This window comes from Heterodontus francisci, chromosome 4 (assembly GCF_036365525.1).
Source record: "Heterodontus francisci isolate sHetFra1 chromosome 4, sHetFra1.hap1, whole genome shotgun sequence".
NCBI lineage: Eukaryota > Metazoa > Chordata > Chondrichthyes > Heterodontiformes > Heterodontidae > Heterodontus > Heterodontus francisci.
Window position 1 is genome coordinate 139,083,639 of NC_090374.1, and position 144,179 is coordinate 139,227,817.

At 44.4% G+C, this 144,179-nt stretch overlaps 1 protein-coding gene across 1 annotated transcript; it reads left to right on the forward strand.

Moving 5' to 3' along the window:
• Nucleotides 1–32,205: 32,205 nt before the first annotated feature.
• On the forward strand, nt 32,206–116,819 carry slc1a1 (solute carrier family 1 member 1). Its single transcript, XM_068030234.1, has 12 exons — nt 32,206–32,383; nt 80,149–80,289; nt 83,889–83,981; nt 84,392–84,506; nt 89,990–90,032; nt 92,502–92,597; nt 100,213–100,397; nt 101,273–101,380; nt 102,443–102,565; nt 105,085–105,279; nt 109,381–109,515; nt 115,279–116,819. The coding sequence occupies exons 1-12, from the start codon at nt 32,293–32,295 to the stop codon at nt 115,523–115,525; spliced, it is 1,572 nt and encodes a 523-aa protein (XP_067886335.1). The 5' UTR covers nt 32,206–32,292; the 3' UTR covers nt 115,526–116,819.
• The last annotated feature ends 27,360 nt before the right edge of the window (nt 116,820–144,179 follow it).

The following is a 144,179-nucleotide window of genomic DNA, read 5'->3' on the forward strand; positions in this document are numbered from 1 at the left end:
TGAAAATCTGAAATAAGAACAGAAAACGCTGGAAATACTCAACAGGTCAGGCAGCATCTGTGGAGAGAGAAACAGAGTTAATGTTTCAGGTCTGTCACCTTTCATGATGACATTCTGATGAAAGGTCACAGACCTGAAATGTTGGGCTGGATTTTATCTCGATGGTGCAGGTCACAGCGTCATAGAAACATAGAAAATAGGAGCAGGAGTAGGCCATTCGGCCCTTCGAGCTTGCTCCGTCATTATGGTCATGGCTAATCATCCAACTCAGTAACCTGTTCCCGCTTTCGCCCCCTACATTTTGATTCCTTTAGCCCCAAGAGCTATATTTCCTTCTTGAAAACATAAAATGTTTTGGCCTCAACTGCTTTCTGTGGTAGCGAATTCTACAGGGTCACCACACTCTGGGTGAAGAAATTTCTCCTCATCTCAGTCCTGAAAGGTTTACCCCGTATCCTTAGACTATGACGCCTGGTTCTGGACTCCCCCACCATTGAGTCAGTTAGGATTATATCCGCTGGAGTTCAGAAGAGTAAGGGGGGATCTCATAGAAACCTATAAAATTCTAACAGGACTTGACAAGGTAGATGCAGGAAGGATGTTCCCGATGGCGGGCCTCTCTCAGAGCCATTTCCGGACCCCCCGCCACAACCACCAGCATCGGGAGACTGGTAAAATTCAGCCCGGTGAGTCAGCTTTGCTAGAACACAGAAACCAGTTTAAGCTAGCTCCCGAATTAACTAGCTACAGCTACTCTCAGAGAGCTTGTATATCCCTGTTTAAAATTATAAGAAACTTAACTTGCCTCTTAACTTGAACAGTAATTTTAGTTCATTGCTAAATGTAAACAAAAACTAAACTTTGGAGTGATTAATCCTTAAAATCCCATCACTTACCAAATTCCTTCAGACTCTGTGCATTCAAGCAGCACTCGGTGCAGACAAACAGTACTCAGCGACCCCTGAATTTATACTCTCAAACGACCTTCTTCACATACTGTGCACTCAAGCAGCACTCAGTGCAGAATACTTAGTATGAATATACTTATTGAAGTATGTTGTCCTGTTCTATGAGCAGATGTTTTGTGTTATTTTGCAAATTATTTGATATTTAAATAGAGGTTAATGAATGATTATAGTTGGTTTTATCCTGAAAAAGAGAATGGAGGAGTAAATGAAACAAGAGATGAAAAGTGAACATTTTTTATCTTGAGTTACCTATTCCAGCATAGAATTTGCTAGGCCATTCTCTGTAGCTATAAGTGAAAAGTTCAGGTTTCAAAACTTTCATATTAAGCAAATAATTTTGCCCCACTAGTTGTGTGTTGTTAATTAATATTGATTTTGTTGTTTTGCATATTACTTTTCTGTTCTGGTTTTGTTTGTAAATTGAAAAAATAAGATTACTTTTCGCTCCATAAACTTGTGCCAGGAATTAGACAGATTATTACATACAAGGGATCTGATTGACCAAAGGAGTGAGTATCAATGAATGATAAGGCCATGTTCCTGGCAGACCAGAAGCAATGCAATGCAAGTTCTTAGCCAGGCCCCAAGGGTTCTGTTTGCTTTTGTCCTGCCAACTAACAGTTGTAATGCAAACTCCAATGTGTCTGATACTAGACTGGGGGCTTTGAGCTGATTAAAGAACTCGGTCCCCTATTCCAATACACAACATGATGGAATGTCTATTATAACCAAACATGTCAACCTAAATTATGTTTTACTCAGTCAGGCTTTGTTTAGGGTTGTGCATGCATTGTTTTATCAAAAATTAAATCTAGTATTTTATTTCCTAGTCTTTTTTATAGAAAGATGTAATAAACCAGTGGTTGGCTATTCACTGTATATGCAGATTAATTGCCCCCATGTCAATCGCTGAGTCAATAATTTTGTCAAATGTCCATGGTGCAACATGTTGGTGCCTATCCCTGCTACACCCATAGATGTTACATTTTGGTAAGAAAAATAAGGAGGTCACATATTACTTGGAAAATAAGAAGCTAAATGATGTAGTAAGGCAAAGGGATCTGGGAGTACAAATACACGAATCACTTAAAAGTAGTGAAGCAGGTCAATAAGGCCATAAAAAACCAAGAACTCTGATTTATTGCTATAGTAATAGAATTGAAAAATAGAGATGTTATGCTCAACTTGTATTGAACCTTGGTTAGACCACACCTGGAGTACTGTATACAATTCTGGTTTCCATATTATAAAAAAGATACAGAGGTACTGGAGAGGGTGCAAAAAAGATTTACAAGGATGATACTAGAATTGCAAGGTTCTACCTATCAGAGAAGGATGAACAGCGGGGGTCTCTTTTCTCTTGATTAGGATGACCTAATAGATGTCGTTAAAATTATGAAAGGTTTTGATAGGGTAGACAGACAGAGAGACAATTTCCACTTATGGGGTAGGACAAAACCAGAGGCCATCAATATAAGCTAGTTACCAAGAAATCAAAGAGCAGAAGAAACCTCTTTACCCAGAGAATGTTGGGAATGTGGAACTTACCTCCATGGAGAGGAGTTGAGGTGAATAGTATAGATGCATTTAAGAGGAAACTAGATATGGACGTGAGAGAGAAGGGAATAGAGGATTATACTGATAGAGTTAGATGAGGAAGGATTGAAGGAAGCTTGAGTGGAGTATAAAATTGGCATGGATTGCTTGGGCCAAATGTGCTGCTTCTGTCCTGCATATTCTATGTAATTCTATATAATTTATCTATTATATTGCTCCTACAAAATGTTTCCTTAGTTGCTATAGTTTGGTAAGTGGAGGGCTGCTGAACTTCCATTGAGGACATGTCAGGCAGTGGATGACCATGAGCAGCTCTGGCCCTTGAGAGCCTGACTACAATCTGAAGCATCTTGGTGTGAGTTGGGACAGTCTGGCCCAGTTAGCAATGTGGCACTGACAAGGCCATTGGCAGAATGGGTGTGGGGAGTACTCTTGTTGTCTTCCTGAGAGAGGCCAGCAGGTGCCTCTCCATTGGAGCTAAGGTCACTCTCCTGGGACTCCATCTCAGCACAACTACGGCTCTGGATGAGAACAGAGTGCAGCAGTGATGTGACACTCTGAAAGTCCCTGTCAACACTACTAGCTGCCATGGAAGCTGTCAGCAGCAGTTCAATCAAGCTGCGTGCCAGTCTCGTGTGCATGGAGCTGACCACTCAGTGCATATTGGACAATTGGACAGAGCAGACACCTATCATTTTCCTGGTTGTTGCTCATCAGCCTTCTTTGGTAGCCTTGGTCCTCAAAGTGCCTCTGTGGTAGAGTGAGTATACAATTATGCCCTCCATTGGGCTGGCACTTGTGATATCCTATCCTCCAGCCCTAGCTTCTACACACTTGTGGCCGGTAATTCTCCATGTGAAGATCCCTCCTCTGGTCTAGCCTCTAAAGTACCTGTGATACCAATCTCTAAGCTGGTCCTTCTAGGGTCAGATTAAATGAAGGGTGCATCTTCAGGAAGGCTGGCTTCCTCTTCCCGAAGTGGCAGAGGTATCTCCACATTTTCATCACCCGAAATGAAAGAGATGGATAAGGGTTGACTTTTAGTATGAAACACAACATGGGAAGAAGTAGCTGGAGAAAGTTTTTCATGCAAAGCATGTCGGGTGAAATAGAAGTAAGAAGAAAAAAAGATAATAAGATATGAAGCAACCCTGCACAGCTTCTCCTCCAGTGTGCCACTCTCTGCAGCCATGATCGCTCCCTGCCGTGATGACCAGCAATTTTTCATCCAAGGATGAAGATGGGCAGGCTGCCTCAGCTTCCTCTAGCAGAAACCTCCTAGTACATTTTGTGTGTGACTTTCTCCTGTAAGATGGATTGTGTTAGTAACAGTTTTGAGACATGTTCAGAGAATGTACCTGTCATAATCAAGTAGTTAATATACAGTATGTAAGATGTGAGGTGTGGGGAAGTGAGGTTGTAGTAGTTCCTTTAAGATATACAGCTTAAGCTACTCGATGCCTGGTACAACTAGGCAGACCATGCTCATTTAACATTTGGGCCCTACAAACGGTGTACCATTGCGATTTGCAAATTTAAGGAATCCAGCATCTGTTTCAGGCGGACACCCTGCACAACTAAAGTCTGTCGGAGCCAATTTGGTGTCCACTGCAATTCCAGCATAGCTTAGCATAGCATAGTGCACTGACATTTTTGGAGGTCTAACGCTGATTTTATGCTGGAAAAACAGACAGCCATGAGCTGACTTTCTCTGCAAGAGACGTCTTTTCGCCAAATGGTCTTACACCAGCTCTCCATTGTAACTGTGCAATCTAACCTATGATTTGCATAGATTTAGCTTCAACTACAACAATTAGCATTCATGTAGCATCTTTAACTAATAAAAATGTCCCAAGGTTCTTCACAGGTTGTCCTTCTTTGCATTTGTACTGTATGGCCGTAGTTATAAAAATATAATCACATTTTTTTAATGGACTTTTCAATGTGTCCTCCCACTTTTAATAATTTGGGCTAGATTTTACAGCCTCCCCAACAGTGGGGGGTCATGGTAGGGGGGCCGGAAAATGCCTCCGGAAGAGGCCTGCCACAGGCTACGACAATGGGAAGGCCTGGTCCGACATTGCTGGCAGTGGCGAGGCCTCATTGCAGCCCCCCCATCTCCCTGGCCACTCAGTGATGGGAGCCAAATCTAAATGTGTTAATGTATTAAAATAAATGAATGAAGTACTTACCCACTCCCGCCATCCGTTCCGCAGCAATATTGCTGCTGGTGGCCAAAACTCCCACACCTTCGGATACCCCTTTGATGCGGGATACTGGTGGGGAGGGAGGAGCAGGTAAGTATTTCAGTGCAGGCCGGGGGGGGGGTGATGGGTGGGGTGGGTGTGGGGGGGGGTCGGTGGGGGAGCGGGGTCAAACTAATCTGATTGGTGTTGGGGATGGTGAGAAGGGGTGAAGTTAAAGGTTTATGCACTTTGTGGGGGAAGGTCAGATACACAAGGTAAGTATTTTGGGAGGCAGAGGGCAAGGAATGAATTGTATGGTTATTGGGGGGGGGGGTGGGAGAGGGGCTAGAAACATTTATTTAATTTTTGTAAATAAATTTTAATTCAATATCTGTTTAAAAATTTAAATTGTAATGTAGGGCTCGAAGCCCATTAAAAATGCCAGAGATGGACCAGACCGCCCGCCTCCTTCACATCATCAGAGGGGCGGTTCGCCCTGGCCATTTAAATGACCTGCCGCGCTAAATATCACGGCGGCTCCGTGACTTGTGGGCCGTGTGGGTGGACTGCCACTTTTGAAGCTCGTTGCCGAGATCGGTGGTGAGCTTATAAAATCCGGCCCTTTGTGTATCCAATTCCTTAAGTCTCTTATAATAAAAGCAGAAAATGCTGAAAATGCTCAGCAGGTCAGGCAGGATCTGTGGAGAGAGAAACAGAGTTAGCGGCCAGAATTTTTCATTGGGTGGGAGGCCCCGCCCACCGACCGAAAAGTCAGTGGTGAGCCCGCCTCCGCCAGGCCTGGGGAGCCAGACCGGGACTTTTCACTCCCCAGGCCCTTAATTGGACTTAGGAAGGACTTCCACCTCCTTGAGGCAGGAAGTCCCGACTAACGGAGCTGCCGGCCAATCAGCGGGCCGGCAACTGGTAGTCCCAGCAGCACCACTGGGAGTGGTGGCCACTGCTGGGACTACACCTAGCTTCCGGAGGAAGAGCAAGGATGACCTGGGAAAGGAGGTAAGTTTTTGAGGCCTCACCACGGATAATTGGTCAGGCCCCAGCGAGGCAAGTGGGGTCAGTTAGGGGGGTGGGGGGAGTGTTGTGCATTGGGGGCAGTTGGGGCTTTGGATGTAGCCCTCCGTGGGGCACACGATGCCCAATCAGGAGGGCCCTCCACCAGATACAAGAAGGACACCCGGTTTCACAAGGCGGGCTTTTTGAGGCTTCTGCCATCTGGCCGCCCAGGGTAAAATTCCCGTAGTGGCAGACAGAGGCCCTTAAGTGCCAGTTAATTGGCCAATTAAGGGCCTTGATTGGCTTGGGGCCAATTCTTGCCGCCGATGCCCCGAGTTAAATTGCAGCGGGGGTAACAGTGGGTCAGGAACGCCCTCCCCCACCTTCTACTCAATTTTACACGCCCCCCCACCCACCCCCCCGTGCCATCTGCCCAGCCTGCTCATTTGGGGGGTGTAAAATTCCAGCCTATATTTCTGGTCAATGACTTTTCCTCAGAATTGGGAAAAGTTAGAAATATAACAAGTTTAAGCAATTAAAATGGGGAAGAGTGGAAAATAGAACAAAAGGGATGGTCAGTGATGGCGTGGAAGAGGTGAGATTAAATGACAAAAGGGTTGCTGGTGTAAAGCCAAAGGGAGTGGTAATGGGACAAGTAAAGAAACAAAAGATGTGTCGAGAGGAGGTGCAAATGGCAGAATGATGAACAGCTGCCTTCTGAAAACAAAAACAAGAGAAAAACAAGAGTCAAACCAAAACCTGCAAAGAGACAGGAAAAAAATGGGGGCTGATGTTAACTCTATGAAATTGTTGAACTCACTGAGTCAAGAAGGTTGTAAAGTGCCCAGTTGAGAGATGGAGAGCTGCTCCTTGAGCTCATGTTGAGCTTCATTGGTACACTGCAGTAGGCCGAGGACAAAGAGGCCAGCATAAGAGCAAGGTGAAGAAGTAAAATGACAGGTGACTGGAAGCTTGGGTTCATGGTTTCAGACTAAATGGAGGTGCTCTGCAAAGCGGTCACCCAATCTGCAAGTGGCCTCCCCGAAGAACACATTGCACTGTGAGCGGTTAATAACGTCTACTAAATTGAAAAAAGTGCATGTAAATCACTGTTTCATCTGCAAGGAGTGTTTGGGGCCATGGATAATGAGGAGAGAGGAGGTAAAAGGGCAAGTGTTGTATCTCCTGAGTTGCATAGAAAGGTGCTGTGGGAAGGGGAGGGGCTGTTAGGTGTGATTGAGGAGTGGGCCAGGGTGTCATAAAGAGAATGGTCTCTTCAGAATGCAGAATGTGCAGGGGAGGGGAAGATGTATTTGGTGGTGGCATCATGTTGGAGCTGGCAGAAATGGCAGAGAATGATCTGTTGAATGTGAAGGCTGGTGGTGTGGAAGGCGAGGACAAGGGGAACCCTATCATGGTCCTGGGAGAGAGGGCAAGGGGTGATAACAGAAGTGCGGAAAATAGGACGGACGTGGTCAAAGGCCCTGTCAATTACAGTGGGGTTGTGGGGGGGCGGGGAATCGTTGATTGAGGAAAAAGGAAGACATAGCAGCACTGGAAAAAAGTCAGAACAGTTGTTATGGAGATGGAGAAACTGGGAGAATGGAATGGAGTTCTTACAGGAAGCAGGGTGAGAGGAAGTGTCACTGATCTGAAACATTAACTCTGCTTCTCTCTCCACAGATGCTGCCAGCCCTGCTGAGTAGTTCCAGCATTTCTTGTTTTTATTTGAGAGGAAGTGTAGTTGAGGTAGCTGTGGAAGTCAGTGGCCTTATTGCAAATATTTGTCAATAGCCTATCCCCAGGAATGGAGTTAGAGAAGACAAGGAAGAGAAGAGTCAGAGATAGACCAGGTGAAGGTGAGAGAAGGTGAAAATTGGAAGAAAAGTTGATTACATTTTCTAGTTTAGGGCTGGAGCAGGAAACGGCACCAGTCATCAATGTACTGGAAAAAGAGGTGAGGTAAGGGGCCAGGGTAGGCCTGGAGCAAAGATGTTCCACATATCCCATAAAAAGGAAAGCATAGCTAGGACCTATGTAGGTACCCATAGCAACACCTTTTATTTAGAGGAAATGAATGAAGTTAAAGGACTTTGTTCAATGTGAGAACTAAGAGACCTTAAGTCTCTTCCCTACTACTCTTTTTCAGAACTTGCAATTTAATGTATATTTATCCACCCTATTCTTTCCCCCCCCCCCCACCCCCCACCCCCCGCCAAACATTTCTCCACATTTCATTCCATCTGATATCTATCTGCTCCATTTACTAACCTGCCTGTCCTCCTGAATTCACTCACAGTTCTCCCATAAATAGCTATGCTGCTTATTTTGGTGTCACCTGCAAAGTTTGATGGTGTGCCTTATATTTGAGTTCAAATCAAAAGAGAGAAACAGAAGAACAATGGTCCTAACACTGACCCCTGGGAAGGCACCACAGATTACATTGCTAACCAATCATCCATTAGCCACTTTTCCCTGTTTAATGTCCTTTAACCAATTTCCTATTCATGCTGTTCTGTGCCTTTAGTAATGTAATTAACTTTATCAACAATCCAAGTGAGCTCCATCTGTGCTGTATCTATGTTCTATGTTTCTATCAACATGAGACAGTTACTGCAGTTTGGAGTTCCAGCCTCAAAAATCTGTGGCCCATTCTTGGTGTGAGTGTGGTGGAACAGCCATAAATTAGTTCAGAACTTGGACAGACAGGGTCCAAACTTCTGTGTCAATTTTCCACGAGGCCCTGTTTGGGGCAGAACCTCTAACTGGTCCAAACATCAGAGAGGGCATAGCTAACAGGAAGTTGACTCTTGGACTGGGTTTCCTCAGTCTCAACCTGGAAGAAGAATAATGGATGATATGCTGACTTAAAGTGGAACCCAAGTGGGATACAGGCTTGGACTGTGCGCTGGATCGTTGAAGAAAACGTTATCAATTCTTTTAATTTCACATACCCCTTATAAAAGGGTATCAGAGGATACTTTGTTTGGGGGAGAGGGGCAATACCATTCCAGAGAGGCCAGCCGCCACCACATTCTGCAACTGGTGGGTGACAGAGAAGTGCACATAATGCATGGGAACATGTCTTTGCCATTCTAATCTGCAGGTAATTTCAAAATATATATAATTTGTTATTTACAAATTGGGCTGCTAGGAACAGATTTCAGTTTGCTCTCATAGCAGGTCAAGATTCCTATCAGGAATACAAAGTTTGAAAATAACCTTTAAGATCGCTCTTAAATTAAAATACAATTTTATAATGACCAACTGCTGTAGACTGCTGAGGTAGGTAATTTTGAAATACAGTAATGTTAAATACCTACCATGTACCTGAGGTACAACTTACAGTGGAGTTAGCAGTGTTTGTGCAGTATCGACAACTTATTATCTCCAGTTACATTTCAAATAACTGTACCCAATCATACCCCAGATCTTTATTAATCATTGGTTAAGGAATCTTTCTGTATTCCTGTCAATGGACTGTCTTTGTTTCTTACAGTTTAAACTTAGTGAAAGAACTGTATCCTTTTAACCTGGGTTACCATAGCTTTCTGAAAGAAAAAATGCAGGGCAAATTTTAATTTAAGCCGCAGTAATGGCAGCTCTTTGGTAGGTTGATCATCCATCAGTTCCATATTTGCACTTGTAATCCCAACATTTGCCCAGGGTCTGACTGTTTAAAATAATTAAGGCAGGCGCTGAGGCCATTTTGGCATCAATCTGATGCCTGCCTCAGGTTTTGGGGGGCAGTGGGCGGGGGGAGGATGCAGCGGTGGGGCTGGTGGAGGAATTGCTGTGGCACCTTGCAGCATTGTAGTATAGCTGACAGGTTAAGCTGAACACCTACAGTACAAATAGAAGGAAATACATCACATGGTGTTCACTGGTGTGACTGAATGGGAAAATTGAAACTTAAGGGTAGTTTTTGTCTTCACTGCCCAGAACAGTAATCTGGCAGAGTGTATCACACACCCATTGTAGAGCTTGTCTGATTTTCATTCCATTGAAATAAAAGGGATGAGAAAGGTCCGGTTTATGTAGCAGTTGGGTAATCTCTTTAGTTTAATGCCCAGGTGTCATCGGCTAAACTTTACCCCCATGTGTTGAGAATTGAGGCCACAGTGTTATAGCCTTATGCCTGGCAAACAATGTTAGAATTCAATTACCTTCCTTCTCTAATTCACAACAACACTTTGAGTAAGCCTGAGAAACTTGATGGTAGAGTATACAGAACAGACTTTATTGATATACATCACAGTGATCAGCCTAACTGTGTGAGAGCAGCTTTTTGATTTCTGTATCTTTCAAATTCTTTGAAGAACTGTTGAAAACCACGCTCCTTTATACATCATATTTTGCCTACATCAAAGGTATATGTCATAGATAACACCTCATGATGTATCTATTTCCAAATCCTTTTGAAGACAGTTCATGCATGTTATCAGTTGTAATAGTTTACTCCAAATCTACTTGTCTCAAACAAGACTTCCTGACATAACTGTTCTTAACCTCTTTGAAGAACAGGCTTATTAACTGTTATCTTTCTATATTGTTGTTTATTAATAACTGTTATCTTTCTATAGTGTTGTTTTGGACAATCTACAGGAGGCACCTCAAGGCACTGGAGAAATACTACCAATGCTGTCTCCACAAAATGCTTCACATTCATTGGCGGGATAGGCGGTCTAATGTCAGCATCCTCTCCCAAGCCAACATTCCCAGCATCGAGGCGCTAATCACACAAAACCAGGTTCGCTGGTTAGGCCACACCACCCACCTGCCTGACTCCTGGCTCCCGAAGCAACTGCTCTACTCTGAGCTTTATCACAGCAAAAGACTCCCAGGAGGACAAAGGAAACTCTCTAGGGATGTTCTCAAGGCATCCCTGAAGAAACAAACATACCCACTGACTCATGGGATTCTCTGTCCCTCGACCCACTAAAAGTGGAGAAGGTACATAAGGGAAGTTAATGAGCACCTTGTAAGATTTTTACAGGAGCAGCAGAGGCCAAGTCCAGGCAGCGGAAGGAGCACACAAGCACCCTCCCCCCCCACCCCCACCCCCAAGTAACTCGCCTATCCAACTCTTTAAACACCACCTACCCAACATGTGGTGAAGACTGCGGTTCACGCATCGGTCCAGTTAGCCATGTTGGAAAACATTGAACCAGAGTGAAAACAAGTCATCCTTGGACCAGAGGAACTGCCTAAGAAGAAGATGCTATTGTTGTTAATGGATCCCTCTACCAGTGTTTCTTACCCTTGCTGCCAAAGTTATAATTTAATGGCCGAAGGCCAACCTCATTATAGCCACTTATTTCTTTGCACAAATACTATTCGTAGATAGCACTTAGATTCTTGGAAAGTCTGTTCCTCCATGATGCAAAGAAGTTTGATTATCAACCCAGCATACAACTGTCCAAGATGTCCAACAAACAGTTCCTATTGGAATAAATGAATTTACCTGAGTTGTTATTTGAACAATGTGACAAAACTGATTATTTTTTCATTGGGGAAGAGAACATTGAAAAAGAGTCTTATCCAGTTGTGTAAAATGTTAAAAGGTGGAATGGTGTATGGGCTCATCAGTGCACTGTGTTATGAAGTGCTGAGATGACAGTTTATGTGAAGAAGAAATCACCCACTTTATGTTTACAAGCAGGACAGTTGGAATTTGTATCAAAACGTACTTTAACAACTCATTAGGCTGAATTTTACAGACCCCTGATGTCGGGGATCGTGACGGGGGTGGGGGGGGGTGCGGAAAATGCCTCCGGGAGAGGGCCGCCACGCACCCTGACACCGTGAGGCCCCAGCCCGATATTGGCAGCGGCGGCGAGGCCTCGTGGCGGTCCCCCACTGCTCGGCGTTGGGAGCCCTATTTAAATATTTAAATTAATTAAAATGAATTAATTAATTACCATTATGCTCCCACCATCTGTCTCAGTGCAATCTTTGTGCTGCTGTCCGGCACTCCTGCATCTTCAAATCCTCATCTGGGGAACCGAGGTGGAACGCTGGTGGGGAGGGTGGGGGAGGCAAGTTTCTCAGTGCAGCGGTGGGGTGGGGGGGAGCAGGGTGAGAGTAATATCATTGGTATAGGGGATGGTGGGAAATGTTAGAGTTTAAAGTTTATGTACTTTGTGGGGGAAGGAAGGTCAGGCGGACAAGTTAAGTGTTTTGGGGGGAGAGGTCAAGTAATTAATTTAATTGTTATTGCGCGGGGGGTGGGAGAGAGTTGTGGAAGTTCAGTTGTTGAGTATGTTTAAAGCAGGGATTGACAGATTTCTAAATACAAATGACAAAAGGGACGATGAGGATAGTGTGGGATAAAGGCATTGAAGTGGATGAGGATGATCAGCCATGATCGTATTGAATGGTGGAGCAGGCTCGATGGGCTGAATGGCCAACTCCTGCTCCTATGTTCCTATGAGAGGGTCAGAATAAATGTATTTAATGAAAAAAAAAATTCCTTTAAATATTTGAATTGAATGGCAGGGCTTGAAGCCCTTTAACAATGGAGTCAGCGCCTGCGCACAGGCAGCTGACGCCATTGCCACGGAAGGACAGCCTGCCCCCTCCACGTCATTGGGGGGCGGGGGGAGTGCGGTCCACCTCAGCTATTTAGATGAGCCACCGCACTTAATATCATGGCGGCTCTGCAACTGCGGCCCACATGGACAGGCTGCCATAGTTTTCACCCACCACCGTTTTCAGCGGTGGGAGTATAAATTGTTGCCTGTCTGAAGAGAAACCTAATTGCTGTGGACTGGTGAAACTTGGTAGGGGCAATTTTCAATTGTCACCTGCCTGATCCCCACCTAATAAATGGGTATCTAGTAGTCAAAAATCAGGGGACAGGGGTAACTCGACACCCTTGGAGGCCCAAGGGCAATTTGATGAAATTTTCAGATGGGCCTATAAATGAACATACAGCATGCTGGCCTGAGGCAGTTAAGAAGCTACTTACATAGATAACTCAGGATCCAATGCAATTCTTCAGTACAAATAGGTGGAGTGTTTGCTATGCATATTCTGCCAATTTGTATCTGCTGGTGTGGCCGAACCAGCAGACTGCAAAAGAAAAGGCTGAGAAATGTTTCTGATGGGGGGAATTTTTGTGGGCCCAGGAAGACCAGATTTGGCTACATCACATCAGGGCTTGCTCTCCTCTGCCAAAACTGTTCAATGCTCCAAAATCATCCTCAGCAGAATGAGAGATCAAATATATTCTCACTACTCCAACCCAACACACCATTATGCCAATTTGTAACTACATTAAAGTTAGACCAGTTACACCAAGACAAGCACAAACTTAGCACATTTCAAAGACATTGATTTTTATTCCCCCCCAAAGGAGTAGTGCAGCCAAAATCAATGCCTAACAAAATGCACCCTATAATGCTGATTCACGAGCAATGTTTCTGTTGCTCTTCTTACCCTTCTCTTCTTTTCCCTAATTAGACACAAAAATAGGTCAACTTATTCAGTCACAATAAGTATGCCAATTTATAAATTTGTAAATAGTACTTTAAAAAAGAAAAAAAAAACTAATTGTGTCTTTCATCCACAATTTGAATCTGAAAACCATAGTTAGACAGTGTAGTGATGTATTAAAGGGAAAGCTAGATAAGTAAATGAGAGAGAAAGGAGAAGAATACATTGATAAAGTTGGATGAAGAGGGATGGCAGGAGACTTATGTGGAGCATAATCACCAGCATCGACCTGTTGGGCTGAATGCCCTGTTTCTGTGCTGTAGCATTCCATGTAACAATGTGAGCAGTGCTCTGGCATAGTGACAGGGATAAAACCAGCTCAAAGGAAACTAAAAAATAAGGAAGAACAGCAAATGGACCAATAGTACAGCCGAGCCCTACCCTCCATTTGTTCATTAGCAACCTTGCCCTTTGCCCTTGAATCCTGGTTTAAGATTTGTTCGTGCTTTCACCATATAGAATATTGTGTTACTGCCAATAGCATTGCCACTCCTTCCCACTGCTGAATGAATCACAACTCTCTTTGTTTGGTGGAGTGCAACAATATTCATATTGTAACGTGATCTTCACATAACTGTGCATAATCAATGTGCTGGAGCTTGATCATGTCTGTTGACTGAAATGTTAATGATTTCACAGAGAAAAGGGATCTGCTAACAGCTTGACCATATTGAACACCGATGATTTGCAAGTTGAATGATTTCCATTTGTGGACAGTCTTCTCTTGGTTCACTTCACTAATCATCCACATTAAGCAGAATTTTTAAGCTGTTCAGACCGAGATAGTCATTCAACAATGTCCACCAGAAGAGCAGTTTACATTTGCTGCGATTTTGACTAAAAAGCCAATTTTCTCATAAAGTAGGCTTGATAAACAGGTGAGCAACACTAGTAGAAAGTGCAACTGCCCTTTTGCCATTTCTTGTCCTCCAGTGCCTGCATTCTATATCAAGTTAAGTCCCACTCGTCTATCATCCTTCTCTTTACTGTCATCCACTGGTTTCCCATCCCTCAGTGCACTGTCTTCGAAATCTTCATTCCTGTTTATGAATCCTTCATGGTGTCATGCATCTGACCTCTGCAACTCCTCCAGTTCTGCCTTCCAGCTCGCATCCTGCACTCCTGACTGAATCTGGACTACTTTGCATTGCCCCATCCTTTCACCATTATTGGCAGAGATGATCATGACTCTGTTCTATGGAATTCTCTTCTCAAATCCCCTCTATCTTGTCTATTTCTCCCAACCTTTAAAAACCTTCTCAAAACCTACCTCCTCTAATTCTTCTCCTAATTCCTGTTTGGTGTCTGGATCTCTTCCCTTTGCAAAGTGCCTTGGAATGCTTTGCTAAGGTTCTTTAAATGTAAGAAGTTGTTGTTCTATCTTCACTGTAATTTCCGACTAAATTGTGTGAAAGGCAATAACATCAAAATAGCTGTTACAGTCAAGTGAGGAGGGGTCGAGGGGCTTCCCTCTTTTTCCCTCTCCTTGTTTGACCACAACAGGTTTAATTCTGTCTCAAAGTGGATATACTGGCCAATTCAGTAGGTGTTTGATTACTTACTTGCTATGATCATAACAAGAACCAATCGGACAGGTTTTCTTGAGTTTAACAAAGGAAGAGGTTAACTTTATTGTACCTAAACTGAACTGGAACTCACTGCCCTAAAGGGTAGTAGAGGCAGAAACCCTCAACTCATTTAAAAGCTGTCTGGATATGCACCTCAAGTGCTGTAACCTGCAGGGCTACTGGAAAGTGCGATTAGTCATAAAGTCAAAGAGAGATACAGCACTGAAACAGGCCCTTCGGCCCACCGAGTCTGTGCCGGCCATCAACCACCCATTTATACTAATCCTACATTAATCCCATTTCCCTCTCACATCCCCACCTTCCCTCAATTCCCCTACCACCTACCTACACTAGGGGCAATTTACAATAGCCAATTTACCTGTCAACCCACAAGGCTGGGTGGCTCATTTTTCGGCTAGCGCAGACACAATGGGCCAAGTGGTCTCTTTCTGTGCTATAAGCTTGCTATGATCCTATGATTCTAATGAAAATAATAAACTACACGCCAACTTTCACTCACACACACACATTCGAGGTTTACACGCACAAAAATTAGTTACAGAGTGGGGAAAGGTAGATTGGTTGAGTTAGAGTCCATTGAAAAAAGGGGTATACCGTCTGTGGCCTTTGGTTTGGCTGGCTTCTCACTGAATTCAGTGGTCCTGAAGCTTTTCGTTTGAAGAGGTAGATGACTGGTTCAATGAGTCTCTTGGAGACAGCGATGCGGATGATTTCCTGCAACGGGGTTTCTGATTGTAGCTGGAATATGCAAAGGTGGTCAGTCAACAAGCAGGATTTGAAGCTTTCAAGCTGGAATGGAGTGATAGAGGGAGGGTCTCCAACTTGGGTCTACGCGGGCCAGAGTCCAGAAGCTTCTTCTCTGCTGCAGAGAAGCACAAGTTTAAAACCACAGATGGGGGGGGGGGGGGGGGCTTGTCACATGACAGTCCTTCAAGCATAGTAGTTAGCAGCATTTCTTCTTGCTAAAAGAAAAATAACAAACAGTTTCCTTAAACTTCTTGGGTCTTGGTTCTTGCTGGGAAGTGAGCAGACATTTTGTCTCCCTCCTCACCATCCTTTGCAATGTAGGCTACAGTGTTGCAAATCAGATGACCATCCTAAGCTGCCAGCAAAGTCATCCTTTTAGCTGTTCTTTTTTAAAATATCTTTAAAAAATTTATATATTCAGATCTCCAGTCAGTGAATTAAAGAAAATTATCATTCAACAAAGTACATTGGCGTGACATAGATCTCTTTAAGGCTAAGCAAACACAAAAGGGTACATTTTTGTCTTCACTGCATAGGAAGAAATCTGACGGAGTGCATTTTCCAGCTGTTATAGACTCTGACTGATTTTCATTACACTGGTTAGATTTTAATTCCCAGCAGGAGTTGTGCGGGTAGGGGCTAATATAGACCAGAAACCATCTAGCCTTCCACAGTATAAGGCCTGAAATATTTTAATTCCTTGATCTTATCTGCATGGGCCATATTAGTCTCCCACCTGAATCCAAAATGTTAACTGGCAGGCAGGTGGGTCGAGGGTTTTGGGTGGCAAGATGAAACGTCACCAACAGTCAATTAAGTGCTTAGCAGGGAGGGGGGGAGGTCCAAAGTTTCCTTCTGGATGAGCATGAGGGCAAATAGAAGAGAAGCCAGAGAAAGATGTGGGTTTAGGTTAAGGTGGGGATATTGGGGCAGAGATTTGGCTTAAAAGGCAAAAAGAAAGGGAAAAGCAGTAGAAACAACTGACTGATGGTCTCAATGTTTGTAACAAAGAAGTCCATGAGCTGATTGCAATTGTTGCTGAAGGTGATGTTGTAGCTGGCAGAGGAAAGATGTTTCAGAAGATGGTTGGTAGTGGAAAAAAGAAGCTGGGGTAAACTTTGCTGTCCAGTGCGATCAAGGAGTAGCAGATGGTTTTAACTTAATAGAACTTTATATGTTCTACTCAGGTCCAGTAAAAGATGGCTAAACCAGTTGTGCACCAAAGATAGTCAAGGCTGCTCCCTATCGGAGTTGAGCAAGTGAAACTGGAGACAATACTGGGGAAATGACCATGAACCAAAAGCTTGGCAAGAAATTTGTAAGAAACAGCTTTGTCAGTGATCAAAACCAGAAGAATAGAGAAGCCACAGCTGGTACAAAGGCTGAGGGAGCGGCCATGAATATGAGTTAGAAAGGTTTTATGGAGGGAGAGATTTAAGGATGACTGGAGGGCAGTGAATTCAAAGAAAAAATGGCAAAGGGAGTTGAGATGGATAATGAAAGAATTGAGGACGAGGCGTTGTTCAGTGCCAAGGCTGAGGAGGAAAGGAGGGAGGATATCTTGGGGAGGAACTCAAAGTGGGCTTTGGGGTCACTGTAAAAAGGATTTTACAGGAGAGGTGAGAAGGGAGGAACAATGTGATGTGCTCGAAGGAGGAGATGGTGTCAGAGGAGTAGGGGAAAAGACCAAGTTGTGACTTGACGATAAGGCATACCAACAACATGGCAGTGTGGATGGGCCAGGTGACAGAAAGGGAAGGCTTTAATAGAGACAATGGGCTGGATTTTTGAGCCCTCTCCATCACCACGTCAGGAACCGGGGGAGGGGGCGGGAGGGTGCCCGAAAACACAAACGCCAGCCGGCGTGCAAGCTTTGATATGCAGTTTACAGCGCCAGAAATGCTCACTCGGGCGGGGGAGGGTGGGATAGTGATCTGGTCCATCTCCCAATTGAGGCCAATTAAAGTACTTGAGAAGGTCGTTAAAAGCTTGTTAGAAGCGAAGGTTCAAATTTTGAAGGGGGCGCAACGATTTCATGCACTGTCCATTGCTGGCGAACTGAAGGGATGCAGGTACAGATTGGGAACCCAGTCATTTCTGCTCCAGGGAATTACCCTAGCCACATAGGAGGGTCAGCGGGGCAAAGGGGGACTCAGCATTTGGAAAGGAAGTGCACTTGGCGCTGCGTAAGTGGTGGGGAAAGTGGGCTCTCAGCACTCAGGCATTGAACAGGGTCGTCACTCCCCTGGTATCGCAGCAGCAGCAGGATAGCAGGGGACAAGGCTGCCATTCACAATAGGGCAGTCACCTGTCCAAAAGCTGGCAATAGGGGCATGACTGTCAGATTTTGGGCTCAGTGGTGATGAGGGGGCAATATCATCCACAGGTAGGCCATACCGTCACCACAGGATCTACCGCCGAAGACAGAGCTACCTGGAGATGACATCTGCGACTCAGTGCCACAGGAGAGTGCAACTCTCCAGGCAGATGGTCACCGACATCTGTGGACTTTTCGCCGATGTCCTCACACCTTGCAACACTGGTCGCCATGCTCTGCTAGCAGCTGCCAAATTCACTGTGACCTTGAACTTCACTTCTGGCTCCTTCCAAGGTTCAACTGCCAACTGTAGTGGCATCTCGCAAGTGTCTGCACACCACTGCATTTCACAGGGTACTGATATCCTCTTTGCCAGAGCTGGACAGTATATTCATTTCACGGCAGACGCAGCCTCGCAGGGACAGAGGCATTGAGTTTTGCCGCAATCAATGGATTCCCCCAGGTGCAGACTATCATCGATTGCTCCCATGTGGCACCGAGTGACCGGCCAGTGAGATTCGTCAACAGGAACGACTTCCACTCCTTCAACATCCAACTTGTCTGTGACCACAGCAAGAGCTTCCACCATGTGTGCACTGGATTTCCTTTATCCTCCACTAGTCCAGGCTGCCTCAGATCTTCACTCCAACCCCCTAAGTGTGTGGATGGATCCTAGGGGACAAGGGATATTCCTTGAAGAGATGGCTACTCATCTGTCTATGGAAGCTCCAGACAGAGGCACAGAGGCATTACAACCAATGCCACCTGCTCACTAGGACAAGCATTGAGCAGGCCATTGGACTTTCCAAGATGCAATTCCTGTGCCTGGGCTGTTCGAGCGGCACCCTTCTATACCCTGCTGCAGAGGTCTTGGTCGTTGTGGTGGACTGTTGCGTTCTCCATAACATGGCCCTCCAGAAAGGTATGGACCTTGAGGACCCTGAGGTCCTTAAAGAAGACAGTTCATCATAGGAGAAGCAGCAGGTGAGACAGAAGGAGGAAGTGAAGGCAGAGGGAGGTGATGCTGAACAGAGAGGTGCCCGATTGCACAGCAAGGTGACTGGGCATAGCTCAGGGCGTGAAAGTCTCATGAGGATGTCATGAATGTCAGGGATCTCCTGATCTAGGAACGCTTCAGCTGAGCCTCTCTAACCCTGGTTGATGGGCATTGCATGGAAGAGCGTCTGAGATACCTGTGCTCATACATGCATGGAAGACACAACCTGGAACAACAAATCACTTACTGCCATGAAGGAAGCACATCTACCCATAGGCTTTGTCCTCACCTTGGAGGATCCCATTATATCTTTCACCACCTCACAACACTTTTCCTGTCACTACAGCAATAAAAGCAATCCCAGACATCTGGCTTAAAGTGTTGATCATTTGTAATAGAGGAAGCCAGTAGATACAAACAGTAAGAACACTGCCCAGTGACCCACTCAGTGCTCTGCATGATGCACTGGTCTCCTCCTGCCACCGTCTGGGAAGAGGACCTCCCTCCTCTCTTTCACAGCCTCTAATATTAGATCAGGGTTGATATCAATGAACCGGGGGACAGCCTACCCGAGGTGCCAGGCCTCCGGCTCTCCTGACTCTTCTTGCTTTCCACTCGTGCTGTGGAAGGCTTTGGCACAAACTGTAGCTCGCTCCCTCAGGACAATCAGCAGCTTCAGTGGTGGCTGCCGTGGGGAGTCTAAATAAGTCCCCGACTTCATATGATCCACCTCCGTTCCCACCCCACTGGCTCTAAGTGGGCAGAGAACCCGACTTCATATCAATTAAAGGCTTACCCCTGTGAAAATCGTGACTTTAATTAGTTTCCCACTACAGGTGGGCTCCTGACCTGAAAACAATCTCCAATCCTGTTTCCCGACTCTGTGGCGAAAATTCAGCTCAAAGTGTCACCACCCATGGGTCAAATTTTAGTCAAAGCCAAGAAAGTAATACCATCATCCACGATGACGATATTCTGGAAAGAAATGTGGAGAGGGGGATATTTGATCCACTGGCATAGTCCAATGGGGTTGTGGTCAGTGAACTGGGAAGGATGGAAAGGAAGTTGGTGAAGATTAGCACCCAGTGAGTGGGAAGGTCAGTGAGAGAGGAGGATGGGCAGTTGAATTGTTGATTGTATGGAGCTAAGGCTGTGTTGTCTATGGTAGATTTTTTTTATGTCACAGAAGAGAAACCTGTGCTGACATGTGCTCTTATGCTTCATGCAGTAAATGCTGTCTTAGGATCCTTCACTCTGTTGTGTTGCCTGCCCCTGCCACCCCATCTCTCACATCATAGTGCCATATCTACTTCTGAGAATCCCTGACTGTGGAAAAGTGGTCTGAAAATTTACTGGTGGTCTGACCCTGTAAGAAGTATTCAGAAGCAAGTGGACATGACTGTGGGTATAATGGCAAAAAATGAGAAATGACTTAAAAAGAAATTCCCAGCTGCAGAAATCTGTATTCAAAGGTCTCCAGACACTACAGTATCAATAACACTGCTCTTGCTTATATTAGTTGATCCAGGCAGTTCTTGTGAATCATATATCTCAGTCTAATTTACACGATAACAGTGCAAACCCAAAATATCCGGAACATTAACAAACCATGCTCTCACTTTGACACATGCGGGCAGACTGTGAAAAGGCTCAGAAATGTGAGAAAATTCAGGTGAAGTGTTTTAAAGGTGAAAACGGTCGAAATTGGCATCCACTTGAACTTCCTTGCGAAATAAATAAAATTCTTGTACCATGCCTGCATGGTAAGTGTACCAAAAATAGCAAGGAAATTCACCTTTAACTATCGTAATTTGTTATTTGACTGGTCAGCAGGAGTGAGAATACTTGCTACAGTTTATTATCCCATTTATTTCTCAGTGTTCTAATTCAGTTTTTAATTACCTCAAGATCATACTCAAAGGACCAAACACATACCAAAGGAGGAGGAATAAGAATATTTTGAAAATATATGCCCTTTCTCTGATTTCACATTTGTTTTAAGTATGTTAGTCTGAGCAGCCATTTGCAGGCAACTGCTGTTAACCTTTAAATGCCTTTTAAATGGATAGAAGTTAGTTTCAAAGAAGATCTGTGCTACACTAATAATAGTGGAAAGGAGTAAAAGGTAAAGTAAAGCCAGGTTTGAGGATGTTGCTCCTGCAAACACTTATAAATGGGGTTCAATAGTGCAGAGAATGATTTTTGGATCAGAGGGACAACCTAAAAATCTATACTTCATTTGGCAGGATATCTTTGAAGAATGAATGCTGTTTTCAATCTCACTGCACCAGATGTGAAGTAGGGAAGACATATTTTTAGCCTTAAAAAATTACCCAGGTTAAGAACCCATAGCAAGAATGCACACTACAGTACACTTGAGATGGGCATAGGTATGTTGACTTTATCAACCATTTGTTAGTCAGCGTGTAGAACAATAGAGAAAATCATGTCAAAACCTTTCTGTTTGCAGCAATGATTAGTCATAAGTGCAAGGGTAGAAAGATGATGTTCATTAGTACCATCATTCTACACCCACGCAAGTGCAGAGGCACACTCCACAAAGCATTTAGATATTGAGGAACAGAAAGCACCACATGTGACACAACAGGCAAATATTGATGCAGGTCAGTGTCTGGGATGTTCTGCCTGAACATCCAGCAGACGCACGGCTATCAGGAACTTGCTGTGGGGTTTGAAAAATAATTCATGGTTTTTTTGTATCCAAAAGCATTGCATGGAATTAAGAGTTCAGGCAGAATGTGAAACTTAGATCAGAAATTAGGAATGTCTAAGAACTGTGGAAAATACAAGTGTAATGTGGAAGCAGAATAGTATGCCACTATTAATAGCTGATGGGTGTTGTTGCTTCTCAATTATGTTGTACTATACTATGCGATGTCTCAACGCAATCCATCTTCGCTGTCTACGGAGAATCCTTGGCATCAAGTGGCAGGACCGTATCTCCAACACAGAAGTCCTCGAGGCAGCCAACATCCCCAGCATGTATGCCCTACTGAGCCAGCGGCGCTTGAGATGGTTTGGCCATGTGAGCTGCATGGAAGATGGCAGGATCCCCAAGGACCTATTGTACAGTGAGCTTGTCACTGGTATCAGACCCACTGGCCATCCATATCTCCGCTTTAAAGATGTTTGCAAACGCGACATGAAATTGACCACAAGTCATGGGAGCCAGTTGCCAGCGATCGCCAGAGCTGGCGGACAGCCATAAAGACGGGGCTGAAGAGAGGCGAAACAAAGAGACTCAGCAATTGGCAGGAAAAGAGATAGCAGTGTAAGGAGAGAGTCAACTGTGTAACAGCCCCGACAACCAACTTTACCTGCAGCGCCTGTGGAAGAGTCTGTCACTCTAGAATTGGCCTTTATAGCCACTCCAGGCGCTGCTCCACAAACCACTGAGCACCTCTAGGTGCTTACCCATTGTCTCTCGAGACAAAGAGGCCAAAAGGAAGGAAAGGATACAAGGCATATAATTCAATGCATAACAAAATTATTCATCAAGATGTGGCAACTATGTCTTTTCTGTGTCACTTCATTATCTGAAGCTTCAGAATCTTCTTCATATGTGCCCAGCTCCAGCTGTGATGTATCACTAAGGGGAATGCTGCTTTTCTTTGCAATGTTGGTCAACAGGCAACAGACTGCTATAGTTTTTCTGACACGTTCAGGAGCATATTGCAAAGCACTTCCTGACTGGTTGAGGCAGCCTTTGCATTGCTTCAGCTCCTTAATATTCCATCTATCACAGTTTTTGCTCTGATGTGTCCTTCAATTAACTATTCTCCACAGCAAAATAAGAATTTCTCCATGGTGACATGAACTATTTTAACAATTTGTATCTCAAAAACCATCCTTACATGCTGCTATCTGTACTAAAAAATAAGGAACTCTCAATATTGTGACAAAGTAAAGACATCAGGTGAAATGCCAGGAAACTAAGAATTTATGTGCTGGCAGAATTAAACATCTCAAAATTTGTTATGCACATGTTCTACATTTATTAAAATCAACAATTTTTCAAGATAGGATTCAATAATTTGCAGCCACATCAAAGGAAACTTCCATGGCCTCTCAATTGCTGGAATATTTCACAGATTAAACAGTCATTCAGAGCTAAGAGCATAGATCTATATACATTCACTGAGAGGCAGCATCACGGAAGAAAATGGTAGAACCTCATAAAATATAGAGGAGATTTTCCCAGATCTATAGTTAGACAAACTAAATTGCCTGGCACAGCAAATATCAGAAAATCAGGCAGGTAACCTAAGTGCTGAGTCTTGTGGTGGTTATCAAATTATGTTAAAATTAATCCTTGTGGTTTGTTGTGAAGTACCACAAGTTATGAAAAAAGGAGTGCAATTGCCAGATGTTCACACACAAAATTATGCCATTAACCACATCTGCAAGCCCTGACAGATCTACTCAACAGTCACCATGGAAACTGCCTCTGCAGGCTCCAGCTCACCATGTAACCAGTTGCAGATCAATGCCATGTGCTGTAAGGACACATGAAGCCAAGTTGAACCTTTGATGACCTTCCAGTGCTAAGGCCATTAAGGGCTAGAAGTTCACCATAAATTACTCAATTGAGATGACCTGAGAAATCCTGAGAATTCAGCCTGGTAAGAAGTTGATTTGTGTTATATTCACTATGATCCAATCTTGTCACCTTAGCATTGGGACTGAAAAATATATCCTTCAGTATCAGTAAATGATTCAACTATGGAAGACATCATAGCTGTACCTTGCCCTCATCTGCCATCACATCTACATTTTCCAAGAGGGATCACTGACTCAGGAGTGCGATATTGGGCTATTTTACCTTCCCTCAGCTCGCATTCCTCAGACCAATTGCTTATCTCAATTTGCCTTTGTTGATATAAGCAAACTCAACAAAGAACAGGGATTGAAGCTGAAACTTTTCATTTATATCACTTTATGGTACATTTCCTGAATGAAGCATAAATGAAAAGGAAGTGCTAATGTCTGCTGAGCATACTCTCTATATTATAACATAAAACTATAACTATAATCTTAAAACAGCAGAAAGAATGTTCCATGGGAATTGATTTGTGAAAGATAAGTTGGAGAACGACAGTTTTGTTTCCTCTTCCTGACTATAATTGGCTGGATTTTGCTGGAGGGGGCCATCTCATGGCACATGTCATTAAATTTCCTGCAACCTTTAGCTTGAAAACTTTTGTGCTGTAACTTGCTGGAAGTGTGAGCTGTTAATGGCGTGGCAAGAGCACAGAGGCAACTGCAACCTTAATGAACAGCAGGAACAACAGTCTATCTCCTTAACCAATGAGATTTAAGTATTGTAAATTAAACAGAGGAAAAATGGAGAAGGAATGTGAATTACAGTCAAATAAGGCACATAAGAAGAGAATTAAAGCAAGGAAAAGAAAGATTGGATTAAGAGAGAGAAATGAGAAATGAAGGAAAAGTGAGAGGAAAATTAAAAATTTTTGATTTGACAGTTTTAAAATCTCCAAGAACAATCTACTATATGCAGGAATGAGATTGAATAGTTTAAATTACCATATAATTATAGAATGGTTATAGCACAGAAAGAGGCCATTCAGCCCCTCGCACTATGAGTGTATCTATCTCACATGGACTGCAGTGGTTCAAGAAGGCAGGCACCACCACCTTCTCAAGGGCAATTAGGGATGGGCAATAAATGCTGGCCATGCCAATGGCACCCTCATCCCATGAATAAATAAAAACAACTTAGACTTGGGTGTACAGGGCACAATTTCAAAATTTGCAGATGGCACAAAATTTGGAAATATTGTGAACTGTGGAGATGATAGTGATAGACTTTAAGAAGACATAGACATGCTGGTGGAATGGGAGGTCACATGGTGGATGAAATTTAATGCAAATAAGTGTGGTAATTTTTTTGGTTGGAAGAATGAGGAGAGGCAATATAAGTTAAAGATTACAATTCTAAAGAGGGTGCAGGAACAAAGAGAACTGGGGGTATATGTGCACAAATCATTGATGATGGCAGGGCAGGTGGAAAAAGTGTTTTTATTATTCATTTGGGGGATGTGGGCATCCCTGGCTATGCCAGCATTTATTGCCCATCCCTAATTGCCCTTGAGAAAGTGATGGTGAGCTGCCCTTTTGAAGTGCTGCAGTCGTGGGGTGGAGGTACACCAACAGTGCTGTTAGGAAGGGAGTTCCAGGATTTTGACCCAGCGACAGTGAAGGAAGCTCACTGTCCAAGTCAGGAGTTCCAAGTATAGTTCCAAGTCAGGATGGTGTGTAACTTGGAGGGAACTTGCAGGTGGTGGTGTTCCCATGCTGCCCTTATCCTTCTAGTTGGTAGAGGTCGGGGGTTTGGAAGGTGCTGTCTAAGGAGCCTTGGTGCATTGCTGCAGTGCATCTTATAGATAGAACATAGAACATAGAACATAGAAAAATACAGCACAGAACAGGCCCTTCGGCCCACGATGTTGTGCCGATCCTTTGTCCTCTGTCAAGGACAATTTAATCTATACCCCATCATTCTCCTTTATCCATATACCTATCTAAAAGCCGTTTGAAAGTCCCTAAAGTTTCTGACTCAACAACTTCCCCAGGCAAGGCATTCCATGCCCCGACCACTCTCTGGGTAAAGAACCTTCCCCTGACATCCCCCTTATATCTCCCACCCTTCACCTTAAATTTATGACCCCTTGTAACGCTTTGCTCCACCCGGGGAAAAAGTTTCTGACTGTCTACCCTATCTATTCCCCTGATCATCTTATAAACCTCTATCATGTCACCCCTCATCCTTCTCCGTTCTAATGAGAAGAGGCCTAGAATGTTCAGCCTTTCCTCGTAAGACTTATTCTCCATTCCAGGCAACATCCTGGTAAATCTCCTCTGCACCCTCTCCAAGGCTTCCACATCCTTCCTAAAATGAGGCGACCAGAACTGCACACAGTACTCCAAATGAGGCCTTACCAAGGTCCTGTACAGCTGCATCATCACCTCATGGCTCTTAAATTCAATCCCTCTGCTAATGAACGCTAACACCCCATATGCCTTCTTCACAGCCCTATCCACTTGAGTTGCAACTTTCAACGATCTATGCACATAGACCCCAAGGTCTCTCTGCTCCTCCACATGCCCAAGAACCCTACCGTTAACCCAGTATTTTGCATTCGTGTTTGTCCTTCCAAAATGGACGACCTCACACTTTTCAGGGTTAAACTCCATCTGCCACTTTTCAGCCCAGCACTGCAACCTATCCAAGTCCCTTTGCAGACGACAATAGCCCTCCTCGGTATCCACAACTCCACCAACCTTTGTATCATCTGCAAATTTACTGACCCACCCTTCGACTTCCTCATCCAAGTCGTTAATAAAAATCACAAACAGGAGAGGACCCAGAACTGATCCCTGTGGCACGCCACTGGTAACTGGGCTCCAGGCTGAGTATTTACCATCTAAGACCACTCTCTGCCTTCTATCAGTTAGCCAATTCTTAATCCAACTGGCCACATTCCCCACTATCCCATGCCTCCTGACTTTCTCCATAAGTCTACCATGGGGGACCTTATCAAATGCCTTACTAAAATCCATGTACACCACATCCACTGGTTTACCCTCATCCACTTGCTTGGTCACCTGCTCAAAGAATTCAATCAGGCTTGTGAGGCAAGACCTACCCCTCACAAAACCGTGCTGACTGTCCCGAATCAAGCAGTGTCTTTCCAGATGCTCAGAAATCCTATCCCTCAGCACCTTTTCCATCAACTTGCCTACCACCGAAGTAAGACTAACTGGCCTGTAATTCCCAGGGTTGTTCCTATTTCCTTTCTTGAACAGGGGCACAACATTTGCCACCCTCCAATCACCTGGTACCACCCCCGTCAACAGAGAAGATGAAAAGATCATTGCCAGCGGCTCTGCAATTTCATCCCTTGCTTCCCATAACATCCTTGGATATACCCCGTCAGGCCCGGGAGACTTGTCTATCTTCAAGTTATTCAAAAACCCCAACACATCTTCCCTCCTAACGAGCACTTCCTCGAGCTTACCAGTCTGTTTCACACCGTCCTCTTCAGTAATACACCCCTTCTCATTCGTAAATACCGAAGAGAAGTACTCATTCAAAACCTCACTTATCTCTTCCGGCTCAACACACAGTCTCCCGCTATTGTCCTTGACCGGACCTACGGTCCCCCTAGTCATCCTCATATTTCTGACATACGCGTAAAAGGCCTTGGGGTTTTCTTTTATCCTACCCGCCAAGCATTTTTCATGCCCTCTCTTAGCTCTCCTAATCCCTTTCTTCAGATCCTTCCTGGCCATCTTGTATCCCTCCAGAGCTATGCCTGTGCCCTTTTTCCTCAACCTTATATACGCTACACACTGCTGCCATTGTACGTCAGTGGTAGAGGGAATGAATGTTGAATGTGGTGGATGGGGTGCCAATCAAGCGGGCTGCTTTGTCCTGGATGATTTCAAGCTTCTTGAGTGTTGTTGGAGCTGAACCCATCCAGGCAAGTGGAGAGTATTCCATCACACTCCTGACTTATGCCTTGTAGATGGTGGACAGGCTTTGAGGAGTCAGGAGGTGAGTTACTCACCGCAGGATTCCTAGCCTCTGATCCGCTCTTGTAGCCACGGTACTAAGTCATTGATATATGTCAAGAAAAGCAGTAGTCCTAGTGCCGACACCTGGGGAACCTCAACTGCATCTCTCCCCACGGTACAATAAACAACTATTCACCGCTACTCTCTGTTTCCTGTCACTCTGCCAACTTTGTATCCATGTTGCCACTGTCCCTTTTATAACATGGACTTCAACTTTACTGGCAAGCCTAGTATGGGGCACTTTATCAAATGCCTTTTGGAAGTCCACAAAAAAAATTCTTCCCTTTATGGACCAGAGAGGGTGATTGGCATTTCAATAACAATTATCGCATCATTATAAAGGTACTTGTACTGTTAATTGCCAGTGTTTATTTTCTGCGGCAAGCTTAATGGATACTTAGGGTTGGATTTTATGGGCCCTCCTGAGGCGCAGTTGGAGGGGGAGGGCTCACAGAATCGCGAAGGGTGTGGGGGGGCGGGGTGTGGCGTTGGGGGGGGGTTGGTTGCGGGGATGCGGTGGGTGCAGAGGGCCCATCACCTCCCTGTCACCAAGCGATTTTCCTGGGGCTGGGATAGGCTGCCGATGGCCTTCCCGCCCAGAAGCCAAAAGGTCCTTACAGGCCTATTAACAGCCACTTAAGGGCCCCTTCCCCGCCGCCGCTGGGACTTGTAAAACGAGGCAGGCTTGGTGGTGTGGGGGTCCCTCCTCCATGGGTAATCTTTGGCCCATGGAGGGCCCCAGCCAGGAAACAATGCACCTCCCAGGAGCCCCCTCCCCAGACTTTACGACCACCCCCCCAAACTCCACCAGCCAGGGCCTTCCGACCTTGCCCCAGCGGCCCCGCCTCACTTACTGGGGTTCCAGCACAGGGTCTGAGTGGCCACTGCTCCCAGTTACACTGCTGATACTGCTGAGATGCCTGCCCTGTGATTGGCCGGCAGCTCTTGGAGGCAGGATCGCCGCCTTTAAAAGGATGGAGATCCCGGCGCCGGAAACTTTGCCTCTGGAACAACAGAGTATTGCACCGGGAGGCGAGAAAAGGCCGAGGCGGTGTTTCCCCCTCCTTTTTGGCCTGGTGCCAAGAGACCCGCCTCATGCACAAAATCCAGGCTTTAATGTGCAATTCCAGCAAATTCTTATAAATATTGGGAAGGCTAAGGGTAAGATACAATCTGTGTGAAGCAAATGGTGGAGCAACATAAATTGAACAAGTTCTGGAGGTTCATATATCATAGTGTGGGCAGAAGTTTCAAGTGATAGTCCCTGTCAAAATGGCAGGAGCTGTAGCAGGTTGGGAACCTGTTGAGATTTGCAGTGGGCCTTGCTGTGACTCTTTAACTGCTGTGGCTCTTTAATCCCACTTCCAGGATTTCTAACCAATCAGAGAGGTAGGCAGGATGATGTGCCAAATCTGCCAAAGGAAGAATTTGTAATTCAAGGTACACTGGCAGGGGCTCAACTAGACATGAATTCCTAAAGCTGCAACAACCACAGGAATGGAAAGGAGACCTGGGTCTCTCATTCTTACCTGAAGATCCTGATGTGGGATCGGACAGACAAGTCTGGGAGGATGAGGACAGCCTCTCAAACCAAGCAGATGAGAATGGAAGACGCCAAAGAAGTGAGCAGCAGAAGTGTCGTCCCTCCAACCTGGAGGATCAATGATCTCACGAGGGCAGGAAAGGTGAGTGGCCTAACATTTTCGGGTGCCAAGCTCCACGCTCAGCGGGTGGGCAGAATTTTATGTTCTCCCCTGTGACAAGTTTGGAGGTGGGGAGAGCATTTAATCTGGCAGGCTGGTGGTGGGGGGGAACGTGCCACCTTCCCGCCTCCACCCCAATTAGGTCCATGGCAGGAAGGTCAGTGGACGGCCTTCCCGCCCCACCATCAATTGAGGCCCTTAAAGTAGGCAATTAATGCCCAATCAAGGGCCTCATCCCGCCTCCGCTGACATTATCCCAGTGGCGGGCAAGCCAGTTGCCACATGGGGAGCACGCCAAGCAAACACATGCAGTTTGCTTTCCAGCTCCGGGGGGGTGGGTGGGAGGAGGGGTCCCTCATTAAAAGGCACTCAATGTCTAATCGAGCAACCTGGCATCGGGAAGGGGGGACCCACTGCGAGTGTTAAAATGGCATGTGTAGTGACCCCCCCCTACACCTGCTCTCCCCGTGATCCTCACCCCGCGAAACCCTCCTGCCCTTACTGACCTGTGGCCTGGGCTCCTGGCCTCCGGTGTGTCCAGTACTGGCAGCAGCCGCTGCCTCGCACTGGTGCTGCTCAGTAAAAGAGCTGCTGGCCTCTGATTGGCCAGCAGCTCTCAGCAGGCAGGACTTCCATCGTTGGGGTGCTTAATCACAGGAAAAGCCTGCCACTGTCCACTTAAGTGCCTAATTGGCCCCTAATTCAGCAGGCCCTCCCCAGAGGAGACAACGCAGGGCTCCTGCCTGTGTTTCTGCCAGTGGCCGAGACCCCCGTTGTCCACATAAAATCACCCCTCTGACTTTCCCAGCATTCTCCTGCACAACACTCATCAGAACAACACACCTTGCATTCCTCTCTCTGCAGGCACCTCCTCACATCCCTATCTGGGCACACACCACTCGCACTCACCCCCTATCCTATTGCCCTCTTGCACCCACGCCTCACAGTGACCCTCCACAAATGGTCCCCTTCCCTTCTCGGCACACAAGCCATTTTTAACACTCAGTAGAAGACAGCACTTAACTTTGGGAGAGGCAGTAACTTCGGTGTGGTGTGTAGGGGTGTAGTAGCCCTCCAGTTACAGACACATTTTTAGCCACTGGCAATGTGTACCCAACCACCTGCCGTGAAAGCATGAGCTTCTGGAGGCATTCATGTTCACACATGTTGAGAGAGCTAATCTTCTGCCTGTAGACCCTATGTTGGGGGCCTCACCTCCTTGGAGCTGGATCACTGTGTCCATACCCTCTGCCTTGTGAAGTGGCATGTGGCTAAGGAAAAGATAGCTGGTGCTGGTTTTGCTGCTGCTACTCCTGGTGCTGTTGGTGTTGGTGTTGCTGCTCCTCTTGTTCCTCATTAGGGGTCCAAGGTAGAGCTGCATAAGTTGCTTCCATGTCGTGTTGAAGACCGGCCGTAGGGAAGTGCAAATCAAGATGAGTGAAGTGCAAGACCAGTGAACTGACTTCCAAGAAGATGGCAGCTGCCTGTCAAGCACTGAAAGCACACTCTGAAGAGTGCTCTGAGCAGCAGCTTTGATCTCACTTGGCCATGGCTGCAGCTCTTCAGTCTCACTGAGCAAAGCCTTCCCAGCCTGTCAGTTTCACTGAAGAAGCACTGCTCACTGTGCACTCTCCTCAGTGATCTTGATGAGTTGCTGACAGATCAGGAAATCGGTGCACTGGCTGTTAAAGCCAGAACGATTGGTTAAAACAGCAGTTATTGACCTATTTGAATATGTTAATGACTTACCTAGCTGACCGCTCCGGGGGCTGGGATGGGGTTCCCGCTCGCCTGATAACCTGCCCAGGTGAAACCCAGAAGTGGGGGGATGATGTCGAGATCCCAATCTGGCATCACTTTTAGGGGATTTAACTCCCTGCACACACCCACACCTGCCTCACCTGTATCTCTAATCGCCTGAATTTGATGCTTGATTTCCGCCTTAATAATAGTGTGCATCACTGCACACCATTACTTTTCCAGCAAGATTTGGCCTGTAATCTCACCACCCAGACTGAGAACTATTTACAAATGTCCACTTTAAGCAATTAAGTGTAATTGACAGGCAACCTTGTGACTCAAAATTGTTCAGCTTCTTATGAGAAGGCAAGTGCTTAGTCACTGAAGTGTCTGTTTTATTTTTACGACTAGTGTGGCACCTTTCAATATTGGAGCACGTTCTGTTTCTTACAATTGTGAAAGATGGCCAAATCCCTCTGAGTCTAGACACTTTAAAAGTGAAATTGAATATTGTTTTGAAACCTTTAGACATTTAATAGAAAGTAAGATTTTTATAAACAGCAGCTCTGTCTGTTAGTATTGGATGAGTCAATTCTTGATGTATCATATCTCCACACATAAACAGGTTCAGTAATTCAGGACTGATGATTTAATGAGGCTTTTGCCCTGGGTAGGAGGGGAACAGAACAACATAATTTTGAACAAAAGCAGATCCCTGAATTTAAATTAATTTGGAGTGAGATTCACACATTTTGGTTTAAATATGTAACCCACTTCAGTGTACACTGCTGCATGTATTTAAATTGGCTTGAGATCAATTTCACTCTTTCTGATCATAAATATCACGTAAAATTTTCCCAATGTTGACAGTTCTGTAAAAACGTCACCTGGGGTATATAAATTGCCTTTTTTAATAAACATATTATAAGTAAGCAGAGTAAAACATTTTCCTTTTCAAAAGGCCCATTTTATATTCAATTTCACAATTTTGTAATGAAAAAAGATCCTGAGAATTATATGCCAGTGGTTGGTGACTTGATTCTATTAGCTGTTAGTGGAAGGTGCAGAAACCATGGTTAAATGATGGACAGGGTCTTTTTAAAAAGCGTGGTTCTATGTTTGATGGTAGCCATTGTTAGGCTCCTCTCACTGCATTCAGAGGGGGTGGTACTTAGTTGCAACTGAGTGCACAAAGTGGCTGGGTTATGGATTTGTCTGCAGTGACGGAATAGAGTGCAGTGGAGGGAAGGCAGCAGCATTTCACACTGACTTCAGCATTGTGTTTTTAGTGTGTGTGTGTGTGTGTGTGTGTCTGCATGTATTTTTAATCTGTTCCACTGAATTCTAACCACCAACCAAACATGGGGAAGAAATCCAAAAAGGGATGTGATTTTAAAGCTGTTTTGAGGAAGAACTGGTTGCTCGTGAGCACAATTATCGCTGTAGTCTTAGGTAAGCATTTAATCTGTAGATTCCTGAATCCTTTTTGTTTTTGTATGATGGTTATTCCTTTGTAAAGGAACAGATTAGTACTGGTAATTGTTAGTAATATTAGTATGTAGAATTATTTATAAAATGGAGTCATATACTAGATCCTGTCAGTTTTAATATCTCTGTTATATTAATATCCTTCTAGCACATCTGAATTTGATTTGCATGCTTAAATTGCTGGCTTTAACAAATTATGCTGAATCCCATTAACTCAGTTTCTTTTAGACCTGCAAAATAACAAATGCCTGAAAGCAATTTCTTATCGTGGAACGTGTCTCACTGGAATCAAAGTACACCGCACATGCCAGTAGATGTAACAGTCGTTAGACCTAATAAACCTCCTATTAATTGATATTTATCGATTTCATTCTCCCCATTTAATGTAATTTTCCCCACACTGTTGATAGGGTTACCTCAAGTCACTTTCCATTCCCCAAAGTGAGCAAACAACCTTTTCTCAAGGCTGTGCCTTGGCACTCTAGGAGATTTGCAGGAGCAGTATGGATTAAGATGCTGTGTGACTAACACGTGGAATGGATTTCCAGACAAGGTAGTGGAGTTCTTAGCATCATTTAAGAAATACTTGGGATTTGTAGTAGAGAAGTGTAGTTCTGGATAAATGAGTTAAAATGGTCTGCCTTGTCGGCAGCTTTCTTGTGATTTGGCAGAACCTAAACTGTCTGTCTGTTGGGGGAAGAAACTTTACCTTTATTGAGTACTTCCAAAGAGAGAGAGAACAAAAGCCACACGTTACTTAAAGAACTTGCCCCAGGGAGACTAATAAAGGCAGGGAGATAGAATACAGTTAATAACTAAAATATATGTTAGCTGATGGGCCGAAGGGCCTGTTTCTATGCTGTACGACTCTATGACTCTATGATATGGCATACGATTCCCTAATGACATGTCTGGAAAACAACTAATAGAAAACCAAAATACTGCAGATGCTGGAAATCTGAAATAAAAACAGAAAGTGCTGGAAATACTCAGCAGGTCTGGCAGCAGGTCTGGAGCGAGAAACAGAGTTAATGACCTTTCAGCAAATGAAAGGTCATTGACCTGAAAAACAACGGTTGAATTTTCTATTTAACTATGTTATAAGTTACAACTATATCTATAATTAAAGTGAAATTAACTTAAAAAAACTTTATTGCTTTTAAGCATTGCAATTCCTTCTCCAGATTTCCCAAGTAATGTTTGCAAACTGTGTGCATTAGGATTTTTCATACAATATGATTCTGTAAAAATGATTCGGAAAGGTTAATGCATTACATGTATAACCCCTTTTTTTCTATGCCCAATCATCATTCATTATTTACTCCTTAACCGTCCCCTTTCTTCTGACAACAGATCCTCCATACCAAATACATCTGTTGATTATTGTCGTTCTGTAGCCTCTGTCTTCCATGTGTCAGTTATCACCAGTATCTCTGTAACTGGTGGCTACAACCATCCACTGTGTAAGCAACCCAACCAGCCAAGTCTTTTCTCTGAGATGAATGCAAGATTCATTACAGTGCACTGATCCCAGTTCACCTCTACTCTTAGTATCGTTTACATAGAATTAATTTAGTGCCAAAGTTAAGCTTGTATCATTTGAATGTTGATATAGCACCATAGTGAACTGTCCTTTTAAAATCAGCACCCAAAACTATCTCTAATCAGAGCCAGCTTCACATTCTGTTGGCTCAGATGGATGCAGCCCCTGCTTTGTCTCTCAAAATCAAATGCATGTCTAGTATATTTTAGTGTCTGTGCCTGGCTGAAGCAAATGGTACACACTGAACATTCATCATGCGCAGTGATTATCTGCCTTTCGGAGGAAATTGGAGGTACAATCCTGTAGGCATAAGCTGAAAGATATTATGCTGCTGTTCCAAACATAACAGCAGTGTATGTTTTCCTACATATGATATGGTTGCGAAAATGAGATGGAACAATAGAATTGAAGAGTTGTAATGATATGTGCAGATCCCAAAAGTAGAGATAGAAGTCTATCTGTGTGGAAAGTCAAAGCACCAAGTGTTAAATATAAACCGAAAATGCTGCAATCACTCAGCAGGTCAGGCAGCATCTGTGAAGAGAGAAATATAGTCAACACTTCAGATCACTCCATAGATGCCACTTGACCTGCTGAGCATTATGTCATTTTCTCTTTGTATTTCAGATTCCCAGCATCCACAATATTTGATTTTTGCTCCACTGAGAAATGTTGTTACTTTTGCTACAGTTACTATAATTCCTTTTCCAAAGGGACTCAAGAAATGCTTCTCCTGTTTTCCTCTCCTTGACTCAGTGAAAACTTTGAATTCTAGTGTTCTGTCTGCAATCCATATACCCTATCTAATATTACTTTTCTTCCTGACTATTCCCTTGAATGTAAGATATATTCATGGAAAAGGAAGCCTGCAAATCCCTCATGCTGCTCCTATGAAATACATGGGTGGAAAGGTTATGGTCCTGCTCTGATTGTCTTGATGATGTATCGTAGATAGCCAAAGCAAATATAGACTAGTATCATGCATGATTAAGGTTTCGGGCAGTGTTGCCCAACATATTGTCACTAGCCACCTGTGGAGAATTGGGAATCCAAATTTGGCTAATTGCATTCCTGATTAGTAAATCAAAAACGAAAAATAGACACCATCATTGGGCATGTAATCCCAATGTACACCTTAACCTTTTTGTGCATTTGTTGGTACCATGCTAAGACGAAAAAGAGAATGTGTGAGTTTTTTTGATCATTAGGAGTGCTAACTGGTATTGCTGTTGCCACAATTGTGGGTAATCAGCAATTCCTACTGGACAACACTGGCTTAGGTCCTCTTAGTACACATTTCCAGCTTTGCTATCGGAGCTACAAAAATAATTCTGTTGCTCTCTATCAATCAGTACTATCAAGTAATAATGTAAACTACAGTCTAATATCACTATCATCCATGACACTAGAAGATAAAGCAAAAAACAGTAAGCTAAGAAGTTAGATATTATATTACAATAAACATGTATATATTTAAACGCTGAACAAATAACATAGGAAATAAGAGCAGGAGTCGGCCATTCAGCCCCTCGAGCCTGCTCCACTATTTAACAAGAACATGGCTGAACTGATTGGGGCCATAAAACTCCACTTCCCTGCCTGCCCCTCATGACCCTTGACTCCTTTGTAAATCAAAAATCTGTCTAACTCAGCCTTGAATATATTCAATGACACAGCCTCCACTGCTCCCTGAGAAAAAGAATTCCAAAGATTAATGACCCTCTGAGAGAAGAAATTCCTCCCCATCTCTGTCTTAAAAGGGAGACCCCTTATTTTGAAACTGTGTCCCCCAGTTCCCCATGAGGGGAAACATCCTCTCAGCATCTACTTGTCAAACCCCCTCAGAATCTTATATGTTTTAATAAGGCTGCAGAGCTGGGCTGAGAGATGGCAAATGGAGTTTAATGCAGAAAAGTGTGAGGTGATTCACTTTGGAAGGAGTAACAGGAATGCAGAGTACTGGGCTAATGGGAAAATTCTTAGTAGTGTAGATGAACAGAGAGATCTTGGTGTCCAGGTACATAAATCCCTGAAAGTTGCTACCCAGGTTAATAGGGCTGTTAAGAAGGCATATGGTGTGTTAGCTTTTATTAGTAGGGGGATTGAGTTTCGGAGCCACAGGGTCATGCTGCAGCTGTACAAAACTCTGGTGAGACCGCACCTGGAGTATTGCGTGCAGTTCTGGTCACCGCATTATAGGAAGGATGTGGAAGCTTTGGAAAGGGTGCAGAGGAGATTTACTAGGATGTTGCCTGGTCTGGAGGGAAGGTCTTACGAGGAAAGGCTGAGGGACTTGAGGTTGTTTTCGTTGGAGAGAAGGAGGAGGAGAGGTGACTTAATAGAGACATATAAGATAATCAGAGGGTTAGATAGGGTGGATAGTGAGAGTCTTTTTCCTCGGATGGTGATGGCAAACACGAGGGGACATAGCTTTAAGTTGAGGGGTGATAGATATAGGACAGATGTCAGAGGTAGTTTCTTTACTCAGAGTAGTAGGGGCGTGGAACGCCCTGCCTGCAACAGTAGTAGACTCGCCAACTTTAAGGGCATTTAAGTGGTCATTGGATAGACATATGGATGAAAATGGAACAGTTTAGGTCAGATGGTTTCACAGGTTGGTGCAACATCGAGGGCCGAAGGGTCTGTACTGCGCTGTAATGTTCTAATTCTAATTCTAATTCTAAGATCATGTCTCATTCTTCTAAACTCCAATGAGTATAGTCCCAACCTGCTCAACCTTTCCTCATAAGACAACCGCTTCATCCCAGAAAACAGTCTAGTGAACCTTCTCTGAATTGCTTCCAATGCAAATATGTCCCTCCTTAAACTAAGGAGACCAAAACCATACTGTTGCGACCAGGTGAGAAAGGTTCCTAGGGGTCTGTTACTGTCTTCGCCTGGTCTTATTGTAACAGGGTTTGATTTTAAACACACTGTGTTTTGAGCTCTCCTTTTTGTGAATGATTGTTCACAGCTTTCCAATCATAAGACAAAGAAACCAATTCACACAGGTTTTCTGAGGTTTAAAGAAGAAAAATGAAATTTTATTCAAACTTAAACTTAAACTCTAATATGGTTAATGCCTGCGGATTTATGATGTGCCCATGCTGGCATGCACACGTGATATACACATACAAGTATATACGGGCGGCACAGTGGCGCAGTGGTTAGCACTGCAGCCTCACAGCTCCAGGGACCCGGGTTCGATTCTGGTTACTGCCTGTGCGGAGTTTGCAAGTTCTCCCTGTGTCAGCGTGGGTTTCCTCCGGGTGCTCCGGTTTCTTCCAACATGCCAAAGACTTGCAGGTTGATAGGTTAATTGGCCATTATGAATTGCCCCTAGTATAGGTAGGTGGTAGGGAAATATATAGGGACCGGTGGGGATGTTATTGGAATATGGAATTCGTGTAGGATTAGTATAAATGGGTGGTTGATGGTCGGCACAGACTCGGTGGGCCGAAGGGCCTGTTTCAGTGCTGTATCTCTAAACAAAGTAGGGACAGAAAAGAGGAGAGGAAAATATAGTAGAGAGGGGTTTCAGGCAATATCAGAAGAGTTTCTTGTTTACTGTGCTTCGAGCTTACTTGATTGTAGGTAGTCTTGCTGTTCATCGGGGCCCAGTGTTCTTCTTAAACCTTGTTCATGTAGGAGACTTTTCTCTCTTTGAGGTTCATGTGTTTTCATAAGATTCAGTTCTGTGGGAAAGAGATGGAGAAGGCAGAACTGGAGAGGAGATTCTGTTCCAACCGGGAGCACATGGCTTTCTGAGTTCAAATCCTCTGTTGGAAGTTCAAATTCAAAACCTCCAACAGTCAGTCAGTCATGTGACCAAAACTGGTCTGACCACTTCTTTTGTGTATTCGGGAAGCAACGACTGGGTCCCCATTGTTCCAACACTATTGGTTATTATGCAAATGTCTTTCCAGTCAGGGGCATGCAATTTTAAGTTTTCATGTTCTTGTGGCGAAATCATGTGTGCCTCAGTCTTGGCAGGTGGGGGTTTTGCTTGTCAGTATACAGTACTCTAGGTGCTGTCACACCAATGCCTGTACAGCTGTAGCAAGATTTCCCTAATTTTATAGTCCTTTCTCCTTGCAATAAAGGCAAACTTTCCATTTATCTTCCTAATTACTTGCTGTACCTGCATGATAACTTTTTGTGATCATGTACAAGGGCACCCAGATCCTTCTGTACCATAGCATTCTGCAGTCTCTCTCCATGTAAATAATATACCATTTTTTCATTCTCTCTGCAAAAGTAGACATCAGATTTTCCCATATTATACTCCATCTGCTAAATTTTTGCCTACTCACTTGACCTATCTATATCTCTTTGCAGACACATTGCGTCCTCCTCACAAATTGCTTTCCTACCTATCTATATGCAAATTTGACTACAATGCACTCAGTCCCTTTATCCAAGTCTTGAATATAGATCGTAAATAGTTGAGCCTCCGGAACTGATCCCTGTGGCATTCCATTAGTTGCAGTTTGCCAACCTGAAAATGTCCCATTTATCCCGACTCTCTTTCCTGTTAGTTAGCCAATCCTCTATCGATGATAATATATTACTTCCATCACTATGAGCTCCTATTGTGCATAATAACCTTTTATGGGGCACTTATTGAATGTCTTTTGAAATCCAAATCCAAAGAAGTGTGTTTGAAATCTGTAACTCATGAGTTTTTTTTAAATTCATTCATGGGATGTGGGCATCACTGGCTAGCCAACATTTATTGCCCACCCCTAATTGCCCTTGAACTGTATTCCTTGTTAGGCCACTTCAGAGGGCATTTAAGAGTCAACCACGTTGCTGTGGGTCTGGAGTCACATGTAGGCCAGACCAGGTAAGGACAGCAGATTTCCTTCTCCTAAAGGACATTAATGAACCAGATGGGTTTTTACAACAATCAACAATGATTTCATGGTCACCACTAGACTAGCTTTTTAATTCCAGATTTATTAATTGAATTTAAATTTCACCATCTGTTCTGGTGGGATTCAAACCCATGTCCCCAGAGCACTAGCCTGAGCCTCTGTATTGCTAGTCCAGTGACATTACCACTACACCACCACCTCCTTGATATAAGTAAGCCATGACACTCATGATCATTTCAACCACTCAATATGCAAAACAATTTAGACTTTATGATACTTTCATTTGGTGCATTTTAAACCATGTGTAATCCTGAATATGACATTGGTGGAGATTATGTTTTTGGAGATTATGTATTATCTTCTATGCAACTCATGTTTTGGAATTTTTTATGAACTTTTATTCACAAAAAGGATTTGTGATTTTATTATATTTAAAGAGTAGTGTTTTAAAACAGTGAATACACAGTTTTTAAAAAAATGTATAGGCTGTAGACATTGGAGATGCCTACTGAAGCCAGATGAACCAATCTGGGGGAACATTACAACGCATAGTGTATTTCAAACTAAAACAACAAGGACCTATTACTTCATCCCAGGCCTCTTAGCCAGCATGAACAGGGACATTAAGCAATTTATAATTTATTTTTAGGTGACCAAACAATATTCACATCCATTACTGTGAAGTCAATTCTATTCCTAAGGGATATATTCCTGTGAGAGAGGGCAGTCAGTTTGATTAAAAGCCTGCTAGCAAATCCCTGCAAGGGATGGCACGCAAGACACCACCTCTTTGTTTCTCAGGATGAAAGGTAAAGAAGGAAAAATCACAGTTTGTGACGAAGTTCCGTTTTGATTTTCTTCTGAGACAGTGCTGTTAGCAGAGAGCTGGAAGCTAAAAGTGCAGAGGCCAGATCTTGCAATGAGAAATTACCAAAGACTGACAGGAAAGATTGAACAGGCTAGGGCTATTTGCTTTAGAAAAGAGAAAACTGCGAGATGACCTGATAGAGCTATTTAAAATTATGAAGCGGTTCGTCAGAATGATATAGAGTAAATGTTTCCACTTTTGGGGGCTTCCGAAAGTAAGATAGTCACTAATAAATGCAGTAAAGAATTCACAAGAAATTTCTTTCCCCAGGGAGTGGTGAGAATGTGGAACTTGCTACCACATGGGGTGGTTGAGGTAAATAACAGAGATGCATTTAAGGGGAAGTTAGATAAACACATGAAGGAGAAAGAAATAGAAGGATACCTTGATAAGGTGAGATGACATAAGGTAGGAGGAGGCTCATCTGGATCATAAAGCTCAGCATAGTCCAGTTGGGCCAAATAGCTTGTTTCTGTCCTTTACATTCTATGTATTACATTGTTGCTAATCAACCCAAAAAAGGGACAGGGGGCATGTGCCTTATTGATTTTTAACATTTTTTGAGGAAGTTGGCTTGCATTAAGTCAATGGAATTTGTTTCAACTCTTACTCTGTTTGGTCGCTTGCTATCTGTGAAACAAAGCAGCTTAATGATTTATATTTGGCCTGGTTTCTGGAGAAATGCAGCTTCAGCTGGTTGACTGTCCAACAGATAATATCTACCCATTTTCTCTAAGCATGTCAAACTAAAATTTACGAACAGAGGACAAGATAAAAACAAGGGACAATATTCTTCTGAAAAATACAGAGGTAATTTGATAAAATTGCACTCGCAGTGTAGAGCCTCCTCTGCCAGAAGGATGCAAAATCAAAGGCAAGGGACATCAAACTGCTCCAATAAGCAAAATAAAACTAAAACCTATGTATTGTCTGGTATTAAGAAAAACAGGAAACATTTACCCACGAGCTTATACCCACTTGGTACCTTTTTTATTCATTCAAATGTTGTGGGCATTGCTGGAAAAGCCAGCATTTATTGTCCCATCCCTAATTGCCATTGAGAAAGTGGTGGGGAGCTGCCTTCTTGAATCATTGAGGTCCGTGTGGTGTAGGTATACACACAGTGCTATTAGGGAGGGAGTTCCAGGTTTTTGACCCAGTGACAGTGAAGAAACAGCGATATATTTCCAAGTCAGGAAGGTATGTGACTTGGAGGGGAACTAGCAGGTGGTGGTGTTTCTATGTGGTAATGTTGTTGAATGTCAAGTGGAGGTGGTGAAATGCTCTCTTGTTGGAATGGTCATTGTCTGGCACTACTGTGATTAGATTTTTAGATTAGAGATACAGCACTGAAACAGGCCCTTCGGCCCACCGAGTCTGTGCCGAACATCAACCACCCATTTATACTAATACTACACTAATCCCATATTCCTACCAAACATCCCCACCTGTCCCTATATTTCCCTACCACCTACCTATACTAGTGACAATTTATAATGGCCAATTTACCTATCAACCTGCAAGTCTTTTGGCTTGTGGGAGGAAACCGGAGCACCCGGAGAAAACCCACGCAGACACAGGGAGAACTTGCAAACTCCACACAGGCAGTACCCGGAATCGAACCCGGGTCCCTGGAGCTGTGAGGCTGCAGTGCTAACCACTGCGCCACTGTGCCGCCCACTGTGGTGCGAATGTTATTTGCTACTTACCAACCCAGACCTGAATATTGTCCAGGCCTTGCGCAATGCTGGCACAGACTGCTTCATTATCTGAGGAGTTGTGAATGGGACTGAACAATGTGCAATCATCAGCAAACATCCCCACTTCTAAGCTTATGATGGAGTGACCGTCATTGATGAAGCAGCTGAAAATGGTTGGGCCTGAGGAACTCCTGCAGTGATGTCCTGGGACTGAGATAAATGGTCTCCAACAACCACAATCATCTTCCTTTGTGCTAGGTATGACTGCAGCTAGTGAAGAGTATTCACCCTGATTCACATTAACTTCAAATGTCTTAAGGCTCCTTCATGCCACATTCGGTCAAATGCTTCCTTGATGTCAAGGGCAGTCACTCTTACCTCATCTCTGGAATTCAACTCTCTTGTCCATGTTTGTAATGAGGTTTGGAACTGAGTGGTCCTGGTGAAACCCAAACTAAGCATCGGTAAGGAGGTTATTGCTGAGGAAGTCCCACTTGTTAACACTCTCAATGGTACCTTCTATCACTTTGCTGATGATCGAAAGTAGACTGATGGGGTGGTAGTTGGCTGAATTGGATTGGTTCTGTTTGTTGTGAACAGGACATACCTGGGCAAGTTTCCACATTGTCAGGTAGATGCCAGTCCTGTAGCTATACTGTAACAGCTTGACTAAGGGCACAGCTAGTTCTGGAGCATCAGTCTTCTACACGACAGCCGGAATGGTGTCAAGGCCCATTGTCTTTGCTGCATCCAGTGCATTCAGCCATTTCTTGATATCATATGGAGTGAATTGAATTGACTGAAGACTAGCATCTGTAATGCTAAATACCTCAGGAGGGGGCTAAGATGGATCAGACACTCAGCACTTCTGGCTGAAAATGGTTGCAAATGCTTCAACCTTGTCTTTAGCACTCTTGTGCTGAGCTCCACTATCATTCAGGATGGGGATGTTCATGGATCCTACTCCTCCCATGAGTTGTTTAGTTGTTCATCTTCATGCATGACTGTATGTGGCAGGATCTGATATGTTGCTCTGTCTACAGTATGCTGTTTCCAGTGTTTAGCATACATGTAATCCTATGTAACTTCACCAGGTTGGTACCTTATTTTTAGGTATGCCTGGTGCTGCTCCTCCCATACTCCTTATTTAACCTGAGTTGGTCCTCTGGATTGATGCTAATGGTAGAGTAAGGAATACGCTGGGCCATGAGGTCACAGATTGTGGTGGAAGACAATTCTGCTGCTGATGGCCCACAGTACCTCATGGATGTCCAATTTTGAACTGCTAGATCCGTTCTGAATCTATCCCATTTAGCACGGTGGTAGTGCCACACAACACAATAGATGGTGTCCTCAGTGTGAAGACAGGACTTTGTCTCCACAAGGACTGTGCGGTGGTGACTCCTTCCAATACTGTCATAGACAGATGCATTTGCAACAGGTAGATTGGTGAGGACAAGGTCAAGTAGGTTTTTCCATCGTGTTGGTTCTATCACTACCTGCCACAGGCCCAGAATGGCAAATAAGTCCTTCGGGATTTGACCAGCCTGATCAGTAGTGGTACTACTGAGCCACTTTTGGTGATGGACATCGAAGTCCCCAAACCAGAGTGCATTCTCTGCTTTTGCTACCATCAGTGCTTCTTCCAAGAGGAGTACTGATTCATCAGTTGAGGCAGTTGGTAATCAGCAGGAGGTTTCCTTGGCTGCATTTGACCTGATGCCATGAGACTTAAGGGGTCCAGAGTTAATGTTGAGGGCTCCCAGCACCACACCTGACTGTAGACCACTGAGGAACAGAGATGCTGATGGAGGAGTCTGGAACATTGGCTGAAAGGTATGATTCTGTGATTGTGATTTTATGACTAGTCTGTGGGACAGCTCTCCCAACTTTGATACAAGTCCACAGATGTTAGTGAGGAGGACTTTGCAAGGTCGACTGAACTGGGTGTGCCCTTTTCATTTCTAGTGTCTAAGTCGATGCTGGGTTGTCCGTATGGTTTTATTCTTATTTGACTTTTTTGTAATGGTTTGATACAAATGAGTGACTTGCTAGGTTAGCACAAAGGACATTTAAGAGTCTACCATATTGCTGTGGGTAGATAATCACATATAGTACAGACCCTCCCTAAAGGACATTAGGGAACCAGATGCATTTTTGCAAAAATCTGGCAGTTTCATAGTCGGCATTATTGAGACTATCTTTATATTCCAGGTTGATTTAATTAATTGAATTTAAATTCCCCAGCTGCCATGGTGAGATTTGAACTCATATCTTCAGTCCATTTCTCTGGATTACTTATCCAGCAGCATAACCAGTATGCTATCATTCCCATTCTGATCACCACCTGTAACAAAGGGCTGGATTTTGTGCTCCCATCTAAGGCGTGTTCAATGGCATTGGGGGAAGGAAAATTGCTGCGGAGCTGTATGTCCTGAAACCCGATACCATGCCCCAGGGGGCAGATGTTGTCAGAGACGGGGAAGTACCGTGGCGGTATTGATGCCCCGATGTGACAGCAACCTCATTTAAATTGTTAAAATGCTATTTAGCATTAATTTGAATTTAATTATTTGCCATCCTACAAATGGTCCGTAATATTGTGGCTGATGTGCGGCAAGCACATGCCTTCAGATTTGTGACCCTCAAAATGGCTCTGACAATATTCCGGCAATAGTACTGAAGACTTGTGTTCCAGAACTAGCCGTGCCCCTAGCCAAGCTGTTCCACTACAGCAACAACACTGGCATCTACCCGGCAATGTGGAAAATTGCCCAGGTATGTCCTGTACACAAAAAATAGGACAAATCCAACCCAGCCAATTACCACCCTATCAGTCTACTCTCGATCATCAGTAAAGTGATGGAAGGGGTCGTCGACAGTGCTATCAAGCAACACCTGCTCAGCAATAATCTGCTCACTGACACTTAGTTTAGGTTCTGCCAGGGCCACTCAGGTCCTCACCTCATTACAGCCTTGGTCCAAACATGGACAAAAGGGCTTAACTCAACAGGAGAGGTGAGAGAGACTGCCCTTGAAATCAAGACAGCATTTGACCGAGTGTGGCATCAAGAAGCCCTAGCAAAACTGCAGTCAATGGGAATCAGGAGGAAAACTCTCCACTGATTGGAGTAATACCTAGCACAAAGGTTGTGGTTGTTGGAAGTCAATCATCTCAATTCTAGGACATCACTTCCAGAGTCCCTCAGGGTAGTGCCCTTGGCCCAACCATCTTCAGCTGCTTCATCAACTACCATCCCTCCATCATAAGGTCAGAAGTAGGGATGTTTGCTGATGATTGAACAATGTTCAGCACCATTTGTGACTCCTCAGATACTGAAGCAGCCCGTGTCCATATGCGGCAAGACTTGGACAACATCCAGGCTTGGGCTGCTAAGTGGCAAATAACATTTGCACCACACAAGTGCCAGGCAATGACCATTTAAACAAGAGTGAATCTAACCATCTCCCCTTGATGTTTAACGGCATTATCATCACTGAATCCCCATTATCAATCTCCTGTAGGGTCACCATTTACCAGAAACTGAATATAAATGCTGTGGCTACAAGAGCAGGTCAGATGCAGGGAATTCTGTGGTGAGTAACTCATCTCCTGACTTTTCAATGCCGGTCCACCATCTACAAGGCACAAGTCAGGAGTGTGATGGAATAGTCTCCATTTTCCTGGATGGGTGCAGCTCCAACAACACTCAAGAAGCTCGACACCATCCAGGACAAAGCAGCCCACTTGATTGGCACCCCATTCACCACCTTCACCATTCACTCCCTTCACCAGTGATGCACAGTGGCAGCAATGTGTACCATCTACAAGATGCACTGCAGCATCACCAAGACTCCTTTGGCAGACCCTTCCAAACCTGCAACCTCTACCAACTAAAAGGACAAGTGCAGCAGATGCATGGAAACACCACCACCTGCAAGTTCCCCTCCAAGCCACACACCATCCTGACTTGGAACTATATTGATGTTCCTTCATTGTCGCTGTCAAAATCCTGGAACTCCTTTCCTAAAAACACTGTAATGTACCTACACCCCAAGGACAGCAGCGGTTCAAGAAGGCAGCTCACCACCATCTTCTCAAGGGCAATTAGGGATGGGCAATAAATGCTGGCCTAGCCAGCAGCACCCACATCCCAAGAAAGAATTTTTAAAAAGCTGGCAACACTGAGGCGAGAGGCCTCAGTTCCGCGAAAGGGAAGGTAACCTGACCATAGCAGCATAGGGGAAGTGGACGTGGGGTGCGGGTGCAGGTGGGGGATACTGTGGCCATTGCCGCTTTGCTGAGTGTGCAAAGGGGTTCTGTTTATCGGAGTGCTCTGCAAGGGGAATGTGTGTATTGGGGAGCCATTAGAGGGGACCATAAACGGCGTTGTAATGTGTGTGATGTCTCACACAGCTGGAAAAGATGTCAGACCTACGGTAACAGGCAACCAGACGAGCAAAGATTGACAAACATAGTTGCCTAGACAGGCTCATCTCTGCATCTGAAGGGAGCCAAAGGCCCCAGGGAACCTGCTGTGGGTCTCATATGCCCTGTATTTTTGGATCCCCTTGGAATGTTGAGGTGGCTTTGATGGATGCGGCCCAGGAGGCAGCTGTGCCTGATCCTGAAGCGAATAGCAGCAGTCAGCCAGGTCAAGAAGGGCCCAGGTACACCAGAGACTCTAGAGGACTCACATCACCTATCTCCAGATTTCCAAGCGACACCGTCAGCAAAGACTACAGCTCTTTAGGGAGGCCATCACAGACCTATGTGGCCTTCTGCAGGCTAATTTGTGACTAATGGGATTTGGGGGTCACCCTATGTCAGTGGCCCTAAAGATAACCATGGCACACAACTTCTACACACCTGAATCTTTCCAGGGATCCACCAGGAACATGAACGTGTATGCGGTCTCCCAGGCTGCAGCGAACTGCTGCATTAGTAGGTGAGCAATGCCCTGTCTAAGAGGGCTGGTATCTATGTGTGCTACTGGACCAACCCTGACAGTCAGGCTGAGAGGGCCATTGGTTTCGGCGCGATAGCTGGATTTCCCCAGGTGCAAGGTGTAATATGTGGCCATCTAGGCTCCCACAAACCAGCCAGCTGCCTTCATCAACAGGAAGGGCTTCCATTCAATCAACGTTCACCTGGTCTGCGACCACCGAAAGTGTTTCCTGGAGGTGTGTGCTTGCTTCTGGGGAAGCAGCCATGATGCCTGCCTACTTCGACATTCCCAGGTGCCACAGCTTTTCAATCCCTCTGCTCGCCTTCAGGGATGGCTTCCAAGGGACAAGGACTACCCATTGAAGACTTCTGATGCCTGTGAGGAACCCTCTCAATGCAAAAGAGGAAATGGTAGAACGCTTGTCGAATGACCATTGAGCAGGTCATTGGGCTAATGAAGATGAGGCTCTGCTGCCTTGATCGATCTGGTGCAGCCCTGCAGTATGCCCCAATGCGGATTTCACGTATAATGGTGGTCTACTGCGTTCTACAGAATCTAGCACTAGAGAAGGGGGAGGCCTTGCATGAGGAAGGTATGCCTGAACGACAGACATCCTCCAACGAAGAGGACACGGAGTAGAGACAGGGCCAAGCAGTTATGAAAGATTACAATACGGTGATGAAGGCCAGACACGGTGAGTGATGTGCAAAGAGGGAAAGAGACAACTTCATAATGAGCCACTTTCAGTCACCTTGATATCTACTCAATGAGAATGCAATAAAGACTGTCCTTCATGCATGTAGTCTGCCGCCTCCTTCCTTTCTGTGTTACCTGAATGCCAAGCAGTTACATTGTGTGCTAGAGCCCACAGAAGAGCATATGTTGATTAGGTCTTTCGTCACATTGCCATGATATTGAAGCCCATGGTCACACTGCTCGAAGGGGTATGTTGGAATTAAGGCATGGTGGAAGTTGGTATTCACACAATGAAGCTTAATAATTGGCACAAAGAGCATTTAATTACATTGCATGTAACATATTGGCTTCACCCATGAATAACCATGCGTGGCTCGGTGATTTTCATTTATATGCTTTCAGGTGCTCCTATGCAATGTGATCCCTGCACTAGCAGCTCTGCTAAAGGCAGACTGCTGATCAGGCTGCCCCTTGACCTGAGATGACTTTGGTGAGCGTCCTCTGGGTGCCTGAGGTCTGGAAGACCCTGGCTGCCTATACATTTCCTGCATGGGTTCAGGACTCTCCTCAGGTATCACGGTTGCTGGAGGTGGGCTCACTGGCGGAGGGGCTGAGGATCTGGTGCTCTGGGATGAATCCCCAAATGTGGAGTGCAGCCTCTCCTACTCCCTCTCAAGGCTCGAAGGAGGTCCCTGCTCACCAGAGAAGGACTTGGAGTGGGAAAATCTCCATGCTCCTGGTCCTTCTCTCACCTTGCCACTGCTGATCTGAACTTACGGCCAAGGCGAAGGTTTGAAGGTCCTGGCACATCTGTGGACTGTGATTGCCGATGAGGGTCGCCAACCTTTCAATGGAAAAAGCCATGCACTCATATGCCTGGGACATGGTAGCAGTCATGGCCTGGATGGACTCCCCCGTCTTCTGCTCAAGGCTACAAATGGCCACTGGCATCTCTGCCAGATGTTGCCTTACCTCTGTCTGCTACTCCAGCATTCCCCATGCTGTCGACAACAGAGACACACCATCAACTTGGGCTCAGCATGGGCCTGGCCATCCACATTCCTCCGACTGTCAGAGGCCTCGACGGTCTCAGCCTCAGCCAGCTGCTTGGGCGGGTGTCCGATGCTCTCACCAACTTGTGACCTGATTCTAAAACCGAGCAGGTACACATCGAGGCGAAAGTATCTGCACTGGAGGAAGGTGCAGGAGAGTCATGGGATGGTGCATCCTCTGAGTGGTCCTCCTCCTCAGAGGTTGACGAGAGTCCCTATAGGATTGCAGTCACCTGTGAATGTTGACCTGTAAGATACAAGAAAACATGTGTGGGTTAGGCTACACATATCCCATTATGGACAACATGCCAGAGATAAATCTCCATTATTAATTAATTTTTCGTTGATCGGAAATAATCACACTCTTATGCATGGACCCCGATCTCCCCGTCTGGTATAGCGTGTCTACCTTGGCACCCCACTAGTTCTAGGACTTCTTCTTCAGCCTGGCTGAGAGGATGCATGTCTGGCACATTGCGACCAATCCTGGCCACCTCCCTGCTTTAATGGGCCCTCTTGTCCTGCAAAAAGAAGGATGTTACAATTATAAATTGGCATATGTTTCACCAGTTATGACGGGTGACTCCACTGCTGCTGACCTCCTCTGCGATCTCCATCCAGGCTTGCTTGTTCAGGTGACAGGACCTCTTCTCGCTATTGCTGGGAAAGAGAACTTCCCACATTTCCCTTGCAGCCTCGAGGAGAATCAGCAGGGAGGCATCACTGAAGCATGGGGCCACCCTTGCTCTGACCTCTGACATCCTCAACAGTCTTCCCAGGGGTGCTGTTTATTGAAATTGCAAGTGATATTAATTTAGAAACCTTTCTGATGAATGAGCTGCTGTGGAATGCAAGGAAAGAATGAATGCAGGGCGGGCAGACTTCTATAGATGATGTCAGCTGATGTCATGATCGGCATCTTGCTTGCTGCCCTCGCCTTGTGATTGGGGGAGACAGTCGCCTCCATTATGTTGAATGGCTGCCCGCTGCAGCATGCTATATACAGAGCTAAATGACACCACAACCAATAGATCAGGGTAAAGCTGGTGCCATGGACGGAGCAGTCCCTTCAGAATGCTGGAAGGGAAGGAAAGGGAAGATGTGTTTCGTGGTAGTATCAAACCAGACCTTATTACAGCCTTGGTCCAAGCATGGACAAAAAGAGTTGAATTCAGGAGGTGAGGTGAGAGTGACTGCCCTTGATATCAAGGCAACATTTGACCAAGTGTGGCATCAAGGAGCTTTGACTAAATTGAAGTCAATGGGAATCAGGGAGAAAGCTCTCCACTGGTTGGAGTCATACTTAGCACAAAAGAAGATAGTTGTGATTGTTGAAGGACAATTATCTAGAAATAGTGGATGCATTGGTGGTCATCTTCCAAGATTCTATCGACTCTGGAACAGTTCCTACAGATTGGAGGGCAGCTAATATAATCCCACTATTTAAAAAGGGAGGTAGAGAGAAAACAGGGAATTATAGATCAGTCAGCCTGACGTCGGTAGTGGGGAAAATTCTAGAGTCTATTATCAAAGATTTTATAGCAGAGCACTTGGAGAACAGTGGTAGAACTGGACAGAGCCAGCATGGATTTACGAAAGGGAAATCATGCTTGACAAATCTGCTAGAATTCTTTGAGGATGTAACTAGTAGAGTTGATGAGGGGGAGCCAGTGGATGTGGTTTATTTGGACTTTCAGAAGGCTTTCGACAAAGTCCCACATAAGAGATTAGCGTGTAAAATTAAAGCTCATGGGATTGGGGGCTAGTGTATTGCGATGGATAGAAAATTAGTTGGCAGACAGGAAACAAACAGGAGGAACAAACGGGTATTTTTCCGGATGGCAGGCAGTGACTTGTGGAGTACTGCAGGGATCGGTGCTAGGACCCCAGCTATTCACAATATATATTAATGATATAGATGGGGGGACTAAATGTAATATCTCCAAATTTGCAGATGACACAAAACTGGGTGGGAGGGTGAGTTGTGAGGAGGATGCAGAAAGGCTTCAGGGTGATTTGGACAAGTTGAGTGAGTGGGCAAATGCATGGCAGATGCAGTATAATGTGGATAAATGTGAGGTTATCCACTTTGGTAGCAAAAACAGGAAGGCAGATGATTATCTGAACAGCTCTCAACTGAGAGAGGGAAATATGCAACGAGACCTGGGTGTTCTCATACACAAGTTGCTGAAGGTAAGCATGCAGGTGCAACAGGCGGTAAAAAAGGCAAATGGTATGTTGGCCTTCATAGTGAGAGGATTCGAGTACAGGAGCAGGAATGTCTTGCTGTAATTATACAGGGCCTTGGTGAGGCCACACGTGGAATATTGTGTGCAGTTTTGGTCTCCTTATCTGAGGAAGGATGTTCTTGCTATAGAGGGAGTGCAGAGAAGGTTTACCAGACTGATCCCTGGGATAGTGGGTCTGACATATGAGGAGAGATTGAGTCAGTTAGGATTATATTCGCTGGAGTTCAGAAGAGTGAAGGGGGGATCTCATAGAAACCTATAAAATTCTAACAGGACTTGACAGAATAGATGCAGGAAGGATATTCCCGATGGGAGGGGTAGTGGAGTCCAGAACCAGGGGTCATAGTCTAAGGATATGGGGTAAACCTTTCAGGAACAAAGAAGAAAGAAGAAAGAACAAAGAATAGTACAGCACAGGAACAGGCCATTCGGCCCTCCAAACCTGCGCTGATCTTGATGCCTGCCGAAACTAAAACCTTCTGCACTTCTGGGGTCCATATCCCTCTATTCCCATCCAATTCATGTATTTGTCAAGATGCCTCTTAAACGTCTCTATGGTACCTGCTTCCACCACCTCCCCCGGCAACGAGTTCCAGGCACTCACCACCCTCTGTGTAAAGAAATTGCCTCGCACATCCCCTCTAAACTTTGCCCCTCTCACCTGAAACCTATGTCCCCTAGTAACTGACTCTTCCACCCTGGGAAAAAGCTTCTGACTATCCACTCTGTCCATGCCGCTTATAACTTTGTCATGTCGCCCCTCCATCTCCGTCGTTCCAGTGAAAACAATCCGAGTTTATCCAACCTCTCCTCATAGCTAATGCCCTCCAGACCAGGCAACATCCTGGTAAACCTCTTCTGTACCCTCTCCAAAGCCTCCACGTCCTTCTGGTAGTGTGGAGACCAGAATTGCACGCAATATTCTAAGTGTGGCCTAACTAAAGTTCTGTACAGCTAGAGCATGACTTGCCAATTTTTATACTCTATGACCCGACCGATGAAGGCAAGCATGCCGTATGCCTTCTTGACTACCTTATCCACCTGCGTTGCCACTTTCAGTGACCTGTGGACCTGTATGCCCAGATCTCTTTGCCTGTCAATACTCCTAAGGGTTCTGCCATTTACTGTATACTTCCTATAATTTCCTGGATTATCCTTGCTACTCTTCTTAAACAAAGGAACAACATTGGCTATTATCCAGTCCTCTGGGACCTCACCTGTAGCCAATGAGGATGCAAAGATTTCTGTCAAGGCCCCAGCAATTTCTTCCCTTGCCTCCCTCAGTATTCTGGGGTAGATCCCATCAGGCCCTGGGGACTTATCTACCTTAATGCTTTGCAAGACACCCAACACCTCCTCCTTTTTGATAATGAGATGACTGAGACTATCTGCACTCCCTTCCCTAGGCTCATCATCCACCAAGTCCTTCTCCTTGGTGAATACTGATGCAAAGTACTCATTTAGTACCTTGCCCATTTCCCCTAGCACTAAGTGAGTCCCAGTCAATATCGGGGAAGTTAAAATCACCCACCACTACAACCCTGTTACCTTTACATCTTTCCAAAATCTGTCTACATATCTGCTCCTCTACCTCCCGCTGGCTGTTGGGAAGCCTGTAGTAAACCCCCAACATCGTGACTGCACCCTTCCTATTCCTGAGCTCCACCCATATTGCCTCGCTGCATGACCCCTCCGAGGTGTCCTCCCGCAGGACAGCTGTGATATTCTCCTTAACAAGTAATGCAACTCCCCCACCCCTTTTACATCCCCCTCTATCCCGCCTGAAGCTTCTAAATCCTGGAACATTTAGCTGCCAATCCTGTCCTTCCCTCAACCAAGTCTCTGTAATAGCAACAACATCATAGTTCCAAGTACTAATCCAAGCTCTAAGTTCATCTGCCTGACCTGTTATACTTCTCGCATTGAAACAAATGCACTTCAGACCACCAGTCCCGCTGTGCTCAGCAACATCTCCCTGCCTGCTCTTCCTCTTAGTCTTACTGGCCTTATTTACTGGTTCACCCTCATTTATTTCACCTGCTGTCCTCCTGCTCTGGTTCCCACCCCCCTGCCACACTAGTTTAAACCCTCCCAAGTGACGCTAGCAAACCTCGCAGCCAGGATATTTGTGCCCCTCCAGTTTAGATGCAACCCGTCCTTCTTGTACAGGTCCCATCTGTTCCTGAAGAGATCCCAATGGTCCAGATATCTGAAACCCTCCCTTCTACACCAGCTGTTCAGCCACATGTTTAGCTGCACTATCTTCCTATTTCTAGCCTCATTGGCACGTGGCACAGGGAGTAATCCCGAGATTACAACCCTAGAGGTCCTGTTTTTTAACTTTCTACCTAACTTCCTAAACTCCCCCTGCAGGACCTCATCACTCTTCCTGCCTATGTCGTTGGTACCGATGTGTACCACAACCTCTGGCTGTTCACCCTCCCCCTTCAGAATGCCCCCTGTCTGTTCAGAGACATCCTTGACCCTGGCACCAGGGAGGCAACATACCCTCCTGGAGTCTCTTTCACGTCCACAGAAGCGCCTATCTGTGCCCCTGACTACAGAGTCCCCTATAACTATTGCTCTTCTGCGCTTTGTCCCTCCCTGCTGAACAACAGTGCCAGCCGTGGTGCCACTGCTCTGGCTGCTGCTGTTTTCCCCTGATAGGCCATCCCCCCCAACAGCGGGACTGGTGGTATCCAAAACGGTATACTTGTTAGAGAGGGGGATAGCCACAGGGGGTTCCTGCACTGACTGCCTGCCACTTCTAGCGGTCACCCATCTATCTGCCTGCACCTTGGGTGTAACCACTTCTCTAAGACTTCTGTCTATGATGCTTTCTGCCACCTGCATGCTCCTAAGTGCATCCAGTTGTCGCTCCAACCGATCCATGCGGTCTGTGAGGAGCTGCAACTGGGTACACTTCCTGCAGATGTAGTCGTCCGGAAGGCTGGAAGCATCACGGACTTCCCACATCTCACAGGTGAAGCACTTCACCCCTCTAACTGACATTTCTAGCACTAATTAGCTAATTAATATAAAATAAATAAATACTTACTAAATCCTTACTAAATTGTTATAATTAACTATATGGTCCCTAGTGCTAGATTTCTACTGTAAATACTAAATGCTAACTAAATACAGTAATCTCCTCCCTCTGGTTTCGTTACTGTACTTCTTAATTAGTTAATTAGTGTTTTAATCAATTTTTATCAGTTTTATTTTCAAATTCGGTACAGATTCCTTACCAGCCAATCAGGTCACAGCTTTCCTGTGATGTCACTTTTTCAGTTTTTTTTCCCCACCCGAGGTAACTTACCAGTCTGGAACTCCGCCCCCCGAGTGTTCTCCGAGAATATACGCCGCGAATCCCCGAGGTAAGTTTTTTATACTTACCGGTCCGGAACTCCGCCCTCCGAGTCTTCTCCGAGCATGTAGGCCGCAAATCCTTGAGGTAAGTTTTTTATACTGACCGGTCCGGAACTCCGCCCGCCGAGTCTTCTTCGAGAATGTCGGCCGCGAATCTCCGAGGTATGTTTTTTATACTTACCGGTCCAGAGCTCCGCCCTCCGAGTCTTCTCCGAGCATGTAGGCCGCAAATCCCTGAGGTAAGTTTTTTATTCTGACCGGTCCGGAACTCCGCCCGCCGAGTCTTCTTCAAGAATGTCGGCCGCGAATCTCCGAGGTATGTTTTTTATACTTACCGGTCCAGAGCTCCGCCCTCCGAGTCTTCTCCGAGGATATGCGTCTTCTCCGAGGACTGAGATGAGCAGAAATTTCTTCACCCAGAGAATGGTGATCCTGTGGATTTCGCTACCACAGAAAGCACTTGAGGCCAAAACATTGTATGTTTTCAAGAAGGAGTTAGATATAGCTCTTGGGATGAAAGGGATCAAAGGATATGGGAGGAAAGCAGGAACAGGTTACTGAGTTGGATGATCAGCCATGATCATAATGAATGGAGGAGCAGCCTTGAAGGGCCGAATGGCCTACACCTGCTCCTATTTTCTATGTTTCTATGTTTCAACCCCAGAACATTGCTGCAGGAATTCCTCAAAGTCATAGAGTCATAGAGTCGTACAGCAGAGAAACAGGCCCTTAGGCCCACTGCGTCCATGCTGACCATAATGCCTATCTATACTAATCCCACCTGCCTGCATTAATTCCATATCTCTCTCTGCCTTTCTCATTCAAGTACCTGTCCAGATGCCTCTTAAATGTTGCTACTGTTCCTGCCTCCACCACCTCCTCAGGCAGCTCATTCCAGATACCCACTATTCTTTGTGTGAAAAATTTAACCCTTTGATCCCTTTTAAACCTCCTCCCTCTCACCTTAAATCGATGCCCTCCAGAATTAGTCACCCCTAACATGGGAAACAGACTCTGTTTATCTACCCTATCTATGCCTCTCATAATTTTATATACATCTATCATGTCCCCTCTCAGCCTCCTTTGCTCCAGGGAAAACAGACTCAGCCTATCCAATCTCTCTTTATAACTCAAGCCCTCCAAACCAGGCAACGTCCTTGTGAATCTTTTCTGCACCCACTCTAGCTTCATCTTTCCTGTAGTGCGGCGACAAGAACGGCACACAGTACTCCAAGTGCGGCCTAACCAATGTTATGTACAACAGTAACATGATGTCCCAACTCTTGTACTCAATGCCTCAGCCGATGAAAGCAAGCATGCCATATGCCTTCTTCACCACCCTGTCTACCTGTGTTGCCACTTTCAGGGAACTGTGTACTTGCACCCCAGGTCTCTCTGCTCAAGAACACTCCCCAGGGCCCTGCCATTCACTGTATATGTCCTGCCCTGGTTTAACTTCCCAAAATGCAACACTTCGCACTTGTCTGCGTTAAATTCAATTTGCCAATCCCTTGCCCACTTTCCCAGTTTATCTATATCCTGTTGTAACCTTAAACAATCTTCTTCACTGTCCACTATACCACGAATTTTGGTGTCCTCTGCAAACTTACTAATCATGCCCCCTACATCCAAATCATTAATATATATGACAAACAACAGAGAGCCCAGCACCAATCCCTGCGGCACATCACTGGTCACTGGCCTCCAATCTGAAAAGCAACCCTCCACTACCACCCTCTGCCTCCTGTCACCAAGCCAATTTTGTATCCAATTTGCTAGTTCACCCTGGATCACATGTGTTCGAACCTTCTGGACCAGCCTACCATGCGGGACCTTGTCAAAGGCCTTGCTAAACTCCATGTAGACAACGTCCATCACCCTGCCCTCATCAATCCTCTTGGTCACTTCCTCAAAAAACTCAATCAAATTCGTGAGACATGATTTCCCACGCACAAAGCCATGCTGACTATCCCTAATCAGACCTTGCCTTTCCAAATGCATATAAATCCTGTCTCTCAGAATCCCTTCCAATAACTTTCTCAACACTGATGGAAGGCTCACCGGCCTGTAGTTCCCTGGCTTATCCTTGCTGCCATTCTTAAATAATCGCACAACATTAGCTATCCTCCAGTCTTCCAGTACCACACCCATGGCTAACGATGATACAAAAACCTCTGCCAGGGCCCCAGCAATCTCCTCCCTTGCTTCCCATAACATCCTAGGATACACCTGGTCAGGCCCTGGGGATTTATCCACCTTAATGCACTTCAAAACCTCCAATACCTCCTCCTTTGTAATGTTGATATGCTCCAGGATATCGCTGTTCCGTCCCTTGAACTCACTAGCTTCCATGACCTTCTCCACTGTAAATGCAGACGAGAAGTATTCATTTAAGACCTCGCCCATTTCCCGTGGCTCCACACATAGATTGCCACACTGATCCTTAAGGGGACCTACTCTCTCCCTAGCTACCCTTTTACTCTTAATATACGTATAGAATCTTTTAGGATTCTCCTTTATCTTTTCTGCCAGGGAAATCTCATGGCCCCTTTTCGCCCTCCTAACTTCCTTCTTAAGTGTACTCCTACATCCCCTATACTCCGCGAGGGACTCGCTTGATCCCAGTTGCCTATACCTGACATATGCCTCCTTCTTTGTCCTGACTAGACCCTCAATATCCCTCGTCAACCAAGGTTTCCTAAACTTGACAGCCTTGCCCTTCCATCTAACAGGAACATGCCGGCCCTGAACTCTTCCTATCTCACTTTGTAAAGCCTCCCACTTGCCAGACGTCCCTTTACCTGTAAACAGCCTCTCCCATTCAACTTTTGAGAGTTCCTGTCAGATGCCATCGAAATTAGTCTTCCCCCAATTTAGGACTTCAACCTGAGGACCAGTCCTCGCCTTTTCCATAACTATCTTGAAGCTAATAGAGTTATGGTCACTGGTCCCAAAGTGCTCCCCCACTGACACATCAACCACCTGCCCAGCTTCATTTCCTAAGAGGAGGTCGAGTGTAGCCCCTTCTCTAGTAGGGCCATCCACATACTGCTTCAGAAAACTATCCTGGACACACTTAACAAATTCTTCCCCATCTGATCCCTCAGCACTAAGGCAGTCCCAGTAATATCAGGGAAGTTAAAATCACCTACTATTGCAACCCTATAATTCCTACAACTATCTGTGATTTCTCTACATATATGCTCCTCCACTTCCCTCTGACTATTGGGGGGCCTATAGTATAAACCCATCAAAGTGATCACCCCTTTCTTATTTCTAAGTTCTACCCATATGGCTTCGCTGGACGTTCCCCCCGGGATATCCTCTCTAGGTACTGCCGTGATGTCCTCCCTAATCAATAGTGCAACTCCCCCTCCTCTCTTACCTCCACCTCTATCACGCTGGAAACATCGGTACCCTGGAACATTGAGCTGCCAGTCCTGCCCATCCCTTAACCACGTTTCCGTAATAGCTATAATATCACAATCCCATGTACTGATCCATGCTCTGAGTTCATCTGCCTTACCTGTAAGGCTTCTTGCATTAAAGTAAATGCAGTTTAGCCTTCTAGACCTTCCATGCTCCCTGTCCTGCCCCTGCCCAGCCTGCCTACTGGACTTGCTCGCTTTAACCTCTACATTTGCCTCAACTATCTCATCGGAGAGACTACTACTTTGGGTCCCACCCCCCTGCACGACTCGTTTAAACCCTCCCGAGTATTACTAGCAAACCTCCCTGCAAGAATATTGGTCCCCCTCCAGTTTAGATGCAACCCGTCCCTCTTGTACAGGTCACCTCTGCACCAGAAGAGATCCCAATGATCCAAGTAGCTGAAGCCCTCCCGCCTGCACCAGCTCTTCAGCCATGCATTCATTTGTCTTATCCTCCTATTCCTACCCTCAGTAGCACGTGGCACAGGGAGTAATCCTGAGATTACAACCCCAGAGGTCCTGCTTTTTAACCTTCTGCCTAACTCCCTATATACACTTTGCATGACCTCATCTCTCTTCCTGCCTATGTCATTAGTACCAATATGGACCACGACCTCTGGCTGCTCACCCTCTCCTTTCAGAATGTCCTGCAGCCACTCCGAGACATCCTTGACCCTCGCACCAGGGAGGCAACATACCATTCTGGAGTCTCATTTGTGGCCACAGAAATGCCTATCTGCACCCCTTATGATAGAATCCCCTATCACTATAGCTCTTCCACCCCTTTTCCTCCCCTGCTGTGCAGCAGAGCCCTCCGTGGTGCCACGGACCTGGTTTTGCTGCTTTCCCCTGGGAGGTCATCCCCCCCAACAGTATCCAAAGCGGTATATCTGTTTGAGAGGGGGATGGCCACAGGTGAGTCCTGCACTACCTGCCTGCGCCTACTACTCCGTCTGGTGGTCACCCATCCCTTTTCTGCCTGTGCAGCCGTTACCTGCAGTGTGACCACCTCACTAAACTGCTATCCACGACGTCCTCAGCATTGCGGATGCTCCACAGTGAATCCACCTGCAGCTCCTGCTCTGTATTGCCGGTAGGCAGTAGCTGCAGATGGATGCACTTCTTGCACACATGGTCGTCAGGGACACTGGAAGCGTCCCTGATTTCCCACATAGTGCAGGAGGAGCATATCACGGGGCTGAGCTCTCCTGTCATGACCTACACTTAGATTAATCAGTTACTCCCTTAATTAAAAAATACTAATTACACTAGGGGCCTTGTTCTACCCACTCCAATCTAAAGTCCTTAATAAGCTGCACTGAATTTTAAAAAACACTTTAGTAGTACTCACCTTATCACCAGAGGTTTTTTATTCAACAAAAAAAACTTTCCCCTTATTTTTCTTAAGATATTTAAATTCACAAACAGCAGTGACTCACCAACCAATCAGCTTGCAGCTCTCCTCTGATGTCACTGTTGTTTTTTTTTTCAAAACTCCGGTGCACTGGAAGTGCTCCTCTCCCGGAAGGTAAGAGCAGTCTCGCTCCTTCCCGTTGCCGCTGCACTTTTAACGTCTGCCAGTCTCGTTCAGTCTCGCTCCTTCCCGCTGCCGCAGCACTTTTAAAGTCTGCCGGTCTCAATCGGTCTCGCTCCTTCCTGCTACCGCTGCACTTTTAAACTCTGCCGGTCTCGCTCAGTCTGTAGTAGTGTCCTAGGCCCAACCACCTTCAGCTACTTCATCAACGATATTCTGCCCATCATAAGGTCAAAAGTGGAGATGTTTGCTGATGACTGCACAGTGTTCAGTACCATTCGCAACTCCTCAGATACTGCAGCAGTCCATACCTGCATGTAGCTAGACCTGGACATCATTCAGGCTTGGGCAGATAACTGACTAGTAACATTTGCATCACACAAGTGCCAGGCAAAGATCATCTCCAATAAGAGAGAGTTTAACCATCTCCCCTTGACTTTCGACTGCATTATCATCGCTGAAACCCCAACGATCAACATCCTGGGGGTCACCATTGACCAGAAACTTAACTGTACCAGCCATACAAATACTGTGGCGACAAGAGCATGTCAGAAGCTGGAATTCTACAGTGAGTAATTCACTTCCTGATTTGCGTAAGCCTGTCCACCATCTACAAGGCACAAGTCAGGAATGTGACGGAATATTGTCCACTTGCCTGGATGAGCAGCTCCAACAACATTCAAAAAGCTCGACACCATCCGGGACAAAGCAGCCCACTTCATTGGCACCCCATCCACAACCTTAAACATTCACTCCCTCCATCACCGGTGCACAGTGGCAGCGGTGTGATCCATCTACAAGATGCACTGCTGCAACTCACCAAGGCTCCTTCGACACCATCTTCCAAACCCACGACCTCTACCACCTAGATGGACTAGAGCAGCAGGCACATGGGAACACCACCCCCTGCAAGTTTCCCTCCTAGCCAAACACCAACCTGAGTTGGAACTATATCGCTGTTCCTTCACTGTCGCTGGATCAAAAACCTGGAACTCCCTTCCAGACAGCACTGTGGTTGTACCTACACCACATGTACTGCAGCAGTTCAAGAAAGCAGCTCACTACCACCTTCTCAAGGGCAATTAGGAACGGGCAATAAATGCTGGTCTCACCAGTGATGCTCACATCCCATGAAAGAATAAAAACAAGAGGTGGCAGAAATGATAGAGGATGATCCATTGAATGTGGAGGCTGGTGGGTTGGAGGGTTGAAGGGAAACCAATTGTGGTTCTGAGAGTAAGGGGAGGGTTTCACAGCAGAAGCGTGAGAATTAGGATGGATACGGGTGAGGGCCCCATCAACCATGGTGAAGACAATCCTCAGTTGAGGGAAAGGAAAGACATATTGGAAGCATTGGCATGGAATGTGGCATCATCAGAACAGATTCAACGATAGAGAAGCTGGGAGAATGGAATAGACTGCTAACAGGAAGCAGAGTGGGAAGATGTTTAGTCAAGGTATCTGTGGGAGTCACTAGGGTTATACTGGATATTGGTCAATAGCCTATCCCCAGAAATGGAGACAGACAAGTCATGGAAGGGAAGTCAAGAGTTGGAGATGGGCCATGCAAAGGTGAAGGAATGGTCAAAGGTGGAAGCAAAGTTGATGAAATTTTCCAGCTCATCTTGAAAGCAGGAAACGGCACTGATACAATCATCAAAGTACCAGAAAAGGTGGTGAGGGAGGCAGCCTGAGTAGGGCTGCAACAAAGAATGTTCCACTTATCCCACAAAAAGGCAGGCATAGCTAGGATCCATATGGGTTCCCTTAGCAAGACCCTCTATTTGAAGGAAGTGAGTGGAGTTAAAGGAGAAGTTGGTCAATATGATAACAAGTTCAGCCAGATGGAAGAGGGTGGTGGTGAAAGGGAACTGGTTGTGCCTCCATTCAAGGAAGATGCAGAAAGCCCTTAGGCCATCCAGGTTGGGGATGGAAGTGTAGAGGGATTGGACACCCATGATGAAAAGGAAACCGTTATGGCCAGGAAAATAGAAACTGTACAAGTGGTGGAGGGATTCAGAAGAGTCACAGAGTTGAATGAGAAGAGACTGGACAAGGGGAGAAAAAATAGAGTCGATATAGGAAGAAATCAGTTCCACGGGGCAAGAACAGGCTGAAATGGATGTAGCAGAGGGCAGTCCTGTTTTTTTGCTATTGAAAAGGACGTAGAAGTGAGCTGGGGTTGGGATGCTATGAGGTTGGAAGCCATGGAGGGAAGATCTCTGTGGAGATGAGGTCAGTGTCTATTTGGAAAATGTTGGTTTGATGTTCAATAGCGGGGTCTTGGTCCAGTTGAAGGTAAAAGGAAGTGCTAAAGAGTTAGTATGAGCCTCTGCAAGGTAGAGGTCAGTTTGCCAAACAACAATAATGCCACCCACATTAGCAGGTTTAATGACAATGTTAGGAATGGTCCTGAGAGAGTGGAGTGCTGCAAATTTAGAGGGGGTAGGTTAGAGTGAGTGAGTGGAGGGGAAAAATTGTGTGGCTGATGTCACACAAGCAGTTCCAAATGAAAAAATCTAGAGAGGTGAAGAGTCCAGAGGGAATGGTCCTGGTGAAAGGAGAATTCTGAAGAATGGAGAAAGGATAAATTGACTGGACTGTATAGAAGGTAACATTCGCATACACTACTGTATACCTATGGTTTACTTAGTGAAATAATGATTGGAGATTGCCAAGTGCTTGTTTAATGGAATACAAAGACAGAAAATGAAATGCATACTAGAACAGATAGGAATTGCTGTTGTTGAATGGAAGGCTTGAAGTCTGAGAATGTGACTGAACAAATTAGAATGAAACAGAGAACTTAATGCCAAATAGAAGAATGAAAATTTGATAACAATGAGCCTACAAAGGGGGAAATAAAAAAAATACTGAGATTCAAGAAATTGTTTCGAAGAGGATGGTGCAATGGATTGGCACAGTATCATTTTACAGACCCACCAGAGGTGGCAGCACATTGGTATATAGTCAGTGGGGAGTGGCCCTGGGAGTCCTCAACATTGACTCCGGACCCCATGAAATCTCATGGCATCAGGTCAAACATGGACACGGAAACCTCCTGCTGATTACCACCTACCACCCCCTCTCAGCTGATGATTCAATACTCCTCCATGTTGAACACCAATTGGAAGAAGCACTGAGGGTAGCAAGGGCACAGAATGTACTATGGGTGGCATCTTCAATGTCCATCATCAAGAGTGGCTCGGTAGCACCACTACTGACCGAGCTGACGAAGTCCTGAAGAACAAAACTGCCAGTCTGAGCCTGCGGCAGGTAGTGAGGGAACCAACATGATCGACCTGTTGCAGATGCATCTGTTGTGAAGATATTGGTAGGAGTGACCACTGCACAGTCTTTGGGGAGAGGATGACCTGTCATAACACTGAGCACACCCTGAATTGTGTTGAACTGCAACTGTGTTAAATGGGATAGATTCAGAACAAATCCAGCAGCTCAAAACTGGGCATCCATGAGGTGCTGTAGGCCAATAGTAGCAGCAGAATTCTATTCCAACATGATCAGTAACCTTAGGCCTGCATATCCCTCACTCAACCATTACTATTAAGCCAGGGGATCAACTCTGTTTGACTGAGGAATATAGAAAAGCATGTTTAGAGCAGCACAAGATGTTCCTAAAAATAAGATGCCAACCTCGTGAATCTACAACACAGGACTACATGCTGCAACAAGAACAACAACAACTTGCATTTACATAGCACCTTTAACTAATAAAACATCCCAAGGCGCTTCACAGAGGCATTATTAAACAAAATATGACATTGGGCCAGCTAAGGAGATATTAGGGCAGATGACAACAACCTTGATCAAAGAGTTGGTTTTAAGGAGTTTAAAGGAGGAAAGAGAGGTAGAGAAGCAGTGAGGGAGGAAATCCAGAGATTAGGGCCTCGGCAGCTGAAGGTACAGCCATCACGATCAGAGTAATTAAAATCAGGGATGTTCAAGGGGCTGGAATTAGATAAGTGCAGTTATCTTGGAGGCTTGTAGGGCTGGAGGAGATTGCAGAGATAGAGAGGGGCCAGGTCATGAAGGATTGGAACATAAGTTGGAGAGTTTTTAAATCGTGGTGTTGATTAACCGGGAGCCAGTGTAAGTCAACGAGCACAGGGGTGATGGGTAAATGGGATTTGGTGCAACTTTGGAAATGGGCAGCAGAGCTTTGGATGACCTGAAGATTATGAAGGGTAGCATGCGGGAGGCAGCCAGAAATGCATTAGAATAGTGAAGTCTGAAGGTAAAAAATGCATGGATGAAAGTTACAGCAGAGGAAGAGCTGAGATAGCAGAAGAGTTGGGTGATGATACTGTGGTGGAAATAGGATGTCTTAGATATGGTGCAGATATATGGTTGAAAGCTCATCTTGGGGTCAGATATGACACTGAGGTGACGAACAGTCTGATTCTACCTGAGAACGATGGAGTCGGTATTGAGCGAACAGAGTTTGTGGTGGGTACTGAAGACGATGGCTTCAATCTTCCCAATATTTAATTGGAGGAAATTTCTGCTCGTCCAGTACTGGATGTAGGACAAGCAGCCCAACAATTTAGAAACAGTGGAGGAGTCAAAAGAGATGGTGATGAAGTAAAGCTGGGTGTCGTCAGTGTACAAATGGAAACTGAATTTGTGCTTTCGGATGATATTACTGAGGGGGAAGCATGTAGATGAGAAATAGGAGGGGGCCGAGGATAGATCCTTGCAGTTACCTGAGGTTAATGAAACCAGGCAAGTGCAGTCCCATCCAGCTGGACGACAGTAGAGCGGTGTTGGAGAAGGATGGTGTGATCAACTGTGTCAAAGCCTGAAGACACATCAAGAAGGATGAGGAGGGATAGTTTGTCACAGGCACAGTCATTTGTCACTTTGATAAGAGCCATTTCGGTATTATGGCAGCAGCGGAAAACCTGAATGGAGGGATTCACACGTGGACTTCGAGGAAAGACGGGCATGAGTTTTGGGGAGGGGGGTGGTGGAGGGGTGTGTGGTGCAGCAACAACACATTTGGAGAGGAAAGTGGGGGGATATGCATGCTAAACAGTGGAAGCAGCCAAGTGATCCCACAATCACCAGATCAGGTCAAAGCTCTGCAGTCCTGCTATCGGTGCCGTTACCTGCTCCCGCCCCGAACTGGAAAACTTGATCAACTTTGCTTCCAATTTCCACCCTTCTCTCACCTTTACATGATCCATCTCTGATACTTCCCTTCCCTTCCTCGACTTCTCTGTCTCCATCTTTGGGGATAGATTGTCTACGAATATCCATTATAAGCCCACTGACTCCCACAGCTACCTCGACTACATTTCTTCACACCCTGCCTCCTGTAAGGACTCCATTCCATTCTCCCAGTTTCTCTTTCTCCGACGCATCTGCTTTGATGATGCTACCTTCCATGACAGCGCTTCTGATATGTATTCCTTTTTCCTCAACCGAGGATTTCCCCCCACTATTGTTGACAGAGACCTCAACCGAGTCCGGCCCATTTCCCGCACCTCTACCCTCACCCCTTCCCCTCCTTCCCAGAACTGTGACAGGGTTCCCCTTGTCCTCATTTTCCATCCCATCAGCCTCCATATTCAAAGGGTCATCCTCCGTCATTTCCGCCACCTCCAGCATGATGCCACTACCAAACGCATCTTCACCTCCCTTCCCCTGTCAGCATTCCGAAGGTATCATTCCCTCCGTGACACCCTGCTCCACTCCTCCATTACCCCCACCACCTCGTCCCCTTCCCATGGCACCTTCCCCTGCAATCGCAAAAGGTGTAATACCTGCCTTTTTACCTCCTCTCTCCTCATTATCCAAGGCCCCAAACAATCCTTTCAGGTGAAGCAGCCATTTACATGTCCTTCTTTCAATGTAGTATACTGTATTCGCTGCTCACAATGTTGTCTCCTCTACATTGGGGAGACCAAACACAGACTGGGTGATCGCTTTGCGGAACACCTCCGCTCAGTCCGCAGGCAGGAACCTGAGCTTTCGGTTGCTTGCCATTTCAACACTACCCCCTGCTCTCATGCTCACATCTCTGTCCTGGGATTGCTGCAGTGTTCCAGTGAACATCAACGCAAGCTCGAGGAACAGCATCTCATTTACCGATTAGGCACACTACAGCCTGCCGGACTGAACATTGAGTTCAATAATTTCAGAGCATGACGGGCCCCCCATTTTACTTTCATTTTTAGTTATTTTTTCTTTTTTTTTACATTTTTTACATTTTTTTTGTATATTTATTTTATTTCATCTTAGTTTGTTCAGTTTGCTTACCCACTGTTTTTTTCATGTTTGTACTTGCTGCTGTTCAATTTTCAGTCCGTTAACACCCTCTCTGCGCTAATGCTTTGTCTTTCAACACACCATTAACATATTGAGTTCCGAAGAAGGGTCACTGACCCGAAACGTTAACTCTGCTTCTCTTTCCACAGATGCTGCCAGACCTGCTGAGTGAATCCAGCATTTCTTGTTTTTGTTCCATTAACATATTGTTTGCCTTTGCTCCATGACCCTCTGGTCAGCAATTCTGTGGCCTTGTCCAATCTACACCTTCTCCTTTGTTATCTCTTGCCCCACCCCCACTTTACTTGCTTATACCCTTTCACATTTCTAATATTTGCCAGTTCCGAAGAAGGGTCACTGACCCGAAACGTTAACTCTGCTTCTCTCTCTCCACAGATGCTGCCAGACCTGCTGAGTGTTTCCAGCATTTCTTGTTTTTATTATCTGCAGTCCTGCTACTGTGACTCCTGACCCACAACAATGTAGTTGACTCTTATATGCCCTCTGAAATGGCCTAGTAAGCCACTCAGTTGTATCTAACTGCTAAGAAGTCAATAAAAAAGAATGAACCCGGAAAGACCATCCGGCATCGACCTAGGCACCAGAAATGACAACGGCAAACCCAGCCCGTCGACTCTGCAAAGTCCTCCTTACTAACATCTGGGGGCTTGTGCCAAAGTTGGGAGAGCTGTCCCACAGCCTAGTGAAGCAGCAGCCTGACATAGTCATACTCACTGAATCATACCTGACAGACAATATCCCAGACACCACCATCACAATCCCCAGGTGTGTCCTGCCCCACCGGCAGGACAGATCCAGCAGAGGTGACGGCACGGTGGTGTACAGTCGGGAGGGAGTTGCCCTGGGGGTCCTCAACATCGACTCCGGACCCCATGATGTCTCATGGTATCAGGCCAAACATGGGCAAGGAAACCTCCTGCTGATTACCAGCTACCGCCCTCCCTCAGCTGATGAGTCAGTACTCCTCCATGTTGAACACCACTTGGAGGAAGCACTGAGGGTGGGAAGGGCGCAGAATGTACTCTGGGTGGGGGACTTCAATGTCCATCACCAAGAGTGGTTCGGTAGCACCACTACTGACCAAGCAGGCCGAGTCCTAAAAGACATAGCTGCTAGACTGGGTCTGCGGCAGGTGGTAAGGGAACCAACTAGAGGGAAAAACATACTTGACCTTGTCTTTACAAATCTGCCTGCCACAGATGCATCTGTCCATGACAATATTGGTAGGAGCGACCACCGCACAGTACTTGTGGAGATGAAGTCACGCCTTCACATTGTGTTGTGTGGCACTACCACCGTGCTAAATTGAATAGATTTCGAACAGATCTAGCAATGCAAAACTAGGCATCCATGAGGCGCTATGGGCCATCAACAGCAGCAGATTTGTACTCAACCACAATCTGTAACCTCATGACCCAGCATATTCCCAACTCTACCATTACCATCAAGCCAGGAGACCAACCCTGGTTCAATGAAGAGTGCAGGAGGGCATGCAGGAGCAGCACCAGGCAAACCTCAAAATGAGATGTCAACCTGGTGAAGCTACAACCCAGGACTACTTGCGTGACAAACTAAATAAGCAGCATGTGATAGACAGAGCTAAGCGATCCCATAACCACCAGATCAGATCTAAGCTCTGCAGTCCTGCCACATCCAGTCGTCAATGGTGGTAGACAATTAAAAAACCAACTGAGGAGGTGGCTCCACAAATATCCCCATCCTCAATGATGGGGGAGCCCAGCACATCAGTGCAAAAGATAAGGCTGAAGCATTTGCAACAATCTGCAGCCAGAGTTGATGATCCATCTCTGCCTCCTCCTGAAGTCCCCAGCATCACAGATGTCAGACTTCAGCCAATTCGATTCACTCCACGTAATATCAAGGAACAACTGAAGATACTGGATGCTGCAAAAGCTATAGGCCCTGACAACATTCTGGCAATAGTACTGAAGACCTGCGCTCCAGAGCTTGCTGCGCCCCTAGCAAAGCTGTTCCAGTACAGCTACAACACTGGCATCTACCCGGCAATGTGGAAAATTCCCCAGGTATGTCCTGTACAAGAAAAGCAGGACAAGTCCAACCCGGCCAATTACCACACCATCAGTCTACTCTTAATCATCAGTAAAGTGATGGAAGGTGTCAACAGTGCCGTCAAGCGACACTTGCTAAGCAATAACCAGCTCACTGACACTCAGTTTGGGTTCTGCCAGGGCCACTCAGCTCCTGACCTCATTACAACCTTGGTTCAAACATGGGCAGAAGAGCTGAACTCAAGAGGTGAGGTGAGAGTGACTGTCCTTGACATCAAGGCAGCATTTGACCAAGTATGGCATCAAGGAGCCCTAGCAAAACTGAAGTCAATGGGAATCAGGGGGAAAACTCTCCACTGATTGGAGTCATACCTAGCACAAAGGAAGATGGTTGTGGTTGTTGGAGGTCAATCATCTCAGCTCCAGGAGATCACTGCAGGAGCTCCTCAGGGTAGTGTCCTAGGCCCAAAAATCTTCAGCTGCTTCATCAAAGACTTTCCTTCAATCAAAAGGTCAGAAGTAGGGATGTTTGCTGATGATTGCACAATGCTCAGCACCATTCACGACTCCTCAGATACTGAAGCAGTCTGTGTAGAAATGCAGCAAGACCTGGACAATATCCAGGCTTGGCCTGATAAGTGGCAAGTAACATTCACGCTACACAAGTGCCAGGCAATGACCATCTCCAACAAGAGAGAATCTAACCTTCTCCCCTTGACAATCATTGGCATTACCATCGCTGAATCCCCCACTATCAACATCCAAGGGGTTACCATTGAGCAGAAACTGACCTGGAGTAGCCATATAAATACTGTGGCTACAAAAGCAGGTCAGAGGCTTGGAATCGTGCAGCGCGTAACTCACCTCCTGACTCCCCAAAGCTTGTCCATCATCTACAAGGCACAAGTCAGGAGTGTGATGGAATACTCTCCACTTGCTTGGATGGGTGCAGCTCCAACAACACTCAAGAAGCTTGACACCATCCAGGACAAAGCAGCCCGCTTGATTGGCACCCCATCCACATATATTCACTCCCTCCACCACCGACGCACAGTGGCAGCAGTGTGTTATATCTACAAGATGCACTGCAACAATGCACCAAGGCTCCTTAGACAGCACCTTTCAAACCCACAACCTCTACCAACTAGAAGGACAAGGGCAGCAAATGCATGGAAACATCTCCAATCTGAATGAAGACAGATCACAGCATGTAAATGCAAAACACAAGGCTGAATTGTTTACAACCTTCTTGACCCAGGAAGTGCCAAGTGAATGATCCATCTCCACCCCCTTCTGAGGTCTCCAGCGTCACAGATGCCAGTCTTCAGCCAATTTCATTCACTCCACGTGATATTGAGAAATGGTTCAGCACACTGGATAAAGCAAAGGCCTCGACAACATCCCATTGTAGTACTGAAGATATGTGCTCCAGAATCAGTTGCGCCTCTGGCCAAGCGGTTCCAATACAGCTACAACGCTGGCAACTACCTTACAATGTGGATAATAGCCCAGGCATGTCCTATTCACAAAAAGCAGGACAAATCCAATCTGGCCAATTACCACCTCATAATTTTACTCTCAATTTGTTGACAATAGTGCTATCAAGTGGCACTTTCCAACAACCTGCTCATCGATGCTCAGTTTGGGTTACACCATGATGACTTGGCACCAGAACACATTACAGCCTTGGTCCAGACATAGACAAAGGAAATGAGTTCCAAAGGTGAAGTGAGAGTGACTGCCCTTGACATTAGGGCAGCATTTGACAGAATGTGGCATCTAAGAGCCTTAGTAAAATTGAAGTCAATTGGAATCTGAATTCCTCTGGCTGGAATTATACCTAGCACAAAGGAAGATGGTTGTGGTTGTTGGAGGCCAATCATCTCAGCTCAAGGATATCATTGCAGGAGTTCGTCAGGTCAGTGCCCGAGGCCCAAACATCTTCAGCTGCTTGATTAATTTCCCAGATCAGATGATTACACAGTGTTCATTTTCACTCACAACTCTTTAGATAATGAAGCAGTCCTTGCCCACATGCAGCAAGACCGGGACAACATTTAGGCTTGGGCTGCTAAGTGGCAAATAATATTTGCACACAATAAATGGCAGGCAATGGCCATCTCCAACAAGAGTCTAACCACCTCCCCTTGACATTCAATGACACTACCATCGTTGAATTCCCTATCATCAATATCCTGGAACTCCCTGCCTAATAGCATTGTGGGTGTACCGACACTACAAGGACTGCAGCAGTTACAGAATTCAGTTCACCACCGCCTTCTCAAGGGCAATTACGTTGTGCAATAAAAGCTGGCCTAGCCAGCGAAGCCCACATCCCTGAATGCATAATAGAAAAAAAATGATGTGGAACCTGTGCTTGAATCCAAGCTATACTAATTGATGAAAGCATACTGGTTATTGGGGTGCTATATGAAGTGAGGTTATACTGTCTCTTATAAAGTTCCTATAGGGTATAAATCCATATACCAAAACTAACCAATATACATCAAAAAATGGCATTGGTTGAAACTCATTAATTCACAAATCATGTCACAAGGAACAAAGGTGACTGGTGCAGGAAAGAAGTAAATGTGCAGTGAGGATTATCTTTTCAACTTCAAGTTAAGAGAAGATGAATTTACATTTTTTTAGTAGCTATTAATAACGACCGGATTATTTTTGAAGTACAGTCACCATTGTTATGTCGGTAAACCTGACAGCCAATTTGTGCACAACAAGGTCCCACGATCAACAACAAATGAATGACCAAATAATGAAATCTTTATTCCTTTAACGGTGCAAATTGTTGTTATTGATTATAGTTTAAGAACTTTGAGATTGGATTGAAAGTCACTGTCAGAAAGATACTGGATTTGAAGGTTTGCAAGACATTATTTGGACGCAAAACTGCGGTGGATCCCATCAAACATATGTTTTCTGCAGGTCAAGAATATAATTTGTGACCTGGTTAACAGATCTCTTGTATTCAAACACTGTGGTGTTTGTCCCTTTGCCAGACATCACAACGTTGTTTTTGGTTTCTCTTTGTTTACCGCTTCTGAATCTTGGAATAATTCCAAGAATGTGCAAGCATCAACTGGGGAGATGAAAGGATATTTATATCAATTGATTTTTAATTATACATGAACTGCAAGTTTTTTTTTTACCATGAGGCTTGTCTGGATGACAGAGGGCTAATAATTAATCTGTCTGCTTCACTGACAGTGCACAATTAAGGACAAAGGGCATTACTCATGAGAATGGCACGATTTATTACATATCATTGACCAACATGCTATAAATCAAATGATAAAACAGCATTACCGCGATATTATTGCTTACTGATCAGTTTTGAAAACCTATATATCTCTTATCAAATCTGAAGTGTCAGAAGAGGTGGGAGGCTGATTTGGACTTTTGGGGGATTAACCAATGGACTGTGCTGGCTGTCTGCTCTGTGGCCACCATTTCAAAGCTTGGGCCCCATTTTAATCTGACTGGTGAGCTGCTGATGCCAGATGAACATCCCAAGGCATTTCACCAGTTATGAGCCACAAAAATGTTGGCAGGGTGGAATGACTGTGGCAGCTGCAGTTAGGTCATTGGGCAGGGGAGGGTAGGCGATATCAACAATATTCCTGGGACCGGGAGAGGACTCCAGCCATTCATAGTCTCACACAAATAAATGCAGACCTACCTGTAGGATCTTCTTTGGATGGGCCTCCAACTGATACTGGAGAAAGCAGTGCATGTTCTACCCACTGTTCTCCTAAAATGAGATTTCGAGTCCTATGTACGTCATAGCATCCAGTTTGCATTTCAACTGACCTACTGTCTGACTTGGGGATTGTTTCCACAGCAGACGTATGCTCGGGGAAAGGATTGCCAAGGCCGCAGTGATGGTGCAAATAGGCGTTAGGTCGTTACTCGTGATTTTTGGAGTGCTATTACTCCATTTCTGACCAGTTGCAGGCCTGACGATTCAGCATGTGATGTTGGCTGAATCACTCTTAATGTGGTGCACTTTGACAATTTTGATGTTTGCAATGTCAGTGATTTGTTTGGTAGCATTCTACCCTCTTTGCTCACCAATAATCTTTACTTTTATGTGCCACTTTAAAGCTAACAGTATACTTCAAATCATTGATTTACATTAAGCCATCTGCATCGAGTTGGCCTTCAGAAATTGTGTCTATTTCACAAACACAGGGCCTTTTCAATATACAAAAATTAATCATGAGCTTAAAATACTGCTGTTCTAATATGCACAGCCAATTGCTGTCATGACTTTCTTTGTGTTATCTTAAGCAACACAACGAGATATGTGAATTCCAGTTCCTTGAAGATCTCTAGAAGGTGTAATAACAGCAAAACTAGTACATACAATACAGAGCAAACTATATACAGAACCTTTGTCCAGGATTTTGCTGTGCAGAGTGACTATGGCTTGGTACATAGCTCATTAGCATATTGAGTTCTTAAAGGCACATCACTCTTAAAGTGATCATACAGTATCCTCTTTCTTTCCAAAGATGTCTCGTACGCTACAAGTAAAAACACATAAAATTGAATAATATCAAAATTAGCTATATGGGGATAGAGATTAAAAAATCTACAATTATAAAGATACGGATTTTGAATTTACGAGTGCAGAAGCTTAATAGTCATTTTGGTGGTTTAACAACTCTTCCAGACCTTGTTATGGTATAACCTTCTGGAGATGTGGATTTCACCCTTGGCTGTTCTTGGCTTGCAGACATGTTGTCAGTGTGTTGATTGTTGTTCTGTTGTTCCGTCGCATCCTCATCGTTGGAGTGTGTTCTTTTGAGTCTGCTGTGCGTAATTGGAGCATTGCACACTTCTCTTGGCTTCGGTTGCTCCTCAACGCTGCTCCGTTAGATGTTGTAACCTCGTAAGACCTAGGCTCACTGCATACTTTGCATACCTCTGCAGATAGCCATGTTCTCATTGTGGGGTGTATGACCATGACCTTTTGTCCTACGTGCAGTTGAGGTAGTTCTGCCGTTGCATGTCGGTCATGCACCATCTTCATTCTCCCTTGATTTTTGAGCAGTGTCTCCTGCATCTTGGAGAATTTGGTTAGATGATGTCTTGGCACTCGTTCTCACTTGTCTGCCAAACATGATCTGTGCTGGTGGTGGTAAGCCCATATCCATAGGTGTAGCTCTGCGGAGTAATATGGCAACAAGAAAATCTTGTTTTGTTGTCCTACACTTCAGGATCAGCGATTTAACTGTGCGAACCATTCGCTCGGCAAGAACATTGGATCTAGGGTCATGTGATGAGGATGTCACATAGTTTACGCCTCATTTGGCACACCTGAAAGATCTGCCCTTACACTGTGGCCCATTGTCAGAACTAATTTCTTCAAGTGCATCAAACAGACTGAATATGACACTCAATGTGTCTGCGACAACCGCACTTGAAATATCTTTGACCTGTCTGACAATTGAAAATTTGGACAAATAATCGGTGACTAAGATAAAGTTGCCTCCATTCACGGTAAATAGATCAGTGTCGATTTTGGACCAAGGGACTGACGGAATCTTGTGAGGGTGTAGAGGTTCTTTATGTTGTTGTGGCTAGTGGCTCTGGCATGCCTCGCACATCCTCACTAACTTTTCGATGTCACCATTGATCCCTGGCTAATAAACAGGGTCTCGTGCCAGTCATCTTGCTCGCTGTATACCCATATGGCCCTGGTGAAGTTGTGACAAGATGTCCTGTCGGAGAGCTTTGGATACAATTACTCATTTTTCCTTGAATGTGACGCCTCTCAAGATACCAAGTTCATCTCTATAAGGTCAAAAGCATCTGAGGGTTTCTAGCATTTCCTTTATCATATCAGGCCATCCTCTATGATGATTCTCCACAATGCCTGCAGTTATGAGTCATTGGCTGTTTCTGATTGCAGTTGGTCACATTTGTTCTGACCAAAATGCAACAAATTGACATCTTCCACCTTGATGTCCATATCGTCTACTTGTAGATCCAGTGGGACTTCTTCATTCTTGTTCGGATTTAACAATCTGCTCAATGTATCCAAGGTGATCATCTTGGTACCCAATTTGTAGCAGATTTTGAAGTCGTACCCCTGTATTTTCACTAAGAGCTACTATAGTCGAGGTGGTGCGCTTGTCAATGGTTTGCGCCAAATCATCTCCAATGGTTTGTGGTCAGTTTCCACAGTGAACTGCGTACCGAACAGGTAGATGTGGAACCTTGTGATCCCAAACACCAGAGCAAGTGTTTCATGCTCTATGTTTGAGTAATTGGATTGTGCTAAGGATAGACTTTTGGATCCAAATGCAATTGGTTTACCATCCTGCAGGATGCATGCTCATAGCCCTTCTGTGAGCCGTCAACTTCCAGGATTGTCCTCTTCCTCAGACTGTAGTAATGCAGGGTACAGGTTTCTGCTGACAATGCTTGTTTGACAATGCTAATGGTTCTCCTGCCATACAAATGGTATGTCTTTCTTTAAGAGCCCTCTTAGTGATGATCCTTTGTCAGAAAAATGTGGAATGTGTAGTGCCAAGTTGAAAAATCCAAGACATCTCTGTAGATCTTCCTTGTCTTGTAGAGTAGACATATGCCATACATCTTTGACTTTGCCTGGGTCAGGATGGATTCAGCAACCGGAATAAGCGGAGCCAAAGAAATTGATCTGACTTACATTTACCTGGCACTTGCTGTCAAAAATGGGCCCTTCGCGATGAGCTACTGCCATCAGTGAATGAAGATTTCGATCACGCTCTTCTTTGGTTTTGCCCATTACTGCAATATCATCGGCAATGCATATGCAGCCAGGCATGTTTTCTATAATTCTGTTCATATTCTGCTGAAACAGATCTTGACTAACAAATAAGGTAGTGTCTGGAAGCAATATTTTCCAAATGGTGTCCTGAAGGTGGTGAGTTCCTGAGATTCCTTAGCTAGGTGTACTGACCAATATGCATGCTTAGCATCCAACATGGAGAAGAATTTGGCTCCTGTGAACTTTGGATTCAATTCCTGTACTGTTGGAATCTTGTGGGGGCATCTCTTTAGGGCTAGGTTTAGATGCCTCAGATCTAGACATACCCTGATTGCTCCATCCTTCTTTAGCATGCACGCAATTGAGATGCACCAGCCTGTGTGATGACGCACACGACGGATGATGCCATTGTGTTCTATGTCATCCAACTCGCGCTTAAGCTTTTCTTGTATGTACACGCTGCACTTTCTGAGAGGGTCCGTTGATGGAATTGTATCCTCTCTGAGGTGCAGTACGGCATTGACTTTGAAATCTCCTATGATGTCAAACCTGTCCAGGTACATTTGTTGTAAGTCCTGGGCTTACTCAATGCAGGTACCCTTGGTCCCTTTTGGTGATTTCATGGATAGTCACGACGTTGACGTCCTTACATGCTGGTAATCCTGCCACTGCTGGTCTGCTTGTGTCTAGCAGGTAAAATATTTGTGGTTTCCATGCTGACTTGCCATAGCTGCATTGCATTGTTAGTGTGCCACTGCAATGGATATGTGATTCATTTTATGCAGTTAAGATTGCAGTTGTATCATTAGTTTCTAACAACCCCAGTACATATCCTTCAGGATTCAGACTGGTAGGATATTTGCACTAGCTCCCGTGTCAATCTTAGTCCTGAGTGTATGTTTGTCAACTTTCCTTGGGCACATGATATTAATAGTAGCAAAAGCGTCCAGTTGTTTGACTTCATCAATACAATGTGTCAGGTTCACAATGTGAAACACCTCCTCATCTTCTGGCTGAGAATCGCTCCACTCTGAGTCTTCTCTCAGGTCTATTTCGCTGTGGACTTCATGTATCAGCTTGCGTTTACACAGGTCTCTGGCACTCTCCTTGCTGCTGTTGCCATGTTGCTGCACCTGTCTTCTGTTTGTTTTTGTCCTATTGTGACTTCTGGCTGCATCTTTAGAGCCAGATTTCTTGCATAGGTGGGCCCAGTTTCCTTTTGTGCCACACGCCTTGCACAGATTTTGAAATGCAGGTCAACTTCGCAGTGAGTGGGACAAACCACACTTACCACACAGTTTGCTTGCTTTTTGTGACCTAGTTACCATGACGATACTGTTGGCTACACTAGTGCTTGCAGATGCTGTTGTGCAGCTACAATGGCTTCATATTTCCTGCCATCTTCTAGCAGCAAATCAATGCTGTTTTCCCCAAGAGGTCTTTTTGAAACTCTTCAATAGGTGTTGAGACAATCACCAGCTCTATTATTTGCTCCGACAGCTCAGTTTCTGAAAAATCACATTCGTTGCCCTTTCTACGTCATCTACTGATGAATTGATCTATTGATTCCTGTGGCTGATGCCTGTAGGACATCAATCCCAGGCAATGAATTCTAAAATTTACTCTTACTGAAGCTGATTTTCGAGGACCTTTCCATGTCTTTTTGGGATCTTTCTGGTCCTCTTCAGATAAGCCAGAGGTATTGATTCTGAATACCCTTCATTTCCAACTGCTATCAGTATTTTTACAGCCTGCTTCTCTGGTTCTGCAACTGCTTGGTCTAAGAAGCATAACTGCATTCTTTATTTAAAGAGTTTAAACTTGGGTAGGATATCAGTGGCCTTCCAGTTCATACTGAAAAAGTTGATATATATCCATCTGATGTTCTTTTGCTTTCTGCTCTATATTTAACTTTGTTCAGCTCTGTGTGTACCTTCAGCACTGTGCTTATTATGACTTTTCTATTTGTGGCTTAAAACTTGTTTTATTAATGCTGTGCTGTTCCCCCTGTAAGAATTATATTTTTCAGGCTAGCTGCTTTGAGTGTAACAGATGCTTGACATAGTTCTCTGTTTTTTTTCCTTTCAGCACTTCACTTGCATGTTTACACAGCCATTCGATCAGCAGTTCAAGGGTTTTCCCCTTTGCTGTTTTTACTAGAGTTTATTTATCTTCTTCACACTTGACTGGTTTAATGATTTTTTTCAGCTTGACTGCTTTAATGGAAACACTTCTTTTTCGGAGGGTTTCCATGCTTTTTTTTACTATTGGACTTTTTTTTTAGTTCATGCACTTTTCAGGCTTTTCCCCTTTTTTTCTCTCGCTCACACAGAGCCTTTAGAAAATGATTTTTTTTAACTCTTCAAAGACTTGCTATTTTTTAACCAGGATTTCTCAATCATCTGCACAATGACTCACCCAATCACTTGCTTTTCATCCATGCTTCCATTCTATGGAGATTTTTTCAGCCTTCCAAGGTACGTAGCTTTCTCTCACTCTTTTCAGGTACTTGTTTTTAAGTTCTTCACTTGTTTGCTGTTTTACCCATGGTCTTCAAGCTTATATCTTGTCTTTTCACCACCACTGCCACCATGTCATAAGGTTCTTTGTTTTATCTTAAGCAACACATTGAGGTATGTGGATTCCAGTTCCTTGAAGATCTCTAGAAGGTTTATTAACAGCTAAACTAGTACATACAATACAGAGCAAACTATGTACAGAACCTTTGTCCAGGCTGTTGCAGTATAGAGTGACAATGACTTCTAGTCACATGACTCATTCTGGCACTTTGCTCATTAGCATACTGCGTTCTTAAAGGGACATCACTCTTAAAGCAATCATGCAACAATTGCTATTAAAATGTCTCTACTATAAGATTTTATGATCTGCCTTAGATCATCCCTTATATACAGAGGTGCTGGTCAGTTCCATAAGCAGTCCAAGTGTGTTATGTTCTGAAGTGTGGCCATACTGCCTGATATCTGATTACACAATAGTCTAACTCAGTGTAACAATATAGCCTCCTTGTGACCTGAACTGGATATTGCAGCTTTTGTATGTGCCCTTTCTTACGATCAGGGTGAGAGGAGTGCACTGTCTTTTCTGGTTCCACATCTCCACAGGTCACAACATATATCTAAATGTTTACCCAGTTACAAATACAGTCACTCATAAACTCTACTCTTTATCCCAGAATAAAATACACCAACCAGGTTTCTTTCAGAAACAACAAAATTATCAGTTTATTATAAAACAAGACATAAGCAATAATGAAACAAAGCGTTAACACACAGAGTGAAATACCTTAGCCCCTCACATACACAGACATCCCCACCCACCGGTTAACCAAAAAAAAGAGATTTTCTCTTTCTGTTACCAAAAAAAACACTGAAAAGAATACTTTGGCCAAATACTTGCTAATTCTTGAAGAAAAAAAGAGAAGATATGGGAATATGTCTGTTGTCCCTTTTTTGGTTCGCCGTTCCAAATACGTGTAGACGGCTGTCACTGGAATCTTTCTATAACAGTTCTTTTAAGGTGACGTTGAAGATCAGTTTGGCAGGTTTTCCAGGAGAAATGCGGTAACAGGGGTTTCTTTCAGGAGGAATGCAGCATCAATTTCTCTATTTCTTACGCTCACTTCTCAGGAAGTTCTCAAAGAGATGGAAAAGCTAGCAGGCTTTTCAAAGAGATGTAAAAGTTTGAGTTGGGGTTTTGTCCTTGGCAGGTTGATTTAAAACTCCTTTCAGAACACTGTCCAAACCCCAAGTGACTGTCCAAAGTGAAACCGAAACAATATCTCAAGAGTTAAGCCTCCTGACCCTTATAAATCTTGACCTGTCACTTCTCTGTAAACCCCCAAGTCAAAAAGCCCCTGATGGGTATTTATCTAAAGACTGGGGACTTCCAGTATGGGTTGTTTACAAACCAAGTCCAAAAGACCTTTGCTGACCTCGGTGAAAAAAACATCCATGGGTGGCACAGTGGTGCAGTGGTTGGCACCACAGCTCCAGCGACCCGGGTTCGGTTCTGGGTACTGCCTGTGCGGAGTTTGCAAGTTCTCCCTGTGACTGCGTGGGTTTCTACCGGGTGCTCTGGTTTCCTCCCACAGCCAAAGACTTGCAGGTTGATAGATAAATTGGCCATTGTAAATTGCCCCTAGTGTATGTAATAGGAGAATTGAGGGAAGGTGGGGATGTGGTAGGGAATGTGGGATTAATGTAGGATTAGTATAAATGGGTGGTTGATGGTCAGCACAGACTCGGTGGGCCGAAGGGCCTGTTTCAGTGCTGTATCACTCTATGAATCCTTTTCAATTTTTCCAAATAAAGCAATGTCCATAATTCTAAAATACATGAGTACTTAACAAAAATATAGAAGCACCATCATAACACCTTGCACACTTGTCCAATATTTTTAAAGGCAGGCTTAATGAGACACTTGGTGAGATACAGCCAGGTATGAATCATTAAGCTGCTTAATTTAACAGATAGTATGTGAACACACAAAGTAATAGTCAAACCCCCACATTACACTGAGATAAAGGCCGTAATATTATGCCCCCCCGCAAAGAGTCGGTTGGTGGCAGGGAGGGGTGGGGGCATAAAATGGAGTCGGAGGTTCAGGCAGCCCTTCCTGACCGACTCCCACCTCCGCCGCCATTTTATGTGGGGCGGTGGTGGCGAAAGCCGGCCCACCTACTCCAGGCCAATCAAGCCCCTTAAGCGGCCAGTTAACGGCCACTTAAGGGCCTCTGCCTGCCGCCACTGGGATTTTATCATTGACCATTTGGACGGCCCAGGCTTTAGAAAAGCCATATGACAAAAGCAGGCGGCTTTCTGATGGCCTGGTTGGGGGGAGGGCACCTCATGATCAGACACCCTGTGCCCAATGGAGGGCCACCCCCAATGCCCCAACCACCCCCAGCATCCAACACGCCCCCTGTCCCCCCAAAGGACTCCTCCTTGCCTCGCTGGGGCCCAACCGATCATTGGTGGCGCTCCCGGTGGCGCTGCTGGGACTAAGAGCTGCCAGCCTACTGATTGGTTGGCAGTTCCATTAAGCAGGACTTCCTGCCTCAATGAAGTGGAAGTCCCACTTCAGACCTATCAAAGGTCTGGGGTCTGTAAAATGCGGTCCGGATCCCCAGGCCAGGCATAGGTGGGTTTGCCACCACCTTTTCAGTTGGCGGCGGCTCCCATCCGACGAGGGTAAAATTCAGTCCAAGATTATGAATTGCTTAGCATCCCACTGATCCTGGCCAATAGGCCTGGGTAGAGACTCATAAACCCTTATTTTAAATCAACTGTGAGCTGCAACAGTCTACAGGGAGATTGTGACGTAGTGGTAATGTAACTAGAGTAGTCGTGGAACTAGTAATCCAGAGGCCCATGCCAATTCCCTGGGGACATGGGTTCAAATCCCACCATGGCAGCTGGTGGAATTTAAATTCGACTAATTAATAAATTCAACTAATAAAAGTCTGAAATTGAAAGCTCGTCGCAGTAATGGTGCCATGAAACTATAATTATCATTACAAAAAAAAATTTGATTCACTAATGCCCTTTCGGTAAGGAAATCTGCCATCTTTACCCAGTCTGGTCTACCTGTGACTCCAGACCCACAGCAATGTGGTTGACTCTTAACTGCCCGCTGAAATGGCCTAGAAAGCCACTCTGTTGTCAATGGCAATTAGGGATCAGCAAGAAATGCTGTCCTTGCAAGTGATGCCCACATCTTGTGAAAGAATAAAAAATGTCCACAAACTGGCTTATTTAGCTTCAATACAATTCTTATAGTCTGAGATATTTTTGCCAAAAAAAAACTGCGAATTCACTCTGTTTTGTACCACAACATTTCAACATAGATAAATCTTAAAATCCTTTCAGTGGAGTAAAAAATGGTCAGAAGGGGCGGCACAGTGGCGCAGTGGTTAGCACCGCAGCCTCACAGCTCCAGCGACCCGGGTTCAATTCTGGGTACTGCCTGTGTGGAGTTTGCAAGTTCTCCCTGTGTCTGCATGGGTTTCCTCCGGGTGCTCCGGTTTCCTCCCATATGCCAAAGACTTGCAGGTTGATAGGTAAATTGGCCATTATAAATTACCCCTAGGATAGGTCGGTGGTAGGGAAATATAGGGACTGGTGGGGATGTGGTAGGAATATGGAATTAGTATAGGATTAGTATGAATGGGTGGTTGATGGTCGGCACAGACTCGGTGGGCCGAAGGGCCTGTTTCAGTGCTGTATCTCTAAAAAAAAAAGTCCCATTATGTGACAGGCCTCAAATGTCTCTAAAGAATCTCAGATACTGTCCTACTGACTTAATAATATTCTACTTTCCAGGTATTGTGACAGGAGTTCTGGTGCGTGAATTTGTCATTTTGTCAAACCTAGACAAATTCTACTTTGGTTTTCCTGGAGAGATCCTGATGAGAATGCTGAAGCTGATTATTTTACCTTTAATTGCCTCCAGTATGATTACAGGTAAATAATCTTGAGTTGAATTCCTGAAAGAGTATATTGAAATCAGGGAGAATAACTCCCTGAATCTTCGATTTTTATGTCAGTACGTGTTAATGGGAGTGAAATTGGCAATACTTGTAACGAATGCATTATTGATGTAAATTTTCAACTTGCCCCCCACCCACTTCCTGTGCTTAAAACTGGCGTTACAATCAGCTTTCCATTACAGAAACTGCCCAATTTTCATTTCTATTGGAATCAATGGCAGTTTCTATCATGGGTGACTAATTTACAATGCTGGGTTTACACCAGGCAGCAAGTTGAAAATCTACCTCGCTATGTTCATATGAAATACTTTTATGTGCTATTTTAACACATTTGCTAGTCCACTTAAAAGAAAACAGTGCACAAAGAAACTTTATATGAACAGCATAGCGCATCCATTGTGTCACTGAACACAATTTTACTCCACCCAACTATTGTTACGTAAATTATCTACCATTATAATTATAAGTATGCAAGGAATTGAGCAATATAAACCCTCAGTAATAATCATAAAATTCTTAGTAATATTTCACTGTCAATACCTGATATGAGAGAAATTGATTGTGTGCAGTGAAATAAAAATAAGCAACATGCATTTATACAGCACCTTAGCATACCTAAAATAAAAGCAAAATACTGCAGATGCTGGAAATCTGAAATAAAAACAAGAAATGCTGGAACCACTCAGCAGGTCTGGCAGCATCTGTGAAAAGAGAAGCAGAGTTAACGTTTCGGGTCAGTTTTCACAGATGCTGCCAGACCTGCTGAGTGGTTCCAGCATTTCTTGTTTTTATTATACCTTATCATACCTGTTTGAAATGTCCCAAGGGGCCATATTTGTTCTAAAAGAGGAAATTAGGAGATGGTTTGATGGAGATGTTTAAAATTATCAAGTGATTGGACAGAGTAATTGAAACAGATCTGAGCCTGATTTTAATCCCTTCAAATCCCAAATACTTACAACAAAGTTAAAATCAGGCACTCCGAACTGGATTGTTTCCAGTGGAGGAGAGGTCTAGAACAATGATAGATATAAGACTAAATGTAAAAGATGTAAAACAAAAAGCACAGGAATCCTTTTTACACGGAGGTTTGTGAGTTCTCAGAGTTAATGATTGAAGCAGAGACCATTTGAATGTTTAATTATAGGTGTTATAGCTGATTTAAGGAAAGAGAAATAAAGGAACATGAGCAAAAGATGGATATATCTTCAGGTGTTGTCCCCTCTCCTTTAAATCAGCCATCATCACTCCTCTCCTCAAAAAACTAACCCTTGACCCCACCATCCTTGCAAACTACCATCTCATCTCCAACATCCTTTTCTGCTCTAAAGTCCTTGAACATGTTGTCACCTCCCAAATCCATTCCTATCTTTCTCAGAACTCTATGTTTAAGTCCCCAAAATCAGGTTTCCGCCCCGCCACAGTACCGAAACAGCTATTATTGAAGTCATAAATGACATCCAATGTACCTTTGAAAAAGGTAAAATTTCCCTTCCCGTCCTTCTCGACCTGTCTGCAGTCTTTGACACAGTTGACCACAACATCCTCCTCCAATACCTCTCCACTGTCATCCAGCTGGGTGGGACTGCTCTCACCTGATTCCATTCTTATCTATCTAATTGGAGCCAGAGAATCACTTGCAATGGCTTCTCTTCCTGCTCCTGCACTGTTACCTTTGGTATCCCCCAACGATCTATCCTTAGCCCCCTTCAAGCCTTTGGTTGTCTGACCTTATGGGCTGGATTTTAAAGCCCCTCCACCATTGGGGGGGGCAACGAAGATTGGTGCGGCGGAGGCCCGTGACCGACCCCAACGGTGACAGACCCTGTGCCGATCTTGGCAGCAGCAAGGCCTTGTGGCGGCCGCCCTGCTGGTCAACAACTGGACCCCCATTTAAATATGTAAACTAATTTACATACCTGATTTAATGAGGGTCCCATAGCCTCCTTGATCACCACTCCAATCTTCATTCGGGCAACAGACAATGCCACGCCTTCGAATGCCTGTTCACGGAAACGTGGCGCGACACCTTTGGGGAGGGGGGAGGAGGATTGTTTCTCTGTGCGGTAGGAGGGAGTGGGGTGACATCACTGCAGGTTGGTCAGGGGTGGTGGTGGTGATGGGAAGAAAAGCCTGGCTCGGGTATAAAATTAAAAGCTGACCCGGGCCTGATCCAACCACAGCCAACCCGAGCCCGACCCGAGCCCAAGCCCTTTAATTTATTTTCGCACCTGGCCCGAACCAACCCGACACGAATCTCCTTCATCTGTTCCAGCAGCAGGCTATTCCAGCAGCTGGAGTTGTGGGGAATCAAGGGTAAGCCTGATCCTGTGACTTCCCGGAAGCAGTGTCCGGCCCAACCCGACCCGAGCCCGAGTGCTGGACTCAGAATTTTGACCCGACCCGACCCAAACCCGACACATTTAGTCGGGTCTAGTCGGGTTCAGGTCGGGTAGCCAGGCATTCATGGGAAAGGGTAAAGGGCAAAGGTGCCGAACTTTTGGGGGAAGGTCAAATTCTTAATAAACCAATTCCGGGTAGGAAAAGGGCAGGAATGTTTTGAAATGCCACTGTTGGGGGGGGTGGGGTGGGGGGGAGCGTTTGGTGGGAAATGAATTTAATTGTAATTTAATTCTTTTTTTTGGTCATTGAAATGACTTGGCCCTTTAATTTTAAAATCTCCATTAAGGGCTGTAAGCCCTTTAAAAATGGCGCCGGCGGCTGTGCATTGGTGCCGGATGCTGTTGCCTGCCAGTCTCTGTACTGCACTGGCTTGTCAACCTACATTGGTGTTTAAGGTCTGGAGAAGAACCTGAACTCACAAACCATTGATGGAGAGTTAAGAGTGAAACCAAGTGCACCAATGGTGTCGACAACATATGAATGCATCTCAATTAATTGTGTTTTTAAGGTTAGAATTATTTTATACAGTCTTCATTACACTCTCACTCTGTGTCAGAAGATTGTAGGTTTAAGCCCCACTCCAGATACTTGAGTGCATAATCTAACATGACACTTCAGGGCAGTATTGAGGGAGTTCTGCACTGTTGGAGGTGCTGCTTCTCAGATTTAACAATAAACTGAGGACCAGTCTGCCCTTTCATGCACATTTAAAGGATCCCGTGGCACTATTCAAAGAAACGGAGGGGAGAAAATCAGGTTTCCTGGAAAACATTTATCCCTCAACCAACATCACTAAAACAAATGATCTGGTTAATTATCTTGTTGTTGTTTGTGGGACTTTGCTGTGTGCAAATTCGCTGCTATGTTTCCTTGCAGTACAAAAGTGATTTTAGTCGCTGTGAAACATTTTGTGATGTCCTGAGGTCATGAAAGATGTTATATAAATGCAAGTTCTTTCTTTCTTTATTAAATAAAGAACTGGTAAACTGTTATTTGAAAAGATTTGGACAGCAAAATTGTGATGCAAAACATTGGAGCACTAACAGAGATGTGGCTACAGATTTGCTTTTACATAGTTGAAGTAATTAGGAATTAGTTCATTTGAAATATTTGTGTCGTAGATTTATGTATAGCATTGTGCTAACCAAGTTCCGGACTTTTTCTCCACAGGAGTCGCTACGTTGGATTCAGATGTCTCTGGAAAAGTCGGAGTCCGAGCAGTGGTGTATTATTTTTCAACTACTATTATTGCTGTAATTCTAGGTAATAAACTATGTTGTATAATACTGCATATAGCATGAAATTTTCTACTCTTTTACTTAGAAAATCCATGAAGGGTAAGAAATTATTCTGGCCATTCCGTGTAGTGACATTGTAAATATGTTCAAGAAGAATCCTGAAGAGAATTGCAATTTCCCCATAGATTTCATTGTTCCTCCCATTGATTATTTTAGCACAAAGTAAAACAGCATGCTGCATAACTGCTTCCATAGAAAAACAGATATAGACATGCCTTGCAGTTCATCACTGGCATTAAATCCTAACACTTATGTTTCATATGCACAATTTAATGTATGAACCTCATTCCATCAACGTTCATTCACTGAACAAAGTTTAAATATACTTTTAAAACAAGGCCTCGCATACAAATTATATATTTTGTTTTGTACAAGGAATTGTGTTGGTGATGACCATCAAACCTGGTGTCTCCCAAAAAGCTGAAGAAATTAACAGGAGCGGAAGTACCCCAGAAGTCACCACTGTGGATGCCTTGTTAGATCTCCTTAGGTGAGTAATTCCCTTCATATGTTATCAAAGTAGTCATTTGTAATCCTTCACCTCTACAATTAATATCCACACTTGTGCAGGTTCAGCCTAACCACACTTCATTCCCCAGTACACTGCATGTAGAAGTGTCACAGAATAACTCACAAATATCACTTTTTTAATCAGTTTAGCTTTTAAGAAAATACAAATGTCTTTTTAAAATTATACTTATTGGTAGACAGAAGTTACATGTGAGTATTTTCTTCTATAGCTTACAACAACAACTTATAATTATATAGTGCTTTTAATGTCATAAAACATCCCAAGGCACTTACAGGACCATTATGATCAGATGACCAATAGTTTAGTCAAAGAGATAGGTTTTAAGGGGTGTCTTAAAGAAGGAAAATGAGTTGGAGAGGCGGAGAGGTGTAGGGAGGATATTCCAAAACTTGTGGCCTAAGCAACTGGAGGCATGGCCACCAATAGTGGAACAATTAAAATCAGGGATGCACAAGAGGCCAGAATTAGAAGAGTGCAGATATCTTGGAGTGTTGTGGGGATGGAAGAAATTACAAAGATAGGGAGAAGCGATGCTATGGAGGGTTTTGAAAACAGGATGAGAATTTTAAAATCAAGATGTTGCTTGACCAGGAGCTAATGTAGGTCAGTGAATATGGGAGTGATTGAGAAATGGGACTTGGTGCGAGTTACGACACAGGCAGCAGAGTTTTGGATGACCTCAAGTTTACGGAGAGTAGAATGTGGGAGTCCAGCCAGGAGTGCATTAGTCAAGTATAGAGGTAACGAAGGCATGAATGAAGATTTCAGCAGCAGATGAGCTGAGATAGTGGCAAAGTCAGGCAATGTTACGGAGGTGGAAATAGGTGGTCTTAGTGATGGTAGGAAGATGAGGTCAAAAGCTCATCTTGGGGTCAAATGTGACACCAAGATTGTGAACAGACTGGCTTAATCTTACACTGTTGCCAGGGAGAGGAATGGAGTCGGTATCTAGGGAACAGAGTTTGGCGTGGAGACCGAAAACAATGGCTTCAATTTTCCCAATACTTAATTGGAGGAAATTTCTGCTCATCCAGTACTGGATGTTGGATAGGCAGTCTAATAATTTAGCAACAGTGGAGGAGTTGGGAGAAGCGGTGGTGAGGTAGATCTGAGTGCCGTCAGCATCCATGTGAAAACTAAAGCCATGCTTTCAGATGATGTCGCCAAGGGACAGCATGTAGATGAGAAATATAAGGGGGCCAAGAATAGATCCTTTGGGGACACCAGAGGTAACAGTGCAGGAGCAGGAAGAGAAGCCATTGCAAGTGATTCTCTGGCTATGATTAGATAGATAAGAATGGAACCAGGTGCGAGCAGTCCCACCCAGCTGGACGACAGCGGAGAGGCATTGGGGGAGGATGGTGTGGTCAACCACGTCAAAGGCTGCAGACAGGTTGAGAAGGATGGAAAGGGAACGTTTACCTTTGTCAAAGTCACATAAGATGTCATTTATGACTTTGATAAGAGCTGTTTCAGTGCTGTGGGAGGGGCAGAAACCTGATTGGAGGGAGTCAAACATGGAATTCCAGGAAAGATGGACACGGATTTGAGAGAGGAAAATATGCTCAAGAACTTTAGAGAAGAAAGGGAGGTTGGAGATGGGACAGTAGTTTGTAAGGACAGTGTGGTCAAGGTTGTTTTTTTGAGTAGAGGAATGATGAGTGCAAATTTAAAGGAGAGAGGAACAACACCTGGAGAGAGAGAACCATTTACAACATTGGCTAACATGGAGATCAGGAGGGGAAATTGGGTGATCAGCAATTTAGTGGAGAATAGTCTCATGGACAGGATGAGCTCAAAAAGGCATGAGGGGAGATAGGAGAAAAACTGGAGAAAGAAACAAGTTCAGGGCTAGGGAGGGGGTAGCATTGTAGGAAGTTTGACCAAGTGGGTGACTGGGAGGGAGGGATGCAGCCGAGGCAGCTGATCAGATGGTTTTGATCTTAATGACAAAGAAGTCCATGAACTCCTCGCACCTATTGTTGGAGGTGAAGGTGGAGGAGACAGGAAAAAATGGTTTAAGAAGACAGTTTGCAGTAGAAAAAAGAAGCCGGGGGTTTTCTTTGCATTCCAAGATTGTCCTGAAATAGTGAGCAGTTTTAACAGATGACAGCAGGACCCGATAGTGTTTTAAGTTGTCCAGCTAGATCTGGCAGTGGATGGCTAAACCAGTTGTTCACCATATTCTTTCAAGTCTGCGTCCCTTTGACTTAAGGGAGTGAAGATGAAGGCCATACTGGGGGAATGACCAGGGTGAGACAGACTGATCTTTTTATTGGAGACTAGGGCATCAAAGTTAGAAGCGAGGGTGGTTGAGCAAATCAGTAACTGCAGAAATGTTGTGGTGACTGGAGGGCCAAAGGCTGCACAGTTGAGATTTTGAAAATGCAGTTGTAAATGAATACGAGGATAATATTTTCCAGGACAGATAAAGAATGAGGTAGGGTTGGGATGTGGAAGGTGTGTGGAGAGTGATATAAGAAAGTGATCAGAGATGGCTTCGCTGTAATTGATATCATGGGACCAGCAAGACCACGTTACATGGCAAGGTCGAGGGAGGGGCCATGAGTATAGATTAGGGAGTTTACATGCAGGGAGAGATTTAGGAAGGATAAGAGGGTAGTGAACTCAGATGGGAGAGAGCATGATGAGTTAAGATGGAGATTGAAATCACCGAGGATGAGAAGTCACTCGGTGTAGAGGCTGAGGGACGAAGGCAGCGAAGATATCTCAGTGATAAAATTTTTATCATACTTGGGACGGTGGTAGAGAACGATGATTTTGAAAGACAGATGAAAGGGGTGGAACAAGGTGAGATGCTCGAAGGAGGACAAAGTGCCAGAGGAGTAGGGAGTCAAGCTAAGGTGTGACCTGGTGATAATCACCACACCACCACTGCGACGGTCTTGGGGGTTCAAGTGGTGGAAGGTGTAACCAGGCGGGGAGGCTTCTTTAAGGGAAAAGGTGTCATCACCCCTCAGCCAGGTTTCTGTTAAGGCTATGATTTCAATGCAATCATCCATAATAAGTACATGGATGACAAGGGTCTTGTCCATAAGTGAATGCACATTCTGGAGAGACATGCGTAGAGGGGTGGTGAGAGCTGACCCAATGGCAGACTCCACAGGGTCAGCAGTGGGAGGGCTGAGTTGACAGGAATGGCAAGATTATCCCCAGTGGATGCACTGGGCAGGAAGGTCAGCAACAGAGTGGGATGTGGCAATTGGGATTGCTGCTCAAAACGAGCCAGCATCAAGTACCTTGATGAGCCCTTTGTAAGATGCCAAGAGAGGCACACAGGGACGCTGTAGGCTTATCTAACAGGGCATCAAGCCTTGGACGGTGGCAAGAGAGTCGGAAGGTCAAGAGGTACTGAAGGATTGGGGTAGGGAATTGGGAGGACAGTGTATGTGAGAGGATAAAAGTGAAAGGAGGCATGATGATAGAAGAGAGTCTAGGAGGGGTAATGAGAAAAGATGTTGAAGAGAAAGAGCAAAAGTGGAAATAGAGTGATGGGCTCAGCAGCCAAAATGCACATGCGAATGGTCTCAGGGAGAGCTCAAGTTACATAGGCTGCAATGTATTTATTTTGTACTAAAAATGCAGTAACATCAGTATGTGATTGAATCAATACGATGTAAAAAATTATTAAATCTATATAAGGTTGGCAAACATCAATCCAAGCTCAAATATTGTTCTTCAACCTGATTCTAATAGACAAAAGCTGTATCCAGTTATGTAAATCAATATACTATTCCAAAAGTTCAGAGTATATGAAAAACTTACTTTTTTATGAACTGAACAAAGCACAAAGCTTTTAGCAAAGAAAAATTGATCTTTTTGTTTTCAAAAGATTCATGTTGAGAAGATAGGAAAGCATGGAATAGAAAAGGCCATTTGTCCGATCAAGACAGTTCTTTCAACAGATTGGGTTGGATTTTACCAGCTCTCTAGGGATGGGCTGGGAGGTGGCAGTGCCTGTAAAATGGTGAGGAAAGGCGGAGGTGGGGGGTGGCGTGCCCGTCACCTTCCAGCAGTGGGAAAGGTGGAAGATGGCCCTCCCACCACCAGGTCAATTGAGCCACCTAAGTGGCCAATTTAGGGCCTCTTCCCACAACATCTGGCATTTTACCAACAGCTGGTGGACCTCCGTCGCATGGAGAGACCACCTGGTAAACCCCTAGCGGCCTCCTCGCAGGCTCGAGGGCAGGTTCCCTCCTCTTTGGGCACTCTGTGGCCCACAGAGAGCTCCCCCCGGTGGCAACGGCTGCTTCTGTGACAAAACCCCCCTTGCCCTCACCAACCCCGACCCCCTCCCTCACTGGGGCCTTCCTGACTGGCTGTGGCAACTCACAACCCCACTCATCTTGTTGCGAGGGCAGTGTCCATTGCTATGTTCTCTCAGCTTGGTGCTGTCCCAGCATTGGGCACCACTCCCGGTGGCACTGCTGAGACTGAAGAGCTGCTGGTCCTCCGATTGGCCAGCAGCTCTTGGCGTCGGGCTTTTGTCCCTGAAAGGGATGAGAGCCCTGCCGGCAACTAATTAGTTGCTGGATGATTCCAAAATGTGACTGGGGATTCTGGAAACGGCCCAGGCAGGGTTGCCCCTGGTTTTCGGGCCCGTTGTCTGGGACCCCACCGCCCCAATAAAATTCAGCTCATCGTGTGCAATTCACCCTGTCATGGACTCCACCATATACAGCTTATGTCCTGAGGAAAAGTTCTGTATAAATACTCCCCAATTTTCAAAAATTATTAAGCAAAATATCACAATATTCATAATTCTCACAACTCTACCATTCAGCCCTGGTCTGCTACCTTCCATAGACAACACTCCCCCAGCAGCTAAGACAGCATCACCTCTGTGACAAATTCCATGGTATTGTCACTTTATATAGGTAGATAGAGGCAGAATTAGTTTTATGTATTGATATAATTTGCTACTTGGTACTCTGTACAAATATAATGCGAAGCCTTAGATGGCTACCCAGCGGCAAGAATGAAGATGGCAACATGGTGGCAGAATCACTGCAGGCTGCATGGTAAGTAGGCATTTACCTATTTTAATGTGGGTCCCGGTACCAAGTGGTGCAGTGGCCGCCACAAGGCCTCGCCACTGCCGCCAAGATTGGTACAGGGCCTGCCAATGTCGGGGTCGGTGGTGGGCCTCCGCCGTACCGATCTTCATTGTCCCCCTACCACCGTTCCGGGCAGCAGAGGGCCTTTAAAATTCAGCCCGCTGTCTGCTGACTGGAAATGTAATGAGATAGTTGTAAAAAGGAATAGCTCATTCTCATAGCCAGACTTTCATTACACTGATGGTAATCAGTTGTGAGCACTACCAGTCTTTATTCAGTTCTTTTTGCAGAAGTTAATCAATACAGCATTATTAATTTGGTGGGAGTTAGTTCCACATATCCACTAATTTTTTTTTCACACAGGAATGCATTCCCAGAGAACTTGGTACAGGCCAGCTTTCAGCAGGTAATTGAGTTGTTTTTTACTCTGGGTACTTGAAAACTATCAGATTCAGCCAGTTAAACAGTTTTGGATTCATTTTACTTTGCTTTTGTTTAAAATTGCTATTAGATAAATGATTGAAAAATCAAAAATTACTATCATGAAAATATTGCAAAATCCTAATACAATCCTGCCACAGTTTTCAAATAAAACCATAAGTAATATACCAGGAATAAAAGCAGAAAACCTCTATATCAGCCAAATAACCCAGCTAATATTACAGTCACTTAAATATCCCTTAAATATTGATACTTGCTGAGACAGTGTAAAGTCATTTAAAATACCAATTGATAGCCAAGTGAAAATGTAGCATTAGTGCATAAATAAAATCAAGTGACAATAAACCTTTAACATTTTGTGTCTGTGTCTCCAACCCATCAACGGGCACAAACGTTTTCCGTTGATATAAAAGTCACCTTGTGGAAATTTACCCATATAAAATTGTAAAAATATTTTTTGATGTTTTCAAAATGACCTTATTCAACACAGACCTGTCATTTCGAGGCTTCTTCCCAAAAGGCTGCTGGAATGGTGTTACTGCAGCATGCCAACTGAATGCTTTTGTTTTCTCAGTGGCTCTGGAGCTGCTCTCAGGTCATCCAGGAGTCATAGTCCCCAGTAAACTGATGCAACTGTGATGTTCCCTTAAAATATTTTTAAATAGTCGTTTGGTAGTACAGAACTTGGGTATTGCTGAAAATAGAGACATGTTGTTGAAACTTTTCATCTTGCACTCATCAGGACAATCTGAAAGAATACCAATGTAAAGGAAAATAACAACTTTATTGCCAGTGTGATGCAAGGTATATAGGCCGCACGTCCCTAAGACTGGCGGATCGTATCAAACAACATGTCCCTTCTGCTGTTCGCAACCGGCAAAGTACAGGCCAAACCCAACCAGCCCATGCTTGCAAAACTCAAAACGCAGTGTCCAACATTAGATGTGATTCTGCAATTGGACAACATTTGCTAAATAATCCTCAGTGTGCGAAGAATTATGCTGACAACCAATTTAAATTGTCAGTAGGACTCACAGTGTGGCGCATTTGCGCGTACTGGAAGCTACATATATTAACACACATGGCCCCGTTCTTTGCAGACAGAAAGAACATGTACAAACATTGCGCCTGTTTCAGCTATACAAAATAAGTGACAGCAATTCACTGGTTCATTCCTCAGGGCAATGCCTTGACCAATCAGAGTCAAGCTGCCTGGTTTAAATTTCAAACAAAGCTTGGCAGTTAACTGTCTGTCACCGTAAACTGGTGCATTCTCCATGGCAACACCTCTACCAATCAGAGTTCATGTGCCAACCAATCAGCACTTTTCCCATACTGTATAAAGTTGTTGTTTTCCCTTGTGTTGGTATTCTTGTGGATTGTCCTGATGAATGCAAGACGAAAAGCTTCAAACAACATATCTCTATTTTCAGCAATCTTATCTTATCGTTGGCCTCCTTGTCTCGAGAGACAATGGGTAAGTGCCTGGAGGTGGTCAGTGGTTTGTGAAGCAGCGCCTGGAGTGGCTATAAAGGCCAATTCTAGAGTGACAGACTCTTCCACAGGTGCTGCAGATAAAATTGGTTGTCGGGGCTATTACACAGTTGGCTCTCTCCTTGCGCTTCGGTCTCTTTTCCTGCCAACTGCTAAGTCTCTTCCACTCGCCATGCTTTCGCCCCGCCTTTATGATTGCCCGCCAGCTCTGGCGAACGCTGGCAACTGACTCCCACGACTTGTGATCAATGTCACAGGACTTCATGTCGCGTTTGCAGACGTCTTTAAAGTGGAGACAAGGACGGCCGGTGGGTCTGATACCAGTGACGAGCTCGCTGTACAATATGTCCTTGGGGATCCTGCCATCTTCCATGCGGCTCACATGGCCAAGCCAAACCATACTAAAATATTTTTGCACTGAGGAAAGCAACTCCTCTTATTTTAGGTATCCAGTTTTCCCGGAGCCAGTAAAGCACAGCCAGATACAGCTTATAGCTCCCTGTACTCTGCTCCAACAACATGACTTGGCGCCAATCTGAGAAGAGCACCCCTGTGCTACCGTGTGGCATCTTTGAGTGAGCTTATCAATGTTGTTCTATATGTCCATGGCAACTAGGAATTGGGTTGAGACTGTATCAACTCACTTCGCACATGGCCCCTAGAGCCAACAGTTAGAGGAGACATTCATTTCAGCAGGCTGGGCTGGATAGAAACTCTGATCCCTCTAATGAAAGGCCATATTTTCACTGCCATACTAAACACCAGTAACCTTTCCTTTCCCTTAAAATACTTCATATTTGCTCAAACTACATTTGGGTGATTTAGAAAAAACTGAACTGAGCTGTTTTGATAATTATTACAGCTGTGTATAATATCATGGTCAATCCTAATGTAAATCAAATCATGAAGCATGTGATCTCTTTTTTTGCTTCTTTTTCAGTATAAAAGCAAACGGCAAGAAATTGAGCCTGTTAACAATACTAGCATTACTACCGGCTCAATGGTTACTGTTGTTATGACGACACAAATGAATGAGGTAACATAACTTCCTTACTACTCAAGGGTATCACAATATTTGCCATGTAAGTTTTATGAAATGCCATTTCAAGATCCAAGTTTCTTAATGTGCTTAGTCTGCAATGAATTGGGATAACATCTCAGAGTACCGATACACAGCACCACAGAGTGAAGAAAAGCATCTTCAGTCTCCCAGTACCTCAGAGCACCAATACACAGCACCAGAGGGCTGAATTTTCAGTCGCCCAATGGGCGAGTTTGGGTCTGGGCAAACCTGGGAAATCACACGCTTGGAAGGCGTCGCTGGTTTCTGATGCCGCAGGGACACCATGCAACTTTCAAAGGGAGGGCAGGAGGGGGAGCCAGCTACCTGCATGCATCCAATGAACTGCTTGTTGGGCTTGTTGTAGAGTTCGTTAGGAGTCTCGGGAGCAACAGTTTGGAATTTTCAATTGAGAAGCACAGGGAAATGGAGTGTCTGGGGCCTTTAGGGCATAGCTGTCAGGAACACTGAAGGGAACCATGAGTGCTCATGACTGCAGTGGGCGAAAGTTATATAAAATGGGAGATTTAGGGGGTAATTTTCTGTTCTCCCCCCTGCGTCGGGCAAGGCGAGCATATAATCGGATTGCTAAGCGAACAAGTTTTGACTTTTTTTTTTTCGTTTGGTTTTTCAGTAGATTTATTGGGAATCTAGAATAGTGGGAATGGAGGTAAAGGCAGTTGTATGTTCCTCCTGCAGAATGTGGGAGGTAGGGGTCGCCAAGAGTGTCCCTGCTGACTGCATCTGCGGGAAGTGCACCCAACTCCAGCTCCTCGCAGACCGCGTTAGGGAACTGGAGCTGGAGCTGGATGAACTTCGGATCATTCGGGAGGCGGAGGGGATTATTGACAGGAGTTATAGGGAGGCAGTCACACCTCAGGTAAAAGAAGTAGGTAGATGGGCTACCGTCAGGGGAAGGAAAGGGAACCAGCAGGCAGTGCAGGGATCCCCTGTGGCCGTTTCCCTCAACAACAGGTATACCGTTTTGGATACTGTTGGGGGGGACGACTTACCAGGGGTAAGCAATGGGGTGCAGGTCTCTGGCACAGAGTCTGTCCCTGTTGCTCAGAAGGGAAAAGGGAAGAGGAGCAGAGCATTAGTCATTGGGGACTCCATAGTTAGGGGAACAGATAGGAGGTTCTGTGGGAACGAGAGAGACTCACGGTTGGTGTGTTGCCTCCCAGGTGCCAGGGTACGTGATGTCTCCGATCGTGTTTTTGGGATCCTTAAGGGGGAGGGGGAGCACCCCCAAGTCGTGGTCCACATAGGCACCAACGACATAGGTAGGAAGAGAGATGGGGATTTAAGGCAGAAATTCAGGGAGCTAGGGTGGAAGCTTAGAGCGAGAACAACCAGAGTTGTTATCTCTGGGTTGTTGCCTGTGCCACGTGCTAGCGAAGAGAGGAATAGGGAGAGAGAGGAGTTGAACACGTGGCTGCAGGGATGGTGTAGGAGGGAGGGTTTTGGTTTCCTGGATAATTGGGGCTCTTTCTGGGGTAGGTGGGACCTCTACAAACAGGATGGTCTTCACCTGAACCAGAGGGGTACCAATATCCTGGGGGGGAGATTTGTTAGTGCTCTTCGGGGGGGTTTAAACTAAATCAGCAGGGGAATGGGAACCTAAATTGCAGTGCCAGTGTACAGGCTGTTGAGAGTAGTGAGGTAGGGGATAAGGTTACAGGGACGCAAGAGGGCACTGGCAAGCAAGAACTTGGTTTAAAGTGTGTCTACTTCAACGCCAGGAGCATCCGGAATAAGGTGGGTGAGCTTGCAGCATGGGTTGGTACCTGGGATCCTGATGTTGTGGCCATTTCGGAGACATGGGTAGAGCAGGGGCAGGAATGGATGTTGCAGGTTCCGGGATTTAGATGTTTCAGAAAGAACAGAGAAGAGGGTAAAAGAGGGGGGGGTGTGGCATTGTTAATCAAGGAAAGTATTACAGCGGCAGAAAGGACGTTTGAGGACTCGTCTACTGAGGTAGTATGGGCCGAGGTTAGAAACAGGAGAGGAGAGGTCACCCTGTTGGGAGTTTTCTATAGACCTCCGAATAGTTCCAGAGATGTAGAGGAAAGGATAGCGAAGATGATTCTCGACAGGAGCGAGAGTAACAGGGTAGTGGTTATGGGGGACTTTAACTTTCCAAATATTGACTGGAAATACTATAGTTCGAGTACTTTAGATGGGTCTGTTTTTGTCCAGTGTGTGCAGGAGGGTTTTCTGACACAGTATGTGGACAGGCCAACCAGGGGCGATGCCACATTGGATTTGGTACTGGGTAATGAACCCGGCCAGGTGTTCGATTTAGATGTAGGTGAGCACTTTGGCGATAGTGATCACAATTCGGTTAGGTTTACCTTAGCGATGGGCAGGGACAGGTATATACCGCAGGGCAAGAATTATAGCTGGGGGAAAGGAAATTATGACGCGATTAGGCAAGATTTAGGATGTGTAGGATGGGGAAGGAAACTGCAGGGGATGGGCACAAACGAAATGTGGAGCTTATTCAAGGAGCAGCTAATGCGTGTCCTTGATAAGTATGTACCTGTCAGGCAGGGAGGAAGTTGTCGAGCAAGGGAGCCGTGGTTTACTCAAGAAGTTGAAGCGCTTGTCAAGAGGAAGAGGGCGGCTTATGTTAGGATGAGACGTGAAGGCTCAGTTAGGGCGCTTGAGAGTTACAAGCTAGCCAGGAAGGATCTAAAGGGAGGGCTAAGAAGAGCAAGGAGAGGACACGAGAAGTCATTGGCGGATAGGATCAAAGAAAACCCTAAGGCTTTCTATAGGTATATCAGGAATAAACGAATGATAAGAGTTAGAACAGGGCCAATCAAGGATAGTAGTGGGAAGTTGTGTGCGGAATCAGAGGAGATAGGGGAAGCGTTAAATGAATATTTTTCGTCAGTATTTACAGTAGAGAAAGAAAATGTTGCCGAGGAGATTACTGAGATACAGCCTACTAGGCTAGATGGGATTGAGATTCACAAGGAGGAGGTGTTAGCAATTTTGGAAAGAGTGAAAATAGATAAGTCCCCTGGGCCAGATGGGATTTATCCTAGGATTCTCTGGGAAGCCAGGGAGGAGATTGCAGAGCCGTTGTTGTTGATCTTTAAGTCGTCATTGTCGACAGGAGTAGTGCCGGAGGACTGGAGGATAGCAAATGTTGTCCCCTTGTTCAAGAAGGGGAGTAGAGACAGCCCTGGTAATTATAGACCTGTGAGCCTTACTTCGGTTGTGGGTAAAATGTTGGAAAAGGTTATAAGAGACAGGATTTATAATCATCTTGAAAAGAATAAGTTCATTTGCGATAGTCAGCACGGTTTTGTGAAAGGTAGGTCGTGCCTCACAAACCTTATTGAGTTTTTCGAGAAGGTGACCAAACAGGTGGATGAGGGTAAAGCCGTGGATGTGGTGTATATGGATTTCAGTAAGGCGTTTGATAAGGTTCCCCACGGTAGGCTATTGCAGAAAATACGCAAGTATGGGGTTGAAGGTGATTTAGAGCTTTGGATCAGAAATTGGCTAGCTGAAAGAAGACAGAGGGTGGTGGTTGATGGCAAATGTTCATCCTGGAGTTTAGTTACTAGTGGTGTACCGCAAGGTTCTGTTTTAGGGCCACTGCTGTTTGTCATTTTTATAAACGACCTGGATGAGGGTGTAGAAGGGTGGGTTAGTAAATTTGCGGATGACACGAAGGTCGGTGGAGTTGTGGATAGTGTCGAAGGGTGTTGTAGGGTACAGAGGGACATAGATAGGCTGCAGAGCTGGGCTGAGAGATGGCAAATGGAGTTTAATGCGGAGAAGTGTGAGGTGATTCACTTTGGAAGGAGTAACAGCAATGCAGAGTACTGGGCTAATGGGAAGATTCTTGGTAGTGTAGATGAGCAGAGAGATCTTGGTATCCAGGTACATAAATCCCTGAAAGTTGCTACCCAGGTTAATAGGGCTGTTAAGAAGGCATATGGTGTGTTAGCCTTTATTAGTAGGGGGATCGAGTTTCAGAGCCACGGGGTCATGATGCAGCTGTACAAAACTCTGGTGAGGCCGCACCTGGAGTATTGCGTGCAGTTCTGGTCACCGCATTATAGGAAGGATGTCGAAGCTTTGGAAAGGGTGCAGAGGAGATTTACTAGGATGTTGCCTGGTATGGAAGGAAGGTCTTACGAGGAAAGGCTGAGGGACTTGGGGTTGTTTTCGTTAGAGAGAAGGAGGAGGAGAGGTGACTTAATAGAGACATACAAGATAATCAGAGGGTTAGATAGGGTGGATAGTGAGAGTCTTTTTCCTCGGATGAGGATGGCAAACACGAGGGGACATAGCTTTAAGTTGAGGGGTGAAAGATATAGGACAGATGTCAGAGGTAGTTTCTTTACGCAGAGAGTAGTAGGGGCGTGGAACGCCCTGCCTGCAACAGTAGTAGACTCGCCAACTTTAAGGGCATTTAAGTGGTCATTGGATAGACATATGGATGTAAATGGAATAGTGTAGGTCAGATGATCGGCGCAACATCGAGGGCCGAAGGGCCTGTACTGCGCTGTAATATTCTAATTCTAATTCTAATTCTAATTCTAATAATCGGGCAGGATGTTGGTGGCGGGAGCCCTGCTAACTTTCTGCCTCCACCCAAATTAAGTTCAGGGCGGGGGGGCCAAATTAATGGCCTCATCCCACTGTTTCAGGAGTTAGCCCAGCGGTTGAAGGGCACGAGAAGCAAAGCTGTGTGGGTTGCTTGCTGGATCCGGGGTTGGTGGTGGGGGGCGCGCAGGGATGGAATCCCTCATTAAAAGGCACAGTGTCTGAACACGGGCCCCGGCATTGAGAAGAGGACGGCCTGCTGAGAACCACACCCCTGCCATTCCTGCCAACACCTCTACTCCCCCTCCCCCACGGCCCCACCCTGAGAAACCCCTCCTACTCTGACTTACCTATGGCCTGGGACCAGGACCTTGTGTGAGTCCAGTACCGGCAGCAGTCACCACCTCTGTGGTAGTGCTGCTCAGTTAAAGAGCTGCCGGCCTCTGATTGGCCTGCAGCTCACAGCAGGTGGGAGTTCCGCTGTCAGGGTCCTTGATCCTGGAGAAGGCCCACCGCTGTCCACTTAAGTGCTTAATTGGCACTTGATCCGGTGGGTCTTCTCCAGAGGAGGTGGCATGGGGCTCTTGTTGACGCTTTTGCTGGTGGTGAATCCCTGTCACCTGAATAAAATCCCGGTCTTAAACTCAGTTGCTCATGCAGTGGCACAGAGTTGCCTTCTCTGGTGCTGGGAAGCTTGCCTTTGTGTGGAGTAAGTGTTTAAACTCTTGAGACAGACATGAGGCTGCTGATATCTCTTGGGTATCAGAGGTGGGTTAAGGAAACTCTGGTAAACCAATACGCAGCAGGTGAAGCTGTTAAGGTGGGAGCAGACTGCTCTGACATTGGAGAGAACGCAGATGCATCCTCTTGGTCAGGAGGAGGCCAGAGGAGCAGAGCAAGGGGCTGCAAGGGGAAGAAGGCACTACCCACAACATCGGCCATACCAGCCAAGAGAGCGCGACCTAGAAATGGCAGAATGCCAGTGCTGAAGGATACTGCGTCTATCCAGGCAGTTGGCCTCTGACATTTATGCTCTTGTCTACAATGACCTGAGGCCTTGCAGTATCCGTGGCAGTCCCCTACCTGCAGCCATCAAGGTCACCATTGGCCCTCTGCTCACCCTGCTGCTCCATGTTCAAAGACAGTGGCAAGCCCAATTTTGACAGTCGTTTGCCTTTTAAAATCACATTCCATGATGAGTTCCCACCTCCAGCCTGTGCCCAGCACCACTAAATGGGCGCCGAGCTCATCTCTGGGCCAATTTAGGGCCTTTCCCTTTAAAAATTGCGTTGTGTCACTGACGCTGACACACTGTGGGTTTTGAGACCCAGAAATGATCCAGCCGTCAGGTTCCTAACCCCAGATTGAAAATCCAGCTCCTGATTTTTGAAAAGAAAACCATGAGAAATTTATTTTTTTCCTCAAGTTCAAGAGGAAATGAGTTCTTTATTATTGCCTCAGCCCAAAAAATTCTAGAAATCTGTCAGGGGAAACAATTAAAACATTTTTTGATGAACCCTAAAGTTATGAATAAGATTTCTCTTAGATTATCTCATTTATTTGCTTTAATTAATTCAGTGGTTTGCATGAAATGCTACATTTATGGGTTGACTTGTGTTACATTTGCTGGTGCACCAATGAGCTACGCCACATAAAGTTGGGATGTGCAGCGAAACTTTTGCAAATCCCCACAAGGTGAGCTTGATAGATCAACTGTATTGTCAGAAGGTGGTAAGCAAAAGCCTGAAAATTCCCTTCTGGAGGGAGGCATAATGCGTGATGAAGCATTCTGGGCCTCCTATTGACTGGATGCAGGATAGCATTGGCAGAAGCCTCAGGGAAGGTTACTTTAGTGCTGCAGTCTCTTTCACACACATACACAGGTACAAGCTTCTTCCTCTTTTGGCTCCACAACAGAAATCTTGAGGCTTGCTGATAAGTGAGGTTGAAAAACACCCTGAAGCCTAAAAAAGTGAATAGCTCCACATCTGCCATGATTAAAAGTGTAAAGACAAAGTTCATCCTTTCTCAAGGTGTCTGCGCAAAACATAAGCAAGAAATGAAAGGAAAGGCCTATATCTGGTACATGGTGCCATATTTTTCTTATAGTAACCTGATAAAGTTAAGAGCTGCGCTTGGGAAAACCCAATAATTTTGATAAGGCTTGTGGAAGAAGGAAACCTAAATGCAACGTGGAGATTCACAAGGTTTGGTCCCACAGCATTCAGCCCCCTAGATTGAGTGCAGTGTAGCACAGCATCTCCTAGTTGCCTGCCCCTACATATTCCACTCTACTCCAAGAATTCTGACACCATAAATGTATAATTTATAAATAACAGTCAGTTTTGCTACAAGCTGACAACTAAATTCTATCCCAATAGTCTCTCTAATGGTGACTTCCCTACTATGCTATGTCTCTAAAGTTGCTAGTGTGGCAATGCAGGGACATTGCTCATGCCGCTTTCACTGAGATATCTCTTTGCCAAAAATAATGGAAGTTTTGAGTTTTTGTAAATATCTGTTAAACGATGCACCTAGATGTTAATTCTCAGATGGCTGCCTCTCCTACACGGTAGGTACTGAGTCATATAGAGCAGGAAGATCCCAGGATTGATATTTGATCTCACCTGGTATGCACTGCAGGTGGCTTCAGTATCTTTGGGTTAGAGGGGGGAGGTTCAATCCCAGGGTGTAATCTTCCTAATATTCATTCAATGGCCTGACTAAAAAGTCCAGAGACACCTTTTATTGAATCACTTGGCTGTGATTCCCTGCAAACCACAGTAATGCTGATGTTGAAATAAAATTGTGCACCTGAGGGACTCTTTCCTAGTATGGCCCTGTGCATATGATACCTTATTATTTTTAATCATATCACATTTATGAGCCCTGGTGGTCTGGTGCATGTCCATTAGTGAGTTACTAAATACACAGAAAATTTGTTGATTCTTTCATATACAAATAACAAAACTATAAATTAGGCTACAATTATTATTTTTAATCTGTTCAAAAATCTTCATAGAATAAAACCAATGACTACAAAGTGATTGGCGCATACTCTGATGGAATCAATGTACTGGGCCTCATTGTCTTCTGCCTAGTGTTTGGGATTGTCATAGGACAAATGGGCGAAAAAGGCAAAATTCTGCTCGACTTCTTTGATGCATTGAATGAAGCTACCATGAAAATAGTACAGATCATCATGTGGTGAGTAGGATGTTGCACCAAATTTATGCTCTACATTATTTCAACACCATCCTTCTTGTGCTCACTGAGAGAGGTATTGGTTCGTTCTGTGGATTGGCTTTCTTCCTTTGCAGTAACAAGAACCGTAAACTGCTAACTAGTTTCCTCTTCCTCTTTATGCTAGAAACAGTTTTGGAAAGAAAAGGATGGGTTGATCTCTGACAGCAAGGAATCCTAATTCTTATTGTCACCTATGACCCATATTTCTCCTTTAATGGTTGTTTCCACTGTTGGTGGAGGCACAACCAGAGAAAAGCTACATTTACCCCTATATAGTCCCTGAGTTCAAGTTCCTGGGTAGCTGTCCACCTTTCAACAGCCGAAGAGTCATGTCAACTATATTTTGGCAGAGGGGTAAGCAAAACTGGAGGACAGGCAGAAAAGTGGATTTAAGGCCAATTGGATTAGGCATGATCCTACAGAGTGGCGGAGCAGGCTCAAAGGGCTGAATGATCTACTCCTGCTCCTAATTCTTATGTTCTTAAAAGGCAAACTAAAAGCTACTTAACACCTGGACCAAGACTTCAGCTATTGCATTTTGGTACCAGTGAAGAAAATTGGCTACTATTATGTATAAAATCCACATATTTAAATATGGTTTTCCTATCTTAAAGGGGAATTTATATAATCCTAAGTAATGAACAGTTTCACTGTTACACCTGCTATATACTGCAATGTATAACTTCCCTACTTCTGTAGTACTACTTATCTGAGCTGCAAATAAAATTAAATTAACTATTATTTCTAGAATAATATTGGTGTCAGAAATGTAAATGTATCAAAGTTCATTTGAAATTACTTTTCCTAATATGACCATTTGTCAATATTTTTTTTAGGTATATGCCGATAGGTATATTATTTCTCATTGCTGCAAAAGTAATGGAAGTGGATGACTGGGAAATTTTCCGTCGACTTGCACTTTATATGGCTACAGTGCTGAGTGGGTATGAATCACAGTTCTTTAAAGTGATTTGGGGAATTACTGAAGCAAAGTTTGGATCGTAACTAAAAACTTTCATTAAAAATAATAAATTCCAGATTATTGAGTTATTTCAAAGAAAATATATGGACTAAGGCTGCTTTATAGAGTTATGTATTAGAGCTAGATTTAAATCGTTCAGTGATGGTGCAGGATTGAATCTTGCATGATTGGGTGGCTCTGTATGTTAATGAGCTGCCCTATTATCTCTAAAACCTATGTTAAATATGCTGCATATGAACAAGATGATGGTTGTTGTGGTCTCTATATTAAATAGGAAGAAGCAGTCTTAATCCAGACTGCACTGCACAAAAATCCAAAGAGTAAAACTGCCTTCAAATTGATAATTAATTGAAACTGGTTTAGGTATCTCATTCTGTAAAACCATGGCATAAAGACTGAGAGTATGTGACAGTGGTTACCTGACATTCGTGAGAGTGCTCTTTTGGGAAAAGGGTTGAGTTGTATTGCAATGTAAATTGTCTGTACATTTGTGTTTATGTATTTTCCAGGAGCATAAAGATGTAAAATTGAAAGGTATTTCACCCTCCAGTAATATTATTCTTTGCCTTGCTGAACAAATTCACTGTAAAACTTTTAGTGGAAAAGATTTCTTGACTACAATAACAACTGGCATTTATATAGTTTCTTTAATGTAAAATATCTGAAGGTGCTTCACAGGGGAGTACCTCATCTCAGTTCAATGATGTTCGCAACATAGGCTGAGGATCATCCTGGTACCTACCCCTACTGTTCAGTGTACCACTGGATCTCATAGAAATTCTATGATGTTGACTGGACCAGGGATGTATATAATCGAGAGAAAGAGAATGATAGATATTGTGATTATACTTTTGAGACCCTCAACAAAGTGTTAGTAACCATGTGGTGTTTGACATAAATTATGTCATGTAGAATGGTTCTATATTGGATTTTATTGGCCTTTATTGGATACAATGTAACTTGCGAGTTAGTAAACTAAACATAAGACCTGATTCATTTTATCTTTGTTTAAATTATTTTGCAGATTAGCCGTGCATGGTATTATTATTCTACCCATGATCTACTTTATTGTGGTACGGAAAAACCCTTTCATATTTGTTGGAGGAATGGCTGAGGCATTACTGACATCTGTTATGATTTCATCCAGGTAACAGTACAGATTTTAGTAATGGAGTACAATCCAGCAAGCAACATGGGCCTTTCTTGGATAGGAATTGAAAGTGACTGACAGAAGAAAAAAGTTACTCGCATTAATCATTTATTCTTCAACTGAATGTAATTAAGATGCTTACCCATTAGAATCCCATTAAAATGAGTCCCTGAACACTTATTGAGTTAATGCAATTCATGATCTGTTACTGAACCATACAGATCAAGTAGGCCGCAAGTTTAATTACTACATACTAATTTAACAGTGCTCAGCTAGAGCAGTAGCATGGGTGCCATCATTGTCTTCAGCATCTGTGGACTAGGAAGGCTGATAATCATAGAGCCATAGAGTCATTTACAGCAAAGAAAGAGGCCATTTGGCCCATCGAGACTATGCCGGCTCTCCATGGAGCAATCCAGTCAGTCCCACTCCCCCGCTTGATCCCTGTAGCCCTGCAATTTTATTTCCTTCCAGTGCCCATCCAATTTCCTTTTGAAATCATTGGTTCTCTCCACTTTCACCACCCTCATGGGCAGTGTGTTCCAGGTGCATAAAAAAGTTCTTCCTCACATTCCCCCTGCATTTCTTGCCCCAGACCTTCAATCTGTGTCTCCCAGTCCTTGTACCATCGATTAATGGGAAATTTTTCCTTGCCTACCTTATCTTGTACACCTCTATCAAATCTCCCCTCAATCTCCTTTGCTCCAAGGAGAACAACCCCAACTTTTCCAACCTAACCTTGTAACTAAAACCCTCATCCCTGGAACCATTCTGGTAAATCTCCTCTGCACCTTCTAAAGGACCCTTACATCCTTCCTAAAGTGTGGTGACCAGAACTGGATGCAATATTCTAGTTGGGGCCTAACCAGAGTTTTATTAAGGTTCAACATAGCTTCCCTCCTTTTGTACTTTATGCCTTTATTTATGAAGCCCAAGATCCCATATCCTTTGCCAACCACTCTCTCAATATGTCCTGCCATCTTCACAGATCAATGCACATGCACCCCCAGATCCTTCTGTTCCTGCACACTCTTTAGAACTGTGCTTCAATGGGTGGATGGGACACAAATGCAACTTCTTAGTTATGTGTGCAATCCCTGTTTTAAAGGGGTTTCAAAATAAATACATACGTTTTAATTTTTCTTGTGTTGTGAGTTTCATTAAAAGCAACTTAGTCAATCTTTTATGGTTGCCATGATTCTTGGTGTTTCAGATCAAGTAATTTCAAATGGGGAGTCACATGTTCCTTTTTGAACTGACATTCCTCCGTCTAGATAATCTTGTATCACACAAGCTTCCCCTCCTGGAACAGGACAGATCATAAAAGAGCAAAGCTACCTTGAGTGCGTGTTACAGGATCAAATTATTTTCAGACCAGACATGGGGAAATGCAGAGATGAGTATAAAGTAGGAAACACCATTATATACTCAAATCTTATTGCTACAATTAGCAAATGATGAAAAACACAGCCTTTAGTGACTGCACCATTCGAGTAGTAGTGGTGATTTTCCCAAGGGCAAGTCATCTGTTCATTTCTCCATGCCTCATGATCCTACACTTTCCTCTTCAGTTGCTTGTAAGAGGCTCACATTTTTTAACTTCCATGAGAAATGAGCAATATGACAAGGGAAAAAGATGGTTTCCTGTTGCCTTCCTCATGTGGTGCTTTAAAGAAAACACAAGTCCTCTTCTCAAAGGATCCTCCACCTGTAAGCAGCCGTTGTCACTTGAGGTTCTAGCTCTTCCATCATCACCCCCAAAAATTCACTGGTTTCGCTGTTAGCCATGGCTCCTAGCCCTGAGCATGGGATCCATACTGGGGTCTGGGGCGACTCTCAAGAGGGCAGGGATGACCACTCTCTGAGGTCTCAAATGACCCTACTACCCTCAGGTTCTTGCTTATGTTTGCTATTCAGTGATCCCATTGGAAAGTGCAAGTGTTTGGATGTTGGACAAGGACAGGATCAGGCTTTGTTGCGATGTTCCTTGCTGCTTCACAGGTTGACAATGCTCCCTATCTATACACTTACTATATCTTTTAATATGTGAGGAATGACCACTTGGGTGAGGTACCAGAGAGCTGCTGGAGCCTTTAGAATCATACAGTAGCATGAGTAAGTACTTTTCCTAAGGAGCTAGTAGATAGTGAATCTTTTGCAGAAATAATTGTTGTGAAGTTTCTCTGAAGTAATCCTTATTTCCCATTGTAGTGGTGCTGAAGTGATTATTTAAATTAAAGATAAACTCAATAACGCAAACATTTTTCCCACTATGCCTTAGAATTGGTGGGGTAGTTGACCAAATGTGTTGGTTTACCATTTGCGTGATGTGGCAAAAGGGAAAGATGGATTTGTGAGAAAGTGGGTGGAGATCAAGAGGAGATAGATACTTTTGTTTGACTTACTGAAGTTACAAGATTGATACTTCCAACAGAGCAGAGGATGATATGAAGATGTGAAAATGCTTGTTTTAAAGAGAATTTTGCTTGGACAATAACACACTTTCTTGCATGCAGCTCAGCCACTCTGCCAGTAACATTCCGATGTGCTGAGGAAAAAAACAAAGTGGACAAAAGGATCACGAGATTCGTGTTGCCAGTGGGTGCCACAATAAACATGGATGGAACAGCTCTATATGAAGCAGTTGCTGCCATATTTATTGCTCAACTTAATGACTACCCATTGGATGCGGGACAGATAGTCACTATCAGGTGAGACTGCCATCTCTGGCTTCAATCAAAGTGTAATGATTTTTGCTGCTGTTTTTTAAGGTGGCGGTACTGTCAAAATTGAACCATTTCCCCTCATTTTTATTATTATTTTTCATACTCAATGCACTTGAAAAAATTGTGGTAAAGTTACATTGTTTCTAGTAAATGAGCTGAAATTTACGCACGTTGGTGGCCATAAACAATGGCGGCCCGCACGCACGGACTGAGCTTCACGAAGCCGCCGCAATATTAAACACGGCGGCTCATTTAAGTGGCTGGGGCGGACTGCCCTTCACCCACCCACCCCCCCGGATGACATGGATGGGGCGGGCGGTCTGTCCCCAGCAACAGCGTCAGGTGCCACTGCGCAGACGCCGATGCTATTTTTAAATGGCTTTGGGCCCTTTCACTTCCTTTAAATATTGAAAGATATAGTTTATTAAAATGGAATCCCACCCCCGCAATAACCACAGAATTCATCCCTTGCCCTCTCCCCGTCCACCCCCAAAATACTTACCTTGTGCACCTGTCCTTCCCCACCCCCCTCACCACACCCCCACACCCCCACCACAGTTCACAAACTTTAATCTTTACCCTTTCCCTCCAACCCCTACACCGATTGGAGGAGTTTGACCCCGCTCCCCCCACTCCCGCACTGAGATATTCACATACACTGCCCCCCTCCCCACCAGTGTCCCGCATCGGATCCCCAGATGGGTATCTGAAGGCGCCGGAGTGCCGGCCACCAACAGAAATATGACAACAGAATGAATGGCGGGAGCGGGTAGGTACTTATTTCATTGATATGAGTAAATTTCCCTATGCTAATTTGGCTCCCGTCGCCAAGCGGCGGGGTGCTGCCACGAGGCCTCGCTGCTGCTGGCAATATTGGGCCGGGCCTTCCCGGCATCAAGGCTTGTGGTTGACTTGCGTCGGAGGCATTTCCACCCCTCCCGTCATGACCCCCGACGTCAGGACGGCTGTAAAGTCCAGCCCAATATATCCACCAATCACAAGGAAACACTGCACCACCTCTCCTCTTTCCAACTGCACACTCACCTGTTGTTTGTAATTATTTACACTTTATTGTGTAAGAATGGTGTCTGTGTCCTAGTGACATTGTAAGTTCACAGTTTCCTTACTATAATGAGGTCCCTGCCTGCTTCAGACAGGTACCTGGGCCACCCTTGTGAAGATCCCAGGCAAAATGGCAGCACGCAGGATCTGAATGGGGATGAGGCAGTAAACATAGAAACATAGAAAATAGGAGAAGGAGTAGGCCATTTGGCCCTTCGAGCCTGCACCGCCATTCATTATGATCATGGCTGATCATCCAACTCGGTAATCTGTTCCCGCTTTCTGCCCATAGTCTTTGATCCCTTTCGCCCCAAAAGCTATAAGAAAAATATATATAAGCTATATATAAAAAGCTGTAAGGGCAGCACTGAAATTTTAGGGCTGCTACTGTCTCATTCCTGCTGGATTGAGCAAGTTCAAATCACCGTATGGTATCACAGTTACTGTGAAAGTTTGTCTAATTCATGGTTTTCATTTAAGTAATAAAATATTGCAAGCAATGATATCTATTTTTAATGCAAGAAATAATAATTACTATAGAATTTGCAAACTTATTAATTTACTTGAACTACTTTAATGTGCAATATAAAAGAAAAAGCAACTAATCCATCCAACTGAAATTGTAAAGAATTGTGACTTTAGACAGAAACATTTTTGTTCCTGCTCTAGTTTTCCCTCTGATTTTGCCCCCTTACTCTTCCTCTTTTTTTAAAATATTCTTTTGCGGGATGTGGGTGTCACTGGCTAGGCCAGCATTTATTGCCCATCCCTATTTGCCCTTGAGAAGGTGGTGATGAACCGCCTTCTTGAACCACTGCAATCCTTGGGGTGTAGGTACACCCACAGTGCTGTTAGGAAGGGAGTTCCAGGATTTTGACCCAGCGATAGTGAAGGAATGACGATATAGTTCCAAGTCAGGATGGTGTGTGGCTTGGAGGGGAACTTGCAGGTGGTGGTGTACCCATACATCTGCTACCCTTGTCCTTCTAGGTGGTCGAGGTCGCAGATTTGGAAGGTGCTGCAGCCTTGGTGAGTTGCTGCAGTGCATCCTGTATATGGTACACACTGCTGCCACTGTACGTTGGTGGTGGAGAGAGTGAATGTTGAAGGTGGTGAATGGGGTGCCATTCAAGCAGGTTCTTTGTTCTAGATGGTGTCAAGCTTCTTGAATGTTGTTGGAGTTGCACCCATCCAGGCACGTGGAGCGTATTCCATCACATTCCTGACTTGTGTCTTGTAGATGGTGCACAGGCTTTGTGGAGTTAGGAGGTGTGTTACACGCTGCAGAAATCCCAGCCTCTGACCTGCTTTTATAGCCACAGTATTTATATGGCTGGTCCCCTTCAGTTTCTGTTCAATGGCAAACCCCAGGATGTTTATAGTGGGGGATTCAGCGATGGTAATGCCATTGAATGTCAAGGGGAGATGGTTGAATTCTCTGTTGTTGGAGATGGCCATTGCCTGGCACTTGTGTGGCATGAATGTAACTTGCCACTTATCAGCCCAAACCTGAATGTTGTCCAGATCTCGCTGCATTTAGACATGGACTGCTTCAGTATGTGAGGAGTCTCAAATGGTGCTGAACATTGTGCAATCATCAGCGAACATCCCCACTTCTGACCTTATGATGGAGGGAAGGTCATTGTTGAAGCAGCTAAAGATCACCGGGCCTAGGACATCTTCTGATGTTGGGATGCATTAGTACCTAAACAAAGTGCCTATTCTTCATGTGTAAGCCTGGACAATGAGTCCTGATGAATTGTTGAACTATAATGGATCATGAATAGCTTCTTCACCTCATTCCTGCTTCCGGTGGCATTATTGGATAGCATTGGGAACAAGAAGCTTGAGCAACCTATTTCTCCACATTAGTTCAAGAACACTCAGGCTAATTATAGCACTTCCATCTTCAAACTAGTGTCATGCAGGCCTCCATCTGCCAAGAATGAGACACATATATTTCGCCACGAACATTGATTTTTAAACTGTTACTGGAGTAAAGAAAGAACTTGCTTTTAAAAAAAAAACCAGACCCTTGACTGGAAAGATATTTGCATAGTAACAGACAGTGCTTGGAAATTACAAAGGGGCCACTCCCTGCTCCAATTTAATCCACAATGGACTTCTGATTACCAGACATTGAAGGTGGAGAAGCTAGCATTCCAGATTAACTGCTAAAATGGCCGAATACACAAACAGACATGGTCAGACCAGTTTAGTCACATGACTAACTGGCTGTTGGAGTTTTCTGAATTTGAACTTGCCACAGAGAATTTGAACTCAGAAAGCTGTTTGCTCCTGGACTGAAAAGACCTCTTTCCTCTCTGCTGTCATCTCGCTCTCACCAGCTTCGGAAACCATTGAATATACATGAACCCCAAGAGAGAAAAGTCACCTACAGTGGACTTAAGTTTAAGAAGAATACTGGGCCCCAACGAAAAGCAAGATCTACCGACAAGCAAGGACTACAGCGAGCTCAAAGCACAGTAACAAAAACTCCTATTCAGAGATTGCCTCAAACCTCTCCACTGTTTTTCTTCTGCTCTTATCTGTCTCTATTTGCATGTGCATATCACGTATGCAGGCTAACGTGCGACGTGGCGTGTATCCATAGGCGTTAACTTTTAAGTTTAAGTTTTAATAAATTTTACTTTTCTTCTTTAAACCTAAGAAAGCTTGTTTGTGCTCATTTCTTTGCCTTATATTTGGAAAATGGTGAACAAGGATTCACCAAAGTGAGAGCTCAAAACAAAACCCTGTTACAGTAAGACCCGGTGAAGGCTAAAGGGACCCTGGACACCTTTCTCACCTGGTCGTAACACTAGCATGATTGAGAACTACAGATCAAGTAATTCCCAGTGTCAATGTCATACCAGTCTGTGCAATTATCCACTTAGAAAATGCTACCCATGGACAAGCTGTGTCAGCATTTTACAATCTTCCTACATAAGTAAAAGCTGGAAATTATATAGAGTATGATCACAATGTTTTTCAACTATTAAATGTGTGCCTGTTTATTTCTAGCATAACAGCAACAGCAGCTAGTATAGGAGCAGCTGGAGTTCCCCAGGCTGGAATGGTCACCATGGTGATTGTTCTTACTGCAGTTGGATTACCTGCTAATGACGTCACTCTAATCATTGCCGTAGATTGGCTTCTGTAAGTGTTCATGAAAATAAAAATCTTTCTCGCGGGAAAAAGTATAAATTTTTAATCATAATTCTAGAATGGAAAAGAGAATTGTATCCAGTGGACAAGATGTATGTTGTTTATAGTACCATTTTTACTGCTTTTATTTAGTAAAGTAGAATTTCTAGAGTATGCAGTGCAAAAACCAATTCATTCAGAGGTTGGCAACATGTCTGTGGAACGAACATCTATATCAAATTAAAGGAACCTGGGGAATTGCCATGGGGGATCTCTAATTTCAACCAAGCTGCAGTATGACAGTGAAGGAACAGAGATATAGTTCCAAGTCAGTATGGTGTGTGACTTGGAGGGAAACTTGCAGGTGGTGGTGTTCCCATGCATTTGCTGTCCTTGTCCTTCAAGTTGGTAGAGGTCGCAGATTTGGAAGGTGCTGTCAAAGCAGCCTTGGTGAGTTGCTGCAGTGCATCTTGTATATGGTACACACTGCTGCCACTGTACGTCGGAGGTGGAGGGAGTGAATGTTTGTGAATGGTGTGCCAATCAAGCGGGCTGTTTTGTCCTGGATGGTGTCAAGCTTCTTGAGTGTTGTTGGAGCTGCACACATCCAGGCAAATGGAGAGTATTCCATCACACTCCTGACTTGTGCCTTGTAGATGATGGACAGGCACTGGGGAGTCAGGAGGTGAGTTACTCGCCGCAGGATTCCTAGCCTCTGACCTGCTCTTGTAGCCATGCTATTTATATGGCTACTCCAGTTCACGGATGCCTTATACCAGAAGGCAATCCAAAACATACACTTTTGCACAGACCAGGCCAGTCAGGCTGAGAAGGCAGTTGGATTTCAGGGCCATCGCTGGATTACTCCAAGTGTAGGAGGTAATTAACTGCATGTATGTGGCCATCAAGGCTCCTGCAGAGCAGCCTGGAGCCTTCGTCAACAGGAAGGGTTTCCACTTGCTGAATGTACAGCTAGTATGTGACCACTGCAAATGGATCCTGTAGGTACGTGCAAGGTTCCCAGAAAGCTGTCACAACTCTTACATCCTGAGACAGTCCCAGGTGCCTCAGATTTTTAGGGGACCAGAATGACTCCACAAATGGATAGACAAGGGTTATACACTTAAGACATGACTCCTTTCACCTGTGCAGCACCCCAACGCAGAGGAAGACGACATCGACAACCGGTGCCATGCAACTACAAGGGTAACCATCGAACAGGCCATAGGCTTTCAGAAAATGAGGTTCCAGTGCCTGGATAGATCTGGCAGAGCCCTGCAGTACGAATCATCAAGGGTCTTGCGTATCATGTGGTATGCTGTACTCTGCACCATTTGGCACTCCAGAGCGGAGTGGCCTGGGAGAATGAGGATCTTTTTGAGTGTGCACCCTCCTCTGAGGAGGAGGAGGATCTGGAGGGGGCTCCACACCAGGTGAACAATGGTAATGCACCTGTAGTGGCAAAGCCAATGGCCAGTGACACGCAAGCCAGGGACATGCATGAATCACTCATACAGCCACATTTCTCCTGAGCCTACATTAAATGCCTATGTAAGCGCTTCAGTTATCTCCCTGACACCCTTGTTGGCCTTTCCTTGAATGCCCTTACCATCTCAGTTGGCCTGTCATGACAGGGTGCCAAGGCACACACTCACCATTGCCCTCAAAGGGCTGAATTTGGTGGATCTGGCAGGGATCCTGACACCAAGCCGAAAAGGTGAGAGGACACCCGTCTCAGCCCTTTGGAGCCCCTCCAATGCAATTCAACAGGTGCTCAGGCAGTTAACTGCCCAGCGCCATGGTCCCTGTCCCTTTAAGGATGGGGATCCCACCTCCCTGAGCTGTTGGCCAATCAGAGGGCTGGCAGCTCAGTAGTATTGGCAGCGCCACTGGGAGCGGTGGCCACTGCCGGTGCTACACCAGGCCTGGGATCAGGGCCAATGCTGGAACCCCACATCCCAAGTAGGTGTCATGGGGTCACTGGGGCTAGTCCAGTAGGCCCCAGTGAATTTAGGGAGGACGGTGGCCACAGATTGCCCACAGAGTAGGCCCCCCCCACCAAAGCCCAGAGGGAGGCTGCCATGCTTTAATGGGCGACCTCGCCACGTAGTGGAGGCCGCCCTGCTGCTGGTGGAATTCCAGTGGTGGTGGGAAGACGCCTTTAAGTGGCTATTAATTGGCCACTTAAAGGCTTCAATTGGCCTCTGGGCGGGAAGTGGTCTTCGGCCTTTCCTGCCCCGACTTCATTGTAGGACGATGGGAAGGTGACGGGCACTCCACCCCCCACCTTCCGTCGCTATTCTATGGGCCCCCCCGCCTCTGATCCCATCTCCCTGGACCCATTAAATTCTGTTTATGCAGTGCAGACCTTCTCCTTACCTCCTTTTCAAGAGATCACCAACCGGTGATGGTCCAATGATGCAAAAATGAATACTAGAGGCCTTAGCTGAAGAAAAACATTGCCTTTAATTTAACACATTGATCCAAATCTTTTCCCTTACACAATAAAATATCACCCAGTGAGAACCAAGTGCAACAAGGTGGTTTTACATGTCCACTTGCGGGCGCTCCAATATCATGCTGTCCCACCAGTTGCAACTGAAGTGGAGACTGGCTGCTTTCCTTTCTGTTCCAATGCTTTAGATAACTGCGGCATTGTCCTATGGGTGGCTGCCTTGAGGGCCCCGGCACTTGAGAGGCTACCTGCATATGTGCAGAACTACCTCTATCATCACAGCTTCATGAAGCTTTGGTTCACTGTCAAAGGGGCTGAAGGGGCTGAAGCGCCACCATCAACACAAGGAATGCCCCGAGGGGAGCCCCCAGGGACTTCAGGAAGCTGCTCCTCCACCTTTTCAAGGCCCACCTGTGCTTCCCGGCACTCCTGGAGCATTTGAGTACCTGGCGAGGGGTGCAGGCTTCTCAGGCCCATTTACTCCACCACCACCCTCCCCCCCACCGCCCTGCACCCACATGACTCCATAGAGATCATGGAGAGGGCGATGGTATGGAGATTAGCATGTACCTCCAGCACCACTGCATTTTTTTCTGCATATTCTCCATGGGGGTAGCACTCTTTCAACGGAGGAGGCCATGTGCTCATAAACCAGAGATATAGCACCACGAATGGCATTAATGGACTCCCCCATTATCCACGCATGGGAACGCCAACAGATTTCCACACATTTCACACTGCAGATCCAGCATCTGCTACTTTGATGATAACTCTTGGGGCTTGCCTTCTGCTTGAAGCTGAGCTCCATTGAGCCCTTCCGCAGTCCTCCGATAGGGAATCGCTGCAGCTGTCCCTGCCTCTGCTAGGTGCTCAGTGCTTATGTGCTCTGCTCACCAGCTGGTGCCACCCTTTCTAACTACATGCTAAGGCCCACTAGCATGCAAGCATGTGTGATGGTGGAGGGTGCGCTAGAATGATGTGATGATGTCTCCTCAGATGATTGTTCCTCCTCTGAGATCTTAAGCGGCTGCTGTGCCCTTGTTGTTATCTCATCTGCTATGTGACCTGCGAGACACTGTACAGAACTTCAGTTAGGCCACACTTAGAATATTGCATGCAATTCTGGTCGCCACACTACCAGAAGGACGTGGAGGCTTTGGAGAGGGTACAGAAGAGGTTTACCAGGATGTTGCCTGGTCTGGAGGGCATTAGCTATCAGGAGAGGTTGGATAAACTCGGATTGTTTTCACTGGAACGACAGAGGTGGAGGGGCGACGTGATAGAGGTTTACAAAGTTATAAGCGGCATGGACAGAGTGGATAGTCAGAAGCTTTTTCCCAGGGTGGAAGAGTCAGTTACTAGGGGACATAGGTTTAAGATGAGAGGGGCAAAATTTAGAGGGGATGTGCGGAGCAAGTTCTTTACACAGAGGGTGGTGAGTGCCTGGAACTTGCTGCTGGGGGAGGTGGTGGAAGCAGGTACGCTAGCGACATTTAAGAGGCATCTTGACAAATACATGAATAGGATGGGAATAGAGGGATACGATCCCTGGAAGTGCAGAAGGTTTTAGTTTAAGCAGGCATCAAGATCGGCGCAGGCTTGGAGGGCCGAATGGCCTGTTCCTGTGTTGTACTGTTCTTTGTTCTTTGTTGACACACGAGTGATGTAGGGCGCAGCGCTTTGATATGAACCGCCAGTCTTTGGGAGGCATAGCCTTTCTACCTGGCATCACACCAGCACTGGAATTCATATACCACGTACTCATTTGTGACAAACAAGTCAAACAGCATTTCCCTTCAGCTGTTCGCAATAGGCAGAGTACTAACTGTACTCACCGGTCCGTATTTACAAAACTCAGAACACAATGTCTACATTGGATATGGTTCCGTGATTGTACAGTACTTACTGAACAATCTCTAGTGTGCTAAGAATTACACTAACAACCAATTTATGATTGTTAATGGGGCTTGCAATGTGGCTCACTTACACTTGCTAGTAGCTACATGTATTCATACGCAGAGATCTGTCCTCTGCAGGCAAAAGGAACAGGTCCAGGCACTGCACCTTTTTTGAATTTAGCAAAAGCTTTGGGGCAATAATTCCCTGGTGCATTCTCCGTGGCAACACCTCGACCAATCAGAGTCAACTTGCCAACCAATCAGCACCTTTTTCTCATGCAGTATAAATTGTTGCTCCCTTTGAAATTTGGCATTCTTGCGTCTGTCCTGATGAGTGCAAGATGAAAAGCTTCAACAGCCTTGTCTCTTTTCTCAGCAATAATCTAATTTTTGTGGGGTTATGATATTTCCACTAAGTAAGACTCAGCTTCTGAGGGATTAATTTTCAGAGAAATGTGACATTCTTGGCTCACATTAGCTAGCAGACATGAAACTATGCAGCTGCCCTTGCTATTTGAGAATGTTAATTAAGTAATGATGGGGATCATTGTGTAAAATCTCAAGCATTTCATGTCAGTCCAATGGGATAGTTTTTTAATGACACCTGAACAACCAGGCATTGGTTCATTTGTTGCAATCAGCAGGTGGCTTAATATTTAGACAGCCACATGGGAAAGAGACATTTTGATCAGAGGTAACTTTAATTGCTAGTTCGGTTGTCTAATCCCCTTCCCCCCTTGGACTTCATTCCTGAAGGCCAATCTTTTTCTCTATCCCAGTCTCTCAGACAAATTGGGTGCACAAACCCATGGAGCTTTCAACCAAAATTAAAAAGTTAGTTCCGAATTAGTTAGCTTCAAGGTTGCCTTTTGACCAGAATGTCTGTAAAGTTTACAGTCTTTTTATTTTCATGGAACAAAATTAATGGATCTCACTGTGAAAAATGTATTCTATTTATTTATGATTTTATGTAAAATAAAACCAGTTTGTTGGCTTACAATCATGTCTCATCCTGCTCGGATCTCTTTTGTAAAGGGAGAAGAAAGTGTTCTATTTTGTGATCTCTGGATCATGCTATTGTTTACCTATTGAGCAGCAGAAAGGCACAATCAGAATCATTGGAGACATGCAGTCCATTTACAGAGGTGACTGGTGATGCTGAACTCAAAAGACTAGCAATACAAAACTCAAATATTTGTAACAATCACTGGATGCTAAAAAGATTTTGGAAATTGAGAAATTGACAACATAAACTAAATAGAGATTATACTTCAGAGTATTTTACCATTAGTTATTACAAAAGTGTATCAAAAAATCATGGAAGTCCAGATTACTTCAGGATTATATCTTTTCACAGACAGGATGGTCAGATATTCATTCTGTTGGTCCTTGATTCATAAACTCTTGTGCTCCTTTCCTCAGGGATCGGTTTCGGACTATGGTGAACGTACTTGGAGATTCTTTTGGAGCTGGAATTGTGGAGAAGCTGTCCAGAAAAGAACTGCAGCAGATGGATCTCACAAGTGGCATCGATATAGTGAATCCATTTGCTTTGGAAACTGCTGCATCTGAAAAAGAGGAAGCAAAGATAAAGGAAGCATATGTCAATGGGGCATTTGATGTAGATAAATCAGACTCTGTAGCTGTCACAGAAACATCACAATTCTGATTGAGTAAGAATGAGTCGAGAATGACCATTTGTAAATATGATATACATAAGGATTACCTAGGCAAAGTTATGAATTTGAATCAATTCATAAATTTATTCTCATCAATAATGAGTACTTTAAGATAAACTTTGAAAGTATAATATACACTGGCCATTGAACACCCTGATAGTTAACTGCAAATTATTCCTGCATCAGCTTGCAATCAAGATAGGTTAGTAGTCCAGTCTGAATGTACAGAGTGAGATAGAGCAGGCTAGGAGTCATGCAAAACAGCTGTTGTTGGAACTGAAACAGAGCCAAGACTAAATAATCTCTCCTCCATGAAATTAAAACAACACATTCTATGAAAACAAATATTAGATGCTAAGAATTAATATTGGGTAGCAATCCTAACTCTTGATTCAGATAATGATTCTTAAATGTGTGCTTAAGCTTATGCTGTTGTCTTAACCCTCAATTACACTGCCTTGTCATCATTCTAGGTAGCCAGTATGTTCTAAATAATGCCTCAAAGAGTGCAAGATCAAACTTTAATGTTAAGAGGAAACAATGATTACAGTATTACATGTGCAGTGAAATCTGTCTGAAACCTGCCTTAAAGTCTATCTGTAGAGATACCTGCCCATTATGACCAATTAGTGACAGTCTCAATGGTAAGTTATACACTTATATTAGTATCAATGCAACATATATTTCCTGAATAAAAGCAAAATACTGCGGATGCTGGAAATATTTCCTGACATTAGTGTGAGTCAGTGTGAAAATCCCAGGCTAGGGCTGATAAATTCAAAATGATTCTGATTGCATTCGTTTCTCCAAGGACTAACCAAGGTAGTGATATGACAGTTCAGTAACATCTGGCATAAATTTCCTCAGGAATTCTCCTGTTTTGCCATCATAACTTCTGCGGAAGTGTGGTGGAATCTCCATTTGCATGCATTAACAGAGTTTCTGACAGATTTCTGCTGACATCATGGCAGCAGAGTGGAAGAAGCCCTAAGGAAATTCACCCACATTGTGTTGGTTCCAATATAAATAAGGAGGTCATATTATCCAATTCACTTCATGATTTTACAATGTCACTGTTTATGGAGCACTATTTATTCCTGCCTACGAATGACAGTCCGAATCAAACTACACAGACATTCCAACCATACATTGGCAGATGATGTACCAAGAGTTAGTTTATACATTTGTGTGTCCCCATTGTAATGGCTGCATACAATGGGTGTACTGGCATCTTCCAAAACTTAGATCTCCATTGTACTTGTCTAGGCATGCATGCGCATCCAGTGCAGGGTCTTTGTACATTACTACTATTGGCATGATGCTGCTCCAAGTTTGTAAAAAGATAAACTAACTTGTTTGTTGTAGCTGAGCCAACATTAGTCAATGCACCTCAGCTTTTGAGATTTTCATTCATATTTGGACTAATATTAGTGTGTGAATTATTTATTCTGGAATCTGTATTAGGATTTGATTGCCCAAAGACAGTCTTAACTTGAGTCATTACAGTCAAGCTTTGCTTTGATTTCTAGCAACTGCATTTCAGGAAATTGATCTTGATTTTATTGTATATAATTGGCATCTAATATGAAAACAGAAAATGCTGGAAATACTCAGCAGGTCAGGCAGCATCTGTGGAGTGAGAAACAGAGTTAACATTTCAGGTCATTGACGTTTCATTAGAACTAGGTCCAATGGAGCTGCTGTCTGAAAAAAACCAGAGCAGTGGTTATGACCTGAAAGTGTTGAACTCAGTGCTGAGTCTGGAAGGCTGTGAAGTGCCAAATTGAAAGCTGAGGTGCTGTACTTTGAGCTTCCATTGAGCTTCATTTAACAGTATAGGAGGCTGAGGACAGGATGATCAGAGTGGGAATGAGATAGAGAATTAAAACGACAGGCGACCAAAAGCTCAGGGTTATGTTTGTGGACTGAATGGAGGTAAATAGCAAACCAGTCATGCAATCTGCATTTGGTCTCCCTGATGTAGTTAAGACTACATCATTAGCAGTGAATACAGTGTGTTAAATTAAAAGTAATATATGTAAATTGCTGTTTCACCTGGAAGAGATGTCTGGGGCCCGAGACAGTGGGAAAGGAGAAGGTGAAAGGGCAGGTGAAACCTGCTCACCTGAAACATTAACTCTTATTTTTTTCTCTCCACAAATTACACTTGACCTGCTGAGTATTTCCAGCATTTTCTGTTTTTGTTTCAGATTTCCAGAATTTACTTCCTTTCGAATTCTACCATTTTCTCCTCACTTCTTCTACACTTCACAAGATAGTTTTTCTTTTATTTAGCATTTGAAATGTGTTGATGTTCTTGCAGAAAACATCAATAGTGCTGAAGATGGAAACATTTTTACTTGTTCCTTCTTCCTGAAATAATACTTACACATATGTCACATCAGTAATGTGGGGTTCACTAAGGAAAGCAATGTGTGCATGGAATTGTCCTGAGCACAATGCAAGATACCATTTTAATGTATATTCTGTATGTTGCGATGATCTAATTAAAGAATTAGAATATTTTAATGCATTAGATTCACAAGCATAACCTACAGTATTAGGACTTAGGAGAACATAGACATGCTTTTGAATCTCTAGTGACTTGGACAGGATCCAGGAAGAGAGAGAAAGGAATTGGTAAGTGATGGAGAAATTACACAATTATTCACTGGACAGTTAAATGCACTTGAAATGCTTGAAGACTGTTCCAAAGGTTTTCTTAAAACACAAAAAAGAAAGCAACAATGAATGTCACTCAGAACCAATACAAAAACTTCTGATGACAGAAAACTACCCCACAAAATTTTGATAGAATATGTTTTGTTCCATTTTATAAACTTATGCCAAGAAATTTGACTTGTGCCCAAAATGGATGCAAAGTTGGCAGAGCAATGGCTGTACCCATACCAGCCAGAGTCAAATTTGACTTTGGATCTCATTTTAATGTCACCCATGAGCTGTGGGTGCTCTGCTGCAGCTTGCCAGTCAGGGTGGGTGGAAAATGGGCCAGTCTGTAAATGGTGCTGACTGGCAGGTAGGATCTGGAAGGAGGATGTAGTTCCAGGAGGGGCTTTGAAAGTGCTGATAGTGGAGATGGTGGATAGAGGGAGATTGTTATGACCCCAGGAGAAGCATGCCTGTGCCACAAACATAAAAGCTAAGGGTTTCTTTGATCTTTTTTGAGCAGCCTCCATTTAAAGGCCATGCGTTAGGCCATTCAATGCCTGGAAAACTGGGAAGAGTGTCCACGGCACAAGCTTTCATCTATTTTGACCTGAATTTTACAATTAGGGTCCTACCATCGGCAAAGTGCCTTAATTTGCACAGTCAAGCAGCCTACTGCCTGCTCCAGATGGCCATGTTGCATTGATAAGTCTGTCTTCATCTGACATTGACAGAGTGCATTTTCCAGAGATGGAAGTGCAATCATGGCTGATACTTTCCCTTTGTTGCCCAGAGGCATTAATGCCATTTGCAGCACACTAGTGCTACCTTGGATGAGGTCAGTTAACTCATCATAAACCAAGGATCAAAGCTATAAAGTTCCTAATCTGTATGGTTCACAGACATATATAGCATACCCATCCAACTTTCTAAATCATGGACTCCATACCTGCAATTTATACTTTCTAAAACAGATTCATTTTGCATTTTATGGTAACATTAACATAAAGTTTTTAAAATTCTTTCATGGGATGTGGGCATCACTGGCAAGGCTAACATTTGTTGCCCATCCCTAATTGTCCTTGATAACTGAGTGACTTGCTCGACTATTTCAGAGGACAGTTAAGAGTCAACCACTTTGCTTTGGGTCTGGATTCACATGTAGGCCAGACCAGGTAAGGATGGCAGATTTCCATTCCTAAAGGGCGTTAGAGAACAAGATGGGTTTTTACAACAATTGATGATAGTTTCATAGCACCACTACTGAGACTAGTTTTCATTTCCAGATTTTTATTAATGAATTGAATTTAAATTCCATCGGCTGCCATGGTGGGATTTGAACCCGTGTCCCCAGGGCATTAGTCCGGGCCTTTGGATTCTTAGTTCAGTGACATTACCACTATGCCACTGTCTTCCCTGACTAGTCTGTGGGACATAAAAACAAGAAATGCTGGAAATACTCAGCAGGTCTGGCAACATGTGGAGAGAGAAGCAGAGTTAACGTTTCAGGTCAGTGACTCTTCATCAGAACTGGCAAAGGTTAGAAATGTAATAGGTTTTAAGCAAAAAAATCAGGGGTGGGGCAAGAGATAACAAAAGTAAAGGTGTTGATAGTTCAGGGTCACAGAGAATAACTGACCAGAAGGTCATGGAGCAAAGGCAAACGGTATGTTAATGGTGTGGTGAAAGACAAAGCGTTAGTGCAGAGAGGGCGTTAATAGACAGAAAAATGAACAGCCCTGGCCCAAAGCACAAACATGAAAAAAACAGTGGGCAGGCACATGGTAAGAAAAATGAATTATGAAACAAACTAAAATAAAATAAAAAGAAAAAAGAAAAAATGATTGAAAATAAAAAGGGGAGAGTCTGTAGGATAGCTCTCCAAATTTTGGAAGCTCTGGAACAAAAAGCACAAGTCCCCAGCTATTAGTGAGGAGGACTTTGCAGGGTCTACTGGGCAGTAGATCAGTGTCGGGTGATCTGCCCTATTAAGTCAATGTCATTTATCTTTGACGTCTCTTCAAAGTTCTAGAAGGAAATGGCAATGTTCTAAATTGCTGACTTGGCCTAAATTAGACAAAATTTCATATCATTTCTAATATGATGGAATGCAGGGTTGGCTTTAACTGCCAGAAAGAAGTTAGTAGGAATAGAGGACAATCTCACACAGGGTGATTCGGCCACTCAGCCATTTCCAGTGGAAAGCAGCAGCTGGCCAATGAGAAGTAGATGAAGATCAGGCAGTCTGGAGGCCACAACAGTTTTGAGAGAAGACTGATGGCAGCAAGGTGTGTGGGGGAAGAGGATTTTGCGACAGTATTGTTGCCAGCAGGGTGTTTGGTGGTTACCCAGGGTCCCGGAGGAGCCGCTTCACCTGGGGTGAAGAGTTGACCTGTGTTGGCTGTGACCGGAGCTCCACTTAGGCGGAGGTCAAGATTTCACCAGGGTCCCATGTACATCATGGGACTTTGATTTGCATTTATTAATGAGACTCCTGCCAGAATCCAGATGGAGTCTCACCTTCTACCAAACCCAGCAATGATAAGATTGTAGACAAGGGGGAAATGGAACTGTTCCATTTTAACACCCACTCCATTTTGGCTGATCAAGGAGAGTTAAAATCACCCCTTGTATTGTACATAAACACTTTAAAAAGGTTGTATTTTTAATAAACACATTTTAATAAAGCATATTCAAAACATGCAATGTTCAATCAACAGATTTAATAATTGTAGAAGCTTCTGGGTAAAATAAAAAGTTTAAATAAATTTTGAGAATGCAAAATTGACACTTTCTTTTGAACTTTGCATTTTTGATAAAAGAGGTAAATATTGTATTAATTTCTGGAAACAAAACATTAATGCAGATGTATCACCAGGAATAACAATGCATGTACAGTGAATTTAGAGGTAACTTTGCTTTCAAAAATCTACATGATCAAAATGATAGTCCTGATCACTTGAAAAGTACTTCAGCTGTTATTGAACTTCTATGGAAAAAATTATTCATAGCTACCCTTTCCCCACCTCTGAACCTTGCCCAAAGTGTGGTGTAAACAAGGTTTCGTTGCAGGAGATATACCCATTGTAAATAGTCTGAGCAGACTGATCATAAAACTAAAGAGAATGTTTGAAATGATTGTAAAACAAAATGTTCCAGAGCTTCCAAAGAAAATCAGTAATAAAATGTAAATGATAGTAAGAAATGCATTGAAGCTGTCTTAAGCTTACAATAATGAGAGAGTACTGTGGTAAACCGATGGAAAAAACAGGTTTGAGGATATTTCATGTGTCAACTTCAATGGATTGATTGTTGTGTTGGGGGAGCTGGGGATCATCAGTTTATTTGTAAATCTTGTTTTTGTTGAATAAAGACCATGCTGTATATGTGTACAATGACTATTTGGGTCAGTATGGACCGTAATTTCACAGACATAGATCACATCTTTATGCACTTTCTCACTATGGGAGAACTCTTCACTTTATTTCTAGAACTGTTCCTTTGCGCTGTGGGGACAGCTAAGTAAGGCCTTCTTAGTCTGCATACTCTGGTGAGTGAATGCTTACATATAGGCAAAACATATCTCCAGTGATACCTTACTTTCAGACCCTCCAACCTTGACTCTTCCAAGTGTTCATCCTCCTCCTCTTCATAATGTGAAATTGCAGACATTTCCATTAAAAGATCCATGTTTAGAGTGCAAAGTGGTACTTAAGTTAAAGTAGCTGCAAAATTCTTGGCTCAATCCCCAAAAGACTGGAAAGATTACTTTGCAGTGAAACACCCACCTTCAGTAGCAGCACACAAAATGGCCACTTCAATGTGGTATGTAACTCAGAGATACCTTACAGCAGCTCATCCTGTCACTAATATAGTGGTGATAATTATATGGGACGTATTTGGAGCTGAAATGGAGGGGTCGGAGAGGTTAACCACACCTCTTTGATCCCATTCACATGTGGCGGAACAGATTTCTACCAGGCCTTAAACAAAACAGGCCTTCAAAAAGGAGAATTCAGGTGCGGTTTCTTTGTGTAATATTGAGCCTTTAAGAATGCAATTTCCAATGTTTATTGTCCCAAGCCCTTTGGGCACAAAGGAAATCAAAGGATATGGGGGTTATGGTGGGAAAGTGGTGTTGATGTAGGTGTTGATATACAGGTTCATCCATGATTTTCTTGATCTTAATTTTGTGAGGGGCCATACGGTCTATTCCTGCTCCTGTTTCTTACGTTCTTAAAAGCAGGCAGTAACTCAGAAGAGAACACAGCCTACATATCTGAAGTGGTCAGACAAAACCATGGCAATGTGCCGAGGAGATACCAGCCTTGGCTTCAAACAGAGCTGTTCAGATGTTCTGCAAAATTACATTGATTATTTACCTCAGTATTTCTGAGTATGAGTTTCCCTTTCTTTGCAGTGAATGCTATTAGTGATTTTATTGGTGGCATAAAGGGGAACATTACTCTTTCTTGGTTTTCCGTCACAAGGATTACAAGCTTACTTCTCCTGTGCACAACACATTTTCTTTCCCAATTTACCTTATGCTCTGAAGATGGGTTTTTTTTTGTTCTTTTGACTAAATGCTTATGAGTGAGAATTAACTAAAAGGTAGAGAGAAAAGGCAATTATTATGATATTTTGAGTTCTATTTTGGTAATACTAAAAAATGTAAGCTTTACCTGGTTGAGAGTGATGCACCACATTAACTTACGTTTTACTTCAAAAATTGAACCTTTCACTGAAATATGCTCCCCAACTCAGTGATAAATTTACAACTGCATAGATGCAACCAGATTACTGCTTCTGTTTAGCTCATTATTTAAATGAATACATTTTCCTGTAAAATATTGGGGCTGTGAAATTTTGTGAAGGTTCTACCAGTCTCCCATTGTAACAAAAATGGCAGACCGTATTCTTGGGGTTTTTCCCAGCTTCCTGCCAGAGTTACAATGGGAGACTGGTGGTATCCCTGTAAAATTTCAGGGCTTGGAATTCCAGTAGATCTGAATTAAAGTTTAGGTTAGGAAAAATACCTCTACACAGGTGATGACTGGAATTCAGAATTCTCTGCTGCAAAACATTGTTCAAGTAGCGTTCAGCAATAGATTCTTTTAAAAGGCAATTAGGTAGTTGTTTGAAAAAGAGGAATATAGGAAGTAGACTTGGTACTCTGAAGGAATGGCTGTGGCTGGGGGCCTTGGTAGCGAACTGGAGAGTTGAGTTAGACACTCTATGACCCCAAAATATCTGGGGTCTGCTCCAGCAGCACAAGTGCAGTGAAGCAAAAACCCCGCCCAACCATTACTCAAGATGCAGACCCTGTCGCAACTGGCAGGGACATCACCAGTGCCTGCCCCAAACAGTTGGCTGGAATGCCAGGGAAACAAAATGCTACTCCAGTGGTGGAAAGGATGCCCAGTAAGGGCCCAAAAGAAATTCTCCCCTTAAATCAATTGGTCGCAGTGGATTAAGCAGGCTTATTTGGGAAGGTAACCAATTGAGCCTGGGAACTCCTCCAGGTGCACTCCCCTGACATAGGTGATTGGGTAAAAGATGTGGAATTTAAAGGACCAGTGTAAACATGGTGCAATCATGCCGGAATCAGGTTCCATCCCAAGTTCCTGCGTTTATAGTGGGCAGAAATCAGTCTTTGTACCCTCTCTGGACCCAGGATTTTCAAGATCTATGATCCTATGAGACTGACAACTATAACTACTTCATTTTATGAAATGGATTTGTGTTAGGTATCCAGCTATGTGGCCGACTCCAATACATTGGCTCCAGAGATTGTATTTTACAGACTTGGTACCAATTCAGAAAGCTTCAATATCCCTTTTAAGGGCTAGTGACTTTGCTGCTGGAGATAAAATTATTTTAATGACTGTTGGTGGCCCATGTCAGCATTTCCATAGCAAGTATATCAAGACACATTCAAGAAAACCTCAGAAAAAATTCTTCAGGCTGTTAACTACATTTATATGCCTCTTGGTGGCATATAAATGGTGAGCTGTGTTAAATTTACAAGTCAATTATAGGCAACATTAGAAGTGGAAGTAACATATGCAGACAATTTACTTTTTCACTATATAATGGATCAGTTCCGCTTAAGTACACGGAGGCCTGGTGAGCCCAATGATTATGTATGCAGGATGAGAAATGGCCCTCCGGCCCATACAAACCTGCCCCTAATCTGTACCATCCTTCTCACACTAATATTGCACAGCTCCACAAAGAATAAACCCTTACAAGGTTCCTCCAGATAGTCCTAGGTGATTGGAAATCCTGTGGACTGGTGAATCTATAAAAAGCAACAAAGAGATACAAAGAAAGTAATGAGGAGCAAAGAGGGAATGTGAAAAAGAAACCCCCCCAAGGGATTTCAAAGCTAATTGCGAAAGGTTTTAGAGATATAATAAGAGAAAGAGAGTAGTATAGGGGAACATGAGCCCATTAAACATGGATTCATGCAAGATTATAATGGATAATAAGAAAAGAACAGACTTGTTAAAAGAGTGCATTGTATCTGTTTCCACAGGAGAGGAAGAAGACAAAATATCAGAGGTACAAAGGAACCAAATAAGTCAAGGGAAGGAATGAGGGGATTTAATATGAGTTTAAAAAGAACTAATAGTGAAAATAATGGAACTTAAGATAAACAGACTTCCAGGACCTGATGGTTTCCACCACAAGGTATCTAAATGAAATATATGAGGAATTTGCAGATAAAGTAATCAGAATTTTCCAAAGCTTTGTAGATTCAGGAATTTTGCCTTTGGATTGTAAAATCACAAACATCACTCCATACTTAAGAAGGGAGGGAGAGAGAAATTAGTTAACCACAGATGTCAGTTTAACCACATTTGCGGGGCAGTAACTGGAATCTACCTTTAAAAGTAGCTGGAGCAGCTTCATTGGTTTGACTGCTGTTTTTATTGGTATCATTTGTTTGATGGTCATTGAGGTTTGGTTGGTTTATATATCCTGTATAATTTTTCACTGGAGGTTTATGCACTCACTTTGCTCACTTTTGATTAATATAGTTCCTACCTATTCAAATGTCATGCTGTTGTTTATGAAGATGAAATTTGAGCTAATTGAATAAAAGTGTGACATAGGGATTTACATTTATTCAGCTAGGGTACCAGAAATGTGATATCCAATGTATGGTGGACAAAATGAGTGCTAGACCAAAGACTATAATATTGTGAACATATTCCAGAACCTGGATAAGCTGGGTCCTGGCCTTGCAGGGGAGTTCTTGTGGAGTCTGATATGGGGTGGAGCCTCCTCCTGCCAAGGCTAGTGATGCAGGAGGGCCAGAAACGCCCTACATTGAGAGTTCCCATATCTTCAGCTGGGGAGCGATCACGTAGGAATCAGTGGATGGTAGACCCAATAAAAAGGGATCTGGCCCTCTGAGAGATGTGTGGGAGACCTGCCTGTGGGTCCAGAACAGAATTGAGACTTGAAACTCTGAGGGGGGTGTTTTATGGGCCCTCCCTGAGTGACTTTCATGGTAAGCAGGGTAACTTAATTAGGTATGATCTGAAATTTTGCATACCCGATGGTGGGGTTTTTTTTAGATTAAATCAGCGGCGTGATTGTGGTGGGTTGGGTTTCACCCTATCCTCTGGCAGGTTACAGCTTTCTACACATTTGCATAGAATGAATACTCATTACCTTATTATTTCAAATTAAGTCCTACCTGCCAGATTAAGTCGATGGCATATGGGAATCTCGTGGCACCTGGTTCACGTTTGTTTAAAGGTGGCGTGCACCAGTTGGCTTTGTGAAACTGTGTCTGAGTTCAGTGGTATTATTTCTTGAACTCTTCGGCACAGGGAAGGCCTACACGGGAATGGATTTTTGGCTCCGGGCTCAAGTCCAGCAAGGGCCATTCTTTTGTGCTGATGACGGGGAAGGCATTGTCGTGTGGGAGGTGTACAGGGTGGGGAATCAGATGGGTGGGGGTGCAAGGGAGGGTCAGCAGGGAAGACTCAGGGTGAGTTATCGGATGGTTGGAGGTGCAGGGGAGGGATGGCATAGCGCTCAAGGTGTGTACTAGGTGTTTTCTTTGATGTTGTTGGGTGGGGGCAGTGTGTTTGGAGCAGATAATGAATATGATGGTCATGACGGGCCTCAAGAGAGGGGTGAGTGCTATCAACGGCAGGGTCTTGTGTGGCAAACTCAGGTTAATGGCTGGCGGAGGAAATGGTCACAGTCACGGGGACAGTTGGATGTGGTGGGGGGGGCAGGTCGAGACTTAGGGTAATGTATTCGATGGTATCTTAGGGAGGGAAATGGGACTCAGCACTAACATTGAGGTGGAGGAGGATCTAGGGTGATAGTGGGTGACAGGTGTAGGTACGGGGGGGTGTGGGAGAGATGGCATGTATAAGTTAATAGTGATCTGGCGAATGGCAATGGGTTCAAGGGTCACAGAGGGAAGGTTTAAGGTAAAGTTGGGTGGGTCAAGGTTGATGGGTGCAGGCTGGAAGGTGGCAGGAGGAGGTTGCACGGTGGAAGAACTTGCCTGGAATGTAATCCGACCCATATTTTCAAATGAGATTATAAACCACGTGGCCAATCTAGGAATGCAAATTGAAGTGGAAGGATACCAGTGGTGGGTGGGTAGATTTTTCAATGTTGAGCACCATGGCAAAACAAGGTTGAAGTTTAATGCTTGTCACATTGAAATAGTTGCAAAGCCTCAATGACATGGGTCTCATACATCCAATATTCTTGCTACCTCGGGAACAAGAGCAAAGGATGCGACAGAGGAGGGCTGTTGTCATTAGGCGGCTGTTGCCGTAATGTTAGCAGCAGGCAGAACAAGAGGGAGAGGCTGCTCAGAATGATGCCAATCAGGGAAGGAATCATTGAAGATGGGCACTGGTGCATAAGCACATCCTCAGGATAAGGACAAACTACCTTCAGATGTCGGACAGACAATGCCAGAGACGCCTGAGGATGTCACGTGAAATGGTCACTGAGATTTGTGGGATCAGTCAGCAGGACCTGCAACCATGTGGTTTTGGTGGAAATTCCATGCCAGTTACCCTCAAGGTCACTGCTGCACTCAATTTTTTCGCTGGCAGTGCTCAATGGGCGACATATGTGGCACCTCACAGGCTGCCACTCAGAGGTACATAAAAGAGGTGACCAATGCCCTGTCCCATTGTGCAATGATTTAATTGGAATTTTGCAAGCAAAATCAAAGTGAACCTAAAGATGTTTTAACAATAAATTAAAAGTAAGAGGATAACTAAGGAAAGAGTAGGGCCCATAAAAGACCAAAAAGGTAACCTATGTGTCAGGATGGAAGATGTTGGTATTGTTCTTAATACATGCTTTGCGTCTGTCTTCACAAAAGAGGGGGATGATGCAAATATTGTAGTTAAGGAAGAGGGGTGTGAAGTATTGGATGTGATAAACATAGGGAGAGAGGAAGTATTAACAGGATTAGCATTCGAGAAAGTTGATAAATCACCAGGGCTGGATGAAATGTACCCCAGGCTGTTAAAAGAAGCAAGAGAGGAAATAGCAGAAGGTCTGGCCATCATTTTCCAGTCCTCACTGAATACAAGTGTGGTGCCGGAGGATTGAAGGACTGCTAACATTGTACCTCTGTTTAAAAAGGGAGCGAGGGATAGACCGAATAATTACAGGCCAGTCAGTCTAACCTCAGTAGTGGGCAAATTATTGGAATCAATTCTAAGGGACAGGATAAACTGTCACTTAGAAGAGCACAGATTAATCAAGGATAGTCAGCATGGATTTGTTAAGGGAAGACCTTGTCTGATCAACCTGATCAAATTTGTTGAAGAAGTAGCAAGGAAGATTGTTGACGTGGTCTACATGGATTTTCGCAAGGCGTTTGACAAGGTCCCACATGGCAGACTGGTTAAAAAAAAAAGCCCTTGGGATCCAGGGAAATGTAGCAATGTGGATATACAGTTGGCTCAGGAATTGGCAGGAAACAAAGGGTAATTGTTGACGGGTGTTTTTGCAACTTGAGGGCTGTTTCCAGTGGTGTTCCACAGGACTCAGTACTGGGTCCCCTGCTTTTTGTGGTATATATTAACGATTTGGACGTAAATGTTGGGGGCATGATCAAGAAGTCTGCGGATGACACAAATATTGGCCGTGTAGTAGATCGCGAGGAGGATAGCTGTAGGCTGCATGAAGGTATTGTTGGACTGGTCAGGTGGGCAGAACAGTGCAAATGGAATTTAACCCGGAGAAGTGTGAGGTGATACATTTGGGGAGGTCAAACTAGGCAAAGGAAAACACGATAATGGGATAATACTGAGAGGTGTAGAGGAAGTGACGGACCTTGGACTGAATGTCCACACATGCCTGTAGGTAGCAGGACAAGTCGATAAGGTGGTTCAGAAGGCATATGGAATTCTTTCCTTTATTAACCAAGGTATAGAATATAAGAGCAGGGAGGTTATGCTGGAACTGTATAAATCATTGGTTAGGCCACAACTTGAGTTGTGTGTACAGTTCTGGTCACCTGATTACTGAAAGGATGTAATTGCACTAGAGAGGGTACAGAGGAGATTTACGAGGATGTTGCCGGGACTGGAAAAATACAGCTACGAGAAAGATTGGATAGGCTGGGGTTGTTCTCCTTGGAACAGAGAAGGCTGAGGGGAGATCTAATTGAAATCTACAAAATTGTGAGGGGCCTGGATAGAGTGGATGCGAAGGGCCTATTTACATTAGTGGAGAGGTCAGTGATTAGGGGGCATAGATTTAAAGTGATTGGTAGAAGGATTAGAGTGGAGATGAGGAAAGATTTTTTCACCCAGAGGGTGCTGGGGGTCTGGAACTCATTGCCTGAAAGGATAATAGAAGCAGAAACCCTCAACTGATTAAAGGTGTCTGGATATGCATCTCAAGAGCCGTAACCTGCAGGGCTACCGACCAAATGCTGGAAGGTGAGTTTAGACTGGGTGGCTCCTTTCTGGCCAGCGCAGACACAATGGGCCAAGTGGCCTCTTTATGTGCTGTAAATTTTATATGATTCTATGATTCAGCCATTTCCCAGTAGATGAGTACAGCCAGTTAGGAAGGCCAGCGGCCTTCGGCGCCATCACTCATTTCCCTAGAGTGCAAGGGATGATTGACTGCACTCATGTGACAATTAGAGCTCCCTGGGACCAACCTGCTGCATTTGTTAATTGCAAAGGTTTTCAGTCTATGAGCTTTCAGTTGGTTTGCGACCACAAGTGAAAAATCATGCAGGTCTGTGTTCGTTTTCCTGGGAGCTGTCATGACTCCTACATTTTGCAAAATTCACATCTGCCAGGAGTTTTTCACAGAATTACAGAATTGTTACAACACAGAAGGAAGCCATTTGGCCCATCGTATCTGCACCGACTCTCCGAATGAACAATTCACCTAGTGCCATTCCCCCGTCTTCTCCCCATAACCCTGTATATTCTTCTTTTTCAATAACAATCTGAGGGCGGCACAGTGGCGCAGTGGTTAGCACTGCAGCCTCACAGCTGCAGGGACCTGGGTTCGATTCTGGGTACTGCCTGTGTGGAGTTTGCAAGTTCTCCCTGTGTCTGCGTGGGTTTTCTCTGGGTGCTCCGGTTTCCTCCCACAAGCCAAAAGACTTGCAGGTTGGTAGGTAAATTGGCCATTATAAATTGTCGCTAGTATAGGTAGGTGGTAGGGAAATATAGGGACAGATGGGGATGTGGTAGGAATATGGGATTAGTGTAGGATTAGTATGAATGGGTGGTTGATGGTCGGCACAGACTCGGTGGGCCGAAGGGCCTGTTTCAGTGCTGTATCTCTAATCTAATCTCTAATCTAATTCCATTTTGAATGCCTTGATTGATCCTGCCTCCTGCACACTCTCAAGCAGTGCATTCCAGACCTTAAGCACACACTGCGTGAAAAGGTTTTTCCTCATGTCACTTTTGCTTCCTTTGCCAATTACTTTAAATTTGTCGCCTCTTGTTCTCGATCCTTTCACGAGTGGAACAGTTTCTCTCTATCTACTCTGTCCAGACCCCTCATGATTTTGAATACCTCTATTAAATCACCTCTCATCCTTCTCTTCACCAAGGAAAACAGTCCCAACTTCTCCAATCTATCTTAATAACTGAAATTCCTCATCCCTGGAGACATTGTTGTAAATCTTTTCTGTACTCTCCTCAATGCCCTCACATCTTTCCGAAAGTGTGACACCCAGAACTGGTCGCAATACTCCAGCTGAGATCGAACTAGTGTCCCATACAAGTTCAACATAACCTCCTTGCTCTTGTAGCTTAAAGTTTTGTACCATGTTCTGTAGCAACATGCCTTCAAATGTCGCTTCTGTAGGTCCCAGCACAACCTGAATCCATTAGAAGTTGAAGGTCTAATCAAAGTGATGTGATGGTGTATCAGCTTCTGACTGATGGGTAATGCTTGGATGCACGACAATTGTTCCAGTGAGCCACAGGTTGTTTCAAATGCAGTTTCCAGCAGACAGGGCATTCTGTACATTTCCACTGCAGGTGCAATGCTTGATGGTACATGACGCCTGCTGTCAGATTGCAGCAAACCTATGCTCACAGGGGCACGTGAACTTTCCAGGAAGTTCGAGTATGATGTGCTTTCATCTTTAATCATGTACATGTCTCACTCTTGGCTGAGACATCCAAAGATAAGGTTCTCTCTGATGTCCCATGCATGTCTCTCCATGGTCCTAATATCCATAAAATTCTCATTCACATTATTCACCTCCTCCTCAGGCTCTTCAAATTCATCCTCATCTGAGGACTGCTACTCCTCCCGTTCCTCCTCATGCAAAATATGACGGCGTTGCATTGCCAGGTTGTGCACTGCACAACAGATTATAATTATTCTTGGGACCCTCTGTGGTGCATATGGAAGTGTTCCTCCAGACCGGTCTAGGCAGCGAGGTTGGATTTTCAACAATCCAATGGTGTGTTGGATGATGGCTCTGGTGGAGGCGAGAGCTGCATTGTATAGCTCTTCTGCTGCACATTGGGGATGCCGCACTGGTGTCATTAACCATGTACAAAGGGGGTAGCCCTTGTTACCCAGGGTCCAGCCATCAACTTGGGATGGTGCTTCAAAAAGTACCAAAAGGGGGATTTACGCATGGAGGCGGGGGAATAGCTGAAGTATTAAATAAATACTTTGCATCTGTCTTTACCAAGGAAGAAGATTTTCACTGGAGTGCCTACTTGGGGCTGCATTAGAGGGCTAAAGTGGGAGTTTTGTGACTGAGGGAGTTCAGTGAGGAGGGAGCGAGGAGCTCCTTTCATATCCTACCTGTCCTCAAAGAGCGTGAGGGGAGCCGAGAGTTTCCAAGGAGCACAGCTGACTGGTGAGTAAGTCCTGGTGGGTATTTTTCAAACTGGATTAAATTGTAAGTCATTGTTTTAGCAAGGCTTAGTTGATTTATTTTTTTTATTATAACAGTCTTCTAAAGTTTTAAATTTAAAGGGTTAAGTAATGGCAGGAGAGCTTAAAGCAGTGGTTTACTGCTCTTGCTGCATGTGGGAATCCGGGAACATTTCCAGTCCCCGGGACCAGCATGTGTGCAGGAAGTGTATCCAGCAGCAGCTCCTGGAAGCTCGGGTTTCAGAGCTGAAACGGCAGCTGGAAACACTGTGGAGCATCCACGAGTCTGAGAGCATCGTGGGTAGCATGTTTAGAGAGGTGGTCACACCGCAACTGAAAGGACTTGAGGAAGGAAGGGAATGGGTGACCACCAGGCAGTCCAAGAGAAACCGGCAGGTAGTTCAGGAGTCTCCTGGGGTCCCGCTTGCAAGTCGGTATTCCATTTTGGAGGCTGATGAGGCTGGTTCCTCCAGGGAGTGCGGACAGAGCCAAGCAGCCTGTCTGCATAGGAAGAGGGAAAGAGAGGAAGAGCAATAGTCATAGGGGATTCTATAGTCAGGGGAACAGATAGGCGCTACTGTGGCCATCAACGTGGCTCCAGGATGGTGTGTTGCTTCCCTGGTGCCAGGGTCCGGGATGTCACTGAACGGCTGCGGGACATCCGGAAGGGGAGGATGATAAGGTAGAGGTCATGGTACATGTTGGTACCAATGACATAGGTAGAAAGAGGGATGAGGTCTTGCATCAAGAATTCAGGGAGTTAGGCAGTGGACTAAAAAGCAGGACCTCTCGGGTTGTAATCTCTGGATTACTCCCAGTGCCACGCTAGCGAGGACGGTCTACATCTGAACCAGTGGGGGACTAACATCTTTGCTGGCGGGTTTGCTAGTGCTGTTGGGAGGAGTTTAAACTAATTTGGCAGGGGGAGGGGATGCAGACTCCTCGCAGAATAGGGACACAGCTAAACACAGGAAAGCAAACAAGTCAGAGGGAATACAGCGGAAGTAAGTTTCAAGGGAGTAAGACCAGGATGGATGGCCTCTACTTTAATGCCAGGAGTATTGCAGGTAAAACGGATGAGTTAAGGGCAAGGATTGACACGTGGAATTGTGATATAGTAGCCATCACGGAGACATGGTTGAGGGAGGGGCACGATTGGCAGCTCAATATCCCGGGATATAGAATCTCCAGGCGAGACAGAGGAGGGGGTAAAAGAGGAGGGGGCATTGCAATATTAGTTAACGAGTCAGTTACTGCAGTAAGGAGAGTTGATATCTTGGAGGGGGCATCAAATGAAGCTTTATGGGTAGAATTTAGGAATAAAAAAGGGACAGCCACATTGCTAGGTGTTTATTATAGACGCCCAGATAGTCAGCGGGAAATTGAGGAGCAAATATGTGCGCAAATCGCAGAGGTGTGTAAAAATAATAAGAGGGTAATTATATTAGGTGATTTCAACTTTCCCAACATTAATTGGGATAGTCATCATGTTAAGGGCTTAGATGGAGTGGAGTTCTTAAAATGTATACAGGAGAACTTTTTAGCTCAATATGTAGAGGATCCAACAAGGGAGGGTGCAGTGCTGGACCTAATTCTGGGGAATGAAGCCGTACAGGTGGTTGATGTGTTGGTGGGGGAGCATTTTGGTGATAGCGACCACAACATGGTGGAATTTAAGCTTGTAATGGAGAAAGAAATAGACAAGTTGCAAAAAAGGTTTTGGATTGGGGGAGAGCGAATTTTAGTAAAATAAGGCAGGATCTGGCCAAGGTAAACTGGAAAGAGTTACTTGTTGGGAAATCTACAGAAGAGCAGTGGGGGGCATTCAAATAGGAAATGGGGAGGGTACAGGCCCAACATGTTCCCTCTAGGGTAATAGATAGGAGCAACAAGCCCAGAGAACCATGGATGACCAGAAACATTCAGGGTACGATGAGAAGGAAAAGAGAGGCTTTTAGCAAATACAACGAGAGCAAATCAACCGAAGCATTAGCGGAGTACAGAAAGTGCAGGATGGAGCTTAAGAAAGCAATTAGGAGAGCAAAGAGGGGATATGAGAAAGCTCTGGCTGGTAAAAGTAGGGAAAATCCCAAGATATTCTATAAGTATATCAATGGGAAGAGGATAACCAGGTAAAGAGTCGGACCCATTAGGGACCAAGGGGGAAATCTGTGGGTGGAGCCAGAGGACATTGGTAGGGTGTTGAACTTCACATCTGTCTTCACCCAAGAGAATGAGGATGTAGATATGGAACTCAGAGAGACAGACTGTGAGGTTCTTGAGCAAATTGTCATAGGGAGTGACAAGGTATTGGAGGTTTTGGCAGGCTTAAAAGTGGACAGATCTCCAGGTCCGGATGAGTTGTGTCCCAGGATGCTGTGGGAGGTCAGGGTGGAGATTGCAGGGGCTCTGACCCAAATTTTTAATTCCTCTCTGGTCACGGGGGAGGTGCCAGAGGACTGGAGAGCAGCTAATGTGGTCCCACTATTTGAGAAAGGTTATAGAGATAAGCCAGGAAACTACAGACCAGTTAGTCTCATGTCAATGGTAGGGAAACTATTGGAGAAAATTCTGAAGGAGAGACTCTATCTCCACTTGGAGAGGCAAAATATGATTAGGAATAGTCAGCATGGCTTTGTCAGAGGGAGGTCATGCCTAACAAATTTGATTGAATTTTTTGAGCATGTGACCAGGTGTGTAGATGAGGGTAGTGCAGTTGATGTAGTTTACATTGATTTCAGCAAAGCCTTTGACAAGGTCCCACATGGGAGACTTATCAAGAAAGCAAATGCACATGGGATACAAGGTAACTTGATAAGGTGGATTCAAAATTGGTTTAGCTGTCGGAGACAGAGAGTGATGACAGATGGCTGTTTTAGTGACTGGAAGGCAGTGTCCACTGGTGTACCACGGGGATCTGTGCTGGGTCCCCTATTGTTTGTCATTTATATGAACGACATAGATGACTATGTGAGGGGTAGGATCAGTAAATTCATGGATGACACAAAGATTGGCCGTGTGGTTAACAGTGAAGTTGAGTGTCTTGGGTTACAGGAAGATATAGACGGGATGGTCAAATGGGCAGAAAAGTGGCAGATGGAATTTAAACCTGAAAAGTGTGAGGTGAAACACTTTGGAAAGAGTAATGTGACACGGAGGTATTCAATGAATGGCCTGACACTGGGGGTTCCGAGGAACAAAGGGACCTTGACGTGTTTGCCCATAGATCTCTGAAGGCAGAAGGGCAGGTTAATAGGGTGGTGAAAAAGGCATATGGGACACTTGCCTTTATCAATCGAGCAAAAAGCAGATTACAAAAGCAGGGAGGTCATGTTGGAGTTGTATAGAACTTTGGTAAGACCACAGCTGGAGTATTGTGTGCAATTCTGGTCTCCACATTATGGGAAGGATGTGATTGCACTGGAGGGGGTGCAGAGGCGATTGACCAGGATGTTGCCTGGGATGGAACATTTAAGCTATGAAGAGAGGTTGGATAGGCTTGGGTTGTTTTCACTGGAGCAGAGAAGACTGAGGGATGACCTGATCGAGGTGTACAAGATTATGAGGGGCGTGGACAGGGTGGATAGGGAGCAGCTGTTTCCCTTAGTTGAAGGGTCAGTTATGAGGGGACACAAGTTTAAGGTGAGGGGCAGGAGGTTTAAGGGGGATTTGAGGAAGAACTTTTTTACCCAGAGGGTGGTGACTGTCTGGAATGCCCTGCCTGGGAGGGTGGTAGAGGCAGGTTGCCTCACATCCTTTAAAAAGTACCTGGATGAGCACTTGGCAAGTCATAACATTCAAGGCTATGGGGCAAGTGCTGGAAAATGGGATTAGGTAAACAGGTCAGGTGGCTTTAATGCATCGGCGCAGACTCGATGGGCCGAAGGGCCTCTTCTGCACTGTATTATTCTGTGATTCTGTGAAGATGCTGCCCATGGTGAAAGAGGAGGTAATTTATGCAATAGAAGGATTTAAAATTGATAAGGAGGACGGATTAGGTAGGCTGTCTATAATTAAAGTTGAAAAAGCACTAGTGAAATAAATAGAAGCATATGAAGCATCATCACACCATTAGATTGACACTTCTGCACACTATCCTCCTCTTGTGTATACGTGTAGCTGCAACATTACAGTTGACACTTCATCCTTGCGCCTTGACAATCCTGCCTCACTGTCTGCTACTGCTCTTGCTCTGTCCTATTTGAGTTGCTCTGCTGGGGTCAGAATTCTAATGTCAGGGACCCTGTTCTGGTCTGCTCACGGTGATTGTGGGTTTGCTTGTCCTGCAGGAGAAAGTGCAGGTTTAATGACATGTCAAATGATGTCTATCACCCCTTGTCTACAAGCATCAACATCACTCATTCTGGCCTGTCAGTCGAAGGCAGCATCCAAGCGCAAGCAGAAACCAGACTCACACATTCTCCACACTCAGTTGCTATATAACACCAAGGCTGAACATGCATTCGAACACAAGGCATAGCTGTCCACTGTCCAATATGAAGTTTAACGGAGCCCATGAGATCAACATTTGTACAGCCTCGGCCAAATCACTTCCCCTCACTCATCTGAGCAAGTCATTGACCCTTTTATTTATTTATTTAGAGATACAGTACTGAAACAGGCCCTTCGGCCCACCGAGTCTGTGCCGACCAAGAACCACCCATTTATACTAACCCTACAGTAATCCCATATTCCCTACCACCTACCTACACTAGGGGCAATTTACAATGGCCAATTTACCTATCACCTGCAAGTCTTTGGCTGTGGGAGGAAACTGGAGCACCCAGCGAAAACCCACGCGGTCACAGGGAGAATTTGCAAACTCCGCACAGGCAGTACCCAGAATTGAACCCGGGTCCATGGAGCTTTGAGGTTGCAGTGCTAACCACTGCGCCACTGTGCCGCCCTGAACACTGACACTGAACACAGGTTCTCCTGGTGACCCCATGGTACAATATCTCCTCCGCCACCTCTATCCAGGCCACCCTGGTAAGGTGGGAGGATCTTTTGACTCCATCTTCAGAAAAGAGGACCTCCCAATTTTCCCTGTTGACCTGGACAAGAACCTCCAGGGTGGCATCACTGGACCGTGGAGCTGGTGCTGTCTCCTGACTGACATTATGATGGTGGGGGGGGGGGTGGTGCTGCGGGTAGTGATGGAGCAATGAGTAAAGGAAAACTGGAAGTTAGTGCTTGGGTGGAAGAGAAAAAAAATGATGAGATAGGGTGATAACTGAAAAATTATTCAAACTCTTAAATCTGTGCAAAGGAAAAGAGAGCAAGCAGGCTGGTCAGCATCCATGCTTGCAATGTGGAATGCCTTATAGCCCTGCTGCTAATCGTGCTTTGCAGAATGATGGTAGGATCCACCAATGGAAAGCCAACCCCGCCTCATGATCGCACATGTCTCCCATGTCCATCACTGGACCATAAATTTCACAAACCGCGGTAGCAGAAATGTCGCCAACTTCCATTCCACCATCAGAAACGCCGCGATATGCGTATTTAAGATTTGGATTTTTTTTTAAAGCAGCTCCATTACAAAATGGCCAACGGGAGCACGGCTTTCCTCTTTGTGTCAGAGCAGCAACAGCCCCTGTGGAGTGGATGCAGCACATCTCATATTACAGCTTTCAAAGTAGGCAGGCTCTCAAAATGTATGCATAGATACAGGGACACCTTCTATTAGAATGCAAAATAGGGAACCTCCCTCAACCCTAGAAATTCAGCCAGGGTCAGTAGTGAATGCTTCCAGTGGGGCAAGATCCCAGACTAATTGCCAAGATCTCAAGCCCACAAATTTTCAGGGCCATTGTACTTTCCAGAATATCTCTGCCGTAACTCCCCTCTCACTGCTTTCAAAAGTCTGCAAAAGACACCTCTCTTCAACTGTTCTTCTGGCCTTGTCCTTTTAAATCCAGACTATTTTTTTCCCTCAACTCGACATCCATTTCATTCTCCAATTTATAAAATGCTCTCGGACACCTTTCTGATAGGCAGAGCACTATCTAAATGCAAGCTGATTTTGTTGTGTTTTATCTTATCATGATACCTGGTACTTGTGAGCAGAACCACAGCACTAATGGCTCATGCAAGAAGTGGTTACGAGGCAGGTTTTCATTAGACTATCTGTCAATTCATGGAAAGCTGATATCAATTTTCATACAGTATCACCTACAAAATAAAGACTGGATTTGGTTTGATGATCTGGAAAATTATCAGCAATGTCTGCACAATTGTTGGAGGACTCAGCTCGCTTGGAAACCCAGTAATATAATGTGTTTCATTTGATGAGCCATTCATCTCTGGTTAAAATGATCACAGAAAGAACACCTGCGAAAAAGATGAGCCCTTCTCTGTTCCCTTAGCGGCGGTGTCAATAACCAGGGGGCATAGATTTAAGGTAAGGGGCAGGAGGTTTAGCGGGAATTTGAGGAAAAAAAATTTCACCCAGAGGGTGGTTGGAATCTGGAACACACTGCTTGAAGGGATGGTAGAGGCAGGGACCCTCACAACATTGAAGAAGTATTTAGATGAGTACTTGAAATGCCATAGCATACACGGCTATGGGCCAAGTGCTGGAAAATGGGATTAGAATAGATAATAAAAACAAGAAATGCTGGAATCACTCGAAGGGCATTATTGATATTTTATGAGGATTGTGTTTAAAAGACTGTGGAAAATACCTGAGAAGATGATGAATTTGTTTTTTTAAAAAAAGGTCATTGGAAGGACACTTGGCATTTTGTTTAAAAACCCTTACTGGAAGTCACATGTCTTAAGCTAAGTAAACAGCCGAAGCCTTATGGACTATGAAACTGTTTGGACTTAGAGAAGTCACATGTCTGGGTTTATGGCTCAGGAGTTTTGGTTTTGTGGATATTGTTTGGAGTTCAGTTGGTGTGTATCCTGCTAAGAGAGAAGCCACCCAATTCATCCTTTGTCAACTGTGTTGAAAAATCTTCTGAGAATCCAGTGTAATAGCTGAACCCACTGATGCAGTAATTCTCCAAAAAAGCCTGCAAGACTTCCTCTTGACATCTCCTGAACGAACTGCTTCTGAAAAGATCCCAGTGACAACCGCGTGTGTCTCGTGACACCCATCTACATGAACCCAGATGCCTGACTGAAAGTCATCTGGAACATTTCATAGCTTATCCTTTTTTTCTTCAAGAATTAACAATTATTTGGCCAAAGTATTTTTGTTTTTGTAAAGTTGATCTCTGCAGAGAAAGCTTCTCTATTTTTTCTTTAACTGGTGTATGGCTGTGTGTATGTTGGGTTATTAAGAAGGGAATATATTTATACTTTCATATTTCAACCTGTGTGTTCATAAGATTTGCATCTTTATTGAATAAGTCTTATTTTATAATAAATTAATAACTTTGTTGTTTATTAAAGAAACCTGGTTTCTGGATTTGTATTTTGAAACAATAAATAAAAGTATATAATTAGCCATATCCACAACTGGTTAAAATATTTTTAAATATATGTTGTGAACAGTGGAGTAGTGGGACTAGAGGGAACACTCCTCCAACCTCAGTCATAACATTACAATTGGGGGGGTCTTGTGGGATTTGAAATCCACAGACTAATATGTGTGTTGGGATTTGCTGAGGTGAAGGCTAATTAAAATTTTTATGGTGCATTTGCTATATGTGTTGAAAACCAAAATGGCTGTCAGTTGCTACGACCTTTCTGGAGAGGGAGGAGTTATCTCGGAATGATTTGCAAAACTTAACCAATGCTAGGCTAATAACATTGGCAGAAAAGTTAAAAGAGTTAAAAGCAGGGGCTAAAAAAGCAAACATAATTGAGGTAATATCACAGCATTTGAAATTGGATGAGGAAAAGGCAATCCAGATGGTAATTCAGTTGAATTAGCTCGAATTCACTTTCAGATGAAGCAGCTTGAACAGGAAAGAAAACTGAGAAAACTTGAACTTGCAAGTCTTCAGAGAGAAGAAAAGGAAAAAGAAAGGGCAAGAGAAAGAGAGGGAAAGGAAAAAGAAAGAGCATTTCAGAAACTGGAAGTAGAATGGCAAAGGGAAGGAGAAAGGGAAAAAGAGAGGCAGGAGAGAGAAAGGGCAAGAGAAAGAGAAAAAATTGAGTGAGAAAGGGTATTCCAATTAAAAAGGCTGGAACTAAAACAAAAGGGTGGCCTTGACGGCAGGGAAAGTTCTGATGAGGAAGAATCTGACTCCAACCCAAGACCCAGTTGGAGCTGTTTAAATTTGTGCAGGCCCTCTTGAAGTTTGAGGAAAGGGACATAGAGGCATTTTTCATTTCTTTTGAAAAGCTAACTAAACAGATGACGTGACCAAAGAAAACTGGACATTGCTCATGAAAAACAAACTGACTTGCAGAGCTCATGAAATTTATGCCATGCTTTCTGAGGAGGCTTCTACAGATTATGAGATGGCAAAATAGGCTATTCTTGCTGCTTATGAGTTGGTCCCTGAAGCTTACAGGCAGAAATTTCAAAACCTCTGGAAACAGCCTAGGCAGACCTATATAGAATTTGAGAGGATAAAGCAAATTAACTTTGATCTTTGGATGTGGGCACTAAAGATCGAGGCCAGGTGTGGGATTCTTAGGGAAATAATTCTCCTGGAAGAATTTAAAAATTCAGTCCCTCCATTTGTAAGAACCCACATAGAGAATCAGAAAGTCTTGTTATGGCCAAGTGAAGAGCGGGTCACAGTCGCCCCTCTTGCTGTTCCTCTTATTTGACTGCAACAGGGTTTATTCCTTTTTAAACAGTGGTTGTGCTTACCACCTCAGTGAGTGTTTTACCTTTAATATGATCGTGAAAGAACCAATTGGACAGATTTTCTTGAGTTTAATCAAGAAAGAGGTAAGTTTATTATACTTAACAATCTAAATCCAATTTTAAAATTGTTCCTAGCTGAGGAAGAGGTCTAGGGGTTCCCTCTTAGCCTTTGCCTGGTTTAACCGTAACAGGGTTCAATTTTAAAAACACCGTGTTTTTAGCTCACTGCTCTCCAATTGTAAGGCAAAGAAATCAATTAGACAGGTTTTCTTAGATTTAAACAAGAAAAGTGAAAGTTTATTAATTTTAAACTCTAATTCGATTAACGACTATAAATATGTGGCATGACCATGCTAGCATGCATACGCGATAAACACACACGCAGATAAGAGACAGAAAAAGTAGAAAGAATAAAGGGGAAAAGTTTGAGGCAATAGCTGGGTTTCTATTTACGGTCCCTTGAGTTTGATGTAGAGTCTTTGGTTGTCGGTTAGTCTTGTCATTTCGTTGGGGCCCAGTGCACACTTTAAAACCTGTTTCGATGTAGGAGTTTTTTCTCTCTTGAGGTTTAAATGACTTCAGTGGATCCGGAGATTAGTGAGAGAGAGAGAGAGAGGCTCTCTTCTTCCAAGTTCAGTTGCAATCTGCAGTCTGACCCAAGCTGTCCTGTGAACAGTTCAAAACTAGACCTGGGCTAGCAGGTTAGTCATGTGACTCACTTTTTTAACAAACTCCTGTGGTTTATTCCAAAGCTCTTGGTGGTGGGGGGGGGGGGGGGGGGGGTGGTGCTGTCGTGCTGTCTCTTACACTGACAAGGTGTGGATCACGATTGCCCAGACCAATCTCTGTTAATTGAATCAGTGAGCAATTCCCATTGTCTTTTCCTTGGCAACTGTCTCTTAGTATGCAATTTTTTTGTCAGCCACTGCTGATCTCTTTAAACAAGTCATCTCTCCACCTCAGCAACAGTTCAAATTAATGTTCATGTGATGAAATGAATATGCCTCAGTCTTGGCAGATGGGGGTCTTCATGACAAAATAATAATTTTTAAAAATGCTCCACATTTACATGAGAATCACACACACACACAAATAGATGACAGATTGGAAAGTAAATTTTTCAGTTGGATTAAAGTCCAGTATAAATAAAAGTTAAATACACAGTCTGAGGTTGGATGATTCAGTGGTCTTCCAGCTGGAATTGTATTCTTGAACTCTTTGCCCGGTCAAAGTGCACTTTGTGGCTAGCTCGCTTGGCTCAGGGTTTTCTTGGAGGCAGTCTTGTAGGTGGCTCTCTTCCCCAGGTCTTTGCAGCAATTTGTAGGCTTGGAGGGTCCACAGTTGCAGATGGTTTTCAAACATGATGTTTTCTGGAGAGAGAAAGGGAGGCATACAGCCTTCTCTGCTGCTGCTGCTGCACACTCAGTTACAGCTTGCCTCTTTGTGTGCAACAAAACCCCCAGTTTTACACAGCCTGGGGAGACGGTCACATGGTTCTCTCAATCCCTTTGTTTGTGATGAGGTCCTAAGTCTAAAAATCAAAAACTTTTCTCAGGTGGTATTGTCAGTGTTTACATCCTGGAGGGACGTCGCCACTCATGAATGCCTCAAGATGGCTTTGAATGTCCCGCTAATGAGGGTGATCAGGATAACCTACTCAGTTAGCTGAAGTATTGTCCTGGGTGGGCTTCTTGTTAGACTTGTGTCTCCAATTCAATGTTCTGGAATGTGAGGTATTTCAGATGCAAATTGTGGTGGCCATCTTGGCCGCCAGTTTTTTTCAAAGTTAATTGTAGGATTTTCTCCATTAAAAGTCTAATGTGAATTTCCAAGCAATTAATTAATATTTCTCATTTGGCATATAGTGGTTTCTTGACAATCTCAACAGCCAGACAGGCAGTGGAGATGTCTGATGACTTTTACAAGCTTGTCCACAAGCCCAAACCCTTTTTCCGTCACCCTCACAAACCCAAAAAGGAATGGTGAGAAGATGAAAAGAAGATAAGTAGTCAGGGACGAGAAGGGACAACTGGAAACATCGCAGGATCTCCTCCTCAGGCTAGAAAGGAAGGTGCTGAAGGTGGAAGTGAGGTCTGAAAGCCTAGGTGTTTCTATTGCCACAAGGTGGAATACCTTCATGTGGATTGCTGGAAGTTATGGGGTAAATCCATGGGACTTATTGAGATACACAAGGCAAATGCAGAAGAAAGGGGCCCTGACCAAGAGTATGACAGATCAAGCTATAGCTCTGACTGCAGTTGTAAGGCCAACCACTGTGAGTGTATTGTCCTGAACAAGATACCTGAGAGCTATCGGGAATTCTTGTCAAAAGACAAAGTAACTCCTTATTCCTTAGTGAGGCAGGTAAACCTATAGCTATACCTAGGGATACAGGAGACACCCAAACTTTTCTGCTGGAGAAAGGCACAACTTTTCCACCAGCGAGTGCATTGAATGCCAAAGTTTTAGTGAATGTTATCAGCAGGGAGTATATACCCTTACCTTTGTATTGGTGCACTTGGAGTGTGACCAAATGTCTGGAATGATAACCGTAGGAGTTGTCCACAGTTTGCCTGTAGACCGAGTTGATCTAGTCCTGGGGAATGATTTGGCCAGAGCAAAGGTAGTAGCTTCTCCAGTCATCATGGAAAGACTAAGTGAAGTCAAGGAGACAGAGTAGTTTCAGGAAAAGATTTCAGGAATTTTTTCTTCATGTGCAAAACCCGAGCAATGGATAAACAAGTTCCATCATTGGAGGTCACATTGGCACCACAGACAGATAGTTGAATATCTGAAACATTTTTGGGGGATTTGGATAATCCAAAGGAAATGTTCAGTAAGTCGTCTCTGATCAAGGCGCAGCAAGCTGATCCAGAGTTAAGTAAAGTGGCACAATCGGCTCAAACTGAAGCTGAAGCAGAGGGAGTTCCAGAATGCTACTATATTAAAAATGGGATTCTGATGAGGAAGTGGAGACCTCCTCGCAGACCTGCAGATGAAGAATGGACGGTTGTTGACCAGATAGTGGTACCGCCCGAGTATTGCCAGGAGATATTAAGGAGAGCCCATGAAACTCCTATGACAGGACATGAATGGATCCAGAAGACCCAACTACGTATAAGTTGACATTTTTACTGGCCAGGTCTTCACAAGGACATGGTGCAGGTTTGTAAAGTGTGTCATATGTGCCAGATTGTGGGAAAACCACAACCTGTCATAAAACCAGCACCCTAATTCCCATACCAGTCTTTGGGGGACCATTTAGTAGGATGTTGGTAGACTGTGTGGGACCTTTACCGAAAACAAATGTGGGACATCAATATATACTCACTCTTATAGACACACTCAGTTCCCAGAGGCCATTTTTTTGCAAGCAACTTCTGCCAAGATAGTGGTAGAGAAGTTAACCCAGTTCTTTACGCGATACGGATTACTGATTGAGATTCAGTCGGATCAAGGTTACAATTTTATGTCTAAGGTATTTCAGGAAGTTATGAGTAATCTGGGTGTAACACAGTTACAGTATCAACCACAAACCCAAGGGGCTTTAGAATGGTACAATCAGACCCTCAAAACGATGATCAGGACATACTGTCATGAATATCCCCAATGTTTGGGACAAAGGGCTGGAATTTCTTTTGTTTGCCACCCAGGATTCACCTAATGAGTCTACCAGCTTTAGTCCTTTTGAATTAATTTATGGACATGAGGCAAGAGGTCTTCTAAAACAATAAAAGTTTTTAGAACTGAGAGACGAATCTTCCATTTAGATTATGTATCTGTGTTCTGGGAGTAGCTCACAAGAGCCTGCAAAGTGGCTGAGG

Coding starts and splice junctions, on each gene's coding strand:
- slc1a1 (XM_068030234.1), top strand. CDS start 32,293: ATGGGGAAGAAATCCAAAAAGGGATGTGATTTTAAAGCTGTTTTGAGG. Junction 84,507..89,989: donor GCCTTGTTAGATCTCCTTAG/GTGAGTAATTCC, acceptor TTTTTCACACAG/GAATGCATTCCCAGAGAACT. Junction 109,516..115,278: donor ATTGCCGTAGATTGGCTTCT/GTAAGTGTTCAT, acceptor TCCTTTCCTCAG/GGATCGGTTTCGGACTATGG.